Source organism: Medicago truncatula, chromosome 2 (genome assembly GCF_003473485.1).
Source record: "Medicago truncatula cultivar Jemalong A17 chromosome 2, MtrunA17r5.0-ANR, whole genome shotgun sequence".
Classification (NCBI taxonomy): Eukaryota; Viridiplantae; Streptophyta; class Magnoliopsida; order Fabales; family Fabaceae; genus Medicago; species Medicago truncatula.
The window spans coordinates 12034723-12177903 of NC_053043.1; the positions used below are offsets into that span (position 1 = coordinate 12034723).

Sequence of the window (143181 nt, forward strand, 5' to 3'; positions counted from 1 at the left end):
GCTTTTGAGTCTTTATATAATAATGTGTTTTAAATCTTATTAGACAAGTTTTGATGGGAATTTCTTAAGTGACAAATATTATATGTTTGATATTAAGAAAATCCCTATCTAATCTCGTTTTTTTTAATATATGTTGAAATTTTAAAATACTTTTCCAATTTGTTTTTTAATTGATAATACACGAATCAAAATACAAGTTATCAAATTGTCACCGGATTCATATCAATGCTTTACATTTTATTTTGTTTTATGGTTTAATATTTTGCTACTAATTTTGTTGAATATTATACAATCTTATTTGTTTTTATGTTGGAGGGATCATTGCGGGAGGAGAGAAAGAGAGAGACATGGGGCATTTTAGATGGAGAATTGGCATGGACTCTATTAGCAACCATCTACATCACCTCAAGTAATGCAGTTTTCCATATAGTCTGAGCCTAAGTTAAAATAACTTATTTACTAACCTAGGTTCATATAATTTTTTATGATTTATTTAAAATAGCTTCTATATCTTTAATTCTAGAATAGTTACACATTTCGTTATTTATTAGAAGTTTAATATTAAAATCAAATGGTAATAATAAGAGGGGTCGCTTGGTTTTTGGGAGAGACTAGTTTTGCTTATATGGCTAATCCAAGGAAAGGTATCCACTCTTCTCTTTGAAACTTGATTTTTGGAGACTTTGAGGTAAATCTAAGACCTTCTACACTTGATAATTTATTTTAAACTGTAGTTGCGACTGATGTTTTATTCGATATGAAATTCTTAGATTATGAACGTTGAATTGATATTGAGATTTCAATAGGTAATAGCCGTTTGCTACAACGAAGAGATAATGTAGCCTATGAGATACGACTCATAGTAACAAATGCAAGAAATTATGTTTGCCACAACGAAGAGATAATATGGTATATCTCCGTTCGCCACAACGAAAAAAAATGTGATATATCTCCGCTCGCCATAACGAAGAGATAATGTGGTATATCTCTGTTCACCACGAAGAGAAAATTTGGTTTATGTACAAATAGAGAAAAGAGATAAATGATATTAATCATGTTGAAATGTTAAGGGTATATATGACTAATCATTGGTTCATGCTAAGGGTTTTTGTGAATAGTATGAGTTTTTTCGAATAGTATTGACTTAGATATTACAAGGATTTTTTTTGGGCATGAATGAGTTTCCAAAGGATGAAATTTTTAGTTTAAAAATTGTTTGGATAAAGACCGGTGAAATTTTCATTTATCTATTAAATGTCCACTTTGTTTGTCATGCTCCCATTGAATTATTGTGACTCACCATTTCTTTGGTTTCATTTTTTCAATTCAAAGGTTGCAAATGATTAATCTCATGGAGTTTTCATGTTCACTAAAAACATCTATGCTTTGCGGTAGATCTCTACCTTGACCAATTTTATGATTTACTTATGATGTAACTATTGAGATAATAAATGTTCCTCTTTTAAAGTCCATATATAAATAATGAGATAGTTTTATATACTTTGTGATAATAAACTAGTATTGTTTGCGAGTCATTACCAAAATTTCAATATTTTGAAAATGTATAAGTGTTATAGTTTATTAGGCTTGCCAGGCTATATATATTATGAGTTAGTATTAGCCTATGCGCGGATCATGGCCTGAAATTGGGTCGTGACATTTGTGATTCTCATTTATGCGGAGTTCAAAGACAAAGTCTGATGTGTTGTGGAAATGTAGTAACCGATTCAGAAAAATGGCAACAAGGCCTGCATGGTTTAAGCAGTGTTGGACGATTGCCCACCCAAAATAGGCATGAATATCATCTTAGACTTTCACATTGCAAACCGGACAAAGGGTTGGGAACTCAACATGTCTGATATAACAACCTTTGACGTGTTGGAATACATCCTTTACACACACACCATAACAAATGTCGCGCCTTAATTAGAAGATGCATGAGCTCTCCAAATATTGTTCCAATCACACTCTACCAAGACTTTATCATTCAAAAAAATAGTCCGCGTGATTTAGTTATATCTGGATTTGATCAAATAATAACCAAGGCCGTTCCTACGAATCTGAAGGCTCGGTTCTGTAAGTGAAAAGAGACCCGTAATAAAATAAAAACATTTTTTTTTTAAAGAACAATGTTCTATTTAAATTTTTTAAAAGATAATACAAAGTGTCGTATATATTACAAAGTGTCGTATATATGTGATACACTCATAGATGAAAATCACTACTGCATACATGAGGAACCTCAAACCACCCTCCCAAAAAAACACTCACCTAACACCTAAAACAAGAGGACTCAATTCTAATAGGCCTAAAACAAGACAATGGAAGAGGAAAAGGAAATCAAATCGGGGAAGAAGAAAAGGAAAGCCCGGTGGAGTGATGGTGATGGAACGCGTGGTACCAGAGAGAAAGAGAATAAAGAATTTTTGTTTTTAGTGGAGTAGTACTTAGTAGTACTACAGGGCTATAAATTTTATTTTTGAGGCTCATACCTTGGGGAGGCCCAGTTCCATTGAGCTCCTTGCACACCCCAAGGTTCGGCCCAGATAATAACCATTTGGTCTCCTTCTCTTGGCTTGTGATTAAATTATTAATCTTAACAACATTCAATGGTTTTCACCAGTCATTTGAAGAACCGTGAAAAGAGGTGTTCACCATCAAATTGAATGTCACAAGATATTCATCTATGTATCTGAATGAGCAGAGGAATTGATTAGATCGTCTCAGCAACTAAATTCTCTATGAAACAGTCACTACTAGAAAATATACTTTTGACAACATGGGGTTTTAAGTTTTCACATCAGCAGAGGAAATACCTGAGGGGAAAGATACATGAAGAAGGTTTTCGCATCAGCTCAAAAAATGAATGAGGGGAAAAATAGATGTAAAGAAATTTAAGAAAATATTGGATGGTCAAAGTAGCTTTCTTCTGACAAAAGCAAAAGAGTGACAATACACATTTTGCTAAGTCTTCTACATTTGGTAACTTTCATTGCGACATAGTTTTGACAAATATATTGATGAAGTAATACTAACAATACACATTTTTTAATACTCTTTTTTGTTTATCATTCTCTCCTGTTCATGAAAATTATGCATACACCCCACTATTTTTTTTAGAGCTCATCCAATATGATGTTGCTCACATACCAACATTAGATTGATCGTTAAAAATAGTGTTGCAGTTAGTGTTGTGAGCATCATATATAATATAAACACAAAATTTGACACTAAATACAAACATCGTATGCATTGTTCATCTTGTTTATACTCTATTTTTTAGGTCGAAAACATTTTTCTTTTCTTATTAGATAATAATGGAGTGATATTTTTGTAACAAAAATACAAGTTTGTGCAATTAACCACTTAAAGTATTTTATGAACCGTAAAAATGTACGTGATTAACCACTTATCTGACATATATACGCAAAAATGTTCGCAAATAAGTACATCACTAAAGTGTTGCAAGATTCGTCTTCGTGAGCTAAGCTCAGTTGGTAGGGACAATACATAATATATGCAATGTCCAAGATTAAACCCCGGCCACCACAAAAAAAAAAAAGTGTTGCAAGATTCATTTATAACATGGTCCGCTGATACCATAACCAACCAAGACCACATCGAATTATTGAATTATTAGCCTTGAGTTACTCTTATAAACTAAACTATTATTTATAATGAAAAAGTTGGATTCAAGCAAATTATTCACATCAAAATAAGATGAGTTATATACTCTAAATCAAAGTATGTAGTAATGAATGAAAGAATGCATTTTTCAATTTTCAAAACTCTTCTTCCCTGTTTCATTGTTCTTGAAAGTGTTCCTATAATAGGCCCTTCTTGTGAACCTATCTTCTTCCCTTATCATTGGGAACAAATTCCTCCTTGTTTACTTACCTCCCAACCTAAAACAGCGAATTCTCGGCACAAAGTGTTCTCCTTTTCTAACCTGTTGAAATACAAACAACCTATTAGAATGTGTCCAGTTCTGCATTTGATTTTTGTTCATAGAGAATTTAATTGTAATGTAAAAATAAGATTTATATTGCATTGACAATAAGGAGCTCGAACATAATAAAAGAGATGTGGTGAATCTGAACAATGAAGAAAGAATCTATTATCCCAAAAATCTACCTATGTGTTGTCTTTTTCATTGTTTTTCTAATATTTTAAAAGTTAAGTACCACATCGGTTAGTTTTGTGAGTATTTCAGACTTTAATACTATTCTGCAATACAAAAAAAATACATAAGACCCAACAACCTTACCTTTTTTTTTTTTTTTTTTTTTTCAAGAAAAAATCTTGTAAACTTAACCAATTTCCAGCAACATTTTTGGTTCTATGCTTTTATATTGGGCAAACAAAAAATTCACGCCTTCTCATTTACTCCTTTGTAAGTCTTCTACATCTTGTAACTTGCATGGCACCATGGTTTTGTCAAATACATACACATAAAGTAAAGCTAACAAAACACATTTTAATACTCTTTTTTTAAACATTCTCTCGTGTTGGTGAAAATTCTGCACGGCCCACTATTTTATGTGAAGTTCATTCCACGATATAGTGGAGTTCACTTAAATTTTATCCAACAATAGATTCAGCGTTAAATTGAGTGTTGGAGTTGGTGTTGTGAAATATATAATATAAACACAAATTTGAAAACAAATACAAACATTGTATGCATTGTTCACCGCATTTATACTCTTCGAAACACTAACATATATGCAAATTATTAATCACTTAAAATACTTTATTTTTGTGGTTAAGGATGTATTCTAAAGTGGTACAACATTCATTTATAACATGATATGCTGATACAGAACACCTATGGTGTTATTTGATCAAATTTCGTGTTCATAGCATAACTATTTAATTAACTTTCGGAGACCAAGTATAAGACATGCTGATACAGTTATACAGTTGAGTCTTCCATGCTTTGTTTGTGTGTGTGAAAGTGATTCTTGCATGCTTATATGAAAAATGTTAAAAATCATCATGTAAACATAAAGTGGTACAGCATTCATTTATAACATGATCTGCTGATACCAGAACCAAGACCACATGAAATTATTGAATTCTTAGCCTTAAGTTACTCTTATAAACTAAACCGTTATTTAAAATGAAAAAAGTTGCATTCAAGAAAATTATTCACATCAAAATAAGATGAGATAGATACATCATTGGCGCAGAAAATGAATCAAAATATGTAATAACGAATGAAAGAATGCATTTATCAGTCTTCAAAACTCTTCTTCACACATTTCACCTACTTTCAAAATCTAAATGAAACCAAATACACACAATGGAACAAAAATTACAACATCATAATTGAATTCTTAAGGTAAGCTTTTGTTGGTCTTGTAACGGTACAGAACCCTCTTCTTTTTGTTTGATGAATTGTTAATTGTGAGGATAACCTTCCCTGGTTCATTGTTCTTGAAAGTGTTCCTAATAGGTCCTTCTTGTGAACCTATCTTCTTCCCTTTTTGAACAATGACTGTGTATGAGCCGTCATCATTGGGAACAAATTCCTCTTTGTAACTTACCTCCCAACCCAAAACAGCCAAGTCCCAGCACAAAGTGTTTCCAACCTGTTAAAAGACAAACAACCTTTTAGAATGTGTCCAATTTTGCATTTGATTTTAGATGAACTGATTTTTAAAGCTTTTGCTCCAAGTTTGAATTCAGACCATGTTGATTAAACAGTTTAATCAAGCGCTTATCATATCGGTTCTTATGTATAAACTTTTCAATAAAAATTATAAAATAAAGTAAAATTGTTTTCATAAACTATCTTGTAGAGCTCATGTACAAAAGCTTTTTACACAAGATCTCCCAAATAGTCTCACAGTTGCTGCTATACAAGTTTATAAGCTCAAATAAGCCAATGTAAACAACCCATGCATGCCTTTGTCCGAAACAAACCAGCCTAGCTCAGAATCTTACTCAAGAAAAAATAATACTTTGACAAATTCAATGTGACATGTTTGAGTTCAAGATCAATATTCTCAAGAAGAACTGAACATGTAAAATTCAATTTGATGCGTCTAAGATCAATATTATCTATGACAAATGTATTACGCAACATGCACTTGTCCAAAACAAACAATATTCCTAAAGCATGCTATAGAGTAGAATGCCTATACATAAAAGCTTGTAGTTTTTACCTCCAATGCAGGAATCTCAATAGTTGCAGTTGATCCAGCCTTAAGAAACAGTTCTGAAACAGAAGCATCTTGGCCAAAGAACTCAGAATCATTCTCTCTCTTGAAACCACCATAGTTAACTGGGATCTCCTCAATCGGAATGTACCTATTTTAGTTACAAATAAGGTCAATTATGTGTTACTGCAGAAAATTGAAATATCTATTTAAGTATAAGAATGAAAAGAAATGATTAATTGGTTTTATGGACATACTTGATCAGTGTTTCAGTGACCTTAGCAGGACGAGCAACCACAAATTTGCTCTTTGTCCTTTGAGTTAAGAATGGAGATAACAGTGCATTGAGAGCATAGTACCAGAAAGGAACATTGATGAAAATCTACAATGAAACAAACACAACATAAGCACTTTAATCAATTACTAAACCTATCTACCAACGTGACATTACGGATTAAAGGCATGTCTGGTGTTTGCTGCACATGTTGGTGCCAGTGACAATGTATCGTCCATTTTCGTATAAGAGCATCAGTGTCTACGTGTCAGTGTCATGTCTGGTGTCGGTATCAGTGTAAACATATACAATTAAAAAAAAAAAAAAGGTAAAGGAATTAAGCAGTGTTATATTGTGAAAAAGAAACTTACATTTTTGGCTACCAACTCAGGGTAATTGTCCTGCAACATTGTAACAGTTTGCTTTGTTGCAATTCTAAGCTCTTTCTTTGACGGTCCTGGGGAATTCTTAAGATCATTAATCTGAAGCAAAGAAGAAACACCACCTGGTTTCAAATTGAGCTTCTGAATCCATTTCTCCATAACAGAACACCTCCATCTCAAAAACTCTTTTCTCTTCTCCTCAGTCCCAAAAGTCTTTTGATAAATCTCTTCACCATCAAACACACTATAGATGTTGTAACACACAGGGTGTCCTTCGCGATCAACACCGTTCATATAAGCAGCAGAAGCCAAATCAGAACCAAAATCTTCTTCCAAAACCGAATCAATCTTCATTTCCTTCCTCCATTTAAGTGTCTTCTTCAACATCTCAAATGCTTCATTCACCTTAAACTCTCTAGCTCTCAAAAACTTCAACAAAACCACATCAACTCCTTCATTTCCTTTGCTTGGCAAAAGTGACACACCCCACAAAGACAAATCTTTTTCCTCCACCTCTTCAACCCTTTTCTCTTCTTCTTCCTTCACAACTTTCTCACTACTCTCTTCACCACCTTCTGGTAAAGTTTCAACCTTTTTGGTCTCTTCTTCCTTTTTCTCAAAAAGGGTGTTCCCTAAAACTGCTTCTTCAACCTTTGATCTAAACTCAATCAAAGCCTTTTTCTCAAACTCTTTGAGATCAGAAAGAAAGTTACTTTCTTCCTTATAAGATGAACATTTCTCAACTGTCTTTGTGGGTTTTGATTCTTCCATTGATTCCTTTGCTTCAACGTTTTCTTCAACAACTTTACCTTCTTCAACAACAACCTCAACTTTCTGTGCTTCTTCTTGAACCATAGTTTCAGCAGTCATGATTTCTTACAAACTAAAAAAAACAAAAACAAAAATGAGATCAAAAAAAAGAGAATTTTGAGACAAACCCAGAAATTTAAAGTGATGAGAAGTGAGAACAAGACATACCTTTGAGGATAAAGTGAGAGAAAATTGAGGAACAGAAGGAGTTTTGTTAATGTAGTTGTTGTGTGTTGTGAAGGGTGGAGTGAGTTGTGAGGGTTTATATGAAGTTTGAAAAGGGGAAGAAAGGAAAAGGTGGGACCCAGAAACGGTAATATAACTGGATCCAACACATTGAAGAGCCGTTGGAGATTCTTTTGTTTTGTGTTTTTACGAGGATTTTGCTGTTCTGTAACACAGCAAGTTTAGGCGTGAAACCTTGGACTTGGTCCACCAACCCATTATAGTACATTGTTTTTTCACTTTTCTTCTTAGTGCCAGCATTTTCATGCAACTATTGTTGTACTTTGCCGTTACAAATATCATTAACCGAAGTCAAACATTTAGGCATGACAATGAGGCGGGATGGAGACGGGTTTTACCTTCCCCATTCCCATACTTTATTTAGTGGAGATGAGAAATTGAATCACATCTCGTCTCTGACGGTTTCGGGTATCTTCGCCCGCCTCATTCACATATCTGCAATGGATAATTTTTTTGTAAAAAAATAAAAGTATTTTTCAATTTCGAATGCAATGTTGTAATGCATTATTCAACAAAGAGGTGGCGATGATCGATGACTACGGTGATTGAGAAGAGAGGTCGAGAGTCTGAGTGTCATCTGAAAGACCGAGACTCTAACTGTGTAAGTTAAATGATCTAGGTTTTGAGTTTCTGCTTATATAAAAGAGGTAATAAATTGATTTTATACATTCATGATGAGTTTGGGTATGAGTTCGGGGCATGTACATATATCCTCGTTACCCGTCCCGTACTATGTTTTGAAATAAATAAATAAAACTCAAATTCATACCCAAACTCAGTTAAAACAGGGAAAACCGTCAAATTGAGTTTGGTTTAGATGAGATATCCGAAACTCAGTTAAAACAGGGAAAACCGTCAAATTGAATTTGGTTTGGATCGGTATAGGTTTTGTGGTCATGCTATGTCCTTGTTTTCTCTTTATTCCCCTCTTCTTTTTTAAGAGGGCCCCTCTTATTGGGAAGAAAACAATAGGGAAAGGAAAAAAAAAAAAGAATTAGAATAATTCCAAAAAAAAAAAAATTTGTCATTTCTCCATTAACAAGAGTGTGCTAATGATGATTTAACGCACCTAAAAGAACGGTAAATTTTGTCCTGGTGTCACATGACTAATGAATTCAACATGCATTTTTCTGGTTTATGGATTTCAAGCAACATCAACGTCCTAAACAAGTATGATGTGCATAGTTACTTTTTAGAGGAACAATCCCCTATTTTTATTTTTATTTTTATTTTTATTTTCCTTTCTGATAAGCAAAACTTTTGTTAGCACAATATGCAAAGCCTCTCCAAATCTAACAATCAATTACATGTACACATTGCTTATCACAACACAAGCATATGGGAAGTACAAAGTAAATACAAGTAACTAGTAACTGCAAATAAATGGTGATGAATTGGATTTGAGATACAGAGTTCATGTCCACCGTCTATAATCTTGGAACGTGGTATCTTATGATTACCAAATATTTGCTCTTTTGTTTGACTTGGTCTCTCTCACCCACCACCTAACGACAAAACATTGCATGTGGCATATTTGTCCAATGTTGTGTAATGATATGGAATCAATTTGTTTAAGAGAACACCTTTTCAATACTATCAAACAGCAATTTTTAGTAATATATTTCACTCTGAATAATTGCACTTCCATTAACTATATATATCAAATTAGTGTGGTCCTACTACTTGGTATCATTCATTCATGTGCTAGACTAAGGTATGGGTCATAGTCAAACATTAATGCTGTAAAGGACCTGTGTTTATTATCACTTTGTAAGCTGCTATTTGCTTCCAAAAATAAAATAAAAAACTAACGATATTACATTATATAATAAGACATCTACAGAATCTTTGAAATAATATGGTAAATATTCGTTAATTAGTGTTTGGTATTGGACAGTTGGAACGACTACATATTATTCACAAAATGGATATTTGTAAGGACTACCTTCTGATACTATACATACAAATAAGAGTCATTATTTCTTCCCATTATTATTCATGATTGTATTACTCAACATTTTGTAACACATGAAAGATTTGTTAAATATCACAACTTTACAAACATGTAGTGTCATTTGTAGAATAAACCATCAATAATACATTAACTGAATATTGCAAATCAGAACTTACAGCAAATACTGAAAAGAAGATTGCAATCCATAATAATAATACTAGAGCTCAATCATTTGAGATTGAAGGAGTCGTTACAAAGAAGAAAAATCCTATATCTATATACTATACAAGGATGCAAATGCATAACTGCAAAATTAAATTATAATGTAACACTAACACCTATGTAAGGACAGATAAAGGATATAAATAATCAAGCCAAAATTATGATATTATAGTCAAATTTCACAACCCATGTTAAGATGTTATTATTTACCACTCTTGATATCGATCCGGTGCCTCAAAGTAACTTTAATAGCCATGTTTTTAGAGGTGGTAACTTTAATTCAACACCTCCATGCTGACCAGTATACAAGCATACCAAAAATCATTTGTATGACTGTTGCTATCTCTTTCTATCATCTTCGGAGTACTCACCAGTTACCCTGTGAAAGTAAATTAGTTACCACAGATTACATTAAAGAAACACAACTAACAGCTTGATTGTTTCAAACAAGTGGGAAAATTTTACTTGTGAAAACAGACCCTCAATAAGCACTGATACACTTAATTCAAAAGTTTCAGCATGATCCTTGTGTTTTATACGAAACTTACTCTACAAAACCATAAATAAATAAAAGCAGCACATAATCAAGGGCAAGAGTCTTCATACCTGTTATAGAACAATGCAGCCTCACCTATCGTCCCTGCGACCTTATTTCTTACCTTTCGGACACAGACCTGATGCAATGATAAGTCAGTAAAAGCGTACAATTATTTAATGTGATAAATGATCACCAGAAAAATAGACAATGGTATTGCAAACACTCACCTGCACTTGATCAACAGGGCCCGCCTCAGGATCCCGATTACGATGAATAACAATTCCATTGTCACACTTATTTATAAAGTGTGCACTTCCACTTATATCATAAAGATTAGGAGGACCCCCAACCCAATTGTGCAGCTATCAGAAGTGAAGTAAGAGCATAAGATAATAAATTTTAAAAAGGTAAAATAGCAATAGATAAACTAAAGCCATATATACCAACCTGCCTGGGATGTGCTACAAACCAAACATGGCATCCATGATGTTGGGCAAAGCGTTTAATTAAGGTAAGCATCTGGCTCACATATTCAGTTTCCGTCCTGCAAATCGTTGCAACAAAATTTTCTATTAAGATAAGCAATATATTGAACTATGGCTCTTGAAAATTGTGAAATTCTATGGTTAAAACAATTACTTCAAAAGTCAAAGTTTTAAGAGACAAAATCTTTGAAAACTTGTTTTGTGGTAACCAAGATGCACTGCACATTTTCATCTATCTAGTTTTTCACAAGCAAACCAATCACATAAGGTTTATAGCGATTTAATGAGAATATTTTTTCCTGCGGACATCACTACTTCAGTTGTAACTCCGATGATTGTTTGGAGTAATTTAAACTTCGTAAGGTCATATCATTAATCAATGCGGAATCTCAACACCTTGCAGGCCAAAGATCTCATATCTAGTGTTAAATTTGGCATTGGACATTTGTAGGACTAAAACGCCCAAGATTGGACCTAAAATATAATCATCTTAGCATCTGAACTATCTCTAACATAACAACAAAAGCTAGCATAAAAAGCAAGGATTGCTCAGGCTTTATAATGATTAGTTTGGACACATCTTTATATCATATCACTATGCTTCAACTTGAGGGAGAGAGTCGGTGTAATAAATGATAACCTTTATCACTTATCCCTACAGTTTTGAAGTTATCCTTTATTGAGTATTTCAATTTTAATCAGAGTTGAATTGTAATCCTTTTATACAAATTCATAGGAGATGAGAAGAATATGCAATTTCAAGCATTCTGAAGAGTATGACATAACAAAAGCAAAATAAAATCCAAGTTAAGAACAAGTTCTTTAAAGAGAATTACATATTTGGAGGTCGCTGATGATCAAGCTCATTATAAGGATCAATTACAAGTCCACGCACCCCGTGTCTTAATACAGCTGCTTTTGCAAGGTCAAGAACCCACTTTATATTTGGAAGAGCATCATTTTCACACCTAGTATTAACAGCCAAGTAGTGCAGCACTAAAATCATAAGTATAAGTTAAATTATGAATTAAAAATTTTGCAGTTTAACCAAATGAACGGCTGATAAAGATACTCAATAAGCATTGCTTATTGCAAGATATTTTGACATAGCCAACTTCTGAGCCACAATATCAATCAATTTCATTGAAAGATGGAGCTACAAAAGGGCATATGATAATATCCACGTGCATTACAAAGTGGAGCTGTATTTTATTTAAATACATACGTACCCATACAAACACAGATACATACATACATACATACATACATACATACATACACATACATATGTATAATACAAAGATTAACGTACCATTTTAGTAGACTATCTTAATAATTATTCAATAAATATTATATTTTATAATAGCAGTTATTGTGTAACTTATTATGCAATAAGTATTTATTAAGTTAGTTATGTATTGTGTATGAATAAAAGGGAAAGTACAGGCTGTCCTTGATTATCCTGAAAATTAGAAAGAGGTTATTTGGGAGGGAGAGACCAGGCTCTTGAATTCTTCAAAGAGAGAGAACCAAGACTCTTGAATTTCGTGGGAACCCATTATGTAATCCTATTCTACCATCAATAAAAGTCAATAATTACTATTAAATTTCTTGGTTTGGTACCAGTTTCTATCACATTTTAACGATATTTACAAGACATTGTATAATTATAACTGCCCTATTTATATTATTTCAAACTGATTTCAAGTTTCAATTTCATTTGAACAGTTTTTCGCCTAACTAATTTATATAATGAAATGACAGAGTACAGAGCTACAGAGAACCAATAAATTAAATCAACTTTACAAACGTGAAAATGATAATACCAATCAAGCTTAACATGGATGGGTGAGAAGCATCACAATCATGAATAGATGGTTAAACTATCTCTCAGTGCAGTCCAAGAAAATGTTAAAATATGATAAACCACAACCATTAGTTGAGCTCCTTGTAATGGACTTACCTTATGAGATAAAAAGTATCATTTAACCAGAGCTTGCCTTCTTCATATTCCTCCAAACTCATCCGCTCAGCGTCTTCAGCATAGCTATATTAGTTAAACAACTGAACTCAGACAATCAAATGATTGTACATAATAACAACCACAGCAGTTGCAATTTAAAAACATTGTCAAATACTCCCTGATCTAAGGGTCTCGAGACAGCAAAAGTAAAGTTGCCAGATTGTGAATTAAAAATGAAGGATAGCGACAATAACTAAATCATATAGCAGTAAACCAAAACTTAAGTAACTAAAGATCATCATAATCATTAATGAGAAAACTGAAATAACAATGATTACGCTAGGATAGAAGGGGAAGCAATTTTCCTTGGCTGGGGGGAACAGTGCACTTAAATTTCCATACTTCCTTAATTTTATGAGTAATAAATCTCCTTTTGATAGATAGATAGTGTTGGAAAATACATTAATTGTTTATTTTCCTATGATGTTGTTCCCTATGTTATTATTTTCTAGTCAAGTCTAGAGAATTCCATTATTATTTTTCCAATGTAACAAGTTTCTAAGCTAGTCTAGAAGAACATTAATTGTATTCTCTCTATAAAAACCAGCCTTTGACTGAGGAATAAATCATAAAAGCATTCACCCATTATACTCCCTCCGGTCCTTTCTATTAGAAACAAAAGTGAGAATTTTTTTGGTCCTTTTTATAAGAAGATTGATCAAGTTTCAAGTATGTTTGAAGCTAAATTTCATTTGTGCCCTTATTGATTATGAGAGAGAATATTAAAAGTAAGTAAGTTGATGGAATAAAGAGTAATTAATTTAAGGGTATTCATAGAATTTTTTAAATGTAGAAGTGTATTAAATGAAGATGACTATTTTCTTGGTGTTGATGTTTTGTCTTTTGTTTCTTGTATAAAGGACCGGAGGGAGTATTTCTTTTCAATAGATAGATAGATAGATAGAAGGAATAGACATTCAGCACTCAAAATCTTAGGGACAACAATGAAGCAAAATATGGAAAGTCTTGGCAAAAATAATGATCAATCGTATAGTAAATCCATACAATTCAAATCTTACCGATCATTAAAGAAAGGCTTTTTCACATGTTTCTCCAAAAGTTTTCGAGCATGTTCTCTAACCTACAGTGCAGTAAAAATAATCAGAACAAAAGCACAAAATCCAACAATATGTGGGAGGCAATGATTCAAAGATAATTGTCACCAAAGTCATTCATTGTTTGCATCACATTATGGAATAACCAAACAAACATCAGAAGACTAAGAGTGAGAAACTGAGTCATAACTTAACACGGTTCAACAGACAGCAAACTGACTGATCGACATAAAATATCTCCAATTAACAGAAACAAACCATGAAATCACAATGAAGTACATGAGTAAGCACAGAAATAAATAATTTAAAAAACAAAACAAACAGAAAAGGAATAATCATGCTATTCCCTCACGTATATCAAATTCCTCTATCAGATCAAAATCACCTCAATATAAACATTATACAATACATGTCTTTCACTGAGCACGGAAAACCTCAAACATATTTTGTTCCAGTTAGAAGTTACTAAGACATTTTCTTTGGTGAATAAGATAAAGTTAAAAGTGGATGTCCAAAAACTATCTACTAACCTTATTCTCCATGGAACAAAGTGCAAATTTCCAGCCAGCACTTTGATTAAGATTGCAAAGAAGAGCATCAATCCACTCACTCTTCCCCGAATTTGGAACTCCAGTTACTATGGTCAGTTCTCCCGGTACAATCTAGTGAAAGTAATTTAATTAGAAAATATTAATATTTCGAGAACATTTTTGTTAAAAGATTTATTCAAATTTCAAATAGATCAAATCACAATACCCCCCACCTAGTGGGATAATGTTTGGTAATTTACATTGACGGTAGATGAAATCACTAACATCAAACAGCCAAAAACAAATTTTAATAACAAAAACAATTTCCAAATAATTAATCATTTTTATAAAAATAATCCATAAATAATTATTCAAGATATTGTGTGAAAAAAGGCAAGGAACTGAAAAGTATTTTACAATTACATGCATATATGATACAACATCCTGCTGAACTCAAATTACAATCAAAATTCAGTGTTTCACTTCCAACTACAATTTACAACATTCAAAGAAACTCTACATCTTTATTCATGGACACAATTCATTAATATCTTATTACATAATTTGACTTTTAAATATAAATATTCAAGTTAACCAAGTCATATAAAGAGGTCATACAGCAATCATGATGATTTTTTATGTTATGAGAAATGATATTTGAACAATCACTTTTTGACAACTTTTGTGACAGCTTTCTCTCTCATACACACATTGTTCTTCTACTTTCTCTCTCTATTGCTTTGATTTTTGTGCCACTATCTAAATTTCTATGTATAATGTGGTTGTCCAACAAGTTGTCACATAAAAAGGTTGTTCAAATAACATTGCTCTTTGGTATATCTCCCTAAAAACAAAAAATCAACAAATATACAACACAGTTTTAGTATGATAATAAGAAGACGTACAAATAAAATAAACAACCCTTACATTGTATAACCCATTCAGATTATTCCAGCCAGTTGAGAGACCAGAGTCATATCCCAAAGTTCGATGATAATATGCATCAATCTCATCAAAGTAATCTCTGAAGTTAAACAATCCACGTATAGGATATAGTTCTGCATTCTCAATCACTTCCTTCAGTGCATCAGGGCCCAAATACATGAGAACCTGTGAATATGTTACAAGGTTGCTACGGTTGTCAAAGAGTAAAATTAAAAACAAACATCTTCAAATGGCATGCATCAGAAATGAAATTGTATAAGCATAATTCTAACTCAAGTCTTCATTCCCATGTTTCAAACAGCCAACTTATATCTACTAATATAAGCATCCACAATAACAAGCCATGTATTAATGAATAATAAATTCACAAGCCATGCATGAACAATTGAAAACATGAAGGCAAAGAAGAGTAACCAACACAATTATGTCTGTTACATGCATCTTCATTGTCAGTTGATATCGTACTCTGTATGTATCAAAAAAGGAGCTATCTAAAGTCTAAACTCCATGGAAAAGCTTCGCATGCTGTTTCATTTTTATATTTCAGGGATTTCAGATTTGTGGGGTGGGAGTTGAGAGGAAGTGTGCAGGCAAAGTGGAATTTGCGCAATCATGTCAATATCTAACCTCATTTGCATCTTTGCAATCATCAGACTTCCCTTTTTTGGGCCACCTTACACGCCAGCATCTGCAAATAAACAAGAGAGAAATGTTAACTAGTCATTAGAACAATATTATCAACAGATAACAAGAAACCTAAATAAAGAGAGGATTGATTCCCCCCATTAATTAAAATAAAGGAATTATAAGATTTATATATTGGGCCCAACCAATCTTTACAAAACCCACATGTAAGGTGAGGGGTGCCACTCTTTATAAATTCATTTCAAGCCTTACTTCTATTCCATGTGAGACTTGGTTTTTCCCGATACACCCCCTCACGCTCGCCATTATTGGGCTTGGTATGTAGATATACATGGTGAGTGGCCCGATCGATAGGGGCTCTAATCCCATAGTAGGTTTTTATATTGGGTCTAACTCATTCTTACAAAACCAGCTTGTAAGGTGACGGGTGCCACTTTTTATAAACTCATTTCAGGCCAAAATTTTATTTTATGTGGGACTTGGTTTTTTTTTTTCAATAGGAATAAACTACAGGTGTAGAATAGTGGAACATCCATTCTGTCATATAACCATAAATCAAAAGAATGCCAAAATTAGACAATCTCAAAATATAAAGGATTTATACGGGCAACCTTAATCTTAAACAGCAATTATTAGAACTAAATACACAAGCAACTTGAAAGTAGTTTATCTCTACAAAAATGAAACTGCTACTGAAACAATGGAATCATCTGCTAATTGAAAGCATACAAGGATGGTCTCAAATAGATAAATGAAAATTTATATAATTTAAATCAAGATAGAAAGATACTAACTTTTCTTTCCCAAAACGGCGTGCAAGCTCCTCAGACAAAGCTTGACCAGGTGGATCGCCATCAGTGGCAAGGATGATCCGGGATGCCTATCAATATAAACAGAGAAAGTAAAATGAGAGATGTTGAATAAAGCTGTTTCCACCGGTACATAGAAAGGAGTGGAATAACAACCATTACAGACCTTCTTTAGTTCATCTTTGCAATTCCACAGATACTGATACTTCGTGTCCTAGCTTTACAGAATTAGAATTAAGACAAGAGCATCAGATTTTACTATTGCATAACAGATCACAGTAAATTCTTACAATGTGTAAGTGAAAAATAATAAAGTTTCAATAATTTGAATATATATATATATATAGCATCAGCATGTTGAGCATAAAAAAGACCTGTTCCAGAGGTGGCAACTCCTTTGAAGAGACTGATGGAGGTGCGCCGTCAGGAACACTGATACAATTTCGGAAGCCAGCTTCTTCCATTGCCAGCTTGTCCATTTCACCTTCAACCTAAAGTACATAGTAGATATACTGATGAGAATAAAGAAAAACATCCACCTTATAATTTGCACAGAGGCAGAAGGCATACAATGATAACATCACTTTCTCCAACTATGTCATCCAATCCATAAAAGATCTTTTCAGTGTCTGCTTCCTGCAAAAATAATAATCATAATAATTATGAGGGGAAAACGGTGTAAAATAATTATAGAAACTGAAGATATTAAGAGTTAAGACAATATGCCATTGTCAACATAATGAAATCCTCGTGCAAAAATAATAATAATAATAATAATGAGGGGAAAACGGTGTAAAATAATTATAAAAACTGAAGATATAAGAGTTAGGACAATATGCCATTGTCAACATATTGAAGTCCTCGTAAGAGAGTTGAAAGAGGAAATAAATGTGAAACTAGAATTATGAAGAGAATCTTTTGAATCATATGATCTTCTATCAAGTACAAATAAAATAGATATATAACTGCTAATTCATCTTCTTTTACAGTAATTAAATATCAAGTATTACTTTTAATGCTCAATTCAGTTACGTACAGCAACAGCAATTGTTTATACCTGCCAAAACTTTTTGTTGACGTCTCTGTACTTGCAACTAATAAGCGCTCCATTACGACGATATGTGAATACAATAACAATCTGCAAAATAAATGTTGCGAAAAAATACCATTATAACACATGTGAGTCACTCATAAAGTACTAGAGTGTGCATAAGATATAAGACACTAGCTGCATTAAGAAAATAAATATTGACATATAGCCCTTGGGTATATTTAAATTTTCCATGTATTATGTATCATCTTTGTTAAATAGAAATCAGGGAAAATCAATGCCTGATTGATCGATAAAACAACATATTTTTTAAGTGACTACTAAATGGTCGAGTCCTTATTGTTTAATATTGGAAATTCCGCCTTAATTGCAGTCCGCCCCTAGTCGCCTAAATTGTGACCTTGGGTTAGCCTTCGTTGCAGCCTCCAGCACCTTCATTGTGTTGGCTGAGGGGGTGGATTTAGTCCCACGTCGGATAGATAGTACTCTTGAGAAGAGTTTATAAAGAGGAGGCACTCCTCACCTTACAAGCCGGTTTTGTAAGGATGAGTTAGGCCCAAAATTTCACATTTAATATTGTCTTTTTATCAGCTTGAGCGGTACAACTGATATCAGTCATTTACCAAACTAAAAATTCAAAATGACACTCTACATGTATCTCAAATAAAGCTTAAATTTTAGTAGTTAAGTGCACCTGATCATCATATTTTCTCTGCATCACACCATTTCTCTGCAGAGTCTCCTTCGAAATCAAGCGCTCTGAAAAATATCCGACCAGCTGAAATAGGGCAAAGGAAGTTGTATTCACAACATTGCTTGAAAATGAACAAATAAATTATCAAATTTACTACAAATAAAATTGAGACTATATATAAAGCAAGATATACTTAAGATATCAATTGTATTCACTAAATGCTTGTCTAAATTACTGTTTACAGAGATCAAATGACCCAAAGATTTGAGTTTGTTATTTCAGTAATGCATGTTCAGTTCTACGTGTGTCGAAAACAAACAGGTCATGACTAAACACACAAGATTCTGATCAGCAAAAGTAACATAATAAAATATGATGGCTCTGCTTCCAAGACATAGATGAAAAACTTAAAGAGTTAGATTGTGAGACTATATTCATGCTTATTAGGCATCAACAGTCAATTCTAATTGCTTACAAAAACAGTTGACAGATGTCTATGTAAGGAAAAGATGACAAATTTAAAGTAAAAGTACATATCATATAGCATAACAGAGGGAACCATAGAAGTTAAGAAATATCCATTGCTTATTCATAGATAAAACGGTGTATTATTAATTTAACTGTCTACAAGTACGGTGTATTATTAATTTAATTGTCTACAAGTAACACTTGAAACATCTCTTAATCAAAAGTCCGTGCATATGTTATGTAACGTAGGTTTTCAAACTTAAAACCCAACTGTGAAATTCAAGATTTGTGGTCTCTTTCAAAACATCTCTTAATCAAATTTTCATGCATACATTATGTAATGTAGGTTTTCAAACTTAAAATTCAATTGTGATTTTCAATATTCTTGGTCTCATTTAAAGTTACTCAATAGTTAAACATTAGTAAACTATTCTTAAGCATGCCAAAACGCAATTTGTCAAGGGAAGAAAGAATACTTTTACCAGGAAAAAATTTATAAAAATGCCAAAGGAAAATAACAAATTCAACTGCTTACATTTCAATAAAAAGTTTAACTTGTTCAAAAAATCAAATACTTATACACCATCAGTGAGGAGGAGGAGTGTTAATCCCCTTGAAAAGGAACCTTTATTTCATGTAAAAGAGTCATGTATTTGGATATAATCGACAACATATAAGAAATACGATAAGATATTGAGAAATCGACAACATATTTTTTCATGAACAATATCTTCCCCACAGAGCAATAGCAGAGCACATCCATAGTTCAAAGTTAAAAGCAGGGACAAAATTTGGTACCGTAAAATCCATTACCTCATCACAAAGTGGTTCTAGTTGCAGGTCCTCCTCCTTAAGTTCTCTTTTTTTCTTAGTAGGTTTTAATTTTTTCATTGACTTAGAATATGAATTGCTATCAGCAAAGACCTACAACAGAAGGATGAAAATTCAACTGAATAACACTGAGACATCACATTGTATTTAGCAGGCATTGTGCAAAATTGTTTTAAAAAATAAAATATCTAACCTGGGTGCTGCCTTGCCAACCACACTTTCCGCGAAAACACACCCATGCAGCAGACCCCCTAAAGTCAAAATTTCAGTTAATAAAACAAAGTGGAACCACGATCTGCTGACAAATAGAATTAGGTAAGTCAACGAGAAAAGGATAAGTACCCGTCTGGTGCAATGTAAATAGATAAGCTCTTTTCTAACGTGTCACCACCTTGGCACTAACAAAAAATAATATTAAAAGTTACGTACCAGAGTGAGTACAAAAAACATGTTTGAATTGCTTTGCAATGTATGAAATAGGACAGGATTGAATGCAACGAGACATATTCTAAAAGGTTGTTTGCAATAAATAAAAATAAAAATAATAATAATAAATAATAAACACTCTTCAAACCAATTTTGGGGACTATATTTTGATAGCATAGTCTACTCCCTCAACTCAAATTAAAGTTTCCCCTTGAAACATACCAGTAGTCCAAATTTTCAAATAAAATCTATTCCAGACCAAACACAAGGGAGGAAAAGACATTTTTCTTTATCTTTGTATCAATAAATAAACTAAAGCATACTATAATTTTTGTCTTCGTCTCAAAATTTTCAGACCAAAGCTTCTTTTTTTAAAATCATTCTTCTAAAGAAAAACACAAAAAAAAAAAAAAAGAAAAAAACTTCAAAATTGAGGACGGTTATTGTAGGAATGAGTATATACTTCATACTTCAAAACCACCAAAATATTTTGATTGAAGTTTGCACTTTGCAAACTTTTGAACCAACTTCATCTTGTAAACTTACAAAACACAACCCTCCCCTTGCTTCCATTTCAGAATGAGTTTGAAAGCAAAGATTGGCAGGTCTCCCTCAGCAATCCAAACACAAACTATGTTGCACAGGCACGGGTACGGTATGGTACGGGTACAACAAAAAAAAATACATGAATTTTGTTATATAACATGAAAGAGTTAAATTTTTCAATTCATAAAAAAAGTTTATAAAAGAGGAAAATTGAAGTGCCACGAGTACCGTACGCATTCCAGTACCGGGTATGTACCTGGTACGGGTACTTCACTGTTTTACAAGTTGCCATGCTTAAGAGAACATAAAACAAGTGTTTTTTAATTTGTTATGGCACTAAGTTGATAGAACTGCAAAACTTTACAATGCATATGAACATGAATTTAATTTTCATACACTCACCAAAATGATTATGATAAAAGTCAAATATTTCTAATAATCTGACGGTCATGCTTAATTATAATTAATAATGCAAAAACTATTTACACTGACAATGTATATGATTTAATAATTCAAAAAGCATTCAACTTTGCAAAAAATAACAAAAAATAGAAACAGGGCAAAATTGAGAAACAAAAACCTTAGGACAAAGCAAATGATTGTTTTGACCAGGAACACAGATTCCAGTATCCATTCCAACAACTTCCAATTTCTTCTTTAAAATATCAAACTGGCTCTCCATACTATTCTCTTCCAAATGAACTATCCCAAAACAAAACAAAAAAAAAACATAGTCAAAAACAGAAATTCAGTAACATAATAGTAAACAATTAACGTTATTCTGTTCTAAAAATCTTACCTGGTCTAGGAACCTTAGCAGTTGAAACACCATGATACCCATTAGTTTTAAGCGGTAAAGGAGGAAACTTTGAAGCACGTTTAGAACAAAAAACAGTAAAAAAAGGTCTTTTAGGTTGAAAAAAACGCGTTTGAAGAAAAAGTGATTTTTGAAGGTTTGAAAAAGGGGTTGAATTGGAGAGGGTTTGAGTGTTCATAGTGGAGAATAATGGAACTACAGCGTGTGGATAACGAAAACGCATGTTCTGTGAAGAATGAAGAGTTTTTGTTTTTGGTGTTACAGTGAAGAGGGTTCCGTGAAAGGGTGCGTGTGAGGGTTGAATTGAAAGGGGGAAAGGGTTTTAGTTAAGGACAAAAACCTTGAGGGAAAAGATTGTAAGTTCTTCTTATTCTATGGTTTTGTATCAACCTAAATTGAGTAACGACCGTTGGATTAAGGAGATGTTGCCCCACTTTTTTTTAGAAATTTCAATATGTACCACTTTTTTTATTTTTTACTTTTTTTTTTGTTACACTTTTTTATTTTTTACTTTGATCTTAATAAAAATTTAGTTTTATTTTAGTCTCTTAATTTACAATATTAGATATGTCAAAAAAAAAAAAAAAAATACAAATGTTAGATATTTTGGTTTATTCTGCTTTTTATGTCATTGGGTCAGCTTAAATTGTTTAAGATCCATATTTTAGTGTGTGGCTGAAGCACGTTCCGCTAAAGGTTTTGGTGTTTGTTTGGCGACTTCTTCGAAACAGATTGTCAACAAAAGACAATTTGATTCGCAGGAGGATACTTCATCAGGAGGACAACGGTTGTGTTGGAAGCTGTGGCAACCCGGTGAGAGCGGTTCACTTCATTTTGGGTTGGGACATCTTTGGTGGCTTGTGACATCTCATTTATAAGTGGGTTGGTATCTCTTTCATCTCACCAGACTTGGTTACTTATCACTTTTCCACTTTGGCCATTTTGCGGGTCTACCGGCGTATACTCACATTTATCTTCAAGTAATTTGGCACTCTATTGTTTGGGTCATTTGGAAGGAGCGTAATAACAAAAATTTTAAGAACAAAGCTCAGCATTTGATTAAGTTATTAGATTATGTCAAGTTTATGTCTTTTTCTTGGTTAAAAGCAAAGCTGCTTTCTTCTACCTTCAGTTACAATGACTGGTGGCGGAACCCTTTATTATGTATGGGTATTAGGGAGTAGTTTTATCTTGGTTTCTTTTTGTTTGCTGCTGAGATTTATGGCAGCAGGTCGTTAACTTTGTATCCACTTTGAATGGTTTTTCTTGACACACCTTGTGTTAGATGAACCATTTTTTATTAATAATATTTCATTCTAACTTAAAAAAAATCCATATTTTAGTCTGAAGAGTACAAACATGAGACACTTTAGCTTTTTAAGTTACAAATGATACCTTGGTAACTTAAGGGTGCAAAGTATCTAAGAGAACAAGACTACTAATTTAAAGGACGTCTGTAACTTTGAGACCAAATTAAAGAACTTACAAAATCTAAATCAAAATTAAATTTTAGGAGGTTTGATTTGCCTTTTTTAGGCCAAATACCTCCCCGGATCATTTAAGTTTCATGTTTGTTTCAGATAAATCCTTTAAGTTTCTAAGGTTTCAGATAAGTCTTTTAAATTTGAAGTTTGTTTCGGATAGATCCTTTAAGTTTCGAGTTTGTTTCAGATAGGTCCTTTCTATCAACCTCCGTTAAGCCAAAGTTGATTTCATAGAAAGGACCTATCTGAAACAAACTCGAAACTTAAAGGATCTATCTGAAACCTTAGAAACTTAAAGGACCTATCCGAAACAAACTCGAAATTTAAAGGATTTATCTGAAACCTTATAAACTTAAAAGACATATCTGAAACAAACGTGAAACTTAAAGGACCCAGAGAGGTATTTGGCATTTGGCCCCTTTTTTATAGTTAAGGTTTAAGTTAAGGACAAAACCTTGAGAGAATTTTCTTATGTTAGTTCTATACTTTTTTTTATCAACCAAAAGTGAGAATGACACTTGGATCACAATATATTGGTCCAAGTTTTATTAAATTCTAGGGGGATTTGATTTGCATTTTTTATAGTTAGATTTGATTTGCCATTTACGCAAAATAATCTTTAATTTAGACAATGCATGTTGATTCAGTTGATAAGAAGTTGATTCATCCACAAGATCGTGATTTTAACTCACATTGTCAACATGAGTATCTCTTTGGTATGTTAACATTCACTGAATCGTAAGGTCTACCCTGACTCTGATGAGCTTTCGGAGTTCAACTCACCTAAACTTTTTTATGAGGATTTAAGGATGTTATATTGAAGGTAACTTTTGTATTAAAAGAAAGTAACTTTATATTGAACTTTCAATTAGGTCCCTAAATTTAAGGATTTTTTTGTTTAAAAATCTAATTTAAAATTGTTTGGTTCAAAATTCCATTGCTCAGAGTATTCAAAGATAAAAATAAGTAGTCGGACTGCAGTGATTGCTTCTGTCTCGGACTGCATTTCCAGTCAAATCTTGTTATAAGTGCTCAATTCAAGTTCCCATCAACAAGAGTAATGGACAGTAATATGAAACTATACATGACACTTCTGTAATCTACATGACCAAAAATATACATGACACTAATGTTAGTTCCAAGTGGTGGGAATTTAATCCAGCCAAAGAGACTCTCATCAAACATGATTGATTTCTGAAAACACTTGTTAAAGTGGTGAGGAGACCTTATTTTGGCCAAAGAGACTAATCTACCACAAGGCAGCTAATCACTATTCGATTGAATCCTCCCAGGAAAAGACATCCAAGTTTAGTTTCCGATGACTCTTTGAACATGATTGCGATGATTGCTTTCTAGAAGAGAAGACCTGATTATTTAAAAGAAAACAAATCAACTTTAACTAAAATGATAATAAGATTAACATATCCAATGTTTTCCTTAAACGAATAATGAATCAAACTACTCTCTAGCTAAAAGGCTGATCTGATACATGATTCAGCTCGAAAGTGGTATTTCAATGCTAATTATACAACAACAATGAACTAACCTATTCCAAACAGAAAGCTCACTAATCACACATAATTTACACTGAAAGCGCACCATGCAATAAACAAATACAAAACTGAGTGTGTTTGGAAATATGGTAAAGAGAGCTTAACGTGCGGTGAGTGTAAAGCTACTAGTTGTAGCTGCTTTTGGTTAGACGTTAGGCCGCACCGTGAAAACCGATGGTTCCAAACACACCATAATATCTACTAACAAGTTAAAAATAAACAGAAATATGTCATCTTTCATCCGGTCCTTAAAGATGACTTTAGTTTTGGAACCTTGAAGTTCGAAGAGAACAGTTTGGGAGTCTCAGTGGTGGGAATAATTGGGCTTCCTTTCCTCTTCAAGCTTCTTTTCTCCTGGGCAACAATAACATTCATGGAAGGGAAAACAAATAAAATCATAAGAAACACGTTGATTTTAAAGTTATAAAAAGAATAAAAAATATCTTGGTGAATATTCATAGGAGGAAGGAACGGGAAATGGTAATGAAGAGTATCATTATCAACTACTAGAATATAAGATAGCGTTGAAGCTATTTCAAGATGGTCAGTATAATGCAACTCACTAATTCGGGAATAGGCATAGCTGACTATAACTATATCAGCTTGGTATGTGAATGTGAAATGCATTGAAAATAAAGCAGAATTTACCCCACAGGTAACAAGCACATGTTTATAAGCGTACCAAGTTTCAAATGAAAAGTATAAATCACAACAAAACATACAGAATATAGATTTTAATCTTACTAAAATATAGCACAAATCTTAATCTTAAATAATAAACAAAAATAAATTGACGTGTTCAAAGTGAGTAATATTCATTGTAAACAAACAAACAACATTTAATACAGAGAGCCCTGTGTTCGTTAGACTAAATACACAGGGTTTATGTCAAGACTATAACAGCTTGCTCTTGTGAAATTTCATCTCGAATAGTATGTGTTTTATTTTAGAAGCATGCAATTCTACAAACAACAGAATCCTGAGAAGAGTATCATTTAATATATTTAGTATGGAAGATAAGCAGATAGCAAAGAATGGGAGATGAGATACCTTTTCTGAGAAATTTGTGGATGTGGAAGCATGTTCATCAGGAGTAAACGAGTCTCTATCTTTTTTCAAGGTGTTGTTTCTTCTACTCCTGCTACTCTCAACTTTTCCAGAGTCACTAGTACTTGCTGTGCAACGATTTAAAAAGGGTTTAACGTGGCTGCTCTTCAACTTTCTTAAAGATTCCAATTCCGTTGAGAGTCCTGATATTTCCTTGTTTAATCTTTTTGTTTCCGCATCCATATCAGTCACTTTACTTTCTAACTCTGATATTCTACTATCCTTTTTAATATTTTCAGACTGCATTTCTTCCATGCTAGAAACAAGTATGTTTATCTTCTCATTTGTCTTTTCTACTTCTTCTTGTTTACTTCTCAATTTCTTAGTGTAGTCAGTCTCCATTTTATTAAATTGATTCCACACAAAATTCTTTTCTTGCAAAAGCGCTAATAACTCAGAATCTTTTTCTGCAACAAGCTTCTCACATTCAGCTTTTACCCTGCTCAGTTCATCTTTGGTTTCATCAGGACACTTTTCTTTCTCTGCAATTTTGGAAGAAGACTTCTTCTTCCCACTACTTGAGGTTCCTTTCTTTCTCTTGTCAGTATCCTTCAATGCCGTCCCTTGGTCCTGTTATAATGTGACTTCTCAGCATAATGACAAATAGTAATGACTATAATGACTAATGAAATGCATAATAAATATCAGAAAACATACTTCTCCATTCGAGGATTTTTGAGAAAGGTAATCAAACCCGGCTTTAAAATCCTCCAAATCATCCTTTGTACTCTCTGCAGTCAAAAGATAAGTGAATATGAAGCCAACAAAGCTATTTATAACAATATAACCTCAGCAAATAGTTTAAAAGCTGAAACGGAAAACACTAAGACTTTGTTTGGCTCCACGTTGAATTTACTAATTTCGCATCCAAATGCCAATTTGGAAGTGATATTGAGAATCTAACTTTTCAAGCTTCAGCCCAAACGTACGTTCTAGGCTATCCAACGGTGAAAACAAACACTGGCTAAAAACTAAAAACCGATCAAACAATAAGGTATTTCACCACCAAAGCCAACTCTTACAGTTATGTAGTTACTAACAATAGTGAAATGCAAATACCTACAAGTGTGCTACAACAGTCAGTGGTATGTCTTGAATAGAAGACCTATCAGTGGCCATTCCAAGATTGATAGGATAATTTCACTTTCTAAGCCAAGGTGAATCACTGACACAGACAACGGACACTGACACGTCGACACTGATAATAATTTGACATAATTTCACTAATAGTGAGACTCCGGCACACCTTCTATCATAAGTGTAGGTGCTACAGAGAAGGTAAATCTTACTGTAACTGGTCACATAAACCTATCTCAAACCATTTAAAATAACAAACAATAATCACTACTATACTATTTTATAAAACAATCCAACAAGAATAAACAGGACTAAGAACAATACATTACGACCTGTTTTCTGCTGCTTCATAATGTTTTCCTAACTTTCTATACAAATATTCAAACCAATAAGGAACATAACATCAAATTAAGAATCAAACACCAAGAACAAAAACAACAAGACAATTTCATCTTAAAAACATAAAAACACAAACTTTCTTTTCTATTAAGAAAAATCAAAGAGACCCATCAAAAAACAACCTATTTAAAAACCAACCAATTAATAAAAAATATGAAAGAAAAAGGAACATACCCAAAACCCATTTCAAAATAGAAGCTTCTCTATGCTTAGAACCCATCATCAAATCAGCCTTGGCTTCTTCAAGCAACCGTTTCTTCTCTTCAAAAAGCAAAAACGTATTCATCTACAACACAATTTCAAAAACCTATTAAAAAAACCAATTTTTTTTTCAAAAAATAAAATAAAATTTGAAAAACCCTAAAAGTGAAATTAATCAATTTACCTGAGAAATTTGATCCTTATAACGTTGAATATCAGAAGCCCAACGTTGATTCTGCAATTTTAAGCGATCTTGTAGAAAGTTCTGTTGATCAGCGAATGATTGAAGCTGCTTTTCCTGATTCTTCATCATCTGAACCAAAGTGCTGAATATTTTTTCCCAATTTCCACGCTCTACAGATTCTACGGCATTTGAAGGATTTGGTTTCTTCGATTTACGCATCGCGTGATGCAGAATAGGAGAAGAAAATGAATAAGCGATTTTGTAATTCAGAAGAACTGAAGAAGAAGAAGCAGTGAAAATTTCAACGGTCGACTTTTGGCGTTTTCAGTGAGAAACTTTCGAAATTAAAAATGCTTTTTTTCTTGCTCTAAAAAAAACAAGTTACACCTAAATTTATTTAAAATTTTACAATAATACCAAAATTGTCATCTTTCTGTAAATTTTTAAAAACCCATTTTTTATGATCATTCTGAACTCTTATCCCCTTTCATCCACAAATCACCATAGATGTGCAATCAATATTTGAATCAACATCTTTATTATTGATTTTCGATGAGTTTCTATTTGTTTATTGTTTGTTTTGGTATGAGATATGCCTGATTTTAAGTGAGAGGTTAGTGTAAATTAAGTTTACGTGTATGTATATAAAAGGGGTTAGTGTAGTTTACGTATCTAGGTTAATGTAAATTCAAGTTTACGTATGTTCAATTTAGGTTAGTGTAAATTCGGTTTACCTACGTTCAATCTAGGTTAATGTAAATTAAGTTTACTTATGTTCAATTTAGGTTAATGTAAATTTAGTTTACGTATGTATATAAGAGGTTAGTGTAAATTCAGTTTACTTACTTTCAATCTAGGTTACTGTAAATTCAGTTTACTTACGTTCAATCTAGGTTAATGTAAATTAAGTTTACTTACGTTCAATCTAGGTAATGTAAATTAAGTTTACTTATGTTCAATTTAGGTTAATGTAAATTCAGTTTACTTACGTTCAATCTAGGTTAATGTAAATGAAGTTTGTAAATTCAATTTACTTACGCTCAATCTAGGTTAATGTAAATAAAGTTTACTTATGTTCAATTTAGGTTAATGTAAATTAAGTTTACTTATGTTCAATTTACGTTAATTTAAAATTTTTATTTTAGTTAAAGGGTATATTAGTCATTCTGAGGTGTAACTTGTTTTTTTTAGGTGTGACTAGCACCGGTCATAATAAAGTTATGAAAGAGTCTTGTTAATGAGTATTTATTGAGCCACTCTTTAAAGATTCTCAATTTTTTTATTTAGAGGTTTTTTTTTTTTCACAAATCAAAATGATATATATTTAATAACAACGATGATACACCCTGCACAAGACATGTAAAAAGTGAATCACCGATCAAGAATTACAAAGTCCAGGTCCCAAATAAAGAGAGGCACCATCCAAACAGTCGAAAAATTACCCGTGAACACCCATATAAAGGATGAGGTGTTTCCACCAATCATAAGAACAATACATAAAAGAGGGATGATTTGCTTTCGAGAAATGATATTTGTACAACCATTTTCGAGAAATGATGTTTTGTAAATTTAGTTTACGTATGTATATAAGAGGTTAGTGTAAATTCAGTTTACTTACTTTCAATCTAGGTTACTGTAAATTCAGTTTACTTACGTTCAATCTAGGTTAATGTAAATTCAGTTTACTTACGTTCAATCTAGGTTAATGTAAATTAAGTTTACTTACGTTCAATTTAGGTTAATGTAAATTCAGTTTACTTACGTTCAATCTAGGTTAATGTAAATGAAGTTTGTAAATTCAATTTACTTACGCTCAATCTAGGTTAATGTAAATTAAGTTTACTTATGTTCAATTTAGGTTAATGTAAATTAAGTTTACTTATGTTCAATTTACGTTAATTTAAAATTTTTATTTTAGTTAAAGGGTATATTAGTCATTCTGAGGTGTAATTTGTTTTTTTTGGATGTGACTAGCACCGGTCATAATAAAGTTATGAAAGAGTCTTGTTAATGAGTATTTATTGAGCCACTCTTTAAAGATTCTCAATTTTTTTATTTAGAGGTTTTTTTTTTTTTTTTCACAAATCAAAATGATATATATTTAATAACAACGATGATACACCCTGCACAAGACATGTAAAAAGTGAATCACCGATCAAGAATTACAAAGTCCAGGTCCCAAATAAAGAGAGGCACCATCCAAACAGTCGAAAAATTACCCGTGAACACCCATACAAAGGATGAGGTGTTTCCACCAATCATAAGAACAATACATAAAAGAGGGATGTTTTGCTTTCGAGAAATGATATTTGTACAACCATTTTCTAACAACTTTTTGACAACTTTTTATCTCATACTCACATTATCTTCTTATTCTCTCTCTTCCTTTTTCTCTCTATTATTTTTGATCAATCAAAGAAGAGAAAATCAAAGTTGTCCAAAGAGTTGTACCAAAAAGTTGTTCAAATATCACCACTCTTTGCTTTCACCCACAAGAAAGAGTTCAACTTTACTTTCTCAAGGAGGATATAAGGATGTAAGGCCGCATTTTTAAATATACGGTTATTTCGATCCTTCCATAGAACCCAAACACAAGCATACCAAATAGCTTTAAAAAAAGAATGAGTGCACCTTGGTAGTCCTGCCATATAAGCAAACTGAAGATGATGATCACGAAGCTCACAAGGAGACACCGAAGATAAGCCTAAGAGTGTATGAGGGTACTTGTTAACATTTTTCATAATAAAAAGGGTAACTTTGTCTTCTTTTATTCAACCATAAGATATTTCATTTTAGCTAATTTTCAAATCTATTAAGAATTTAGAATTTTAGTCCATTCAAACAAATTGACCTCATTTCTATATATTTTTGTTTCCATAAAGTAATAAAAAAAATTATTGTTATTATTTTTGGACCACTTTTATAAATTATAAATTTTTGGGCCAAATTTGAAGTGTCAAATTGTAATTTTTGAAAATTTTGAGAGGTCAATCTGTAATTTTCACAAAAAGTTGTCAATTTTAAAATTTTGAAAAACATGGGACCAAATTGCAAAATTGGAAGAAAAAAATATATAAGAACGAAGAAATTTGAAACTTCTATTTGTAGGTGTCATATAAATTCTTTAAATTTAACTAGTACAAAACATTTCATAAATTTCCGTCATTTTGATAATTCTCCAAATTAATCATCCAAATAATAGAATTTACGTAGAAGAATTTAAATTCCTCAAAACATTACATTACCCTAAAATATTCTTTCATCCAAACACACTCTAAATTTAACTTGGACAAAACACTCCATAAATTTTTATCATTTTAAAAATTCTCTAAATTCTCATCCAAACAATGGAATTTCCTAAATTGATTTGAATTCCTTCCAAAAAATACATTACCCCAAAACATTCTCATATTCAAACACACTCTTGTTATATGAGAACAATCATTCTTAGGATATGGTTTCAAGTAAGTTGGGGGGGTATTTTGTTCTGATGAAAGAATAAGAAAGAAATATCCAAGCGGGTGAAAATGGTGATGGTGATGAAAAGAAAAGGAAAAGAAAGGTTCAAAGATTTTCTTGACAGATCAAAATGGAATTCAATGAAAAGGAAGGAAAATGTTAAGAGAATCAAACAAAGGAATCAACAAAAGGGATAGTGTGTGGAAGAAAGAAAAGAGAGTGTTTGTGCATACATTGCATATATTAGAATAAATGCTCTCTTGTTCTTGGATTATAAAACTTTGCCGGGATTTTTAATGTTAAGAATGTTGGCGGGATTAAAAAACACTTGTTCCACTAGGTCACTAGGAACTTTTAGTACAAAAATATCTTTACGACTATCATTTGACAACGTCCTAAATTGCCTCCTTCAATAAGGCACCGAATGTAATCAACGTAGTTGATTTTGGCGATAACTAAGATGAGTTGCGCATAATTTTTTTTCTTCTATACAACTCTTATGCCCTGAAGGAAAAGAAAGCAGTGGTCTTTTCACTGGATTTGTGATCTGTCTCAATTCGTTGGGAGTAATTTTATAAATGATAGTATAGATACATGTAATTAAGGAAAAGTTGCAACACACTTTATTGGAGGAACTTGTATCCAAGGTTTATCATTTGAGTTTCAACCACTAGGTCGTGTGGAGGACATCTTCTTGCGACATCAAGATCAAGGTTAGTATGAACTCTAGCTAAAATTGTTGAGTTAGCGTGAAACTTCCACAACTTTACAAATTTTGTACGAAACCATATGTAATACCAATAACGCCGTCATCATCATTTTTCGGTCTCTTCAAAAACACATATTCCAAATATGATGTGCTATATGGAATCCCACAACACTCTTTTAATCGAACCGACAGTAACCTTGTCGATCGAAGTAACACTTACTCTTAGTATTTTTCTTCATGTACCGAATGTTTTACTTAGTGTTGTTTTTTGCCTTCTGCAATTTGCAGCATTGCAAATGTAGAACTCACAAGTGTGAGCAACAACAAGCGAGACATGATATGAAATTGTTTGGAATTTATAAGATCAGACTTAGTGAAGATAAGATCATTGCCACCCTTTTCCTCTTCTTTAGTGCAGAAGAGTTGTATAGAAGGAATTTTTTGGCCCTAGAAAACTCATCACGGTCATCGCAAAAATTGGCAACGTCGACGACATTTGACACCTCATTGAATGAAGCAATCTGGACATTATCGAATGATAGATATAACGACGTCTCATAGTGCAATTTATAGTGACAAAGTGAATATACCATGTTTTTAAATCCCGCCAACGTTCTTAATGTTAAAAATGTCGATAGGATTAAAAACCATGTGTTCCACCAAGTCACTAGCAACTGTCACATGAGACATTATCATGACTATCACAACGTCCCATATTGCAGCATTCAACGAGGAAGTGAATGTTATCAACGCTTGTTTATTTTTGCGATAAATGGGACAAGTTTCCCGAACCATTTTTTTTTTCCTGCACAACTCTTATGTGCCGAAGCAAAAGAAAGTTGTGGTCTTTTCATTGAGTTAGTCACCTGCCTTAATATGTTGCAAACAATTGGGTAAATGATAATTTAGATGCAAGTATTCAAGGAATAATTGCAACACACTTTGTATCAAAGTTTTATCATTTGGGTTTCAACCACTAAGTTGTGTGGATGACATCTTATGGCACGGAATTAAAATTAGTATGAACTCTAACTACATAGATAGACTCTTTGGCAACACATATTCCAACTATGATATGCTCTATGGAATCTGCAACTTTGCTAATGTAGTAGCTGGTGTGAGCAACAACGAGACGTGATATAAATTTGTTTGGAATTTACAAATTTGAATTTGGATTTTGGAGTCAAGTTTGCATTTGTTATAATGCGCGAATTGAGAATCAAAGTATTGGTCAAAGATTATTGATACAATACAAACCAAAAGAAAAAAGGTTTCTTTTTTTAAAAAAATAAATTACGAAGACATTAAAAATGATTGTAATCATTGTAAAAATTAATGAATTATTACCTTTTTTTATTAGAAAATACCTTGCACACAGAAAATTGGAGGAACAAAAAACTAAGAATGATTGCTCACCTCAAGAGAAAAAGAAAAGATTAACATTTTACAATCATATCATCTAATAGATGTTATTATACATGTAATAGATGTTATTTAAAAATAAAATATTAATTTTTTTTCTAAATAAAAAAGATTTACTAACCAATATTTTCATGATTTATGGTGGGTGTAAATTAGTTTTGATGAAGCCTATTTTTTTCTTTCATAAATATACCTACTATTTCAAACTTTTTATGTGTAACTTCCAATCAATAATAACAGTATTTCAAGTAAATAATAACACTGTTTAAGATAATAGCATTTCTCATGTTCCATATATAATCCAAGTTTGAAATAGTGTAACTTCTAATCATAACCTTTTGAATGTCTCCATGTCCACCTTTCAAGATAATAGCATTTCTCGTGTTCCATATATAATCCAAGTAGTGGCAAGCATAATTAATTCTTTTTTTTCTTACCATTCTTGCCTTTAAACATTTAGTTAAAAATACCAAGAATTGCTATGTTATCGAGGCGTTCACGAAGGTAAGCGTACCAGTGTTTCTAGCATCTCGGAAGAGATATGAGTTCTATTTCGTGGATGATTAAGTGTGTTTTGAAATAAGAATGTGAAAGAGAGATAAGGGAACACACCATAGTTTGAGACTAAAAAGGTTATAATGTTACTCTTCTTCGTAAAATAGGTCCTATTTTGATGGTATAGCTCCCGTGAAATCAAAATCTATCAATTTTAGGAAAACTAAAACCCTAATTAGGGTTTGGTAAAATAGGGAATTGAAAGATCGACGGAAAAGGGGGAATGGAGAAGAAGATGCATGAACGGGTCTTGTCGACTTAGAGAACAAGTTAAGTAGGAGAATTTAGAAGTTGAGAAATTTAGTTAAAGTAGAATATTTTTACCAATTCACACTTATCATATCATTAATCAAATTAATCAAAGGTGATCGTGATAAGCCCACAAGTACATTGTTTTACGGCTGTGATAAAAATCTGAGAAACATAAATCTGAGAAAAATTTCCTCTCAGAATGTTGGTCAAATACCTCACATTTGTAAGCTTCAATCAATGGAAAAACGTGCTTTGAAAATATGCTATTTTTAAAAAAAAAAAAAAAACGATATTCATTCATTCAAATCGATAGAGTACATCAGATACAAACATCGCTAAAAACGTAAATGATGAATTTGCGAACAAATTCACAACATCCAAGTTAATAGGATACAACAGCAAAATGCCTACAAATAATATGATAAAACCTAAGTCACTGAAATACTCATTCTTCTGGATCTGCAACGTTGACACCTAAATCATTGGTTGAGTTTGTAATTGACTGTCGCTCTTTCAATAGGAACTAAATGAACACCGCGACAAGACGCAAAATCAAACGCCGCACAAGACAACAAACAACACAAAGCCGCACTTAGACGACGAAATCACAAAACACACAAAAGAAAAAACTTGATATATGTGAAAACCACTTATTTAAATTGAAAGAAAAGGGGAAAAAGTTGTAGAGGGGTGATTCTAGGTTAAAAAATGACTTAAAACCACCACTCCTCGAAGAATGAAAGAGAAAGAAAGTTTAGAGAGAAGTTGGAGTTTCTCTCATTAGAAAACTAGGGACGGCTGCTAGTATGAAGAAAAAAGTGTGAAATATTGACAATTTAGTTTTTTAGTCTCTACAAAATAAAATCACACATTTTAGTCCTTATAACATATTCTCTTAGCTTTTTATGGACCAAAAGTGCTGACAAAAGATAAAGAATGAGTAAATTGTCGTTTTGATCCCTGACTCCACACCTCGCTGTTATAAAGGTCTCTGACTCAGGATTAAATACAAAGTAGTCTCTGAAGGTGCATTTTCGTTATCAGTTTAGTCCCTAACGTTAAAAGCTTCTGTTAACTGTTGAGGTGGCTTGCATAAGGTGTCACATAGATAAAGTGAAAGTAGAAAAAAGTCACTTTGATCCCTGAACCGAAAATTAATATTTCCAAATTGAATCTCAAAAATCCCTAAATCCTAAATTTAATCCTCAAATGTCTAAATCTTATATAATTCCATATTGGTTTGAAATCAAATTCCTTTTGTTGTTAATAAGTGGAGATTTGTGGGAAGAAAGGAACATAGTAAACTCCAAATCTTTTGTGTTGTCAATAAAGAAGTTTAGTTTAATATGGTGATGACTATTACCATGATAAAAGTTTTCAATGTCAAAGACTAAACTGATAATGAAAGTGCACATCCATGATATATTACTTTATGGGAGCTTCTACGGTACACCTCACAAATTGAGGTGTACGGATACTCTGCTTCATAAATTTATAAATTAATTATCATTTTATGAAATAAGTTGTTATTTGTCATTATTATTTATATTTTAGAAAACACCATCTTATGAGGAAAAAAAAACATCATTTCATTGTTTATATGAATTATATTAAATTTTTAACATTTTCTCATAAAAAATAATCAATATTCTTCATTATGAGCAATAAAAATTCAAAAAAAGTAAATTTTATTTCATCGACGCTTTTGGTAAATAAGATTTAATTATTATAATTGTCAATGATAAAAAATAATTATTTTTCTTCAAAATACAATCAATTTAATTATTAATTTAATGTTTAATGTACCATAGAATTTGCCTTACATTATTTACATTTGTGATATCGAGGTACAAAGTGAGGCACCAAAGCAACCCTTCACGACAGAATACATACTATAAAGTAAGTTCTTTGCAATGAAAGGAAAGAAGGAAGAAAGAAGAAAAACCCTAAACCCTGCAATGGCGGGTGATGTTCTCCCAATGGAAATTATCTCCGAAATCTTCTCCCGCTTACATCCACAATCACTTCTCCGATTCCGCTCAACTTCAGAATCGCTTAAATCCATAATTGATTCTCACAACTTCACCAATCTTCACCTCAGAAACTCTGACAACTTCAACCTCATCCTCCGTCACAACACCAATCTCTATCAACTCCATTTCCCTAACCTAACCACCGCCGCCATCCCACTCAACCACCCTCTGTTTTACACCAACCGCATCGCACTTTTCGGTTCATGTAACGGCCTCCTCTGCATTTCCTCCAACAACGAAATCGCTTTCTGGAACCCTAACACCCGTAAACATCGGATTATCCCTCATCTCCTTATCCCTTTTCCTCAATCTGATATCAACATCCACTTCGCCTTAACCATTCACGGATTCGGCTTTGATCCTTTTTCATCCGATTACAAACTCATCAGAATCTCTTGGTTTGTTGATCTACACAACCGTACTTTTGATTCATATGTCAGACTCTTCACCTCGAAGACGAACTCGTGGAAAGTACTTCCTAATATAGAGTATGCTCTTTGCCATGTAAATACCATGGGAGTTTTTGTTGAGAATTCTAGTTCTCTTCATTGGAAAATGACAAGGAGATATGATAAGTTTCAACCTTTGTTAATTGTCGCATTTAACCTAACACTCGAGGTTTTCAATGAGGTTCCTTTTCCTCATGAAATAGGAGGAGGTGAAGAGGTTACTAATAGTGCAAGTTTTGAAATTGATGTTGCTGTTTTGGGAGGGTGTCTTTGTTTGACTGTGAATCATCATACTAAGATTGATATTTGGGTGATGAAAGAATATGGATGTAGAGATAGTTGGTGTAAACTTTTCACATTGATGGAATCGTGTTTCGTTTTACCTTTGAAATCTTTGAGCCCTTTGGGTTATTCGAGTGATGGTAAAAAGGTTTTGTTGGATCTTAATCACAAGAAGCTGGTTTGGTATGATTTGAAGAGTGAACAATTTAGTTATGTTGACGGAATTCCTAAATTCGATGAAGCTATGATTTGTGTTGGAAGTCTTGTACCACCCTCCTTCCCTGTTGATAATTCTAGGAAGAAGGGGAATCATTCAAGCAAGACCAAGAGAAGGTACTTCTTATTGATTATGTATAAGTTAATATCAATTCAATGGACCCATCATGTGATATATGTAGTTAAACTTTATGTTAAAGGTCAAATTGAATTCCTATTATAGGACAAGGATTTTCTAATTACTTTGAAGTCTCTACCTTTGTTTATGTATATATATTTGACAATGTCTGTATGCTTGATTTCAAAAGAAACAAAAAAAAGCTCAACAACTTATACTATGTATTCGGATTTGCAGGATCTTCACTCCGAAATAATTATTGTGTCAAACTTATTTCGAAATGTTGTGACTATTCTACCCTGTTGTGGTATCTGTGTATAAGGATAAGAACGTTGTTGTGTTAGAAATTTTCTTGCAATGAAATAACTCCAAATCAATGTACAAATCCTAAGTATTTTTTATTTTACTTTTTTTATCATTATTCTTTTGTGATATTGTTGAATTTACTTCTGTGAGATGCATGTATTTTTTTTACAGGGATGACTTCTTGTCAAAAGGATTTAAATTGACATTGTAAGGGAGTGAAGGAAGAACCTTTGTTGTGTAGCTGAAGCAAGTTCTTTATAGTGATGATGGAATTTGTCATGTTGGTTTGCAGGAAGCATTAAATTGATTAGGAATGGTGCATCACCTAGTTTTAACTCTCTTCTTTAATGTTGTGAGATCACACTTCTCTCTGTCATTTAGAATCTCACATGAGGGGATTCATCTCGGTAGAACCGTGAAAGGATGGAAGTGAAACAAAGATCTCTAGCCAAAATATAAGACTGAAGATCAGATACCATATGTACATGACTTCTTTCTTTTCCTTTTTTTTTTTTGGTTTATCACTTGGTATGCAATTGCTAGGTTCCTGTTATAAGCAATACAAAGAAAAATGCCATATTTGCTGTTTAGGTGTAAGAAAGTGTTGAAAATGACTTATATGTTGTTATGATGATAAAAAGTGTTGATTTTTTTTTTCAATCTATGTGATTTTGTATATATGCATGTTAATATGGCTTTACCATCAACTGTAATGCCACTTACATTTGGCAACCTTACACGAATTGCATTTTTGCTTTGTTTTCTTGTGGAAATCTATTGGCAAGTAACCTACTTGACTTGTGTAATCCATCTTCATTCTCTTCAACCCTGAAAATCTATTTGCTTTTGTTTCATCATTGACTTTGTAACTGTCATGGATAACTTAACTTTGCCATCTTGAGCTTTCTCGATACTCTTCAATCTATTAATGACCATTGGAGCTCACAAATTAAGGATGTGACACACTGCCATTACTAATGTTATCTAGATCACTTGGACATGCAATAAATCTTTTTTGTTTTCAGAACAAATTGATTTTGTTTGATCAAGCTATTTCAGTGATTCACTCGACCATCTCCTTGACCGGGGTTTATTCCAAAGGCTTAATATATTCTATCAAAAAAATATTCTCAATTATTTTAGGGAGGTAGGTCACCCTCGTTGTTTTCCTTGTATCAATCAAGTCAACTATTATCCTCCTTTTTACCTTTGGGTGGAATGTAATTTTGATGGTTTAGCCAATGGCTCCTTGGGTGCAGTAGGTTGTTGTGGTATTTTTCGAGATAGCCATGTTACTTTTTTTTATGGGTTGTTTTGCTTCCTTCCTTCAGAATAGTTGATCTCTACTTGCTTATTTTCATGGTGTCATGGTAGCAATAGATACTGTCTTCTCTAAAGGCTAGTTCAACTTTTGGCTTGAAAGTGATTCATTCACTTATAGAGCTTTAGGTTTTTTATTCAAGGTACTTTAGCCCTTTGAAGCTCAAAAATAGCCAGAAAAATTGTTTTATTCTCAAACCTATCGACTCACATGTAGAAACTCTCTTGCTAAAACATGAAATCCTTCTCTTGCTGCAACAACCCTCACGCAAAACCCAACTCGCAAAGAAACTCTCACGCATGAATCACTCTGTTGCTGCATATTGAATTCCTTTGTGTTTGTAATTTTTAAAACATTGTTTCGGTGTATTGAATTCCTCTGCGTCCACATTGTACCCCTTTTAGTCAGACTGAGACGTTCTTCTACCATTGAACTGTTCTGCAGCTGAACTTCCCTTTTCTCACTATTGTAAGTTTATGTTTATTCGTCTACTTTGATTAATTTAACCGTTGTTGGTTTGTTTATTGCCCGTTTATAGGTTTATCTGGTGTATACCATTTTCCCGTTTATAGGTTTCAACTGCATCTGCAGGGAATTTACAATGATGATTTCAGTTGCATGACTAATGTCGTCCCATAAAGTACCTTTTCTTTGTCTTTTCCATGGACATCGAATGTAGCATTTGAATGAATACCAGGTTATTCTGTATCATTTGATGTCATGAAAATGTGTATGCTTAGAGTAAACCCTCTAGTTACTCCTCCAAAGATTTTCTTCAACCAATTTGTCCATCAAAGATATGAAACAATTGCCAAATGTCCCTCAAAGAATGAATATGATGACATTTTACATTAAATAGGGGCTATCAGGTGACCAAATCTTTATATAGCTATTGGACCAACAAAATGAGACACAAGTATTTTGAGGGACTAACTTGGTTTGGTGGAAACAATCTTTATAGGGTTTACTTTAATATTTGGAGGGCCAAATAAAGGTTCCCCCTAAACTGTATTTTGCGTACAAGTTGATAAGTATTTGAATGCTCCATCGTTTATATGTTTATCTATAAACAACTAGCTCTGATAGATCTACTGATAAAGCTTCAAACCTGCATCCTTCCCCTCTTCGTCTTTTAACATATAGTCACCTTTTCTTCATAAAACCTGTGTTACACACATAACATGATTGTCATTATTTCAAAATTTAACATATACCTTTTGTTCATCAAACGTGTTGCACGCATAACATGATTGTCGTCATTTCAAAATTTAAACAGTCACCTTTTCTTCATCAAAATTTAACGTGTTACGCTAATATTGTTGTTTCAATGGCAATCACATTATAAGAAATAACTTAAAAATCAATTTAACAGTCACCTTTTCTTCATCAAAATTTAACGTGTTACGCTAATATTGCTGTTTCAATGGCAATCACATTATAAGAAATAACTTAAAAATCTTTTCACCATTGTTCTGTACTTGCAAACAGCAATCAACCCATTTTGTTTTATAGGTAAAACAATAACATTCTGCATAAATTTAGCAATACAGATTGAAGTCAAGAACTAACTAGTTAGGTTTCCATGAAATAAACCATGCATAAAAAATATTTAGAAAAATACAAAGTAAAAAACACAACTGTGATGATGATGATGAATAGCATTGTTGTACAAGATAAGATTAGGAATGATATAATTATGACAAAAACGAATGCGAGGATATCGAAGTCTCCCCCTTAGTAGCTGAAACCATGGGACTGCGGTGGTGCTTGTTGTGGGCAGAACATCGTCAACTCAAGAATCTAATCATAGAGATGGATGCTGAAATCAGTAGTAAGGTGTGTACATGGTGCTGCAAAACCTGATGCAACTGATGAATTAATCATAGACTGCATAGAAGTTCTTGCAAGGCTAGAGAATACTAGTGTTATCTTTGTTCAAAGAGATTGCAATACTGTAGCACATAGTCTTGTCAGCTTAGCACTTTCTGCTGGGTGTAAGCTTTGGGAAGCCAATGTTCCTGACCAAATTATGGCTTCTGTTTGTAAGGATTTACCATTTATCTAATGAAATTCCTTTCCTGTCAGAAAAAAATAATGGAGAGCTCTCTATATGAGAGATTTTGAGTTAACAAGTCTATCTTCAGAAATGATTCATGGCACATTATGACATAATTTGATTCGCGTCACCGACCCCATTTAGTGAAAAAAGACTTTAGTTTTTGTTGTCGTTCATGTGATACATACAATATATCAAACACTCATAAACAATTGACCACTACTAGTAATAACATCAAATTTCTAAAATTGAGATATTAATTTACAAGAAAATAGAAGTGTAATCAATTTGACCCTAAAACAAAAGAAGAGGTAGATAATGCTGAACCTTTCTTCAAAATTTCAAGTGAATCCTTTATTATTTTTACGATTTTCACAGCACACGACAGTCACACCCTATGTGTACTTTAATTAAAATTGCAAGTTATAATAATACATCGAAACATTACCACTCAATACTCATAAATCATAAGATTTTTTACATTGTACTTCGTGCTTGGAGAATTAATCAGTAGCAATCATAGATTAATAATCAATATAAGAGACCTACACAAGACTTTATGGCATAATGATAATTACAACAACAACCAAGCCTTATTCCACTAAGTGGGGTCAGCTACATGGATCAAATAACGCCATAATGTTCTATCAAAAATCATATTTGGATCTAACTCATTGACCTCTAAATCCTTTCTAATGATTTCCCTAATGGTTTTCTTAGGTCTTCCTTTACCTCTTTTAACCCGACTCTCCTCCATTTGATCCACTCTTCTAACAACGGCATCTACGGGTCTTCTCTCTATATGTCCAAACCATCTAAGCTTATTTTCTACCAACTTTTCTACTATAGGTGCTACCCTCACTCTCTCTAATGGTGTCATTCCTAATCTTATCATGTCTAGTATTACCACTCATCCAGCGCAACATCCTCATCTCCGCTACACTTACTTTACTCTCGTGTTGACTCTTAACCGCCCATCACTCCGTACCATACAACATTGCCGGTCAGACTGCTGTCCGATAGAACTTTCCTTTCAGCTTAAGTGGTACTTTCTTATCGCACAAAACACCTGAGGCTCTTCTCCATTTCAACCACCCAGCTTGAATACGATGATTTACATCTGCTTCTATTTCTCCATCATTTTGTACTATAGACCCAAGATATTTAAACCGTGTAACTTGGGGTATGATATGATCTCCAACTTTCACCTCTAAGGTAGACCCACTTCTCTTTTTACTGAAGTTACATTCCATATACTTCGTCTTGCTTCTACTCAGGCGGAAACCATACGTCTCTAGCTTCCCATTTAACTCCTTCATCGACTCACCAAGCAAGACTACATCATCTGCAAAAAGCATACATCTCGATGCAAAAAGCATACACCAAGGCCGGTCCCAAGCCCGGGTAAAAGAAGAGGGTTGTGTTAGGCCTCGACAGCCAACATAAAACTTTGTCGAATCTCTATGACATGGCATAATGATAATTAAATAAAAAAAAGAGGGAGCTACCTCATTCTAAGAAATTGGCAGTTAACCTACCTTAGGACCAAGTGGTTCCAGTGTCCAACACGGTATACACATTTGAGGATGAGGTTCCAAATAGGGTAATTGGTCATTTTGTTTCTTAAATGTGTGAGGCCGTGTTATTATAGTCATTGAATGTATCAAACTTTAAAAACACCCATGATTTAGTTCTGTTTCAGCTTCTTAATTCTCTCGAGGGCACCAAATCGATCTTCATTATCCTTTTCTTTGGCATCACCATCTACTTCTCCATTATTTTCATAATCGTCTCTCTTTCTAATCAGACTTTCCAAAAACAGTAGAAGTGACTGATGATTAAAATTTAAAATCATAAGGTCAAACAACAAAAGTGCCAACATTTGCCTTCAAAAACTAACAAACCTGAATGCCTAATAAAACACAATCGGACATTGTTACAGGATATACACATTCATCCTATCCTATGCATAATAAAATTGAATTTCAGTGCAAAGAAACAATATTATAGAAGTGCAATTTCCATGGAATATAACTCATATCAGGTCAAACAAATGAAAAAGAAGGATTGTATGAGGTTGATATTGTCTTTGATGACTGATTATTGAGCACTGTTTTAGTGAAAACAATTGTAGAAATGTTTTAGTTATACACATATCAACAGTGGTGGTAAAATTGTAGAAATATTTTAGCTACAAACAAATCCCAAGACTAAAATTATTCATGGATGACTTTCTCACTTAGTAGTGACCCACCAAATGTAAATCACTTGAACTAATGTTTTTGGAAGATAGTTTTTTTAAACTTCTCTTACAAAAAAGAGCATTCAAGAAGCTATTCCAATTGCGAAGCGAGGTACAAGATGGAAGGTTGGTAGTGGAGAGAATATCCGGGTGTTTTATGACAATTGGTTTAGCAAACAAGAGCATGGAACAACCATTGATGCACATTGTACTGAATCAGCAACTTAAAGTCCGAGATTTGCTGCAGAATGGGCCAAAAAATGGAACAGGATGAATCACTAACCTTTGAATCCAATGTCAGTTTCATTTACTCCCGACTAAGAATATTGTATTTGTCTTCTGTCAATTTGACAGAATATTGAATCTACAAATGAACACATGTCATGGCACTTTGCCAAGTAACTTCTCAAAGGAGAGTGCACTTGAGACTCTGAATCTCTATGGCAACCAATTAGAAGGCCATATTCCTAGATCCTTACCTCTCTGTAAAGGGTTGAAGTTTCTAAACCTCGGCAGCAACAAAATAGAAGACGAGTTTCCTGATTGGCTTCAAACACTGCAAGATTTGAAAGTTTTGCTGCTGCGAGACAATAAGTTGCATGTTCTCATTGTTAATCTAAATACAAAGCATCCATTTCCAAGTTTAACTATTTTTGATATCTGAGGCAATAACTTTAGTGGTCCGCTACCAAATGCCTATTTTGAAAAGTTTGAAGCCATGAAGAATGTTGCTGAATTGGTATACATGAGGAATAATATAGGGCTGCTAGGTCTTTTCAATAGGGCCAACCCAGTCTCCATCCGATCAATTGCACCCTACTATGATTCTGTGATTGTGGCGTCAAAAGGGAACAAAATGACATGGGTTAAAATTCCAAACATCTTAGTGATTATTGATTTGTCAAGAAACAAATTTGAAGGAGAGATTCCAAATGTTATTGATGAGCTTCAAGCACTTATAGGGCTTAACCTTTCCCATAACAGACTCATTGGTCCTATTCCCAAATCCATGGGAAACTTGACAAACTTGGAATGGCTGGATCTCTCATCAAATATGCTCACTGATGTGATTCCAGCAAAATTAACCAATTTGGGCTTTCTTGCAGTTTTAGACTTTTCCAATAACCATCTAGTGGGAGAAATACCTCGAGGAAAACAGTTCCGAGACATTTTCAAATGATTCATATGTAGGAAACTTGGAGTTATGTGAATTTCCCTTGTCAAAGAAGTGCGGACCTGAACAACGTTCTCCACCTTCACCCAACAACAGCTTTTCGAGTGAAGAGAAATTTGGATTTGGATGGAAACCAGTGGCAATTGGATATGGATGTGGATTTGTGATTGGAATAGGCCTCGGATATTGTATGTTTTTAATTGGAAAGCCTAGATGGCTTGTGATGATATTTGGTGGTCAGCCTAAAAGAAGAGTGAAAAGGAGAACAAGAGTGAGTAGGAACCATGGTGCAACCATGAATCAGAATCAAATGTCTTAGTCTTATTGTTGTTTGTGGTTATTTTCTCTATTGTGTGTTAGTTTTTACCTTGTATTTTAAATAAGTTTGATCTGAGTGTGATAATCTTGTAACTCTTATTTAATTTTGGATTGTATGTTTGTACTGAATTGATTGTGACAACATGTGTTATTTAAGTAAAACTTTCCACATATGTAAGTACCCTGGATTCGATTTACTTTTTTTGACATAGATAGGAATTAAATGAAAATAGGACAGGCAGTGTCGGCACAACGTATATTTTAGGCTTAAAAATATATTTAAATAAAGACTTTTTTTTTTTTTTTTGGTACAAAAGAGGGCAAATCCCAAAGAAAAAGAAAACTAAGAAATTAAACGGACGTTCCTAGACATGCAAGCCCTTGAAATATCATTAAAAAAAAGACTCTGGAGCTCACTAGGGGGAGTCTCCAGAATATGAAAATATAGAAAATCCATCGAAATGCTGAAATTAGCAAGTCAATCTGCACTTCTGTTGCCTTCACGCCAAGTATAGGTAATTTTGACAGTCCAACTCAAACTCAAAAGTTGTCGAATACGCCTGACCAAAGTAGAAGTCATTCCACTAAAATTGCAATTTTCAGTAATCATGTCGACCAAGATCTTTGAGTCACTATCCACTATAAGATGAGTGGTATTCTCCCTCCACGCCATGTCCAAACCTAGGTACATGCCCCACATTTCAGCATGAAAAGCATCACACATTCCAATCTTCTTGAAGTAGCCTTTGATCCATCTGCCATCAGAGTCTCGAAGAAGCCCTCCACACCCTGCAAGAGTACCAAATCCCTTCCAAGCACCATCACAATTAAGCTTAACCCAACCAATCAGAGGTCGCATCCAACCGATGTATATAGTTTCCTTTTGATGCAAACTTTTATGCACCAACTTCGTATTGTCTTCTATCTCTCTAGTAAACTTTTGAATTACCAGTGTTGGATTGCTTGGTCTTTGGAATCCTATTTCAAAAATAGATTTGTTTCGCCAATTCCACAAATACCAACATGTTGTCATGAAAGTAGTCTGCCAAGTAGCAGGATTATCTCCAATCCCTTTTTTATTAAGGTTGTTAAAAATCCACTCCCTGCAATCAAAAGAGAAGAAATTAGTTATGTAATTATACGGGACAAGTCTGAGCCATACCTGAGTGGCGTGCACACATTCACGAAGGACATGAATGACTGTTTCATCCTCTCTCGCACAACAAGGACAAGAAGGGGAGATACCAACCCCCGACCACTTGCTACGACGATAATTGGTAAGGATCCTTCCATGAGCAGCCAACCAAATAAAGGTTTGGATACGATGGGGACCCTTCCAGTTCCATAAGGTCTTCCAATCACCTCCCACATCAAAAGAGGTCTCTTGCTGCAAATTGTAAGCACTTTGGATAGTAAACTGGAGAGTGTTAGTTCCTCCCCATCCTAAAGTATCTGGCCCATCAACTTTCAAAAAAGTTGCGATTTTGACCCCCTATGTACAAAAACTACAATTTTAGTTCTCTAAGATTTAACCCCTTTACATCTTTGGTCCTTTTGGTCAATTTTGACCAAGTCAACGCTGATTTGGCAAGCCACGTGTGTAATTAACCATTTTTAAAAATAAAATGTAACATGTTAAATTATTGAATTAAAAAAATTAAAAAAGAAAGGAAGGAGAGGCACGTTCATCTTCCAAAAAATTAAAACTTCATAACCAATATGCAATTACTTATTTTGCTTACAATGCATTCCAAAAAATTAAAATTAGATTTTTCGGGAGAAGACTATCGACTATAGAGCATATTAAACTCATGTTTACTTAAAATGTATGAAAACTTACTTAAGTACTAGAAAATGCATACTAAACAGCAAGAAAATACTTCAAATCTTAATATAAAAATTACATAAAAAACTAAACAGTCTTAGGGGTGTATTGGATTATGATTTTAAAGGATAATTTTTGTTTAAAAAGTTTTAAGGATTTTAAAAGACTTTGCATGATTTTAATGACTTTCATGATTTTAATGGATTTCAACGGATTTACATCATAAGATTTTAAAGGATTTGAAAAGATTTTATGGATTTTATAAGATTTCAAAAGATTTTAAGGATTCATTGGAAAGAAATGATTATAACGCACTCTCTTACAATATTCTCAATACAAACTCTTTTATTTTTTTACGAAACCGTTAGACAATACAAACTCTTTTACATCATAAGATTTTCAGATTTGAAATTATTGTATCAATTTTTAAGAAAAATTCAAAATGACCCATGGATTAAAAAATATTATAAATCTATAATATCAAATTGACTAATAATAATAAAAAAAAATGTCTTATCCCATAAGTGTAGCTCTGTTGGTAACTACCAGGGATAACTTCTACGGAGGTTGGGATTCAAACTCCAAATTCCCCACTTCTCCACATATATAATGTGTGTGAATCTAGCTACTATTACTTGACAAAAAAAATTAATAATAAAAATGCCTTAAAAAAATAATGGCCACTTAACAGTAATAGACATATAATTGTACCAAAAAAAAAAAAAAAAAGTAATAGGCATATAACAACAACAAAACAATCTGCTAAAAAAATTAATAATAATGAGAATAAATTAGTAGAAAAAATGACTTGAACAAAACTTCAGTAAAATCACCGAATTATTTTAATACTTGAAATAGTCTCTATGAAACTATAGCAAAATCACTTGAAATGAATTCTGTTTGTTACGTATTTCCTGTAACACTTGAAATTCTGTTTGTTACGTATTTCCTATAATACTTGAAATGTAATAATATGGAACGTGCACAAGAACAATTTTTTTTTTTACTGGAGCATGAACAACAACTTTGTGACCGGAGAAACAACTTCCGTAAAAAAGAAAATAACGAGAAGCAAAAAAGTTTCAAGGCTATGTGTGGGAGACAAAAAAATCTCAAGGCTGGTGTGAGATTGTTGGTAGATACATTTTACACTAAAAAGTCTCACAAAATCCATTACTCACAACAATCCATTAAAATCCTTAGAATTTTGAATACCAATAGACAATTTTTAAGTTGTGTAAAATCTCAATTGAATACCTCTGGATTTTATTGGACTCATTAAAAAATTCTGAAAATCCTAATTGAATACGACAAGAATGTTTTAGATTCCTTAAAAGTCTTGATTGAATACCTAAAAACATTTTTAAAACAAAAAAGTCTTTTAAAATCCTTTGAAATCTCAATTGAATATACCCCCTAGCTATAATTTGTTCCATCCTACTCTCAAGCCCTTTCAGATGATCCTCGAGAACATCTATTTCAACTTGCCACTTATTCTCATCAACCAGATTTGTGGCAGTTGCGATTGCATACTCAATTTTCTAAATTTCTTCTGAGGAGAGCTTTATAATAATATCCTTTGACTTTAAAGCATTTCTCATTTTGTAAATGTAGTCATCCAATGCATTCACAGCTTCGGCCTTCCTTAGGAATTTCTTGTCTTCAATATGGGAAATTCTCAGCTTCTTTAATCTACTTTTTAATTTCTTCATCTGACATCCTATCTTTGTAATTGGTTATTGTAATCTCATTCATTTTGTTATGGCTTTCCTTCTCTCACCCTCATAAACCTCAATCAAGGAATGTGATTGGTTATCTGCAAATGTAACATATTCTCGTGTCTTCTTCACATGAATGCAAGTGTTCCTAGGAATCACCACACTCATGATACCACCTCTTACTTCCTACCAAGAGACAAAGGAGTAACATCCTGCAACACCAAATTTGGAACATTCTTAACATCTTCACTCAACAAAGCAGCTTGAACAGCTGCCCCATAAGCTACAGCCTCATCAGGGTTAATGCTCTTGCACAACTCCTTCCCGTTGAAAAAGTCATGTAATAGCTGTTGGACTTTGGGATCCTAGAAGATCCACCAACAAGTACAACATCATCTATAGTACTCTTGTCCATCTTTGCATCCATAATACAACTCTCAACAGTCTTTATACAATCATTAAGAAGATCTAAATTCAATTCCTCAAACTTTGCCCGATTGATGGATGAAGAAAAATCAATGCCTTGAAATAAAGAATCTACCTCAATAGTTGCAACAACAAGAAATGATAGTATTCTTTTTGCCCTCTCACAAGCAGTTCTCAACCTCCTCAAGGCTTTTGAACTTCCACTAATATCCACTTCGTTCTTTATCTTGAACTCTTGTACAAAGTATTATCAAAATCCTCTCCTCCGAAGTGAGTGTTTCCAGCTGTGGCCTTAACTTGGAAGACATTGTCCTTAATTGTTAGTATAGACAAATCAAAAGTGCCACCGCCAAGATCAAAGACTAAAATGTTTCTTTCTCCAACACAATCAGCTCTCTTGTCAAGGCCATATGCAACAGTTGCAGCAGTGGGTTCATTCATTACCCTTATAACATTGATGCCAGCAATTGCACCGGCATCTATAGTGGCTTTTCGTTGAGAATCACTAAAATAAGCTGGTACAGTAACAACAACATTCTTTACCGGTGATTCTAAATATGCCTCAGCAATTTCTCGCATCTTCGTTAGTACCATAGATGATACTTCTTCAGCACATAGCTGCTTCTCCTGGCCTTTGTACTTAACAGTAATTATTGGTTTGTCATTGACATCAGCAGTGACCTTGAATGGCCATAACAATCCATCATCTTGAACAACAAGATCACTAAACTTCCAACCAATTAACCTCTTAGCATCTGAAAAAACGATATTAATAGGGTCTAGTTATTTGTTTGGTCCATAATTTATTAGGGAAATTCTAAATAGATTCATGAACTATAATTTATTAGTATCTGTAATTGTACTTTTGAACTTGTAAATAATTTGCAATTTCGTTTATGAATTTTTAAATGATTTTTGTAATAAAGTATCTAAACTTGTCAATAAACATGAACCATTATAGAATATCTAAACTAAATACAAACTTTTTAGTTTAAGAAACCGTTTAAAAAATTCTCTTTACTCAATAGTCCAGGCAACATAGCTAATAAAAACAAATATTCGGTGAAATATTACCAAAAACAGTGTTTTGAGAGTTGGCAGCGGCTTGGTTTTTAGCAGCATCACCAACAAACCTTTGATTTTCAGTGAAAGCAACACAAGAAGGTGTTATTTTGTTGCCTTGATCGTTGTGAATGATTTCAACTCGAGAGTGTTGTTCCAGCCACACTGCAACCGGGGGCGGAGCCAACCCCCAGCTAGCCTGGGCACAACTCCAACTTTCTTTGTAACAAGTCCAGCCATTAGTAGAAGTTTTAGCTTTTCCTGCGGATGTTTTGTGTAAATTCCGCAGGAAACACATTTCCTGCAGATTTTGCCAAGGATATAGGTCCCTAGGTGAGGTAATACCTTAGGATTTTAGGATCCGCAGGAAAGATATATCCGCAGGAAATGTGAAATTATCCGCCGGAAAATGTAAAATTATTCGCAGGAAGGACGTAACATTTTGCGATAATTTTTTTGCCTAGGCTCTATATAATTCCTGGCTCCGCCACTGACTGCAACACAAGAGTATGTTGTGCCGAGGTCTACTCCCACAGCAAGTCCTTCATATTTCCTCGCCATGAATACGTTGTTGGTAGGTTTTCTTCTTGCTTGACCCTTTTTACTGTCGTCGAAACCCTAACCGAAACGGAATATATGCAGTTTTTCAAATACAATTACTTTTCTAATATAATATTATTTTTTTTTGTAAGGATTGTTCCATGTTGTTTGATTTGCTTACAAATACAATACAATATTATCCATAAAAAAATACAATACAATATTATGTCATTATATTTTTTTTTAATCGGGATCCGTTGACACCAGGTGTAAGTCAAAAGACTTACACCAAATCTCAACCATTAAATCAAATTCATCAAATTCATCCAATGGTTCACAAGTAACACACTGAAAGCTAAAAACACTCACCTAACTAAATCTGTTTTTCTATCTCATATTTTTTTCACTCTCGCCGCCACTATCAACGTGATCAAACGTTTTCTTTCCTTTCCTGCACTCGCCAGAACTTATTATACCATTGACATAGTTGCAAATTAGATCCAAATTCAAATTTTTAATTGACGGAACATTGCTTTTTTGCATTGCTTATAGTTTTAATACTCCATAACCATAATCAATCACTCATGTGCAGTTTTGTATTTTGACGGTACGTAGTTATGTTTATTTCCAGATGTTTCAAAACGGACGTAGATTCATCCCAATGAAAAGCAAAGAAAGATATCATGTGCTTTTTTTTTGACAAAAGATATCATGTGCTTGTCTTACGGAATTTTATTTTGGACGGTTTGTTGGCCAGATCCTGCCTTTTTTTTATTTTTATTTATTTATGTAAATTAGATATTCTTTGCGCACAACAACAGACATTATTCTTTCCCTACAAAAAACAGACATTATTCCTTGCCACCTAAACTCAGTTGGTAATGACAATGCATAATATATAGGTTTGGGATTCAAAATAACTTAAAGGACTTACGTGTGATCAAAATAACCTAAAGGATTAAATCGAAAACGTTTACAAATTTAAAAGACTTGTGTGTGACCAATAACTTAAAGAATTAATTTGTTACAAACCTGAAACTTAAATGACCCATGATGTAATTTAGCCAAACAATTAATAATTTGAGATAGTGTGATGTGAATTAAAAAAAAAAAAAAACAGAGTGGGTGTCTCACATAAAATAAAATACACACATTAGTAGTGTTTGAATTGCGATATTTAATTTTTAATATTTGTAATTGATAATGATAAAAATAATAGTAATTATTATTTTTATTCGTGGATATCACTTCCCATAAATTTAACTTATGTTGATTGTGATAAGAATAAGAATTCAACCGAATTTTCTATCTTTCCTTCATTTACATCCAATGAGTTTGTTTCTTATTTTTTTTTTGGTGAATTGGTTTGTTTCTTATTGATCTTGGAAATATTTGTAAAATTAGGCCTATGATAATTTTAAATACAATTTTCAAATATATTTCAAAACTGCATATATTTTGTTTTACGAGTGGATGGCCATATTTGTAAAATTAGGCCTATGACAATTTTCAAATGACAAATTTTATGGTACACCCAAAAATTTGAATGTACCGATATATCAAATTGTTAAATTAATAATTAAATGAGTTGTTTTTTTGAAGAAAAATTATTGTTTTTTTATCATTGACAATTATAATAATTAAATCTTATTTACCAAAAACGTCAACGAAATAAAATTTACTTTTTTTTTTAATTTTTATTACTTATAACAAAGAATATTGATTATTTTTTATGAGAGAATGATAAAAATTAAATACTTTTAAACAACGAAATGATGTTTTCTCTTATAAAATGATGTTTTCTAAAATATAAATATTGATAATAACTCTTTATTTCATAAAATGATCGTTAAATTATAAATTTTTAAAATAGAAGTACCGATACACCTCAATTTGTGAGGTGTACCGTAGAAGTTCCATTTTCAAATACAATTACTTTTCAAATATTTGTTTCTTATATGTCATTAAATTTAGGAATTCTTAAGTTTTACGAGTGAAATATGATGCAAAAACAAAGTATATGCCCCGTGGTCTTACAACATATGGCCATCCAAATTACAAAATGAAGGGATTACGGCTATATAACGTGGCGTTACGTGCAACCTTGATCCCTGCTGTGAAATGTACTGGTTTTTATCCTTTTATTCATTCTCACACTTTTGCACCATTCTTGATCACCATCTCAACATGATATATCTTGTAAGTTGTAATGCTTGAATTCCTCACTTTTAGCTAAATATCTTCACTTTCCTCCACAATCATTGCTATAGATGAAAAACAAACAAAATTAGTAACTTTATTCTAAAATAACGAATAAAACAAACCTTAAAAAGAGGTAGAAATCCAAACTCTCTAACTTTCCCCTACTTGAATCTTTGCTTATCCTCGAACAATTGATTTGGATGAGAAATATTTGACAAACATTCCTCATGATTACAAAACATAATTGGGAAGCTCAAGCACTTGTGTAGAAATTGGGACAAGGAGAATGAGCTAAATATTAGCAATTCAAGTCAAAGTTAGAGGCTTAGGCTCCTTAAAAACACAAAACTCACATCAATCGGGCACTCATCTCACAAATTCTCTCAATAATGTTTATGGAGAGGTTTGCATTCACAACAATGTTTTTCATAAAAGACTAAACCCTACTATAAACTTGACTATAAACCTACATTCGCACTATTCCTCTTCTGAAAGCAAGCATGAAAAAATGATACCTAAGCAAAACAAAAGAGGAAATAGTGACTTTAGTCACTAACTTTGAACCTCGTTGTCACAAAGGACACTGACTTAAGATTAAATATAAAGTAGTCCTTGAATGAACACTTTCATTATTAGTTTAGTCTTTGGTGTTAAAAACTTATGTTAGCTGATGATTTGGCAAATGTTTTATGCTTACAAAGTGCATGAGATGTCACAGGGACTAAAGTGAAAATAGAAAATAGTAATTTTGGTCTCTCAACCGAAAACCAATATCCCCAAATTGAATATCAAATCTCTAAATTCCTAAATCCCGAATTTAATCCCCAAATCACTAAATCCCTAAATCTCATCTAATTTCCTATTTTGTTCAAAATTAAATATTCCATTAAACACCAAAATTGAATTACATGATGATGGGCGTTGGTGCAAACTTGTCCCAACAAAGTGTTGCTCATTCATCAAGAACTGGGTTACCTTCCCCAATCAAGTTGTCATGAGCATATAGAATAAACAAACATAAAACATTAAAATGGTCATTAAGATCCATGACTATGCATACTCACTGTCAGTTCGGTCGCTAATAGTAAATACTTAATGTCACTAAGGTCCATGATAGTAAACACTTACAGGCACAAAGTGACAGCATCACAGCCACATATAAAAATATTCACTACTATAAATAATATGTGCATTTTGCATCATTGATTTGCATTCTTCATCCTTGCATATAACTCTGCACCTTTGTTTGTCATTTTTCAACCACCTTATATCTCTTCCATGGTATACAGTGTAGTTCCTCACAACTTCTTTGAATAAATTCCATTCCTAGTTCCAAGTGTACCTGACAAACTTTGCATTTGAATTAAGCTGAAGGAAAACTTGTCTTCCATTTCTATTACCTTCATCATCGATACTAATATGGCTCCTTAGTTCTTCAGAATGGTAACTGTCATTGTCAGGAAAATCATTCTCAGCAACATTCTCTTCAACATCAGTACTCATGGTTTGTTAGGGACCTTAGTGACAGTAAGTGTTTACTGTCAGGAACCTAACTGATAGTAAGTATGCACAATCATAGACCTAAATGACAATTTTAGTGTTTTCTTATTTATTCTATATGCTCAGAACGACTTCATTGAGGAAGATGACACTGTTGTTGACGAATGAGCAACACTTTGTTGGGAGGAGTTTGTACTAACATCCATCATCATGTAATTCGATTTTGATGTTTAATGTAAATTTGATTTTGAACAAAAGAGATAATTAGATGAGATTTATGAATTTGATATTTAGGGATTAAGGAATTGAATTTGGGATTTAGGGATTGAAGATTCAATTTGGGGATATTGGTTTTCGGTTAAGGGACCAAAACGACAATTTTCTTCTTTAACTTTAGTCGATGTGACCCCTCATGCCTCTTGTCAGCACAAAACATTTGTCACATCATCCGCTAACAGAAGTTTTCAATGCTAGAGACTATACTGATAATGGAAGTGCATATTCAAGGACTATTTTATATTTAATCATGAGTTAAAAACTTTTGTGAGAACGAGTGCAGAGTCGAAGATTAAAGTGATCATTTAATCCAAAACAAAATGAGGCCTTAAATAAAGAAATCATTTTTAATAAATATGGATACCAATTAAAGTAAAGACTTTTTTTTGGACAAATTAAAGTAAAGACTTAACCACCTATTAGATTTAATTGAGCATTTACATTTGATCTTAACCGTATGGAGACTAAACCACCTATAAAACAAGTTTTGTGCAAAAAAATGAAAGAAAGAAGAAACGGAAAAACCCTAAACCCTACAATGGCGAGTGATGTTCTTCCTTCAGAAATACTCACCGAAATCTTCTCCCGCTTACCTCCACAATCACTTCTCCGATTCCGCTCAACTTCAGAATCGCTTAAATCCATAATCGATTCTCACAACTTCACCAACCTTCATCTAAAAAATTCTCTCAATCTCAACCTTATCCTCGGCCACAAAACCAATCTCTTCCACCTCCATTTCCCTAATCTAACCACCGCCATCCCACTCAACCACCCTCTGTCCAACGCCAACGGCATCAAACTCTTCGGTTCATGTAACGGCCTCCTCTGCATTTCCTCCAAAGCCGAAATCACTTTCTGGAACCCTAACATCCGTAAACATCGGATTATCCCTAATCTCCCTATTCCTATTCCTCAATCTGAGACCAAAGCCCACTACGCCTTATTCACTTACGGATTCGGCTTTGATCCTTTATCCTCCGACTACAAGCTTATCAGAATCTCTTGGTTCATCGATTTAACAAACTTTACTTTTGATTCATATGTGAGTCTCTTCACTTCGAAAACAAACTCATGGAAAGTACTTCCTAGCATTGAGTATGTTATTTGCTATGCTCTAACCATGGGGGTTTTTGTTGAGAATTCTCTTCACTGGATGATGGTCAAGAAACCTGATGGGTTACATCAGCGTTTAATTTTCGCGTTTAACCTAACACTTGAGGTTTTCAACGAGGTTCCTTTTCCTGATGAAATAAGAGGTGAAGAGGTTATTTGTAATCGGAGTTTTGAAATTAATGTTGCTGATTTGGGAGGGTGTCTTTGTTTGATTGTGAATTATCAAACTACTAAGATTGATGTATGGGTGATGAAAGAATATGGTTGTAAAGATAGTTGGTGTAAACTTTTTACTTTGATGGGATCGTGTTTCGTTTTACCTGTGATATCTTTGATCCCTTTAGGTTATTCAAGTGATGGAAAAAAACTTTTGTTTGAGGTAAATCATAAGAAGCTGGTTTGGTATGATTTGAAGAGTGAAGAAGTTAATTACATTGAGGGAATTCCAAATTTCGATGAAGCGATGATTTGTGTTGGAAGTCTTGTACTGCCTTCCTTCCCTGTTGAGAATTGTACGAAGAAGGAGAATCGTACAAGCAAGAGCAAGAGAAGGTACTTCTTATTGATTATGTATAAGTTAATATCAATTCAATGGACCCATCATATGTTAATGTATTTGAATTCTTATTTTAGGACAAGGATTCTCTAATTACTTTGAAGTCTCTACCTTTGTTTATGTATATAAGTATTTGACTCTGTGTGTATGCTGGATTTCAATGTATTTGACAATGCGTGTATGCTGGATTTCAATGTATTTGACAATGCGTGTATGCTGAATTTCAATGCATTTGACAATGTGTGTATCCTGAATTTCAATGTATTTGAAAATATGTGTATGCTGGCTTTCGAAAGAAACAAAAGACAACAATGTATACTATGTATCAGGATTTGCAGGATTCCCTTACTTAAGAAGTAAGTTAAGTTAAAGAAATAATATTGATTGATATCAGTTGGTCTTTTCTTTTCCTTCATTAGTTGAGATCCACAGTCCGAAATTATTATTATTTTGTCAAACTTATTTCAAAATGTTGAGATTATTCCACCCTGTTGTGGTATCTGTGTATTTAAGGATAAGAATATTGTTCTGTAGAAATTTACCTTTAATGAAATTACTCCAACTCTATGTATAATTCCTTTCAAAATATTTATATTATTTATCACTATTCATCTGTGATATTGTTGAGCTTACTTTTATGAGATGCATGTATTTTTTTTACAGGGACGACTTCCTGTCCCGAGGATTTAAATTGACCTTGTAAGGGAGTGAAGGAAGAACCTGTTATGTGTAGCTGAAGCAAATTTTTCTAGAGATGGAATTAGTCTTGTTGTTTTGCAGTAGGCATTAAATTGATTTGGAATGGAGCATTAACTAGTTTTAACTTTCTTCTTTAATGGTGTGAGATCACTCTTCTATATCTCATGTAAAATCTCACATGAGGAGATTCATTCTCGGCAGAACCGTGAAAGGATTGCCTACAGTGAAAGAAAGGCCCATGGAAGTGAAACAAAGATCTCAAGCCAAAATATAATATTGAAGTTTAGATACCATATGTACATGACTTCTATCTTTTCCTTTTCTTTGGTTTATCACTTGGTCTGTAATTGAAAACATCCTGCTCTAAGCAATACAAAGAAAAATGACACATATGTCTGTTTAGGTGTAAAAAAGTGTTGAAAATGGCTTATATGTCGTTATGGTGATAAAAAGTATTGGTTTTGTATGTATGCATGTTAATATGGTTTTACCATCAACGGTAACCCAACTTTTACTATCAACGATGATTCACGCATGGATTAAGCTTCAAAACTGCATCCTTTCCTTTTTTGTCTTTAACATATAGTCACCTTTTCTTCATCAAACACACATAACATGCTTGTCGTCATTTCGGAATACATCTGTTAATTTAATGAGGACTCACTGTTAAAATTACTAATTTTTTCCTTCATGGCACTTCGGCACTTAAGTGCCGTTGAAGTGATTGGAATTCGGCAGTTAACTAGCGTCGCCGGCCGATGGAGTGATGGGGGTAATTTCGTAAAGTACTGGTGTGTTTCATCCAACCTTAATGTGTGAACAGCAGTTTTCAAAACTAAGAATGATTGATCACCTCAAGAGAAAAAGTAAAGATAACATTTTACAATCATATCATCTAATAGATGCTATTTAAAAATAAAATATTAATTTTTTTTTCCAAATAAAAAAGATGTAGTTACTAACCTACATTTTCATGATTTATGGTGGGTGTAAATTAGTTTTTGATGAAGCCTATTTTTTTTCTTTCATAAATATCCCTACTATTTCAAACTTTTTATGTGTAACTTCTAATCAATAAAAACACTATTTCAAGTAAATAATAACACTATTTAGGATAATAGCATTTCTCATGTTCCATATATAATCCCAAGTTTAGTGTAACTTCTAATCACAATCTTTTGAGTGTCTCCATAAGGATAATAGCATTTCTCCTGGTCCATATATAATCCAAGTAGTGGCAAGCCTAATCAATTCTTTTATTTCCTTACCATTCTTGCCTTTAAACATTTAGTGTTAAACTAGACCATTGACCCGTGCTAACACACGGGTCATATCGAAGGTAATATTTGACAGTAATAGATAACAAAATAGTTTCACGGTAATATTCTTAAAGGTGATCGTGATAAGCCCACAAGTGCATTGTTTTACTGCCGTGATAAAAATATCGATATGTACGCAATATGCAGAATAGCAATTTAATTTTCAAAGATTGATTAGCAAATATAGAGAATTATGGTGGAATAAGTTTAATTTTGGTTGAAATTATGCAATAGTAAAATGTTAGGTCAAAGTTTAGGATCTGTCGCATTTCATATTGTAAAATCAAGTTTTCAAAGATGAGATGTGCTTTAATAATCTATGATTTCTTTCGGAGATACATAAAAATGCCTTGAATCAACAAGTTCTTATATTATGGAAGGATCATTGTTAATTCCCATTAAGCAGATTCATCCTAAAGAATCTCAAAAGAATCTAAACTATTCTCATGTGTCGATTCTTTTGTTCAATCTTATAAATCGGATATTAATCTTTACTTTCGCTAATCAATCAAAATCTAAGATTATGTATATCTATAGTTCATATCTTTACGATAAGTAAGACCACCAAAATTGAATTGAATACCTGAGATTGTAATAATTTTAGAAGTTTGGGTTTAGAGAGATTCAATTGCTGGATTTCCCCTAAATCCCAAGATCACTAAGCTCTATTCACTCATGGCCATAGAAAACATGAATATGTAATAATCTAGTAAAGAAGAAAAATGGAAAAACCTGGATTGAATTTGAAGTTCCCGAATTGCAATCAAAAGAAAATCATGAAATTTAGGAATTCTAAGAAGTTTTACGAGTGAAATATGATGCAAAAACAAGTATATGCTCCGTGGTCTTACAACATATGGCCATCCAAATTACAAAATGAAGGGATTACGGCTATATAACGTGGCGTTACGTGCAACCTTGATCCCTGCTGTGAAATGTACTGGTTTTTATCCTTTTATTCATTCTCACACTTTTGCACCATTCTTGATCACCATCTCAACATGATATATCTTGTAAGTTGTAATGCTTGAATTCGTCACTTTTAGCTAAATTTCTTCACTTTCCTCCACAATCATTGCTATAGATGAAAAGCAAACAAAATTAGTAACTTTATTCTAAAATAATGAATAAAACAAACCCTAAAAAGAGGTAGAAATCTAAGCTCTCTAACTCTCCCCTACTTGAATCTTTGCTTATCCTCGAACAATTACTTTGGATGAGAAATATTTGACAAACATTCCTCATGATTACAAAACATAATTGGGAAGCTCAAGCACTTGTGTAGAAATTGGGACAAGGAGAATGAGCTAAATATTACCAATTCAAGTCAAAGTTAGAGGCCTAGGCTCCTTAAAAACCCAAAACTCACATCAATCGGGCACTCATCTCACAAATTCTCTCAATAATGTTTAAGGAGAGGTTTGCATTCACTACAATGTTTTTCATCAAAGACTAAACCTACTACAAACTTGACTATGAACCGACATTCGCAAGCAAGCATGAATACATGATACCTAATTCAAAGCAAAACAAAAGAATAAATGGTCATTTTAGTCCTTGACTTTGAACCTCGTTGTCACAAAAGTTACTGACTTAAGACTAAATACAAAGTAGTCATTGAATGAACACTTCCGTTATTAGTTTAGTCTTTGACATTAAAAACTTCTGTTATCTGATGATGTGGCAAATGTTTTGTGTTGACAAGGTGCATGGGATGTCACACGGGACTAAAGTGAAAGTAGAAAATGGTCATTTTGGTATATGAACCAAAAATCAATATCCCCAAATTGAATATCAAATCTCTAGATTCCTAAATCCCAAATTTAATCCCCAAATCACTAAATCCCTAATCTCATCTAATTTCCTATTTTGTTCAAAATCAAATCTTCCATTAAACACCAAAATCGAATTACTTGATGATGGGCGTTGGTGCAAACTTGTCCCAACAAAGTGTTGCTCATTCATCAAGAACTATGTCACCTTCCTCAATCAAGTTGTCATGAGCATATAAAATAAACAAACAGAAAACATTAAAATGGTCATTAAGGTCCATGACTGTCATACTTACTATCAGTTAGGTCCCTGATAGTAAATACTTAATGTCACTAAGGTCCATGATAGTAAACACTTACAGACACAAAGTGACAGCATCACAGCCACATAAAAAAAATATTTACTACTATAAATAGTACGTACCTTTTGCATCATTGATTTGCATTCTTCATCCTTGCATATAGCTCTGCACCTTTGTTTGTCATTTTTCAACCACCTTATATCTCTTCCATGGTATAAAGTGTATTTCCTCACAGTTTCTTTGAATATATCCATAGTTTCAAATTCCATTCCTAGTTCCAAGTGAACCTGACAAACTTTGCATTTGAATTAAACCGAAGGAAACATGTCTTCCATTTCCATCACCTTCATCATCGATGCTAATATGGCTCCTTAGTTCTTTAGAATGGTAACTGTCATTGTCGTTAGGAAAATCATTCTCAGCAACATTCTCTTCAACATCAATACTCATGGTTTGTTAGGGACCTTAGTGACAGTAAGTGTTTACTGTCAGGGACCTAAGTAAGTGTTTACTGTCAGGGACCTAACTGATAGTATGTATGCACAATCAGAGATCTTAATGAACATTTTAGTGTTTTATGTTTGTTTATTCTATATGCGCATAACAACTTCATTGAGGAAGATGGCACCGTTCTTGACGAATGAGCAACACTTTGTTCGGACGAGTTTGCACCAACATCCATCATAATGTGATTCGATTTTGGTGTTTAATGTAAGATTTGATTTTGAATAAATGAGAGAATTAGATAAGATTTAGGGATTAAATTATGGGTTTAGGGATTGGAGATTTAATCTAGGGATATTGATTTTTGATTCAGTGACCAAAATGACCATTTTCTATTTTCACTCTCGTCCAAGTGACACCCATGTATCTTGTTAGTACAAAACATTTGTCATTTAACAGACATTTTCAACGCCGGAGACTAAACCGGAGACAAAATAGATAATGGAAGTGCATATTCATGGACTATTTTGGATTTAATCTTGAGTCATAAACTAAGTGAAAATTTATCACAAAACAAAATAAAGCCTTAAAGAAAGAAATCATTTTCAATAAATATGTATACCAATTAAAGTAAAGACTTAATGACCTATTCGTAGATTTAATTGAGCGTTTACATTTTGATCTTAACCACCTATAAAAACAAGTTTCTGTGCAAAGAAAGGAAGGAAAGAAGAAACGGAAAAACCCTAAACCCTAAAATGGCGAGTGATGTTCTTCCTTCAGAAATACTCACCGAAATCTTCTCCCGCTTACATCCACAATCACTTCTCCGATTCCGCTCAACTTCAAAATCACTTAAATCCATAATCGATTCTCACAACTTCACCAATCTTCACCTCAAAAACTCTCACAACTTCAACCTCATCCTCCGCCACAACACCAATCTCTATCAACTCCATTTCCCCAACTTAACCACCCCTCTTCCACTCCATCATCCTCTGTCTTACACCAAGCGCATCACACTCTTTGGTTCATGTAACGGCCTCATCTGCATTTCCTCAAACACCGAAACCGCGTTCTGGAACCCTAACATCCGTAAACATCAGATTATCCCTAATCTCCCTGTTTCTATTCCTCAATCTGAAACCAAAATCCACTACGCCTTTTTCACTTACGGATTTGGCTTTGATCCTTTATCCTCCGACTACAAGCTTATCAGAATCTCTTGGTTCGTTGATTTACAAAACTCTACTTTTGATTCATATGTCAGACTCTTCACCTCGAAAACAAACTCGTGGAAAGTACTTCCTAGTATAGACTATGTTCTTTGCTATGCTCTAACCATGGGAGTTTTTGTTGAGAATTCTCTTCATTGGATAACGGTGAAGAATCCTGATGGGTTACATCCCCGTTTAATTGTCGCGTTTAACCTAACACTTGAGCTTTTCAATGAGGTTCCATTTCCTGATGAAATATGAGGTGAAGAGGTTATTTGTAATAGTAGTTTTGAAATTTCTGTTGCTGATTTGGGAGGGTGTCTTTGTATGATTGTGAATCATCAAACTACTAAGATTGATGTATTGGTGATGAAAGAATATGGTTGTAAAGATAGTTGGTGTAAACTTTTTACTTTGGTGGAATCGTGTTTCGTTTTACCTTTGATATTTTTGAGACCTTTGGGTTATTCGAATGATGGTAAAATGGTTTTGTTTTTGTTGGAGGTAAATCATAAGAAGCTGGTTTGGTATGATTTGAAGAGTCAAGTTAGTTATGTTGAAGGAATTCCTAATTTCGATGAAGCTATGATTTGTGTTGGAAGTCTTGTACCACCCTCCTTCCCTGTTGATAATTCTAGGAAGAAGGGGAATCATTCAAGCAAGAGCAAGAGAAGGTACTTCTTATTGATTATGTATAAGTTAATATCAATTCAATGGACCCATCATATGATATATGTAGTTAGACTCCATGTTAAAGGTCAAATTGAATTCTTATTATAGGACAAGGATTCTCTAATTACTTTGAAGTCTCTACCTTTGTTTATGTATATAAGGATTTACCATTTATCTAATGAGATTCCTTTCCTGTCAAAAAAAAAAAAAAGAGATTTTAAGTTAACTAGTCTATCTTTAGAAATGATTCATGGCAACACATTATGGTGTAATTTGATTCATGTCACCGACCCCATTTAGTGGGAAAAGAAAAGACTTTAGTTTTTGTTGACATTGTTCATGTAATGCAAACAATATATCAAACACCAATTAGACAATTGGAGTCTATTTTTCTAGCAGTTTAAGGAAATGTTAAGAAAGAGTATACCTAAAATTAATATTGTATCTTATAACATTTTAGAGTGTCTTTCTTTCTAAAGAAAAACGATTTTAGAGTATCTAAGTAAAACCTAGGATTGGCTTCCCTATTGCCATAAATTTCATCAAGATTCTAGTATGAGTAGCAACAGGGTTAGCATTTTGTCTGTTACAATGCATCATCTGAAATCATGTAAATATCAACTTTAGTGTATTCAGTCTTTATTCTATTCTTCTACCCCTTCTATAACTTGTAACTTCAACATGAACAAATTTTACAATCATAAAAACAAGAAATTGGAGGCTTTACAACACCCTTATCGTCCGAGAGTTGTCTTACAGAATTTCTGCTTAAGGTTTTCTCTGATATCAGAGCAACAAGCTAAAATAGGGAAAAGGGAAATCATAATTATATAATAAACTAAGTGGAAATATATTGTCACAACATGGACAGACAAAAAATGAAGTGGCTCTGATAAGGCCATACATTTATGAAAACCTCCCTTGCTACCCTCCATTGAATTTCTAAAATTGACCAAATCACTAGTAATAACATAAATCTTTCCAAACCTCCATTGAATTTCTAAAATTGACCAAATTACTAGTAATAACATAAATCTTTCCAAACCTTCATTGAATTTCTAAAATTGAGATATTAATTTACAAGAAAAAAGAAGTGTAATCAATGTGACACGACAGTCACACCCTGTGTTTACTCATAAGAGTATACTTCATAAGAGTTTTAACATTGTACTTTGTACTTGGAGAACTAATCAGTAGTAATCATAGATTCATCATAATCATCAAAATCAATTTCATGCTATCAAAATATAAAACTTGAATCCTCTCACCTAACATTTAGTTCCGTTTCAGGTTCTTAATTCTTGAGGGCACCAAACCGATTTTCATTATCCTTGTCTTTTGCATCACCATCCACTTCTCCATTATTTTCATTCTCGTCTCTCTTTCTAATCAAACTGCCAAAAACAGTAGAAGGGACGACTTTGTGTGCAATCTCAATCTTATCATCAAAGTCGTTTTCTTCTGGTAACTCGAATTCCTCATGATTTGCTTTAGTTTTTATCGCTCAGGCACTTGCAAACCCAACTTTTCTCTCTATTGTCACCGCTTTGTCAGTTTGATCCTTCTGCATCGGCAATATAAAATGTGTCTGTAAAAAAAATAAAACAAATGTCAGAATAAATGCAAGGAAATCAAGGATAATGATCAGGAAAGTGAAACTTGAAACATTAAAGTAACCTGGATGTAGCTTGCAGAGACACTCCTTTTAATTCGAAGCATTTCTCTAAAGGTGTCTTCATTTCCACGTTGAACCTCAAATTCACGCCACTTATTCCAAAAGTCTTGATCGGACCGTGGATGAGCAAACTTGGAGGCAAATACATATACTCCACGGGAACGTTCAATTTCTCCTACGCTTCTTTCCAGCTCAGCATACTTCAAACACATAGTTTTGCATCCTTATTTGGAAGACCAGATTCAATCGCATGCTCATAGATCTCTCGTGTGTGTTTTTGGTACACCAAATATATCAGCTGCACGAGCAATGTATATTTCATACATGCTGAACTTCTCATTGTTGGGAACAGCTTTAGTTGTTTGGTCATAAACCTCCATAGCACGCTTTGCCAGTCCATAGTTCTCTTCCAGCTTTCATATTGTAGATAGAGAGGTTTCACTTGATCAGCTGGGGCCTGTTTTCGAAAGCTTAGAGATATATGTTAGATACTAGTTTGTAGTAATATATATACTTGTAATAACCCCATTAGTGGGATAACTTCATCATTTGTAATATTCACTTTTATCATCAATACAAATATTATTTGAGTTTTCTCTCATTCTTTCCTTGGATATCATGTTTACGAACAAAAGCATTCAAACAGCTGAACATCCTCATAGACCACAATGAACTAAGGAAAATACTTGTTATGATCTTTGACAAACTAGATGCTTTTTAATAGCATTAAAAGTTCACTACAGCACAACCGCTTGATTAAGTCACTCAATATCATTTAAATTCTGCAAATATAGTCATTCTACAATGTAACCTGAAGTATTTTTCTGACATTGATACCTCTAACTTGTGCTGCTAAGAATATGGTGATAGATTTTATATTACACTTTGGGATTACTAAAAGCGAAAGACGCTATTGGTTTCCCACTGCTATAACCACCGACAGAGACACAAGTTGTTCCACTAATTAAATATACAAATAATTGGACATATTTGCTTTGTAGATAATCCTAGAGTTAGTTGTCAAAAATGATAAAATATAGAATAAAAGAAGGGTAAAAGAAAAAAAACAATAAATCTCAACGGAAACAGCTTAAAGAAAAACCTAAAATTTGGTAAATCATGACCATAAATATTTTATGAGGCTAATTTCGTTCGTCAAATTTTTTAATCAAATTTGGTTCATTAAATTAAATACAAAGCAAACAACCGGAAGGAAAGTGGTTGAATTCATGGAGAAAAAAATAATGGAACTTTTTTTTTTTGGGTATACAACAAAAGGGAAGGAGAATTGATGGAGGACATTAAAGAAAAATAATGAGTTGTAACAACCAAAATACAAAATTAAAGTAAAATTGATTCTAATTAACTCAAAAATTTGGAATTATAGCTTCAACTAAAATTGCTTATAGAGATTAAAATTAATTTTGAAAAGTTGAACCAAACATGTTGAAAAAGACTACTAGAATATGGTGTAGAAGCCGAACCAAACAGTCCTTTCCATGAGAGCATCTCCAATGGGGTTCCTTACTTAACAAGAATCATTCCTTGTTAAGCACCCTCCATTGGAGGAAGAAAAAAAGAGTACCTATCAAGTAACATATAACTATATAAGGACCTTCTCTCTCCCGAGCAACTAACGGGTCTCACGTTTAAAAGAAATAATAAATATGTACAATATTTTATGAGGTAATTTATAATTTAATAAATAAATTACTTTAGTATAATGATGTAAAGTTAGTGAGACCTAGGGGTGGGAATAGGTCGGGCCAAGCCGGACTTTGCTTAAATAGGTCAGGTTTGGTTAAAAAAATTAAAGCTTAAACCTGGCCTATTAGCCTGTCAAAAGCTTTTATTGTAAGTCTTTTTCAAAGCCCGACCTAACCTATTAGTCTGTTTAAAAGCCTAATTTATACTAACAATTTTAAATATAATTTGACATATTAATAAAAGTGCAAATAAACGTATATTTTTTAAGAGGTTAATAGGTTTATAAAATTTTGTACAACATGTACATCCAATAAAATTTTGTAAAACATGTTAATAAAATTTTCTATAAGCCTTAACATGACCTAATTAAATTAAGGGTTTGTCTAACATGTGCAATATTGCACATGTTAAGGTAACTAAAAGTAGTAACTTTTTATTGAAAACCAACAATTATTGATTAAAAGCTACATATTTAATATAAAAAACACAAGTTCCAAGTTAAAATTACTACTTTAAACTTCTTAATATGTGCAAATTTGCACATGATAGAAAAACCCTTAAATTAATAATCTTTTTAAAAAGCTTAAGTCTAGTCTATTTAATAAATGAGCTAAGCCGAGCCGGACTTTAAATAGGTCGGGCTACAGGCCTCTAACGTAGAGCAGTCAAAACGGGCGGCCCATTTAGGGCCGGCCTTAACGGGCTTCGGACTTTATCGGGCCGAGCCAAAAAACCCGGTTGAAAAACAGGCTTGAAATATGCTTATACTACCCGAGTCCGGTCCTACACGGGCCGCGGGCTTAACGGGCCGGCCCGTAGTAAAAATTATATATATTTTTTTTAAAAAAAGTACTATAAACTACTCCTATAATTTTTTTTAATAAATAATATTTTTAATATGTTTAAATAATGCCTAGAACAAAAATAAATTGTAAACATTTTCGTACAAACGTCGTAAACTAAAACGGTAAGGAAAGCAATTTTAAATAAATTAGATATGTTATGGTTATAGATATTTATATATTCGATCTTTAAAATTATAAATAACGGAATGAGTAAATATAATTTTATATTACATGTATATTTGTGTTAATTCATTGAATTTTCACTTTTATTTATTACTTTGATAATCAATTAAGTAAAGAATTATTTGAAAAATATATATAATTTATAGGATTTTTTTTGTTATGCGGGCTAGCCCTAACGGGTAGCGGGCTTTTTAGGGTCGGGCTAAAAAGCCCTTTTAAAATTTGGGCTCAATATTTAAGGCTCAAGCCTTATATTTAATCGGGCTAAATGGGTCGGTCCATTCGCCCGACCCGTTTTGACAGCTATACTCTGACGGACAACCTGGTCTATTCCCACCTCAAGAGACCTATTTAAGCACTTTTCACTTTTGAGTCACTAGAATTGCTTTTGATGGTGTAGAAGCCGAACTAAACAATCCTCTATATAAGTTACCTTATACTACCTCCGTCTTTAAATATAAGCAAAATTGACTTTTTAGATTCATTCATTTAATGATGTACTGTATGTGGACCACATACATCATCAAATGAATGAATCTAAAAAGTCAATTTTGCTTACATTTAAAAACGTAGGGAGTACTTCATAAACCTTCATCCAAATTTGTCGTTGTCGAGGCTCTCTCTTCATTCCCTTTCAAAAACCCTAAAAACACAAGAAATTAAGAAGAAAACAGTTTTAGAAGTGGTTCGTTCCACTCACATTCTTAACAAATGCAAAAATCAATTATCAATTCTTCTTCTTCCTGAAACACCCTAAACCCTACAATCATCTTCTTACCAATGTCGGATTATCTTCTTCCGTCAGACATACTCGCCGAAATCTTCTCCCGCTTACCAGTAAAATCACTTCTTCGATTCCGCTCAACTTCAAAATCACTTAAATCCATAATCGATTCTCACAACTTCACCAATCTTCAACTCAAAAACTCATCCCTCAATTTCAACCTCATCCTCCGTCACGACACCCATCTCTACCAACTCCATTTCCCTACCCTAACCACCGTCATCCCACTCAACCATCCTTTCACGCATCGTAACAGCAAAAGCATCCCCCTATTCCTTCTCGGTTCATGTAACGGCCTCCTCTGCATTTCCTCCAACAACGAAATCGCTTTCTGGAACCCTTACATCCGTAAACATCGGATTATCCCTCATCTCCCTATTCCTCAATCTGACAGCAATTTGCAATTTGCCTTTTGCGTTTACGGCTTCGGTTTTGATCCTTTGTCCTCTGATTATAAACTTGTCAGAATCTCTTGGTTTGTTGATCTACACAACCGTACTTTTGATTCATATGTCAGACTCTATACCTCAAAAACGAACTCGTGGAAAGTACTTCCTAGTATAGACTATGCTCTTTCCTATGACAATACAATGGGAGTTTTTGTTGAGAATTCTAATTCTCTTCATTGGATAATGACAAGGAAATTTGATAACTTTCAACCTTTGTTAATTGTCGCATTTAACCTCACACTCGATATTTTCAATGAGGTTCCTCTTCCTACTAAAATAGGAGGTAAAAAGGTTAATAGGAGTATAAGTTTTCAAATTGCTGTTGCTGATTTGGGAGGGTGTCTTTGTTTGATTATGAATTATCGAAATCAAATTACTAAGATAGGTGTTTGGGTGATGAAAGAATATGGATGTAGAGATAGTTGGTGTAAACTTTTTACTTTGATGGAATCGTGTTTCGTTTTACCTTTTAGATTTTTGAGCCCTTTAGGTTATTCGAGTGATGGAAAAAAGGTTTTGTTGGATGTAAATCATAATATGCTGGTTTGGTATGATTTGAAGAGTCAGCAAGTTAGTTATGTTGAAGGAATTCCTAATTTCGATGAAGCCATGATTTGTGTTGGAAGTCTTGTACCACCTTCCTTACCTGCTGATGATAATCATACGAAGGAGAATCGTACAAGAAAGAGCAAGAGAAGGTACTTCTTATTGATTATGTATAAGTTAACATCCAATTCAATGGACCCATCATATGATATATGTAGTTAAACTCTATGTTAATGTATTGGAATTCTTATTATAGGACAAGGATTCTCTAATTACTTTGAAGTCTCTACCTTTGTTTATGTATATGTATTTGACAATGTGTGTATGCTTGATTTCAATGTATTTCACAATGTGTGTATGCTTGATTTCAATGTATTTCACAATGTGTGTATGCTTGATTTCAATGTATCTGACAATGTGTGTATGCTTGATTTCAATGTATCTGACAATGTGTGTATGCTTGGTTTCTATGTATCTGACAATGTGTGTATGCTTGATTTCAATGTATCTAACAATGTGTGTATACTGGATTTCAATGTTGAGACTATTCCACCCTGTTGTGGTATCTGTGTATTTAAGGATAAGAATATTGTTGTGTAGAAATTTACCTGCAATGAATTACTCCAAATCTATGTATAATTCCTTTCAAAATATTTATATTATTTATCACTATTCATTTGTGATATTGTTGAGCTTACTTCTATGAGATGCATGTACTTTTTTTTACAGGGATGACTTCTTGTCCAAAGGATTTAAATTGACATTGTAAGGGAGTGAAGGAAGAATCGTTGATGTGTAGCTGAAGCAAGTTGTTTCTAGTGATGGAATTAGTCATGTTGGTTTGCGGTATGCGTTAAATTGATTAGGAATGGTGTGAGATCACACTTCTCCCTCTCGGATACCAGATGTACATGACTTCTATCTTTTCCTTTTCATTGGTGTATCACCTGGTCTATAATTGTTAGGTTCCTGCTATAAGCAATACAAAAAGATGGCATATATGTTTGTTTAGGTGTAAGAAAGTGTTGAAAATGGCTTATATGTCGTTATGGTGATAAAAATTGTTGAAATTTTTGGTTGTCTATGTGACATTTAGTTTCTTTCATTGGATAACCTTTCTTATTTTGAATCCTCTTTTTATGGTTAAGGAACTTTATGATGACATTCTTTTCAAATACAGATCCTTTCATATGCTTGTTGCATCATTCCTATCTCAGACCACGATTGCTATTCTTTCTTATATAAATTTAAGTGCAAAATTTAGTTCAATAATTTTTTTGTTGTTGTTGTTGACAAGTCAAATTTACCTGCAATCTGTCACAAACCACCCCTCTGTATCATACTACAATAATATTTTGAGGGACTAACTTGGTTTGGTGGAAAAAATCTTTTGAAGGGATTACTCGAATATTTGGAGGACCAAATAAATGTTCACTCTAAAATGTATTTGGCATACAAGGAGACAAGTATTTGGAGGCTCCACCGTTTATATCTATAAACAACTAGCCCTGATAGATCGATCTACCCATAAAAATGTGACTTATTGGCAGATGATTTTTTAATAAGGTTAGATTGGTGATTGATAGAAACACTGATGGATTAAGCTTCAAACCTGCATCCTTTCCTTTTTAGTCTTTAACATATAGTCACCTTTTCTTCATCAAATGCACATAACATGCTTGTCATCATTTCTAAATACATCTGTTAATTTGGTGAATACTCATTTTTTTTATTTTTGTGAATAATGATTACTTATTGTTAACATTATCATCTTTGCAAATTAATAATTTTTTGTGATCTTAAATCAATTAGGTAAATTTGTACATTAATGCTGCACAATAAAGGAATCAACTGCCTTACGGGGTGCGAAATTATACGCTAATGTTGTTTCAATGATAATCATAGTAAGATAACTTCAAAATCTTTTCTCCATTGTTCTGTACTTGCAACCAACAATCAACCCAATTTGTTTATATGCAAAAGCAACAACATTCTGCATAAATTTACCAGTACAGATTGAAGTCAAGAACTAACTAGTTAGGTTTCCAAGAAATAAACCATGCATAGAAAATATTTTGAAAAATACAAAGTGAAAAACACAACTGTGATGATAAATAGCATTGCTGTACAAAATAAGATTAGGAATGATATCAATACAAAAAAAATAAATAAGGATAGCTCTTCGTAGCTGAAACTTCAGGAGAATGGTCACCGCCTACAAAGAGTTTTTTTTTATAAAGATGAATGGTGATGCAGGCTGTTTCTCTAATGGTAATACAGGATGGGAATTCTGGGTCTGTTATATTCACTGAAAAATAATGTGAGGATATTGCAGTCTCCTCCTTAGTAGCTGAAACCATGGGACTGCGGTGGTGCTTGTTGCGGGCAGAACATCAACTCAAAAATCTAATCATAGAGATGGATGCTGAAACAATAGTAAGGTGTGTACGTGGTGCTGCAAAACTTGCTGCAATTGATGAATTAATCATAGATTGCATAGAAGTTCTTGCAAGAGATTGTAATATCCTCACATTATAGTGGAATTACCTAGTGTGCACTAGTATATGGCTCTGCATTTTCGACTATTCTCTTCAAAGCATCAGCTCCCATGTATTTGAGAACCTAGGCACATAAACCACAAATACGTATATATACATGATTTTTTTTTTTTGAAGGAACGTATACATGAACTTAACACTCCAAAACGAAAAATACACCCTCAAAAAAAAAAAACGAAAAATACAAACATTGAATATCATTAACTGCGCCATGAACAGTTCATTTTCTAAGAAGGTCCAAAGTAGGGGTGGTAAGACGGGTTGAACTCGATGGGTCAACCTAATTAACATGTTACTTTAGGCGGAGGCTGCCCCGCTAAACCTGCTGAAAAACAGGGCAGTGACTGGACAGGTTGACCCATTAGCTGACTTTCTTGCTATAGCCCAATAAACTTTGATTTTTATTGCTTGAGTAATAATTGTTGCACTACATTAAATTTTAGCACACTAAATTTGAAATTTAGTTTTATTGTTTTGACGGGCTAGCTCACCTAAAAACTAATGTTTCATTTGTTTTTAACTCTTTTGTTATTGAAGGGTCAACTCCTCGCCAAACCATCAAGGGGCAGGCAGGAAGTTTCAACACACCTACCTAAGCTGTCCCGTCCCGCCAATCTTTATACAAGTTGATAGCAGGCCGAGCCAAAATGGGCGGATTGACCTGTTTTTCTACCCTTACTCCAAAAGCCATTAGCTACAAAAAAGAATAAAATATGACAAGACATAAAATCTTGAGGCATACCTCATTTGCATCTTTGAAGAAGCTGAATTCATCTTTCTTTGGCCAGCGTACTTGCCAACACCTGACATTAACAAAAAAAGAAAGAATGTAAGTAAAAAAAATACAAAGTACATTATGCAATTTATAAGTACACCGAAAGTGAGCATTTAATCCACAAGCCTCAAGTCCAATGAACCAAAACTGAAAGCATAACCAATCCTTAGTTGGATATCGACATCTTTGCTCTACATAGCCAGATAGTTCAAGAGAATGCAATGCAGCCATGCAATTTAAACCAGGTGCATTAAATAGGTATTAAACAGAAGCTATGCATGCAACATACTACGCGCACATCAAAGTCTCAAGTACTATACTTATATTCAGTACTTCCTTCCTATAAACAAGAAAAATTAATGAGAATTATAACCTTTCTCGCCCAAGGCGCCGTGCCAGCTCTTCAGCTAAAGCTTGACCTGGTGGATCACTATCAGTTGCTAGGATAATGCGACCTACCTAAAAGAATAGGAGATAGGACACCGGATTACTTAGCTGTCCCTTTGGCTCTAGAAATATCTAATTGAAAGGGAAGGCACCGAATACATGTACCTTATCCAAGTACGCTTTACAGTTCCACAGGTATTGAAATGCTGTGTCCTGACTTCACAAAGACAAGCATGCACAAATTAATAGATTAAAGAGATAAATCAATTGGTTGAAACAGTAGTATCGCTGATGTTTACTAAGGCAGACATCACACTAAATATTTACTCAGCGTCAAAAGCAAAGTGAATCAAACTCTAATAATAACAACAAATTAAACCTTTTCTATCGGTGGCAAATCTTTTGATGAAACCTTTCCAGGTGCACCAACTGGAACGCTGACACAATTTTGATATCCAGCCTCTTCAAGAGAAAGCTTATCAATTTCCCCCTCAACCTATTGTCATTATAAGACTGTAAAAATATCTTCAATTCTCTTTTTGAAGTTTTCATTTGGATATTTCCAACAAAAGAAGACGGAAGGAAAAATAGGTTAAGGGAATTTACAATGATGATTTCAGTTGCATGAATAATGTCGTCAAGTCCATAAAATACCTTCTTTGTGCCTTTTCCCTGGAAACCAAGTTTAGTATTTGAATGAACATCAGTTTATTAAGTATCAACTTTATTTAATATGAAAATGTGTATGCTAAACCCTTTAACTGGTCCTGCAAATATTAGGGTGTAACCATATTGGTCCTCCAAAGATTTTATATTCTGTTTCTAACATATTGTCAACATTTCGTAATACATCTTTTAATGAATACCCATTGTAATCTTATATTTTAAAATTAATCATCTTTTGTGATCTTGAATCAATTTTTTGTGTGTTAACCCTCCAGTTCCTAGGGGAAGGGGGCTCTAGTAATCTGGAGTTCGGTCATGAGGTAAGTACAGCCTGACCAAGAATTGTTCCACCCAGGAATCGAACTCGGGTCCTCCCGAACAATTCGTCCTTTGGAGGAGCTCATTAATAACTTGAGCCCAATCAATTATATATGTTGATTAGGTAAATTTGTATATTAATAAAAAGGGCAACCCGGTGGCCGGTGCATTAAAGCTTCCAAATACGCAGGGTCCGGGAGGGGGTCCCACCATTTGGTGTATTGTACGCAGCCTTACCCTGTTTTTACACAAGAGGCTGTTTCCAGGACTTGAACCCGTGACCTTTCAGTCACATGACAACAACTTTACCAGTTGCGCCAAGGTTACCCCTCTAAATTTGTATTTTAATGCTACACAATAAAGGAACCAGCTGCCTAATTGAGTAAGAAATTATACACTGATATTGTTTCAATTACAATCATATACTAAGAGATAACTCAACTTTAATATGCCAACATGGTTCAAACTAGAAACATTACCAGCCAAAATCTTTTCTCCATTGTTCTGTACTTGCAACCAACGATCAACCCATTTTGTGTATAAGTAAAAGCAATAACATTCTGCATAAATTTAGCAATACAATTCAAGAGCTAACTAGTTATGTGTCCAAGAATTAAACCATGCACACAAAATTCACAAAATTACCAAGTGAGAAACACAACCATAGTGATGAATAGCATTGGCGTACAAGATATGATTAGGAATGACATCATTAGAGGAAGAAAAAAAGCAAGCATAGCTCTCATTAAGAGAGATTTTCAGTTAACTAGTCTATCTTTAGAAATGATTCATGACAACACATTATGGCATCACTTGATTCATGTCACTGGCCCCATTTAGTGGGAAAAGACTTTAGTTTTTGTTGATGTTGTTCGAGAACTATAGACAAGATATCAGACACCAATTAAACATTCAGAGTCTAATTTTCAAGCAATTTAAAGAAATGACAAGTGAGAAAAAATATCCCTAAATATATCTTAGAATTTTAGTGTATCTAACGTTAACACTTAGATTGATTTCCCTATTGCCATAAATTTCAACAAGATTCTAGTATGAGTAAAGAAACAGAGATTAAAATCAATAAAACAAGAACAAGTTTACAATCATAAAACAAGAAAGGAGAGGTTGATTTTACAAGACCATTGAAAATACCTTATCGCCTGACAGTTGCCTTACAGCATTTCTGCTTAAGGTTTTCTCTGATATCAATCTCTCCTTAAAGTAAGCAACAAGCTAAAATAGGGAAAAGAAAGTCATAAGCAAATAATGTGACTAGCACTTGCAAATGGCAATATATTGACACATGGACACACAAAAAGAAAAGTGGCTCTGATAAGTCCATACATTTATGTTCATTTAACATGGTAGTTTTACCTTCCCTGCTACCCACTTAAGCATACCATACTTATTAACCATTGACCACACTGTTAGTCATAACATAAATCTTCCCAAACCTCCATTGTACTTCTACAATTATGATATTATTTAAAAGAAGAAAAAAATGGTATAATCAATATGACCCTTGAACATAAGGAGAAGTAGACAGTCCTGATCCTTATTTAAAAATTTAAGCTGAATCCTCTACTATTTAGGCAATTTTCATTAAGAACTAGAAGAATAATGTCAAAAGCACAGCATACAATAGTCAAACCCTGTGTTTACTTTAATTAAAATTGCAAATAATAATATATTGTAACATCAACACTCATAAGAGTGTTTACTTTGTGCTTGGAGAATTAATCAGTAGTATTCATATTCATAATCAATATAAGAGACCTACATCAGACTTTCTGGCATAATAACAATTAAATGCAAAAACCGGGAGCTACCTCATTCTAGGAAATTGGCAATTATTCTACCTTCTGAAACTGAATAAAGTAATTTGAATACCTTAGGACCAAGTGGTTCCAATCTTAAGCTCTCCTCATCAGGTTTATTGTCCAATTCCTTGTCATCTGCAAAAACCTATAACCATATAATCATGTATGAGTAATTTGCCACCCTAATAAAAGTTCTATGATTGAGAAGAGGCGCAAATTCATCGAGCATGTTATGTTTACCTGACCGGCCCAACCACATGTAGGTCTAAAACACCTCCACATTGCAAAGTCACTACAACACCCAAATGCAAGAACATATAAACTCCAATAAAATATTCAAATATGAATAGAGTAAATGGTCGTTTTGGTTCTTAAATGTGCGAGGAAGTGTCATTATAGTCCTTAAGTGTATCAAACTTTAAAAATAACAACAACCAAACTTTATCCCACTAAGTGGGGTCAGCTACATGGATCAAACGACGTTATAATATTTTATCATATTTCTATCAAACTCATTAATCTCTAGATCTTTCTTAATAGTTTCTCCTATAGTTTCTCTAGGTCTTAATCCGCCTCCAGTGATGTGACTACCCACCATCTGATCTACTCTCCTTAGTACAAAATCTACAGGTCTTCTCTCTACATGGTCAAACCACCTAAGCCTAGTTTCCACCATCCTTTTTAGGTGCTACCCCAATTCTTTCTCTTCAACTTTCTGGATAAGTGATTTCATAGACCAAACCGACAATTGGCGAGTACACTCAAAGACCAAACTAACTAATTGAAGACACATTTGAGGATCAAACTGACAAGCAAAAGATGCATTTGGGGATAATTTTGTGACTTTGGTACATTCGATGACTATAATGACACTGTCCGACATATTCAAGAATCAAAATGGCTTTTTACTCCATATAAATATCAGCAAAACCTCAAAACAAGTAGAAGATGCTTACCCATTAGTGATAATGTGAAAAGACAAACTCCTCTCCATTAACTGTCCACCTTTACACTACCATATAAAAAACAAACAAAACTGAGAAACAAAACAAAACCCACATGAAAACCAAATACAATTGAGAAGAGAGAAGTAGATACCTTTGGACAATAGAGGTTATGATACATGCCAGACAAACAAGAGTTGTTGTCTAAAGTAATACCAAGAGGTTCCAATTTGTGCTTCAAAATTTGAACTTTAGGTTCATCATATTCACAAAACAATCATGTTAGAGAAACCCAAATAAGAAAAGTACATGACCCATTTGGGTGCCCAGAAAGTTGAAATCAGTTACGGTTGAAAAAATACCTTTGGTGGTGGAAAGTGGTAATGATGATGCTGCTGCATAGGATGTTGTGGTGGAATGAATGGAGAAAACTGATTTGGTGAGAGGACGACGAGATAGCCACTGGCTCATCTGACCACAATGTGACATGTTTTTGAATTTTCATCAATGCTTTGCAATTGCATATCCTCTTGCTTTATCTAATACCCTTTTGTTTGTTTAATTGAATTCTATGAAAATAATTTGTTTATTTTTCTAATGCTGTGTTCTTTATGATTTATTTGAATTTTTTATTTTTGAAGAATGATTTATTTGAATGTTATTTGGATGGTTATGTAAGTGTTCTCATAATACTTGCTTTTTTTTATTTTTTTTCTTAAAAAAAATATGTATTTGTTTCACAAGGATAATTTTATAATTTAAAATATAATATATTGTTTATTATATCAAGAAATGTGTCAAACACGTGATAGGATAAAATAATGATATCCTCTTTTTTATCATGTGTGCCCAAAACACATGACATGATAAATGTTATTATATCACTATCATATCATATCCTTATCCAGCTTCTTATCATATCTTATCTCTATTATATCATGTGCATCAAACGGGCCCTAATATTTGTACAAAAAAAAAATTGTGAAGAAAATAAAAAGAGTTTAATTAGTATATTATGTCAGTCATATGTATTTAATAATGTATTGTCACGTCAATTGATCAATAAAAGAATTTGCGTGTTTTTATATTTATTAATTAAAGTGAAAACACATTATTATATGCATGTGTAAAATAATTATACATTGACAGAATATATTAATACAATTCAAATAAATATATATATAATGTCAATGTACACCAATTTTACACCAAGTTAATTAATGAATATGAAAACACATGAGTTGTTATTTTATTAATTATTGTCGCAAATTATTAGATGTATGTGTAAAATAATTGTACACTGAAAATGCATATACTCTTATATTATAAATTTATAATAGAACGGCCGATCAGTTTTTTTTTCTTGGTTTAAATAGTTATCGTTCCAATAAGTTCAATTGTTTTTTGTTTTCGTCCCTACATCTTTTTTTGCTCTAAAACAAACCCTATAAGATGCAAATTTTTTTATTTTAGTCTCTACCGTCATCATCTATTACAAAAACGTATAAGTGACAAACGGGGGATGACACGGTAGTGGTGGACATGGCAGACCACACTGATTTGACAAAGTAGATGATGAGTCACATAGTAAGAGGTATCAAAACCAAAAAACGAAATTCGTAGAGGGACCAAAACGAGAAGACTGACAATTCAAATTTAAAAACATGGGTTAATAGGTCTTTACACCCTGTAATATAGGTCATTTTTGATTTTTCCCCTGTAAAATTTTTATTTTGATTCACCCTTATAAACAAAAATATTTTACAGGGTGAATCAAAAATAAAAAATTTAGAGGGAGGAAAACAAAAAATGACCTATATTACATGGACAATGACCTATTAACCCTAAAAACATTGTTTCTTCCATCTTCTTCATGTCTTTCTACTCCATTTTCATCTTAGCCGCACACCTTTATTATTTCTTATAAACATATCCTCCATTTCTGCTAAAAATTTACAAATAGATCATGTAAAATTCATATGATTTCCACAAAAACATGGTTCTTTTGCACAATAATTTTGTTCTTCGGTGATTACACTTGAAGATTATATCCCCTTCAAACTTTAGTCTTTGATAGCAAACACATTTTTATTATCTTAAACAGAACTTAAATGGTTTAATTTACGGTGTTAGATTATGATTAACTGCTAAGTCATCTACATTTGGTGAGCTTATTGTTCAACATCTAATTGCATGGTGATGACACTGGAACTTCCCTTTCCTGCAGTCTCTAGTACACATGGTAGCCTGCTGAGGATAATCACATGGTAGCCTGTTGAGGATAACCATGGTCCTTTTTTAAAAGGTGTTATTTAACAAGAAGCTTCCAATTTGTAAGAGCAAAACAAGCGTATCTCAATTCATGACTTTGTTAGTAGATTTTATTGAGGCCTGTTATTGATTCTTTTTATTTCATTGATAGAAAAAGCCATTCAAAGATTCTTTTTATTCAACAGTTGCTTCATGCAGTTCTTCTGAGTTTTGAATAGTCCTTTAAGATTCTTTGTTTTCAATTGTCAAAATACCAGAAAATGAATTCACAGTCATAAACTTTTTGCACAATTTCTTACAAAGTCATAACATGATCATTCTCAAGAATATAAACATTCTACTTTAAAAATTAAGCGTACAAACAATCCATTAACTGAATACCCAACATGTTAAATTTTAAGTTTTAACCACTTGTTGGACCAACATTTTATTGAATATTGACATTGATCACTTCCACATGAGCTTCATTTCTTTCTTTAATACAAAGATTCTATTGTTTGTAAGCAAAAATCTTGAATTTGTGAAGATTTTTGCTAATTTCATGAATTGAAGCAACTACAGCTGCCAATGAAACAAGGAAACATACACAATTCAAACATTGAAGGGCACACCACCTAAGTGACATTGGTCTTATACCCTTCTGAGCAATATGCATTTGTATAGGAAAGAAGACAACTAAAGGACCAAACCCAATTGCTCCAAGTAGAGCAAGAATTTGATTGAAAAATGGCATTGCCATGGCAAGAGTTGTTCCTAGTATCACAAATATTGTCCTCCAAATTAACCTAAACAAGTTCAAGTTGATTGTTACACCGCACAAGCTAATCGGATGTTCCTTGTTTATGAAATTTGATATGGGCCACATGATATTAGCACCCATTTCGATGAAACGAAAGAATGGTTGACCCATCACTTGATATGCTCCAATCATGTGGATTACAATGCATATATCTCCAATGACAACCAACCAGTAGGGTTCATGAAACCCGGCAAAAATGTTTCCTGGTGTATGGTCACCAAAAGCAGCATAGCCAAGACAACTACATAGTAGAAATATCATTGTCATTGTTGACACCCCTATCACGTTAGCCTTTTTCATTTGTTTATTTTCTGATGGATGTGACTTTAATGTGTCCTAAACAAAAGCATGGAATAGTCAAATTGAATGGTAATAACCAAAGAATTTGGATTCCTCGCTATCAAAGATTTTCCGCATTCATACATTCGGGAGAATCCGAGTGCAAGGAATCTGAACTCATGACTGAAAGTTTTGATTCAATGCTACACTTGTTTGTTTACTTTTAATAATTTGTTAAAATAGAAATCATAAGAAGTAATTGTGATTTTTTACCATTATGTCGTAAATAACAGTAGCATAAGTGCAAGCAAGTGCTATGTTTCCCATTGAACTCATAATCCTCCACACTTTAGTTTCAAGAGATAGCTCTGGCCCTATTTTGATTCCAGTAATGCTTGTTGATGCCCCGTTACCTGTTCTTAGCCAAAATGCCTACTTGGTTAGATACGAAACTTTAAACTTTAAACTAATGGTGAAAACTACGTACCTGAGATAATAACGTTAAAACAAAGAGCAATTGCAATGAATACATAACCAAACGAGGTAATTGCAGCAACGGTTGAAATCCATGTCAATTCATGAAAGTTTGGAATTTGAGACAAGAAAATCTGCAATGTCCCAAAACTAATCATGTAGGGATTATAAGAACTACTGCAATCAGCTTCATGTCCTTTTCTATGGACACAGACAATACTCTCTATTGCTGCCAGGCTTATGGATGAAGTTATTGTGTATCCCACTGTGATCCCAGCAAGTTTTCCATACACAATCGATCCACAAATCACTTGCATCGTTCCACCTATTATGAATTAGAAATATAAAATTAAGTAAATTTGAAATTTTAATTTTTTCTAAAACATCAATTTTTTTGATAATAATTATAATTTTACACTACTCCTTTGTTATATAGTCCATGACAACGATTGCAACCTTAAAGTTTTTTCTAAAAATATGTGACCACGGTTGCAGTTGTTATCCACAACTTTTTGTAATACCAAAGATCACAATTAACTACTATGGTTATAGCAAAGGAGCCATCATTTTAGCTTGGCAAAGATGCTTGAGTTAGCCAAGAGATGTTGGTCCAATCAATAAGTATTTCGTTCATATTTTAGAAAGGTGTAAGTTCAACTCCGGTTTAAAAACCTTATTGTAAATAAATTGATGCGTTCTCGGACACAACTCCTCTAAAATTTTATTTAAAATAAAAATAAAAATTCATGTGTGAAATATCAAATGTTGTTTGATTTATTGATTAATTAACCCGTAAAGTATATCATTGATTATGGATGCAATATTCTACTCGGCCGCTCGCTACTAAACAAAAACTTTCATTTTATCGAAATTGTGAATCTCGACATAACAAAATGTTCATAGACACATATCCGCACGGACAAGATTTAGACGTACGTATTTTTAGATTATACTTCTAAACTCATGTCGAGGACGGAGAAAGAGTCGAAGAGTGTACCTAAGTAGACCTTGACAGCTTGCATATAAGAATAATTTCTCTTGCCATTAACTGGATCTGGATACCTATAGCAATCAGCCACAAGACTGTAAGTGAAAACAGAAATACATGAAAAGATCAATATACTTGCAATACCAGCTATCCATCCTAATTGTGCAATGGCATATGCTAGGGCCAACACTCCTGCACCAATTACCACCGTTATTATGTGTGTTGTAGCTGTCCACACATTTCCTGTTCTTTTGATTCTGCCATCATCATCGTATTCAAGTTCCATATAAGAATTTAATTTGGTTAATTGGTGAGCAAGATTTCACTATCTACCTCCTCTAATATAAGCTCTAATTTACAAGATTTCAAGAAATTAGGTGGTACACTGTGTTTGTAATATATGTAATGATTTTCCAATAAGGGATTTGACTTTTGATACAAAAAATAATACACGTTCTTCTTTAAAGAAGATATAAATATATTTAATAACATTAACTCACATTAATGGTTTGATTTAATTTTCATTATTATCCCAAATTATATTTATTTTTAAATGTTTCGAATTATAAGTCGTTTTACAAAAATTCTAGTTTTATCTCTAAAGCCATATTTCAACGTCCCGAAAATGCCTGCAAAAAGTGATGAAAAAAATTCAACCTCTGTCAGTTTCGTGGACTTGGGAAAAATAGGAGGTCAAAAATTAGAAAGAATTTGTGTTCGAATCTTTATTTTTTATTTCAAAGGCTCGTTTTTCAGATTACGTGTATATTACATGATCAATTTAAAAAATTAACTCAAAAATAATACATGCGTAGGTTTCGTAAAAGGAAATTGCTACGAATCAAATCCATAAAATATGAATAGCATTGATTTATTCTATTTTTTACTGTCATATATTCTATAGATTTTTTGTTTTGTTTGGAAGATATATAATATAGGAAAAATTTTATGGTGAAGTCACGAATATAACTCAGAAAGAAATAGATTAATGGTGAAGATGCATGCTGGGGTGGCAATCTTATCCAATTCATCGAATTTATTTTAAAATTCTATATGATCATATTGCCATCCATGCATCTTTATCATTAATCTTTTTTTAAGGAATCTTTATCATTAATCTATTTCTTTCCAAGTCATATTCATTATTTACCACATTTTAACGTTAGTTTCTAAAATATTTTAAAAAATATCTATTTAATATGATTTATTGAATGCACGTATAATTTTTTTTTAAGTTTCAAACAATTTGCACGCCATTTAAAAAAAAACAATTTGTCCATATAAATTATTACCTCCGGTCTTATATATAAGAAAAGATTTTTATTTTTAGATACATTAAATAATTAATGTATCTTGTTTACGATGAAGACCAGATACATCAATTATTAAATGTATCTAAAAAAAAAATCTTATATATAAGATCGGAGGGAGTAATTTGTTACACGACCTTTATAAAACTAAGGTTTCACTCTAGGGCAATACCAACCAAAACCAACACCAACCAAAGGCCATTGAGAATCATAAAACGGTGTGTTTGAAAATGAAGAATTTGTTGCATATGATATGTAGTAGTAGACATTCCATACGTCGAAGAGACGAAGACTATATAAACACATATTCATATCCTAAAAAAAACAAAAAACACATCATATGTCCCTCAAAATAAAAAAGACACGTATCATATGATAATGTTGAAGGACTTGTAAATGTATTCAAAAGGTGGTAAGTTGCGTATTTTTGGAATTATATTGATCTTGACGTCCTTGATTGTTACATCTGGTTTGAGGTCTTTTTCTTTTAATAAGTTAAAATATATTAATTAAACCAAATTTTACCAAAGAAGTCGCAAGGCAAAAAAAAGACGATCAATATCTTCCTGAAAACCAAAGCCTGTGTTTGGGTGAAGCACCTTTCTCTTGATTAAATTAATTATATGTCGTTAGTATGTGATTACATAATGCTAAATGGTGTTTGTGTGATCGGTGTTGATAGGTTGAACCATCAATATCTAGTTTGAGGTCTTATTTAATGTGTACAAATAAATTGCTTTGGTTTCAACCTTTAATTGTTCCTTACAGGTAGGGTTGGGAATAGGCCAGGTCCGCCTACAAGGGCCTATGGCCTGGCCTGTTTAAGCCTGGTCTGGCCTGGCCTGTTTATTAAAAAGGCTAGGCTTAGGCTTTTTAAAAAGCCTATTTAAGTAAATAGGCCAGGCTTAGACTATCAAAAAAGCCTATGAAGCCTAATAGGCCGGCCTGTTTATGCATGTTAGGCTTCATAGTGGACTTTTTTAATAGGCTTTAAAGCTTTATAGTGAAATAGGCTTTTAAGGCCTTATAGTAGTGATAGACAAGTCCTACACTGAAATAGGCTTGGAGGCCTATTAAGCCTATTTAAAAGTAGCTAAAATGGAATGTTTAGTGACTTTAATAGTAAGTAGGCCTGTAAATAGGCTTTCAGGCCAGACCAGACTTTTAAATAGGCCAGACCAGGCCAAAAAAATAGGCCTATGAAAGGCCATAGGCCAGGCTCAGGCCTGCAAAATTTTTGTAGGCCAGGCTCAGGCCTATCAAAGTCTGGCCTGGCCTAGCCTATTCCCAACCCTACTTACAGGTTTGTGACTTCTCGCTTATCACAAATTCACAATTGAATGGTTTATTTAAATATAATTATCTCGTGATCTCTAAACTGATTAATTCTTGGTCATATGCATGACGTTGCTGGTGGTTAATTTTGATACTCGGGTTGACACTATTTTGTAAAGCAAATTGTCATGGAGAATGATTAAAAAAATATATTGCTTAAAGATTAGTGAAAATATACCCGAGTGTCACTGGATAGCTCAAAGGTCAGGTTATTTTTCTTTTATAATTAAAAATAATATTAACTATTTGGGTTTCAATATTTATATGCATCAACAAAATTTCTTTTGGGATTGTCGAAAAAAACTCTTTTGAATTTTCAAACATAATTTTTTAAAAAATAGAAAACAAATGAAAATAAAAATTATTGTAATTATTGATAAAAACATGAATCGTTTCAAATACTTGAAAATTATTGTAATTATTCACATTTTTATTATGTTCCATGTTATAGTTTTTTCTTTAACAATTGTTATGTTCGTTTTGTTAAGATTTGTTAGGGGATTCCAATTGGGGGTCGAGTGCAACAACAAGCCTAGGATCAACAAGAGACTCAGACACTACATTTTCATAAAAAAATCATAAGATATCGAGTATATGGATGACATACATACTGTTATTTACATTTAAAAATAATTAAGTTGTTAACCGAGAACGACGAGCAATCAAATTTAGAGTTAGTTGAATTTCCTTTACACAAATAAATAATAGTTGAATCAATATCAGAAGCAGTCAAGGACATACATATGTGAGATTTGATTGGAAATATCTATAGATAGGTTAATCTTGTTTATTTTTTTATTTTTTAAGGAAGATAGCTTAATCTTGTTGAAACTTCCTTTAGTAGTCATTTGCCTAGAGGCTGGCTTCTAACAAAAATGCTCTTTCCACATCACTTTGTTGAATAGCATATAAAACAATATTAATCTGAGCTTGGATCACCTGAACAACAAGCAAGACTATATTTTTGCAAACAGACACACACAAAACAACGAATTGGTGAGTGGTCAAAACTCATGAAAGACAATGAATGCATAAGTAAAAAGAACAACAAATTATGCACATATGTTGTATGACAATGGATGAACATGTGACATGCATGAACTAATGAAGCATTTATGGCATGGATACATTAGAGGCATATTTATTCATGTTCTACTTTTTTGAACAAGATTTATTTATGTTCTCCTAATTCTAAGAGCACATGTTTAAAAGTGTTAACACATGTTGATACTTAGACATTAAGCATGTGGAGACATTTTTGACATACGAAGATATAAAGGCCTATAAGTATTACACATGTGATAATCATTTCTAAAATGGTAGACATATAAGACATGCATGTTAGTCAAGTGATCATGAAAGGATAGAATAAATAATGTATGATCATTACTTATAAACAAAAATTGACATTTTAGTTTCATTCAATAAATAATGTATGTGGTCTTTAATATAGACCGCATATATAATTTATTGAAATGAACATAAAATGTTAAATTTTGTTTATATTAATGATCGAAGGGTGTACTATGAAATGACATGTTAGCATAATCATTCACACACTCAATTTTGAATGATGATGATTCAAGTATGGCTCTTGCACTTATCATGATGCATGAAATTTTGTTCAATGACACTTTCACGTATTTACTTTCCCATGGTAACTTCTTCCGCACATTTACACATAATTTCTCACAATACAACACACAGTGTAATAAACGTATGGGATTGAGCTTACTAGTACCGCTAATCTAAACACTACGAAAAGAACGTGGTTTGTGCTCTTGCAAATTTGGGTACTTTAAACCCTCTTCGGCTTACTCGACTTACACCAAAATTTCTTTAGGCGACACAAAAAGTTGCGCGGTATCTCCGGATAATCGAATTGCACTCTCAATATCACTTAGAAAATTTCTCCTCACCGTACTTCCATGATATTGATAATCCTAAACCGCACCGATGAATAATAGAAAGTTAAGTAAATGTTGTGAGGAGTGTTTTTGACCATTTGAGGGTTATTCATGACCAAGAGATTGATTAACTTAAAACTTTAATGGCGATTTTAGAAGAGAATGAGATCATGAAAGTTAGGGTTTTTGGAGTGAAATTTGTGTAGGTAATTTTTTAGACAAAGGGTTGATTGATCTTCACAAGGTATTACATGGTTGTAAGTTTTATATGAAAAATGAAGAGGGTTTCAAGGCTGATCTTCATAAATAATTGTCTATCAAGCAACTTAACTTAAGATTCATGCTTTTCATTTGTGTATGACTTTTTGCGAGTTGGATTTTAAAGAAAAGGTTTGTGATGATCAAACCTATTTTTTTCATGTATATTTGATATTTTAAAAAATAAATTAAAAGAGCAATAGAATATTAAAATATAGACTTAATCCTAAAAATAAAATTCTCCAAAACCCTCTAGAATTCAACTCCTAAACAGACTCTCACATTTTTTTTACTAACAACAACAATTATTATGGCTAAATTAAAAAAAATTAATACAAATAATTGACGACGAAACCACGTTAATGGATGAAGAAAAATTATATAATATCTATTTTTCAAAATAAAATTATATTAATGTTCATGTTACTACATATTTTTTTCGTATAACCAAAATAAATGTTATATTTTTTGTGAAATTTATTTTCATTCATAAAAAAATAAAGACAAGCTAGACAAAAAAAAAAATATACAAGACAAGGTAATGGTGATATTAGTTTAGTTGATATGAACATCATATAATATGTTATATGTACTGGTTCGAACGTCGACATTACAATTATTCACTTTAAGAGGTGAATTTATAGTCAAAACTACTAAAAAAAAATTATGCAAAACAATTTCTTATCCCATCCTATTCGTTTTTTTGCACGCCCTACAATATTTCAAATTATATAATTTGAAAGATGCAAAACCCTAAAAAAAAACTCTAACACCTTACACATATCTTTGGTTCCATTTTTAGAAGGATCAAAATTGATTATGAAGGTGTAGAACTGATTCTAAGAAGGTGTAGAACTGATTCTAACATGTTTGGTTGTTGTCGTGTAGAATTGGTTATGTGTCTAGAATTGATTCTAGTTGAAACTAAAATTTGTAGCTTTTGATTCTACAATTGATTTTCATAAACAAATTTATGGTTCAACTCTTTTTAGATGAATTTATCGAAACACAAACCACTGTGGTCAAAATCACTTTTAACCAAAATAAGTTCAACATAATCAATTTTATAAAAATTAATTAACTTCGCTGCACAACCAAACACAAATTACATTTTTTTGGATTTCATAATCTATATAAAAGATGATGTTCACACTTCACTCAATGCTAGGAAACACCAGTAATTTATCAATATAACCTCATTGTCAATGGATTTTAACCGACGGTAGTTAACTGCCAATGAACATTTACGTCTTTTTCTGGTGTGTGTTCTGGCTTTTTAGATGTGTATACAGCAATTTTCAATCTAAACTGGTGCGGAGGATGGCATCAAGCCCAATCCATACATTTTGAAGAGGGAGGCCCATCATTTCTAAACACAGGATTCAGCCGCAACCTCACTGCCCTTGCTCTGTATCAGAAACAAGCACTGATCTCACCTCGCCGGAAAACGCCGCCGGTGTTCGTCGTCGTAGGAAGAAGAAACGGTGAGAAACTCCAAACTACTTTTTCCAATTTTTATTCTTCGTATTTTCCTTTGCCTCTCCTGGTAGCGCGCGATGCGATTCCAAAAGGCAATGAATGTGTCGTTTCAGCATAAGCACTTATTCATAAGCGCTTATGTACACTCCATTTCTACAACTAAATATAAATTGAACTTAAATCGTTTTTTGTATATGATATAAGCTGTTTACATAAACTATCTTGTAGAGCTTGTAAAAATAAGCTGAAACAATCTATTTTCGTAAATTCTCCCATGTAGTCTTACAAGTGCTTATGTCATTAGATAAGCTCAAATAGATAAATAGATAAATAGCTTATTTGCAGAAGTGCTTATAATGATAAGCACTTATGTATAATCTTCCATAAGCTATTAAGTCCAATTCCTGCTGGTTTATATTTATAGGCAAATGTTAGTAGTTAGTTTGTTAGGAGAAGGAACCTCCTTCTTAATACTCCTTCAGCGACCCCTTACCACTTGAATACACATTCCAGGACATTTGATGTTTGGATTTAGATTTGAATTGTGACCCAATTACGCTAGTGGGTTTGGGATGTTTATTGAAATTGGATGTTTAATGTGTTGCATTCTCTTCCGTCTTAATAATCTTGTAACATTTTCTTTCTTGAGTTTAAACGATGTACATACATTGTAATTTAGAGTAACATCTAATGAGAGTCCACTATTTTGCCACGTTATCTCACTCTTATTAGTGTATTTTAAATTTGATTATATGAAATGACAAAGTAGCGATTAGCGAATTTTTATTGATTGGTGGTGTAAAACATATTTATGCATGTCCCTCTGACTCTTATTTTGTAAGGCTCGCTGCTTAGCCTTTGACTCTGTGTTTGGTTCATTCTAGTGTTCACTCTTATGTGTTGATTTATTTGTTGTGTCTTGGTTGTGATTCAGTACCGGTACAGTTTTGTTATTTGAATTGTGACATATGCAGATCTTAGTATTTGGTGCAGCGCATTTGATGTTTCGATTTAGATTTGAAATTTTGCCATAACTTGTTGTGAGATATTCCATGGGAATTTGAATATCTGTATTCTAGTTCTAGTTTATAAGCTATGACATTTCCATATTCAATTGCTGATTTGGACCACTTAGGGCGGTTACACTAGTGCAATTAGGAATGTTTATTGAAGTTGATGTTTCTTGTGTTTAGCATTATCTTCTGTCTTTTCATGATAATATGAAGTAACTTGATGCTATTATGCTATATTTGTAATATTTTGTTTTAGAGTTAAAGGGGATGCACTCTCGGTGTAAATTAGGTTTACACTTAACATCCAATAAGAGTTCACTATTTTGCCACTTCATACAATCAACTTAAAATAAACTTATAAAAATGGAATGACATTGGCGAAACAGTGGGTTTGCATTGTATTGGTTGTTAAGGTAAAACTGGTTTACACCGTCTGTGCGTGTCCTTTAAACACTGTTCTATTTAATATGTCTGGCTTCTCAGCCTTTGATTGTGGGAAATTGTTTCAGGGGGTTGATCACTACAGTGGTGATACTACTAGCTTGTTGAAATAGCATCTTTTCTACGCCATTAGTCGCTATTTTGATTCGACAAAGACATGAGGATTGCCACCCTTTCAAGATACATTCGCCGTCTCCCTCGGCCTGGGACATTTGTGCCTTTGCAATCTCGAGCTTTCCAGACCGATATTTCTAAAGATTCTAAGGCCAAGCCAATTAAGTACAAAATTCCTCAATCTTATGACCCTTACGGCCCTAGACCTCCACCGTCAGACAAAATCGTTCAGCTCGCAGAACGAATTGCAGCACTATCAGAAGAGGAACGCGGTCATATCATACCTGCTTTGTCAGAAAGATTAAAGCTTCCAAAGTTGCAGCCAATTTCAACAGAAGGCATGGACTTGGGTTCAGACAGCGGTGCTGCTGGACCAAAGGTTGAGGAGAAAAAGGCAGAGAAAACAGCTTTTGACGTGAAGTTAGAGAAGTTTGATACTGCTTCAAAGATCAAGGTGATTAAGGAGGTAAGAGCATTTACTAACCTGGGATTGAAAGAGGCTAAAGATCTTGTTGAAAAGGTACCAACTGTGCTTAAACAAGGAGTCACAAAAGACGAGGCAAATAGTATTATTGAAAAAATAAAAGCTGTTGGAGGAGTTGCAGTTATGGAATAGATTTTTCAGTTTTTTGATTGTTGGCCAAGATCACAAATTTTTCATGATGGCCAATGTGTTTTATGGTGAATGAATGGTTAGGAGAAATTTCTCAGGGCATGTTTGAAGCATATTTAAGGGTTGAGAACTGATTGTTGGATAATCTATTTGAATAAAAAAAAAATCTTTGTCTGAGTTTTCTGGTTAATTACTCTATCACATACATATAACTGTTGTGTTAGTTTGACATTTGTAACACTCACATCTTTTCTTACAAATGAAAATTTTCTGGAATTACAGGGAAAATTATGTATGGATTTTTCATGTAGTTATTTGAGATTATTGTGGTTGATATACCAAACTTGTTGGTCTTCTATGCAGATTGATGAACTACTTGTCTAGAATTGTTCCTCTTATTTTAGGTTATATAGTCTTTTAATCTAGTCTTCTTCATTTTTCTGGTTATCAATATTTTTTTCTGCCATAGTTCTTTCAGATTACTTCAGTATGATTTTTAACTACGGGCATACATATTTTGTTTATTCTGTGAGTTGGTATAGAATTTGGTAGAGATTGTTATTGATGGTCATGGTTTGTTGATTGTTTATTGCTGAATGCTGAAGAATGACTTGTGTGAGTCAAATGGGGAATGATCCTCATATGAGTTCATAGAAACCTTCACCTTCCATTGAAAATGAGAGACAAAATGGGTTTACAATGAAATAAGTTTAAGGGTGGAGATTGAAAAACATGAGAGGAACAAATTTAAGAGGATCTATTTCCATGTCAAATGGGTATTTTCGATTAATTTTTGTTCTAGAAATTGTAAATTGTCCTTGTTTTGCCATTTCTAACTTGATTTGGGTTAGAACTGGGGTATCAGTTTTATTTTCGTTATCACCCCCGACTTTTATTTGGATGAAATTTTAACAACTCATACTCTACTTTCTTACATTAGTGTTAGCAGTGCAAACGTTTTTGACATCAAAAGAAAAGTAAATGTAATACATTTTTTCTTTTTTTTAAAACGGTCTATGCTAGTATTGTTGGTGGCATTATGTTTAGAGTGGAGATCAAACCCGCACTCTACTTTTTAACTTACACCAGTCACTAAACCCATACATCTTATATCCTTAATGCAATATTAATTATATACAGTTGAATTATACTTATTGAAAATACAATACTTTTATTGCATATGAATTGTGAACGTGTAGAAAATCATTCTAATAGATGCTCATTAGGGTGTTCAAAACAGAACCAATCCAATAGATAAACCGCAAATTGAACCAACCCAAACCGAAACCGTAAAAAACCGCATTTGGTTTGGATGTATTCGGATCACTTTTTTACTCAACCGCATAGTTTGGTTTGGTTTGCGGTTTTCATTTTACCAACCAAACCAAACCGCAACATAAGAAAAACTTTAATTAAATCTATGTCATCTAGACCATTACTCATAGAAACTCAATGAAAACTTTTATAAAACGACAAATTTTTTTCTATTATAAAGTTTCTTCTTTACTTTTTATTTCAAAAATGTATTCATGTGCTCCTTGAACCTTTAGAGAATGATAAAATATTAGTATTTTACATTTCTTTCATAATAGAATTACTTTATATCAACATTTTTAATTTGGTTTATGTTGTTCGGAGAAAATGAAAGTTTAACGTGAAATGAAATGAAAAACATTGTCGAAACATTGCTGGAAATATGTTGTATTTTACCTTTTTAACTCGATTTTAATGTTGTAAATAAAAAATTGTACTGTTTCGAAAAAACCGCACCAACCGATCCAACCCAACCGCATTGGTTTGGTTCGGATTTTATTTTAAAAGTCAACCGAACCAAATCAAACCGCATGTTTTTTTATCTTACGGTTCAGATGACTTTTAGCCTCAAAACCGAACCAAACCACACCGCAAACACCCCTAATGCTCATAAAAGAAAACTGTTGCAAGCAAATCAATTCATGTTTTTTCTACTAACTAGAAAACCATATGAAAAATTTGGTGTTCGATCTCTTGACCATACCGTAATATTCCACCAACCGACTAAACTCATGGGCACAAATTAAAATAAACTTAATATAAAAATTTAAAATAAAATATGATACAAATTATTCATAACTTTTGGAATCACAATAATATAGTAAGTAATTATTACAACAATGCTTAAATTCAAAAATAAAACATAAGGGTGTTTCATTTTGAGTCTCTTTTTAAAAGTTTTGATAAAATGTATTTTTAAAAATTCGAAAGATCTAACTCAACTAATAATATTGATATTGTTATTATAGATTAAAATAAACATTTTCACCTAAGTTTAAACTCTTTGACTAGTATAACATGCATATTACCAACATGAATATCCTATTGAAAGTGCGTTGCAATAAAAATAATTAAAATAAGAAAAAGGCGTAACTGAAAAATAACAGCAACATGTGTAACCTATTGAAAGTGCCACTAACACACTAAAAAAGAAACAACACACAGATCATAAAAAAGAACAACTCCTACTTTTGTCCTTAAAAAGCCCGAAACCTCTTTTGTCTAATCTAACAAACCTTAACATTTACGAAATTGAACTGAAAATGGTGTCTTCCAAAGGAGTTGCTAATAGCAAAATTGATGATGATGATGGTGGTGGTGACAAATTGATGAGAAAAGTGTTGGGTTTGGGTTTTTCGGTACAAGGATTCAGGTGTTTTCCATGGTTGGTTGTGAGTTTCTTTCTCAAAGATGGTCTTAATGTTAATCCTTCAACTCTTCAAATTCTTCTAAGTTCTGCAAATCTTCCTATGGTTGGAAAACCTCTTTATGGTCTTGTTTCAGATTCTGTCTATATTTCTGGTCAACATCGTGTTCCCTACATTGCTTTTGGAGGTAACATCCACTATTCCATTCTATTATGATTTTGATTATGTGAAGTAAAGTTGTGTACTTTTTAATTTTTAATGAATTGGGTTACAATTAAGGTTTTGAATTATTGTCTGTGCTGACATCTCTGAAGGACAGATACTTTTGATCGAAGGCGTGTCTTACTTTTTTTTTTTCTTCAAATTATTACTTGTGTCGATGTTTGTGTTGTGTTCGGTATATGTGCCCGTGTTTCATAGGTGAATTACTGTTTAGTTGCTTCCGTGATAATGTGAATTGATAGCTTGCTATTATTTTTGTTTGAAGTATGAAGGAATGAATGAATGATCCTTTTATGTGACCATGTCCAACTTAGGATACATGTGATGCGAATCTTATCGAGATACAAAATTGAATTCAATGAAAGGAATCTCTAGTGTGTATCTATATTGGACATGAATCTCATATTGAATCCCTGTTCATTACGTTGAACCCTGAGTCACTATGATAGATCTTAATTTGTTCCGGTGAACCATTATCTAAACTTAGTGTAGTCAACCACTTTTTTTTGTGAATTTTGTGTGGTCAGCCACTTTCTTTTGTCGTTTGATTTATGACTTGAGTCTTAAATTATTACGAGGTTCATTCATATACGATATATGGGATTAATTTTCATGCACTGACAATGTTTTTTTAATTACACATGCATCCAATCAAATCATAAGTAAATATTTGTAGAGATGTTTAAAAAACTAACTTAAAAAAGTGGTACATGATGTGATTTGACTGGACTCAGGTGTAAAAAAGTTTTACATTGTCGGTGTATACAAATTAAATATACGATATATTAGCTTATAAACTTCAACTCGAAAATATCATATTTTTATCAGTAATATATCTTATGATTCATTATAAGATTCAACCCACGATTTGGAAAATAGTTCTTCTGGTTCACGTTATGAATCTTAAATTGATAACGATGTTTATGACCATTATGAAGAAAAGAATTTGTTTTTCTAAGAGTTGGGTTTGGTGTCTGTATAACTTTGATAATCAAGGAGTTTGGCTGAAACTTCTTGAATGTGGTCCTTCATTGGAATGCTTTGGAAAAGCATAAAGAAAAAGGAATGGAGAAAAAAGTAGAATTGAGATTCCAAATTTGAAAAAGAATGGGGTTGAATTTTCTGTTTTTATTTTATTTTGTTTGAACATATTTGAGATAATCTCACAAGTCTATTGTTTTCTGTTTATCGATTATTTTTATTTCTCATGTAATGCAATGTAGTATTTCCCGATACCAAGTTTTGTAGCTGAGTAGTAGTACGTAGTAACACATTATCCATTTTCCCTGCATCAATCCAAAGGCAGAAAAAATGGGATCTTTTGAACTCTAGCCAGTAATGAATAAACAAAAGAAAGAAAAACCCAAATCCTGATTCAGAAGGAAACTTAAGATACTTGAATATGAATATTGCTGGGAATTATTTAAATGAATAGATGTCACTGTTGCTTGAACCTAAAAACAGAATAAGTATATACTTTGTTAGCTTCCATATGAAGGAAGTGCAATAAATCACAGTTATTTCTAGCAAGTGGAAAATAGGACAATTAATAGAAGGGATAGAAAGATAGGTAAGAATCTGAACTATTCTTCCAACTAACCAGTTTTGTCGCAGACTTTTTAAAATCTATGAATTAGAATTATCCCGGTCTCACTGCCAAAGAACTATTACTAAAATATATCATTTGTTGATAACTTGATCAATAACAAATACAAGAGACTCTATTTATTTATACATACGAGTTCATATGAAAATGAAGAAGATAACAGGGATAACTAACAATTAACAAACTTTATCTCTAAAAAGAACATTTCTGCTCCTTGTATGTGGTTGTGGTTGAGTGTGCGGTGATCTGCATGCTACTTGTAATTGATAAAGTACCGCATTTTTTTAGTTATCTTCACTTTGAATTTTATTTCATGGGATTTTTTTCTTTAGCAACTGCTTATTAGAGAATCTGTTAGTTCGATTCTGATATATTTGGTCTACCAAATATGCTTGGGATTAGGATTGTTAACATATAATGGTTATTAACACTGAAGTCTTCTGCATGGTTTTACTTTGTTCAATGCTAGACTGAATCTGGATAGATTATTTTGTGACTATATAACCTTACGCTGCACTCCAATCATTACCCATGCACTGTTCATTCCATTTGGCATAAAAGGTTGATATAATTAAACCTTCTCATGTATTTATTGGTCTTTGGGATCATATTTTTCTTAGGTGTGAGTGTGACATGGTGGAACTTCATGTAATTGTTTCTTCTGTTCCCTTTGGGCTAAGAATCCCATTTTTTTCTTAATAATTAATAACGAGAATACCTGAAAAACTTATCCTCGTCAAAATTATGAGGGAACTCATTTGGTGAATGGTAATCATCGATAACTTCTTCTAGAGGCAAATTATTAACCAGTTGCATGATGTGTCAAAACTTGGCATGAATATGTTTCTTGGTTGCTAAGATTGGAATTGATATTGGTGTCTTTTCATATATGTGTTCTCATCCATAAGAGCAGTTTTGTAGACATTTTTCCAATTTCATGCAAGCTATCTCTTTCTTCGATCTTGATAGTATTCAATTATTAAGTAAAAGTTGTCAAAAACTTTAAAATTTCTTATTCGTTTTTCCTTTTTTTATAACTAAATTCTTAAATATTTCCTTAAATTTGTTTATGCAGCTTTCTTGCAGGCACTGTCATGGCTAGCAATAGCAATCTCTCCGTCAAGCATATCTGTTTTCACTATCTCTATATATCTTCTCCTTAGTAATCTAGGCGCTTCAATAACTGAGGTAGGAAATGATGCCATTGTTGCCGAGATGGGTAAACAGCCTCCGTCTTCAACCAAGCACTCTCAACAACCATCTTCCTCAGGCAATCTTCAATCCTTTGTTTGGATAGCTTCCTCTGTAGGAGGAGTCGCCGGCAACCTTCTTGGCGGCATTTTCATCAGCCGCCTCTCTCCACAATCCATGTTTATGTTTTTTGGTCTTCTTGTTGCTCTCCAATTCTTCATAACCATTTCGATTCGCGAAAGCTCTCTTGGACTTCCAAAGAATCCATCTATTGGGATAAAGAAACAGCTTTCAGAACTATCGGCTGCACTAAGAAAACCCAAAATCGCATATTCAATCTCATGGTTTGCATTATCTTATGCAGTTGTTCCCTTACTTAACGGAACCATGTTCTTTTACCAGACACAATACTTGAAAATCGACTCGTCAGTATTAGGTATCTCCAAGGTTTTTGGTCAGGCAACAATGCTTCTATGGGGCGTTATATATAATCGATACCTGAAATCTATATCACCTAGGAAACTGATATCAGCGATTCAAGCAACAATTGCATTCTTAATGATTTCAGATGTCTTATTTGTGCGCGGTTTCTATAGACAAATGGGCGTGCCGGATACACTCTATGTTGTGATTTTCTCAGGATTCTTGGAGGTTCTATTTTTCTTTAAGTTTCTTCCTTTCACTGTGTTATTAGCACAGCTATGTCCACAAGGTTGTGAAGGGTCAATAATGGCATTTCTTATGTCTGCTGTTGCATTGGCATTCATTGTGAGTGGATACCTTGGTGTTGCACTTGCATCTTATATTAAGATAACAGGAAGTGATTTTTCAGGATTATCACTTGGACTTGTGATACAAGCTTCATGTACTTTGTTGCCAATATTTTGGTCATCATGCATACCTGAATATGTAAAAACAAAAGACAAGCGTAAAGACTAATTAATGTAATAGCTTTTAGAAATGTGATAGTGATTTAAGGTGTTGAGCAAATTTTGCGTTCCATTTATCAGTAACGTAGTTTATGTTGGTGCGAGATTTTTTCCAGTAGGATTGTAATTTTCTAATTTCATGTTTAGTAAAGAAAAAAATGTTTAGTAAATGTTTACAGAAAAGCAAAGCCAAACAAGTGGTTGAAGAAGGCACAATTAAAAGCAAAAGGTATGAAATCATATTGAAAAAGTGAACAATCTCACACAGTTAAAAATTGAGTCAACTTTTATATACTACTATTCTTTATGGTCTTTGCCACTTTTTTCCTCAACCCTGTTTCAGTTAAATTATGAGATTTCTAAATATCAATTTAAGAATGCTCATGTAACTTATAATATGAGGTTGATTATAAAGAATACGTTGGAAAAGTGATCTTATATAGGCAGTTGTCTGAAAATAATCTCAATTATTGGATCATAAGATGGTGGAGATATGTTACGACAAAACTGCCAAGAGAGGTGTGAAAGTAGATAGTATAAAAATGGCTTTTAGTCCCACATTGCTAGCAAAGAAAAATAACACATGTGAAGTTGTTATATATAAGATTGCAAGTGAATTACTAACAATTGCAGTTTCGCAGAGGTGCCTAGCCTATTGGCTATCGCTGTCCCAATGCCACCGTTCCCCTGTCATCTTTACTAGCGAAACTGCGGACTTCTCCGACTTTTCATTTGATCGGTAGCAGTAGTTTTGGTGGTAACTTTGGCATTGGACCAGTGGCGTTGGACGGTTTAAAAGTCAAAAATTTCTTTAGACATCATAACCTTGATTATTTTCTGTTTTGTTTTCAAATTAGCTTGTTAGCTCTCTATCTCAAGATATTTATTTTGAAGTAGATTAAATTAGCCAAAAAAACCAATCATTCGTGTGTTCTTGGTGGGTATTTCTGGATTCACTAGCTTCTTTAGATTTTCTTCTATGATCAAGACATGGTTGGTGATGCCTATTCTTTCCATGTCCTGCAAACTATTTACGACACTGTGTCTATGAGAAGTATCAAGAACCTAGTGTGTTTATCATTTGCAAACAATAATGGTACAGACATACTCAAAGACTTAAGACAACCTCACAAAACCGATTTGTACGATGGTAATTGTCCTCACTTATAAACACACCATCTCTGATCCGATGTAGGACTTTTTAACACTCTTCAAATTGGAATTAATATGGCAAACCAATTAAATATCAATGACATCATTTTTGAGATCAATTCTTTAGTAGTAGTCGTTAATATGGTTACATTTCTCTGTCAAAAAAAAAAAAAAAATAGGGTTACATTTGGTTCATTACTACACTAATATATGTGATTATGTAAATTTTTTAAATTATTACCGGTGTCCCGACGTGTTTGTGTTGTGTTTGTGTCCGTTCATAGGTTGCCAACTTTGATGTTGTGAAAATTTGGGTGAATTACTGACTATTTACTGTTTAATTGCTTCCTTGAGATTGGGAATTGATAGTTTGTTGTTATTTTTGTTTGAAAAATGAAGGAATGAATGAATGATCCTGTTTGTGTATCGCACTGTGACAATGGTTACTAATAACTTTGGATACAAAATTGAATTCAATGATAGGAGTCTCTAGTGTGTATCTCATATTGGATCCATATCCCTATTATGTTAAACCTAAGATAGATCTTAATCTATTCCAATGAATCATTACCTTTCTTGTGAATTTGGTGTGGTCAGCCACTTTTCTTTTTTCATTTGATTTATATGACTTGAGTCTTAATCATTTTTAGGTTCATATATGAGATTAATTTTCATACGTTGACAATGTATTATTTTTACATATGTATCTGGTCAAATTTGGAGAGAATTTTTAGGAATGATGTGATTTGATTGAATGCATGTGTAAAAAAGTTATACATTGCCGGTGCGTACAAATTAGATATATGATATATTAGCTTATAAATTTGTACTCGAAAATATCATATTTTTAATAGTAATATATCTTACGATTCATTATAAGATTCGATCCACAATTTGGAAAATAGTTCTTCCGGTTGATGTTATGATCTCAAATCGATAACAATGTCTATGACAACTATGAGGGAACTTTTAGTTTTATAAGAATTGGGTTTGGTGTGTGTAGAACTTTTATAATCAAGGAGTATGGCTGAAACTTCTTGAATGTGGTCCTTCATTGGGATACTTTGAAAAATCATAAAGAAAAAGGAATGAAAAAAAAAAGTAGGATTAAGATTCCAAAATTGAAAAAGAATGAGGTTGAATTTTTACATATTTTTATTTTATTTTGTTTGAACATAATAATGAATACAGTCCATATGAAAACGAAGAAGATAACCAACGTAACTAACAAATAACAAACTTTTTCTTTATTAAGAACATTTCTTCTCCTTATATGTGGTTCCTGTTGAGTGTATGGTGATCTGATCATTTTGAATCAGCCATTTCCCTTAAAGCAGTAGTTCTATCATATGGAAACTAGAACTTGAGTTATATATGACATTTTTATTTTACTTTGGAGTTTGAGTTTTATGGTCTTCTACTGTTGAAAAAGCAAATCTGATTGCAACTTTAACTTGAGGCAATGATCAGCACTGTTTCTAAGAACACAAGCAAATGCTACTTCAAATTGAAAAAATGCTGCATTTTTTAGTTATCTTCATTTTGAATTTTATTTCATGGGCTTTTTTACATCAGCAAGTGCTTATCGGATCATCCCTGTAAGTTCGATTCTGATACACCTTTTCTACCAATAATGCATGGGACTAGGATTGTGAACATACAATGCCGCACTGCAATCATTACCCCTGCATTGTTCATTCCATTTAGCATAAAAGGTTGATATAATTAAACCTTCTCATGCATTTATTGGTATTTGGGGTCATATTTTTCTTAGGTGTGAGTGTGACATGATGGAGTTGATACTGGCCTTTTCAGTTATGTTCATAAGAGCAGCTTTGTTGACATTTTTCCAATTTCATGCAAGCTGTCTTATTAAGGAAAAGTTGTTAAATTTCGACAAAGCTTTAAGGATAATCATATCTATTTCATTGTTTATCATGTTATTGCATTTCTAATTTGTACTTCCATTGTTAAATATTTCCTTAAATTTGTTTATGCAGCTTTCTTGCAGGCACTGTCATGGCTAGCAATAGCAATCTCTCCGTCAAGCATATCTGTTTTCACTATCTCTATATATCTTCTTAGTATTCTAGGAGCTTCAATAACTGAGGTAGGAAATGATGCCATCGTTGCCGAGTTGGGTAAACAGCCTCCGTCTTCAACCAAGCACTCTCAACAACCATCTTCCTCAGGCAATCTTCAATCCTTTGCTTGGATAGCTTCCTCTGTAGGAGGAGTTCCCGACAACCTTCTTGGCGGCATTTTCATCAGCCGCCTCTCCACAATCCATGTTTATGTTTTTCAGCCTTGTCGTTGCTCTCCAATTCTTCACAACCATTTCGGTTCGCGAAAGCTCTCTTGGACTTCCAAGGAATCCATCTATTGGGATAAAGAAACAGCTTTCAGAACTATTGGTCGCATTAAGAAAACCTGAAATCGCTTATTCAATCTCATGGTTTGCATTATCTTATGCGGTTGTTCCCTTACTTAACGGAACCATGTTCTTTTACCAGACACAATACTTGAAAATCGACTCGTCAGTATTAGGTATCTCCAAGGTTTTTGGTCAGGCAACAATGCTTCTATGGGGCGTTATATATAATCGATACCTGAAATCTATATCACCTAGGAAACTGATATCAGCGATTCAAGTAACAATTGCATTCTTAATGATTTCAGATGTCTTATTTGTGCGCGGTTTCTATAGACAAATGGGCGTGCCGGATACACTCTATGTTGTGATTTTCTCAGGATTCTTGGAGGTTCTATTTTTCTTTAAGTTTCTTCCTTTCACTGTGTTATTAGCACAGCTATGTCCACAAGGTTGTGAAGGGTCAATAATGGCATTTCTTATGTCTGCTGTTGCATTGGCATTCATTGTGAGTGGATACCTTGGTGTTGCACTTGCATCTTATATTAAGATAACAGGAAGTGATTTTTCAGGATTATCACTTGGACTTGTGATACAAGCTTCATGTACTTTGTTGCCAATATTTTGGTCATCATGCATACCTGAATATGTAAAAACAAAAGACAAGCGTAAAGACTAATTAATGTAATAGCTTTTAGAAATGTGATAAACATAGTGATTTAAGGTGTTGAGCAAATTTTGTGTTCCATTTTTCAGTAGCGTGGTTTATGTTCGTGCAAGATTTTATCCGGTAGGATTGTAATTTTCCAATTTCATGTTCCGTAAAGGAAAAAATGTTTAGTGAATGTTTTACAGAAAAGCAAAGCCAAACAAGTGGTTGGAGAAGGCACACATACCTTTTTTCCCAGTGGAATTTCTGAAATATGTAATGCTGCTTCAAGGCAGAAGGTATGAAATCATATTGAAAAAGTGAACAATCTCACACAGTTAAAAAATGAGCCAACTTTTATATACTACTATTCTTTATGGTCTCTGCCACGTTTTTCCTCAACTTTGTTGCAGTTCAATTATGATATTTCTAAATATCATTTTAAGAATGCTTATGTAACTTATAATGTGAGGTTGATTATAAAGATTTTCTACGTTGGAAAATTGATCTTATACAAGTAATTGTCTGAAAATAATATCAATTATTGGATCATAAGATGGTGGACATATATCAATTCTTTGAAATACTAGAGACCACAATACAATTCGATCAATGAACATTGCAATTTGGAAGTAAATAGTACTGATATGTTACTACATGTGCAAATGAGGTGTGAAAGTTGAGAGCTCTTAGTCCCACATTGCTTGCAAAGAAACAAAACACATGTGAAGTTGTTATATATAAGATGGCAAGTGTATTACAAACAATTGCAGTTTCATAGAGGTGCCTATTGGCTATTGTGGTAACATTGGCACGGATCAGTGGTGTTGGTTTAAAAAGTAAAAAATTTCTTTAAACCTTGATCATTTTCTTTTTGTTTTCAAATTAGCTTGTTAGCACTCTCTCTCAATATAATTATTATGTAATAGATTATGTATAATAATGTAATATAACTTGCCAAAAAATCAATTATTCGTGTAGTCCATCATTACTACTTATGTCTTCATCTTGTTCTTGGTTGGTTATTCTGGATTCACCAGCTTCATTAGATTTTCTTCTTAGAGACGGAATCTATGATCAAGACATGGTTGGTGATGCTTATTCTTTTCATGTCCGCAAACTATTTACAACACAGTGTCTATGAGAAATATCAAGTACCTAGTCTGTTTATCTTTGGGGACTCTTTATATGATAGTGAAAACAACAATAACCTTCCTACCTTTGCTTAATTTGATTACAAACCTTATGGAATCGATTCCTTCCTCGCTCGGCGCAACCAGAAGATTTACCAACGGTCGAACTGCAATTAACATAATAAGTAACGTTCTTTCGGTTTATCTATATTATTGTGAACTATTGTTGTTATCTCTTTGTGTTTCAACTCAAACTAAAGTCATTTCTTTGACTATAGCTTGCCTTCTTGGATTTTAGATATTCATTCCATCATTTGCAAACACTAATGGTTTAGATATTCTCAAAGGTGTGAATTATGCATATGAGGGAGCAGGAATTCGTATCGAGACAAGCATGACTAAAGTTTAAATAAATTGTAGTTTTTTATGGTTGGTACTTATCTTCAATGGGTTTGTCATAGTCACCAAACATTAGTACACTATCACATCGACACTGATAATAATTTGAAAATTGACATAATTAAACCAATGTAACCACACAATTCTTAAAATAAAAAATGTAACCATAGTGCCACACAAGTCACGGTCATGTCTGTATCAAATACTAACACGTGTCGAATACCATACACATGGATCATAAATACCGGTGCTACAAAATGTATGTTACATTGCTCATACATGTCACCAAATTAGCATATGTCCATACAAACTTGGTATTACAGTTGACAAATCACCGACTTATAGTTTCTGAAATTGCTACTAGACTTGGAAGTCTTGAAAAAACTCAGCAATACCTTAACAAATGTTTGTGTTATGTAATAGGATGTAATGTTACATAAACAATTAATGAAATATTATTCTGTTGGGAATATATATCCTCTAATGTTAAAAACAGAAATGTATTCGTTAAATGTGGATAACTTTATCTTTTTCTTTATATTATATTATCATTTAATTTTACAAGGGCATCCATAATGGTAACTGTTTCATCTGAGTGCTGCTATATTGCATGAGGGCCACAACAAATCAAATCGTACGACTTGTTAAACTATGGGAAAAGAAACAACTTTCAGAACTATTGGTCGCACTAAGAAAACATAAATTCGCTGGTCAATCTCATGGTTTGCATTATCTTATGCTGTTATTCCCTTACTTAACAGAACCATGTTCTTTTACCAGACATAATACTTGAAAATTGACTCCTCGGGTATTAGGCATCTCCAAGGTTTTTTGTCGGGCAACAATGCTTCTATGGGGTGTTATATTTAACTGATGCTGAAAATTTGTCTCACTGAGCAAACTGATATCAGCTACTCAAGCGTAAAGACTAATCAATGCCAATATTTTGGTCATCATGCATACCTGAATTTGTAAAAACAAAAGACAAGTGTAAAGACAAATTATTAATGTAATAGCTTTTAGAAATGTGATGGTGGTTTAAGGGGTTGAACAAATTTTGTGTTCCATACTTCCATTTTTCAGTGGCATGGTTTATGTTGGTGCGAGATTTTTCATATATAGGATTGTAATTTTCTAATGTCATGTTTAGCCAATGTTTTTGTGAAAAAAAGATGTTTAGTGAATGTTTTACAGAAAATCAAAACTGCTTTTATGATCAAGTGGTTAGAGAAGGCACACATACCTTATTTTTCAGTAGAATCTCTGAAATATGTAATGCTGCTTGAAGGCAGAAGGTATGAAATCATATTGAAAAAGTAAACAATCTCACACAGTTAAAAATTGAGTCAACTTTTATATGGTACTATTCTTTATATCTCCGCCACTTTTTTCCTCAACCTTGTTTCAGTTTAATTATGAGATTTCTAAATATCAATTTAAGAATGCTTATGTAACATATAATGTGAGGTTGATTATAAAGAATTTGCTAAGTTGAAAAAGTGATCTTATGCAAGTAGTTGTCTGAAAATAATCTCAATTATACGTCAATTCTTTGAAATACCAGAGGCTTAAGAACATTGCAATTTGGAAGTAAGTAGGACTGATATCTTACTAGAAGTGCCAAGTGAGGTGTGAAAGTAGAGAGTATAAATATGGCTTTTAGTCCCATATTGCTTGCAAAGAAACATAATACGTGAAGTTTTTCTATATAAAGATGACAAGTGAATGACTAACAAATGCAATTTGGCTGAGATGTCTATTGGTTATTCCTGTCCCAATGACACTGTTCTAGTGCCACACCCCCGAAACTGCCAACTTTTCCAACTTGTCGTTTGATCGGTAGTGTAGTTCTGGGGGTGCTATCTGGAATAGTAGCATTGACAGGTTAAAAAGTTCAATTTTTTTTTTAGAAATCACAACTTTGATCCCTTTTTTTCTCTTCATTTTCTTCGTTGATTCAGCTCAAACTAATGTCGTTTCATTGAGCTGCTACTCTACTTCTTGGATTTGAGAATTTAATTTCATCATTTGCAAACCCTAATGGTTTAGACATACTTAAAGGTCCGAACTATGCCAACTATAATCGTAGTTTTTGATTGTTCATCTTTAACTTCAATTGGTTTTTGATAGGTGTCTAGAGGATTATGTAGTACTCACGCAATTATCAAACACGACACTGACACGTCAACAGCAGTAATAATTTGAAGAAAAAAAAAACTTACATTTAAATGTAATCACACGACTCTATATTGTGTCGGCATCAATATTGACATGTGTCAGATACCTGAGACATAGATCTAAAGTGTCGATGCTACAAAATGTATGCTACATTGCTCATACATGTCACCAAATTAACATTATTTATGTCCATACATGATTTTGTATAGAAAGTTGAATCGAAAGTTTTCGATAAGTAATCAGCTTCTTCGTGTGGTCACAAATCAAGCTAAGTTCACCGTTTTTCTTCCAAAACTACTCACAGTTTCACCCTATGTGACACATCATTGAGGTTTCTTGGAAACCTCCACCATTCAACTACTATAAATGTTGATGGTCTCATGAAAGACACCAGAGATTCTATTTGTGGATGAATAACTAGAGATCCTCGTGGTAGATTCATTCACGATTTCTAAAATAGACTCAAAACTTGATCTGCTGTGTCGGCAGAACTCTGTGCTCTTCGCATTGGAGTTGATGATATAGCAAACCAGTTAATTATATCAATAATGTCACAATTGCAGCCACTAAAAGCATGCATGAAATCATAGACTAATACAGTTAATTGACAGCGGAATCCACGGTGGTGGAAGTAGAAAAAATATCTCGGGTGGGCCAGCAAAATATACTCGGATATATAAACATAAATTTGTCTGTTGTAATAAACGCCAAACACAAAGTTTCATCAAAATAGTAAACTACATACCTTAGAAAATTAAAATAATTCGTTATGCGATCCAACTAACTTGAAATCATCAATGACCAACTCATAACTAATACTTGCACTAATTTCCCTTTCAATATAAACCGTCATGCTATCATTTAGAAACCCACTTCCCATTTTGTTTCTCAACCTAGTCTTGATAATCTTCATTGCTGAAAAAGATCTCTCAGTTGTGGCCGTAGAAGCTGGAAGAGTCATGATAAGGCGGAGTATAAATTAAATATGTGATATCTTACGATTCATTATAAGATTCGATCCATGATTTGGAAAATAGTTCTTCCGGTTCACGTTATGAATCTCGAATCGATAAGGATGTTTATTTCCCTTGTAGTGTAATGCAATATGTCCTGATACCAGGTTTCTGTGGGTGAGTAGTAGTAACACATTACCCCTTTTTCCCTGCATCAGTCCAAAGGCAGAACAGAAAAAATGGGATCTTATGGATTCTGGCCAGTAATGTGATCAATCCAAAAGAAAGAATAAACAAAAGAAAGAAAAACCGAAACCCTGATTCAAAAGGAAACTTAGATACTTGAATATGAATATAGTTAGGAACTATTTAAATGAATGAATGTCGTTGTTGCTTGAATCTAAAAACAGAATAAGTATATACTCGTTAGCTTCCTTATGAAGGAAGTGTAATAAATCACAATTATTTCTAGGAACTGGAAAATAGGTCAATGGTTATTGAATTGGTTTCTTTTATATATAATAGAAGAAGGGATAGAAAGAATCATCCTGAGGCAAACTGGTCAATAATGAATACAAGAGACTATTTATACATACAAGTTCATATGAAAACGAAGAAGATAACAACGATAACTAGCCTAAGTACATTTCTCTAATAAGAACATTTTGAATCAGCCATTTCCCTCAAAGCAGTAGTTCTACTCATGAAAATGCAAAACTGATTGCAACTTTTACTTGAGGCAATGATCAGAACCGTTTCTAAGAACACAAGCAAATGCTACTTGAAATTGAGAAAGTGCTGCATTTTTTAGTTATCTTCATTTTGAATTTTATTTTCAGCAATTGCTTATCAGATCATCCCTGTCAGTTCGATTCTGATCCACCTTTAATTTTCTGACATACAATGGTTATTAAAACTGGAGACTTGGTTTTTACTTCATTCAATGCTAGACTAAATCTGGATATGTTGTTGTGACTATATAACCTTATGCCGCACTGCAATCTTTACCCCTGCATTGTTCATTCCATTTGGTATAAAAGGTTGATATAATTAAACCTTGTCATGTATTTATTGGTCTATGGGGTCATATTTTTCTTAGGTGTGAGTGTGACATGGTGGAACTTCATGTAAACTGTTTCTTCTGTTCTGTCCCCTTTGGGCTATGAATCCCAGTTTTCACTTATTAGCAAGAATACCTTAAAAATTTATCCTCATCAAAATGTTAGCTCGGAGGGAACTGGTTTGGTGACTGGTAAGGATCGGTTACGTCTAGTATATGCAAATTATTAACCAGTTGCACGATGCGTCAAAACATGGCATGAATAAGTTCTCTCAGGCTGCAACTTTTCGTTTGACCTGATTTTCTGGAGCCTCCCCCTCCTTTTTTTGGTAGAAATATTGTCCCTAGTTTCTTGGTTGCTAAAGTTGGAGTTGATACTGATGCCTTTTCAGTTATGTTCTCGTCCATAAGAGCAGCTTTGTTGGCATTTTTCCAATTTCATGCAAGCTGCCTTATTAAGGGAAAGTTATCAAATTTCGCCAATGCTTTAAGGATAATCATATCTATCATGAACTTTAAAACTGTTCTATTGTTTATCATTTTATTGCATGTCTAATTTGTACTTCTATTGTTTATAACTATATTGCTAAATATTTCCTTAAATTTGTTTATGCAGCTTTCTTGCAGGCACTGTCATGGCTAGCAATAGCAATCTCTCCGTCAAGCATATCTGTTTTCACTATCTCTATATATCTTCTTCTTAGTATTCTAGGAGCTTCAATAACTGAGGTAAAAAATGATGCCATCGTTGCCGAGTTGGGTAAACAGCCTCCGTCTTCAACCAAGCACTCTCAACAACCATCTTCCTCAGGCAATCTTCAATCCTTTGTTTGGATAGCTTCCTCTGTAGGAGGAGTCGCCGGCAACCTTCTTGGTGGCATTTTCATCAGCCGCTTCTCTCCACAATCCATGTTTATGTTTTTTGGCCTTCTTGTTGCTCTCCAATTCTTCATAACCGTTTCGGTTCACGAAAGCTCTCTCGGACTTTCAAAGAATCCATCAATTGGGATAAAGAAACAGCTTTCAGAACTATCTGCCGCACTAAGAAAACCTGAAATCACGTATTCAATCTCATGGTTTGCATTATCTTATGCAGTTGTTCCCTTACTTAACGGAACCATGTTCATTTACCAGACACAATACTTGAAAATCGACTCGTCAGTGTTAGGTATCTCCAAGGTTTTTGGTCAGGAAACAATGCTTCTATGGGGTATTATATATAATCGATACCTGAAATCTATATCACCTAGGAAACTGATATCAGCGATTCAAGCAACAATTGCATTCTTAATGATTTCAGATGTCTTATTTGTGCACGGCTTCTATAGACAAATGGGCGTGCTGGACACACTCTATGTTGTGATTTTCTCAGGATTCTTGGAGGTTCTATTTTTCTTTAAGTTTCTGCCATTCACTGTGTTATTAGCACAGCTATGTCCACAAGGTTGCGAAGGGTCAATAATGGCATTTCTTATGTCTGCTGTTGCATTGGCATTCATTGTGAGTGGATACCTTGGTGTTGCACTTGCATCTTATATTAAGATAACAGGAAGTGATTTTTCAGGATTGTCACTTGGACTTGTGATACAAGCTTCATGTACTTTGTTGCCAATATTTTGGTCATCATGCATACCTGAATATGTAAAAACAAAAGACAAGCATAAAGACTAATTAATGTAATAGCTTTTAAAAATGTATTAGTGATTTAAGGTGTTGAGCAAATTTTATGTTCCATTTATCACTATTGTGGTTTATGTTGGTGCTAGAATTTTCCAGTAGGATTGTATTTTCTTATTTCATGTTGAGTAAAGAAAAAAATGTTTAGTCAATGTTTCATAGAAAAGCAAAGCCAAACAAGTGGTTGAAGAAGGTATGTAATGCTGCTTGAAGGCAGAAGGTATGAAATCATATTGAAAAAGTGAACAATCCCATACAGTCAAAATTGAGCCAACTTTTATATACCAATATTCTTTATGGTCTCTACCACTTTTTGTGTTTCAGTTCAATTATGATATTTCTAAATATCAATTTATGAATGCTTATGTAACTTATAATGTGAGGTTGATTATAAAGAATTTGCTACGCTGGAAAAGTGATCTTATATAAGTAGTTGTCTGAAAAAAATATCAATTATTGGATCATAATATGGTTGACATACATCAATTCTTTGAAATACTAGAGGCCACAGTACAATCGATCATAGAGCATTGCAAGTAAGTAGCACTGATATGTTACTACAAAACTACCAAGTGAGGTGTGAAAGTAGACAGTGTAAATATGGCTTTTAGTCCCATATTGCTAGCAAAGAAACATAACACATGTGAAGTTGTTATATATAAGATGGCAAGTGAATTACCAATAATTGCAGTTTCACAGAGGTGCTATTGGCTATCGCTGTGCCAATGCCGCTGTTCCCGTCCAGTAATACCAGCGAAACTATAGACTTCTCCGACTTTTAATTTGATCGTGAGTAGTGGTTTTGGTGGTAATATTGGCACTGGATCAGTGGCGTTGGACGGTTTAAAAAGTAAAAAAAATCTTTAAACATTATAACCTTCATCATTTTTGTTTCATATTCAAATTAGCTTGTTAGCACTCTATCTCAAGATAATTATTATGAAAAAAAATTATATTATAGATAATAATGTAATGTAACTTACCAAAAAACCAATTATTCGTGTGGTCCATCATTAATACTCATGAGTTATGTCTTCATCTTGTTCTTGGTTGGTTATTCTGGATTCACTAGTTTCATTATATTTTCTTCTTAGAGACGGAATCTATGATCAAGACATGGTTGGTGATGCTTATTCTTTTCATGTCCACAAACTATTTACAACACTGTGTCTGAGAAATATCAAGTACCTAGTGTGTTTCATTGGAGACTCTTATGATAGGGAAAACAACAATAACCTTCCTACCTTTACTGAATTTGATTAGAAACCTTATGGAATCGACTCCCCGATCAGTGCAGCCAGAAGATTTACCAATGGTCGAACTGCAATTGACATAATAAGTAACATTCTTTCAATTTAACTATATTATTATGAACTATTAGTTATCTTTGTGTGGTTCAGCTCAAATTAAAGACATTTCATTGATTGCAGCTCACCTTGTTGGATTTTAGAAATTCATTCCATCATTTGCAAACACTAATGGTTCAGACATACTCAGAGATGTGAACTATGCATCAGAGGGAGCAGGAATTTGTATCGAGACAAGTATGACTAAATTATAAATAAATCATAGTTTTTTATTGTTCATCTTTATCTTCAATAGGTTTTTAGTAGATGATATAGGACTATGTAGCATTGACTTAGTCATCTGACACACATATCGACATCGGTAATATTTTATGAAAATGACACAACTGAACACACCAATCAAAAGTGTCGGTGCTACAAAACGTATGTTGCATTGCTCATACAAAATGTATGTTACATTCAGGGGCGGATCTTAGTAGAGACCCATGGGTACCATGGCATCCCCTGGGTTTCCAATATATATCATATTAGGCATATTATTTTAGTAATGTTTCAGCGGTAAGTTAGTCTTATAGTCCCCCCACGGTCGCGAGTTCGACACTCACGCCATATTTTTTGACATTTTTCTCTCGTATTTACATTTTTTATTCAAAAAAACCACTAGCAGGGGTTCGAACTTGCATCCATTTGGTGCTTTCAAACAATTTCAACCACTACAACAAGTGATTATTTTTATCTATTTCTTGAAATTGATTTATATATATTTGATGGTGGTTTGGCACCCCCAATAAATTCACTCAAGATCCGCCACTGGTTACATTGCTCATACATGTCACCAAATTAACATTATGTCCATACATGGTTTTGTATAGAAAGTTTAATAGGAACTTGTTGATAAGTAATCAGCTTCTTGGCCTTGTCACTAATCAAGCTGAGTTCACCGTATCTTCCTCACAATCTTAGTGTTCATCAAAAACAGTTTACAGCAGCAGAGTTCTTATCAGAGTCTAAAATAGAGTAATGCAGCGAAAATTAACTAAACACGAAGAGAGAGAAGAGAAAGAGACGACACAAGTAAATTTCCTTCCACAAACCGAGAGTAGTTCAGTCCCCTTACATTTTCAAAAGATTTTCACTATAATCTCACATATTACAAATTGCTCAAACACACAAGTAAGAGGCTTCTTTTGCTCAATCACACAAGAAAAAGACTTCTACAATATAAGTTTAATCAAATAAAAAGAGATTGGTGTTTACACTTGATATACAATCAGATGACTTCTGATACTTAGAAATTCTAAGATAAGAGTTTGTAAGAATTTCTCTAAATGTTTGTGCACTATATAATTTGACAAAGTAAGGACACGTGTAAAATGACAGAAGTCTTATTATTTTTCTTAAACTACTCAGGTCCTTATATAGGGGAAATTCAAAGAGCCATTGTTGAAGTGTGTCAGCACATCAAAGAGTCCACGAGAAGCTTGACCAGAAACGTTAAAATATTTCCTCAAATGGTTAATGCCGTTGAATAATCTTTGAAGATCCTTTGCTACAGAAAGAATGATCCGTTGAATTCTTTTTGTCTTTAAATTTTCTTGTTTGTATCTGCACATGTTCAGAAGACGACAAATTGTACTATTCAGAGTTTGATAGCGACCTTGCTTCAGAAGACGACAAAACTGGTCAAAGTCTTCAGTTGGTGAAATGGTCTTTAGATGCTTCAATCCTGTAGAGTCTTCATTCCTTCAGATTCTGAGAGATAAGCTTCTTATGATTAGATAGTTGACTTTCTGGTTGACCTTTCTTTAGATCCTGTTCCAAGTCATTCTAGCTTTTCTTTTCTTTCAGATTATGCGTATACTTCAGAACTAAAAACTTGACTTTCAGAGTCAGAAATTAAGTTTATGATTCTGCACACTTAAACTCACATTAACATATCTAATTGTTCTTTTCATACTTTATTATCATCAAAACTTCAGAGACATGTTCAAAACTCATCTTGATTCAACAATGATCTCTCTTCTCCACAGCCCTGAATGGAGAATCTCATTTTGTCATATGTATCGTGAGAATAATCGGTGGACTAACTTGTTAGCAAATCTGAGACACTCTTCTTTAAAGGAAGAGATGAATAAAATGTGATTTGTTCCAATTGCAATGTTAACCTTGGCCATTCAAAATATTAAATGCATTTTTATTGGTGTGTTGTGAGTTGTTAGATCTTGCACAAACAGGCCAAATTTGGTCAAATGCATGAATACTTGAAAACTAAAATGCACGCAATCTAGGTCCAATAAAATGTCAATCATGTGTCAATGCACATTAGTTGAAAATGCGAATAACATATCTTAAGTTGGTTTAGTGGTGTTGGCTTAAAATCTTAGAGTGTGTTAGGTCTCGATTTTGATTTTTGATTTACCAATTTCGATGGATTTGATTGGCTTGTTAAAAAAAAAACTAATAAAGGTATCAATGTTGGCAATCCTACATCAATATTAACACAATTGATAAGAGGAAAGTTGAAAAAACTGATGGGGAGATGTTGATTCCTTCAACATCCCTCAGTTGGTGAGAGTGAAACAATCTCAGCCACCAAAAGCATGTAAGAGCCATGACCTAGCTCTGAATTGAATTGTATCTTTTAGACCGACACTAGAATTCTAAATGTATCTTTGTTGACGTTGATGGAGATTTTATTGAAGTACTCATAATTATATTGAATGTGAGCACTTGACATTGCATGAGAGCAAAATCTATTCCAAATCGTTCTCTCTTGTATTCTTTTACTATAACAATAACTATTATAATAAAATAAAGGTAGATTAATACAGTTAATTGACAGCGGAATCCATAAACCGATGAAGTAGGATTTCTATAATATTGATTTTATAAGAAAATGGATTTATAAAAAAGCTAATGAACAAGACGAGGGTACCCCGTAATGGAAAAAAGACGAAGATACAAAACAAACTTGGGAAGACATTACAAAATGGAGGAGGATTCAAGACCATCAATTTGACAGAACTGAAATTATCTCTCTTAACAAGAATCTCATCACAACCATTCGCTTCACGCTGCACAGAAATTTGAGCGTTATTTCAGATTAGAGAGAGAGTATGCTTCATCTTAGATACCACTTCTAATACAACTTGAGGGTCGACGTTAATGAAGAGAGAGGATATGGAAAGATCATGACAATGACGGAGATAATTAAAGCATTCTTAGCTAATATTTGTTCATGACACAAATAAAAACCCGTCCAGCCAATCGGGATTGAATAAATTATTAATGTAATAGCTTTTAGAAATGTGATGGTGGCACACATACTTTATTTTCCTGTCCCAATGACACTGTTCAAGTGCCACACCGCTGAAACTACCAACTTCTCTACCTTATCATTTGATCCGTTGTGTAGTTTCAAGTGGTGATGGTGTCTGAATAGTAGCATTGACAGTTTAAAATGTTCAATTTTTTTTTTGAAATCACAACTTTGATCCCTTTTTTTGGTGGAAATATCGTCCCTAGTTTCTTGGTTGCTAAGATTGGAGTTGATATTGGTGGAAATATGTTCTCTCAGCTTTGTTAACATTTTTCCATTTTCATGCAAGCTGTCTCTTTCTTTGATCTTGATAGTATTCAATTATTAAGTAAAAGTTGTCAAATTTTGCCAAATCTTTAAGGATAATCATATTATCTATCATGAACTTTAAATTATTCAATTTTTTATCATTTTATTCCATTTAAAATTTGTACTTCCATTGTTTATAACTAAATTGCTAAATATTTCCTTAAATTTGTTTACGCAGCTTTCTTGCAGGCACTGTCATGGCTAGCAATAGCAATCTCTCCATCAAGCATATCTGTTTGTTGCTGAGATGGGTAAACAGCCTTAGTAATCTCTATATATCTTCTTAGCAATTTAGGCGCTTCAATAACTGAGCTAGCAAATGATGCCATCGTTGCCAAGATGGGTAAACAGCCTCCGTCTTCAACCAAGCACTTTCAACTACCATCTTCCTCAGGCAACCTCCATTCATTTGTTTGGATAGCTTCCTCTTTAGGAGGAGTCCTCGGCAACCTTCTTGGTGGGATTTTCATCGGCCATCTCTCTCCACAATCCATGTTTATGGTTTTCAGCCTTCTCGTTGCTCTCCAATTCTTCATAACCATTTTGGTTCGCGAAAGCTCTCTTGGACTCCCGAAGAATCCATCAATTGGGATAAAGAAACAGCTTTCAGAACTATCTGCCGTACTAAGAAAACCTGAAATCATGTATATGGTTTGCATTACCTTATGCAGTTATTCCCTTACTTAACGGAACCATGTTCTTTTACGAGACACAATACTTAAAAATCTACTACTCGGTATTACGTATCTCCAAGGTTTTTGGTCAGGCAACAATGCTTCTACGGGGTGTTATATATAATCGATACTTGAAATCTATATCACCTAGGAAACTGATATCAGCGATGAAATTATATTGAAAAAGCGAACAATCTCATAGTTAAATATTGAGCCAACTTTTATATACCACTATTCTTTATGATCTCCGCCACTTTTTTTCTCAACTTTGTTTCAATTCAATTATGAGATTTCTAAATATCAATTTAAGAATGCTTATGAGGTTGATTGTAAAGAATTTGCTGCGTTGGAAAAGTAATCTTATATGAGCAGTTGTCTGAAAATAATCTCAATTATTGGATCATTAGATGGTGGACATACATCAATTTTTTGAAATATGACTTTTAGTCCCACATTGCTAGGAAAGAAACATAACACATGTGAAGTTGTTATATACAAGATTGCAAGTGAATTACTAACAATTGCAGTTTCACAGAGGTGCCTAGCCTATTGGCTATCGCTGTCCCAATGCCACCGTTCCCCTGTCATCTTTACTAGCGAAACTGCGGACTTCTCCGACTTTTTCATTTGATCGGTAGCAGTAGTTTTGGTGGTAATGTTGGCGTTGGATCAGTGGCGTTGGACGGTTTAAAAGTCAAAAATTTCTTTAGACATCATAACCTTGATCATTTTCTTTTTTGATTTCATATTAGCTTGTTAGCACTCTATCTCAGGATAATTATTATGAAAAAGATTATATTATAGATAATAATGTAATGTAACTTGCCAAAAAACCAATTATTTGTATGGTCCATCATTAATACTTATGAGTTATGTCTTCGTCTTGTTCTTGGTTGGTTATTCTGGATTCACTAGCTTCATTATATTTTCTTCTTAGAGACGGAATCTATGATCAAGACATGGTTGGTGATGCTTATTCTTTTCATGTCCGCAAACTATTTACAACAGTGTCTATGAGAAATATCAAGTAGTCTGTTTATCTTTGGAGACTCTCTATATGATTACAAACCTTATGGAATTGACTCCCCGATCGGAACAACCGGAAGATTTACCAATGGTCGAACTACAATTGACATAATAAGTAACATTCTTTCAGTTCAGCTCAAACTAAAGTCATTTCATTGATTATAGCTTGCCTTCTTGGATTTTAGAAATTCATTCCATCATTTGCAAACACTAATGGTTCAGACATACTCAAAGATGTGAAATATGCATCCGAGGGAGCGGGAATTTGTATCGAGATAAGCATGATTAAATATAAATAAATCTTAGATTTTTTATTGTTCATTTTTAACTTCAATTGGTTTGTCATAGTCACCAAACATGAGTACACTATCACGTCGACACCAATAATAATTTGAAAATTTACATAATTAAATGTAACCACACAATTCTTAAAAAAAAAAAAAAGAATTTAACCATAGTGCCACACGGGTCACGGTCATCTCTGTAACAAATACTAACACGTGTCGAATACCATACACATGAATCATAAATACCGGTGCTACAAAATGTATGTTACATTGCTCATACATGTCACCAAATTAACATATGTCCATACAAATCACCGAATTATAGTTTCTGAAATTGCTACCAGACTTGGAAGTATTGAAAAAACTGAGCAATACCTTACCAAATGTTTGTGTTATGTAAATATAGGATGTAATATTACATAAACAAATTAATGAAATTTTATTCTGTTGAGAATATATATGCTACAATGTTAAAAACAGAAATGTATTCATTAAATGTGGATAACTTTATCTTTTTCTTTATAATTATCATTTAGTTTTACTAAGGGCATCCATAATGGTAACTGTTTTAACTATGAGTGCTGCTATATTGCAGGAGGGCCACAACAAACGAAATCGTACGACTTGTTAAACAAGAAACAACTTTCAGAACTATCGGTTGCACTAAGAAAACCCAAAATCGCTTATTAAATCTCATGGTTTGCATTATCTTATGCAGTTATTCCCTTACTTAACGGAACCATGTAATGTTCTTTTACAGACACAATACTTGAAAATCGCCTCCTTCGGTATTAGGCATCCAAGGTTTTTTGTCAAGCAACAATGCTTCTATGGGGTGTTATATATATAATTCATACCGGAAATTTGTCTTACCGAGGAAACTGATATCGGCGACTCAAGTGTAAAGACTAATCAATGCCAATATTTTGGTCATCATGCATATGTAAAAATAAAAGACAAGCGGAAAGATTAATTAACGTAGAAAAATGATATTTGTACAACCACTTTGTAACAATTTTTTGATAATTTTCTCTTCACATTATCTTCTTATTCTTTCTCTTCCTTTTCTCTCTCCATTGATTTTAACCAATGAAAAGAGAGAAAAAAGAAGTTGTCACCAAAAGTTGTGGTATCAATTGGTTGTTCAAATATCACTACTCATTAATGTAATAGCTTTTAGAAATGTGTTAGTGATTTAAGGTGTCGAGCAAATTGTGTTCCATTTTTCAGAAGCGTGGTTTATGTTGGTGCGAGGTTTTTTCCAATAGGATTGTAATTTTCTAAAGTCATGTTTAGCGAATGTTTGGTGAAAAAAAATGTGCAGTCAATGTTTTACAGAAAAAAAGCAATGCCAATTAAGTGGTTAGAGAAGGCACGCATACCTTATTTCTCAGTAGAATTTTTGAAATATGTAATGCTGCTTCAAGGCAGAAGGTTTGAAATCGTATTGAAAAGTGAATAATCTAACAGAGTTAAAAATTGAGTCAACTTTTATATACTACGATTCTATATGGTCTTTGCCATTTTTTTCCTCAACTTTGTTTCAATTCAATTATGATATTTCTAAATATCAATTTAAGAATGCTTATGTAACTTATAATATGAGGTTGATTATAAAGAATTTGCTACGTTGGAAAATTGATCTTATACAAGTAGTTGTCTGAAAATAATCTCAATTATTGGAACATAAGAGGGTGGACATTGCAAGTAAGTAGTACTAATATGTTACTACAAGTGTGAAGTGAGGTGTAAAAGTTGAGTATAAAATGGCTTTTAGTCCCACATTGCTACCAAAGAAACATAACACATGTGAAGTTGTTCTATATAAGATAAGATGACTACAAACATTTGCAATTGCACAGAGAAGTCTATTGGCTATCACTGTCTCAATGACACTGTTCAAGCCACCTTGACCATCAGAACTGTCGATTTCTTCGACTTAACATTTAATTGGTAGTATAGTTTTGGTGGTCTTTGTCTTGCTCAGTCACATTGGACGATGGTTTAAAAAGTTCAGAAAATTCTTTAGAAATCACAACTTTGCTATTGTATTTTTTTTTGGATTAAAATATGTTTTTGGTCCCTACAAATATAACGAATTTGAGTTTTGGTCCCTACAAATATAGGGAATTTGAGTTTTGGTCACTGGTAAAATAAAAATTTGAATTTCATTTATGCAAAATTTTTTGTTTTTTAAAATAGTTCTTAGTCCTACTTTATTGATGATTTGGCCCATTTTTGCATATGGCAGGTGCTGACTGTATTATCCTGTACATGTGGCACAAAAGTGGCATTTTACATTATTTTAAATATTTTAAAATCGTTTTAATTCATAGAAAATTAGTTTTTCTTAAAAAATACATTTAATTTTTAATTGAAATAAATAACCAGAACATGGTTCTTTGGATTCCGTTTTTCTTCTTCTTCATCAACACGGCGGCGAATGACGGTGACGACATGGTGATGGAAGAGAGTCTCGTGAGAAGGAGAGTGAGAACAGCCACATGGTTTGGTGGTTATGGGGGTTTGTGTTGTTCGGCCCTTCATCTATTGATGCAGGTTTTTGTAATGTGAGGGTTTGTGTTGTTACAACGCTAATTTCTTCCATTTTGTTGTATTTTTTTCCTACATAGTCCGCTTGTTATAGTATGCAGGGGGCTTCATTTTGTTATATCAGCTTGCTAGTTTGCAATTCTGGTTTTGCCCCTTCCCTTGCTGCTTCTGATTTTTTTATAGGTTTGAATTTGTAAGAAGATGAATTGGATTTAAATTTTAGAGAAATTTAGGTTTAATGAATGAAAGAATGAATTTTCTTCAACTTTTAGTCCATATAAAATTTTCAATCACTACTTTTGGTGCCTATTTTTAATATAATTTTTGTATTTTTTTAATAAAATTATATAAAAATGTGTAAAATATTCTAAAACAAATTCCCAAAAAAAATTAGAAATTTTTAACAAATCATAAATTAAATATGAATTGTTAACCTTAATACATATAAAAAATCATATTAAATTCATGTTTCGTTAAAAAATTCTAAATTTTTTTGGGAGAGATTCTTAAAATATTATGATATTTTCTGCATAATTTTATTCAAAAATATGAATTCTACATATAATTTTACTTTAAAGGAGGGACCATAAGTGAAGATTGATAATTTTAGAGGGACTAAAAGTTGAAGAAATTTTTTAGAGGGACTAAAACGAAAAAGTTGACATATTTATAGGGACCAAAAACATATTTAACCCTTTTAAAAACGATTTTTAAATAAGTGAATTACCACGTATGCATGATTACATGGTCAACAACTGCTATGTAGACTAAAATGTGTTACATCAGCAATAAAGTGGGGTCAAAGACTATTTTAAAAAACAAAAAATTTTGCATGGATGTTTTTCAAATATTTTTTTTACTAGAAACAAAAACTTAAATTCGCTATATTTGCAGGGATCAAAAGCATATTTTAGCCTATATTTTTTTCGCTTTCAGATTAGATAGTTAGGACTATAAAAATTATTATGAAATATATATAGATATCTATACTATATAGGGGTGGGAATGAGTCGGGCTTTGCTTAAATAGGCTAGGCCTAGTTGAAAAAACTAAAGCCTAAGCCTTACCTTTTGCCTGTCAAAGGCTTTATTTTAAGTCTGGCTTGGCCTTTTTAAAAGTATGGTCTGACCTATTAGCCTGACTAAAAATCTAGTTTGTGTTACAAATTTCAAACAAAGTCTTTTCATCAAATTTTTTTTCCTTTCAATTTGTACAATATACTTAATATAAAGACAAACATTAATTAGATACAAATTAAACTAATAAAACAGAATTGTAAAATTTATTGATGTGAGTACCGTGTGTTATCTTTTAATTTTTGGTGGTTGGTAATTGGTGTGAGTAACGCTTGCCTCGTTAGATGAAGTTTATTTTATGTACGAGGGAAATACGAAGAGTTGTGTTGTATCCCAAATACAAAATAAATAAAAAAACTGAAAAATAATTGTGGTATGAGAATTTGAAGGATATTCTTTTTGATATATATATATAAATATAAATATAAATAATAAATATGGAAAAATGTAATATACTCGTATACAAGCCGGTCTGATAGCTTGATAGGCTTTTTAATAAGCTTAAGCCCGGCCTAATTAAATTAATAGGCTTTTTAAAAAGCTCAAACTTAACCCATTTATTAACCAGGCTTTTGTAGGTCGGGCCATAGGCCCCTGACGAACGGCATGGCCTATTCCCACCCTTAATACTATATATAAAGAAAATAACTCATTTCAGCTCTTTTGACCTGACTTTTTTCTTTTTTCAAATATACCATCATTTTTTAATACAAATAACACTTGTAACAAATAGATAAGAATACATTTAAATATTTAAAAAGAATGTAGCGAACCTGATATGATAGTATATATATGTCCATTTTTTTGTGTGCTTAATCATTTAAAAAGTGTAACAAAGTAGATTAGTATATCTATGCTTACTTTTTCATTATCCTAATTATACTCTTAAACAACTTTTTCTATAATAAAGATTGTTGTTGGTGTCATTAAAAAAAGAATTTAGATTATATTTTTTGTTATATTGTTGGTGTCATTTAAATATATAATCATTTTTTTTTGAAGGAATTTAAATATATAATCATGTTTAGTTTGCTTTTTTTTTTTTTTTTTTTGACAAGTGTTTGCTTTGTTATACCTTAAAATTAACAAACATTTATATTTTTAGTTTTAATCAAAATTAAAATTTCATTAAAAAAAAAAAAAAAACATCGTTCATACTTTTCAAACGTTAACGTAATCTTTTCACAAGTATAGATAATACTGTTATGTAACTTGCCCAAAAATCCAATTTTTCTTAATAATGTGGTCTATCATTCATACTTATGTCTTCTTCTTGTTCTTGGTTGGTTTTCCGGCCTTTTCTTAGAGTCGAAATCTATGTTCAAGATATGGTTTGTGATGTTATTCTTTTTTCATGTCTGCAAACTATTTACAACATTGTGCCTATGGGAAATACCGAAGAATCTAGTGTGTTTTAAAACAACAATAAACCTTTATACCTTTGCAGAATCCAATTACAAACCTTATGGAATTGACACTCTGATCGGCGCAAAAATTTACCAATGATCGAACTGCAATTCACATAATAAGTAACATCCTTACAACTTAACTAAATTATTGTTATCTCTATATGATATGATTCAACTCAAACTAAAGTCATTTCATTGACTACAACTCGCCTTCTTGGATTGGTTTGCAAAAACACTAATGGTTTAGACATACTTAAAGGTGTGAACACTAATACATCGACCTTGATAATAATTTAAAAATTGACATAATTAAATGTAATCTAACAATTCTTAAAAAAAAATTAACAACTGATAATGAATTGAACGAGTTCGAAAATAGTTTGAGACTCAATTCGGTAATTAATTCGTTGAATTTGATTCGTCAACTAAATGAATCGAACTTGAGTTGAAAATTAAATTCGTTAAACAAATAAGTTAAACTTAAACTATGTATAGTTCGACTCGTTTGCTTCATAAACTATTAGTTTTTAGATATTCAACATTTAGAAATCTCACAGTTGTAAACACTTATTATTATTATTGCTTGTGTACCAGGTCTGATATTGTAAATTAATTAATTAAAAAAGAAGAAGATTGGGATTGTAGTTCATTTCTAATGGAAGAACAGAATTCCGTAAAAAGAAATGATATATGTACAATCATTTTCTAACAATTTTTGTGACAACTTTCTCTCATATCCACATTATATTTTTACTTTCTCTTTCTATTGCTTTGATTTTCGTGTCAATACATGATTTTCTTTGTAAAAAGATGGTTGTCCATGTGGTTGTCAATCACATTGATGTTCAAATAACATTGCTCTTCTGTAAAAACAATAAAATAAGGAAAAAGCAAAGGCAAGAAAATTTGACTTCTGTCTTAGTCGCACATCGTCTGAAATTAAGTACTACCGATTGCCCAATTGTTATAAAAGGTTTTTTATTCGATAAATTCTATGGTATACCCAACAATTTGAGTGTATTGGTACATGAAATTATTAAATTAATAATTAAACGAGTTGTTCTTTTGAAGAAAAAGAACTGTTTTCTATCATTGACAATTACAATAATTAAATCGTATTTATCAAAAGCGACGACGAAATAAAATTTATTTTTTTTGAATTTTTGTTACATATAACAAAGAATATTGATTAGTTTTTATGAGAAAATGTAAAAAATTTAATATAATTCTTATAAACAATGAAATGATGTTTTTTCTTATAAAATGATGTTTTCTAAAATATAAATATTGATAAATAACTCTTTACTTCATAAAATAATCGTTAATTATAAATTTTTGAAGTAGGAGTACCGGTACACCTCAATTTATGAGGTGTAACGTAGAAGTATCCTATTCATTCACCAAATGAATAATAATCAACTAAGAAAGTAAGGTCATATTTTTTCCGTTACAACGGGTCTTTAGTTTTACAAAACACCTTGCTAATATAATGTTTTTTTTTTGTTCATTTGATTCTTTAATTGAACATATCGAGCTGAGAATGAACTCGAGTTAAATCTTGAGCCGAACTAAATTTTACCGAGTTCAAATAAGTTTGAAGTTTGACTAAGCTCGACTCAATTTTGCAAATTAAAAAAACTTTGACTTAGCTCGACTCATTTTCACATTTCCAACCTTAATGAGTCAGGGTCTAGGTCATGTCGGTATCAAATACAAAATTTTGTTACATTGCTCATACAACCAAATTAACATTATGCTCGTACAAGCTTAGTACGGAATCTGAAATTGCTATCAGACTTGGAGGTCTTGAAAAAACTCAGCAATAACTTAACAAATGCTTGTGTTATTTAATATAAAATGTAAGTATTACAGTATAAACTAGAGCTAACAAGAGTTAGTAGCTTGGTTATAGTTAGTTGCTCCAACAAATCTCTATATGTAGGAACACTCATTGTACCATTCCATATTCTTTTATCAATCTTTCATTATACTATGAATTTCTATAAGCATCTCCTAGGACCCGTCCTTGGGGGTGAGCAAACAGCTCAACCGGTTGAGCTGGGCCACCAAAGGTGACGGGCCTAAAAACAAATTACCAATACCCACCCCCAATCAAAGGAGAAAAAAAAACATGTTCTTGTTTCTTATTTCTTCCAACAACAACGCTACTTTTTTCTCCTTCTCAAACTCTCGCGTGTTCCCTCCCGACCTCCATCTCTCAGCCATGCACTACCACACACACTGATAACCACCACCAATCCAACATACATCTATCCTTTAGACTGTAGTTCTCCTTTTTGGACAAGAATTCAATGTTATCAAACCATTCAATTTATATAATCACTTAATCAATCAATTTAAAAAGTTATTTCAAAGAATCACAACAATTCCTTCTTTTTCACAGAATTGTGTTTTTATTTTATTAGAGGCCTATTTCTATTATGAGAGTCGAGCCTTCAATTTTATATGAACGACCTTAGTATCTCTCATATAAATACTCTTATGTTTACTTTCTTACTGATCACTAAAATCTTTATCCCTGAGATTCCATGATTCCGTTAAGAATATATATGCTATAATGTTAAAAGGAAACTTTCTGTTTAAAAAAAAGGACAACAAAACATGAGATAGCCAAAGTGATATATCATCACTGCATTTGACATTGAATAGGTACAACAAAAAAGGCATAACTACTGCGTAAACACTTCTTCAATTTGAAGAATTGGCTTGCCTCTACCGTTCGTCATAGATGTGACCATTCTTATGATTGCAATAGGAGGGTTATGCTTATGCTTAGGATTGCAAATGTCTTTCATATGCTTATTCTTGACTGTGATAAGAAAAAGACCAGGTCTTGCATACAAAATCATGTTTAGTCGTTCATATTTCACAAAATCATGTTTGTTCCCTACCATATTAACATTGTGTCTGATGATGTTCTAATCATGTATACATTTAATTTGAATAAATTATGTTGTGTTAGGATGATCATGTCATTCATGTATAAACCAAATTTAGTTATTCAATTACAACTGGCATCCATATATCATTTCATAAATTTGGAGTATCCTTCCAAGCATGATTCTCGCTTGGAGGCTATGGCAGCATGTACTGTTTTATTAACTTATAGTATCAAACTTATTGAATTGCAGCAAAATAAACCTGTCTATTTTATACTTAAAGTAGCATGATGGTTTCAAAGTGAATAACATAAAACAGAAAGTTATCTTTACTCTAACAGTAGCATGTATTTTGATACCCCAAAATGGCTTACACTGTTCAAAATATCAAATTGTATGACGAAAGTACACATTCCCATCAAATCTATTCGCGTAGCCCGATCAAATGTGACACCCTAACCAGCTTGATCTATTAATTTGAGAAACAAACATGTAATGCAAAACTGGTCAATTAGAGAAGAAATATGCTTTAAGTTAAAAAAAAAAAAAAAAAACTGGAAATTAAAACAATGATTATTATGCAGAAAAAAGACATCATAAACCAACCATTCAAGCTTAGCAAAGCCAACACGGCCTTCAAGGTTGTTCCATTTATCAGTAGCGTGGTTTATGTTGGTGCGAGATTTTTCCAGTAGGATTGTACTTTTCTAATTTCATGTTTAGTAAAGAAAAAAATGTTTAGTAAATGTTTACAGAAAGCCAAACAAGTGGTTGAAGAAGGCACAATTAAAAGCAGAAGGTATGAAATCATATTGAAAAAGTGAACAATCTCACACAGTTAAAAATTGAGCCAACTTTTATATACCACTATTCTTTATGGTCTTTGCAACTTTTTTCTTCAACTTTGTTTCAGTTCAATTATGGTATTTCTAAATATCAATTTAAGAATGCTTATGTAACTTATAATGTGATGTTGATTATAAAGAATTTGCTACGTTGGAAAAGTGATCTTATATAAGTAGTTGTCTGAAAATAATCTTAATTATTGGATCATAAGATGGTGGACATACATCAATTCTTTGAATTACTAGAGGCCACAGTACAATTCGATCATAGAACATTGCAATTTGGAAGTAAGTAGTACTGATATGTTACTACAAGTGCCAAGTGGGTGTGAAAGTAGAGAGTAAAAATATGGCTTTTAGTCCCATATTGCTAGGAAAGAAACATAACACGTGAAGTTGTTCTATATAAGATGGTAAGTGAATTACTAACAATTGCAATTTGACAGAGATGTCTTTTGGTTATTCCTGTCCTAATGACACTGTTCAAGGGCCACACCACTGAAACTACTAACTTCTCCGACTTATCATTTGATTGGTAGTGGAGTTCCAGTGGTGAGTTTCTTGAGTAGTAGCATTCACAGTTTAAAAAGTTCAATTTTATTTTAGAAATCACAACTTTGATCCCTTTTTTCTCTCTCTTCATTTTCTTTGTTGATTCAGCTCAAACTAATGTCGTTTCATTGAGTTGCAATTCTACATGGATTTTAGAAATTCATTTCATCATTTGCAAACCATAATGGTTTAGACTTTAGACATACTTAAAGGTCTGAACTATGCAAACTCTAATCGTGGTTTCTGATTGTTCTTCTTTACCTTCAATTGGTTTTTGGTAGGTGTCTAGAGGACTTAGTAGTACTCACGCAGTTATCGAACACGACACTGACACGTGGTTATTGATAGGTGTCTAGAGGATTATGTAGTACTCATGCAGTTATCGAATACGACACTGATACGTCAACATCAATAATAATTTGAAAAAAACTTACATTTAAATGTAATCACATGACTCGATGTCGTGTCGGCATCAAACATTGACATGTGTCAGAAACAAGAGACACAAATCTAATGTGTACGTCGGTGCTACAAAATGTATGTTACATTGCTCATACATCCCACCAAATTAACATTATGTCCATACATGGTTTGGTAAAGAAAGTTGAATTGAAAGTTTTGGATAAGTAATAAGCTTTTTCGTGTGGTCACAAATTAAGCTAAGTTCACCGTTTCTTCCTCCAAAACTAATGTCGACTCACAATTTCACCCTATGAGACGCGTCATTGAGGTTTCTTGGGATCTTTTGGTTCTGGGCAGTAATGAATCCTTAAAGAAAGAAAAACTCAAACCCTTATTTAGAAGGAAACTTAGATACTTGAATATGAATATGGTTAGGAACAATTTTAAATGAATGGATGTCATTGTTGCTTGAACCTAAAAACAGAATAAGTATATACTTCGTTAGCTTCCTTACGAAGGAAGTGAAATACTAGAGGCCACGGTACAATCGATCATAGACCATTGCAAGTAAGTAGTACTGATATGTGTGCAAGTGAGGTGAAAGTAAATAGAAAAAAGCGAAATGTTAACGAGTTCCCCAAAACACTCTTTTAAGACCTTTAAAAGTTAACTTTTTTTGAAAACTTATGTAACTAATACATTGGAAATTGAAATATTTGACTTTTGTATGAAATAGTTTCTTCTTTTGGTATGCTTAAAGAGTGCCCCCGGCACTCGTTAACAAGACCCTAGTAAAAATAGGGTTTTTAGTCCCATATTGCTAGCAAAGAAACATAATACGTGAAGTTGTTCTATATAAAGATAACAAATGAATGACTAACAATTGCAATTTGACAGAGATGTCTATTGGTTATTCCTGTCCCAATGACACTGTTCAAGTGCCACACCGCTGAAATTACCAACTTCTCTGACTTATCATTTGATTGGTAATGTAGTTCCGGAGGTGTTGGTGCTTGAGCAGTAGCATTGACAGTTTAAAAAGTTCAATTTTTTTTAGACGTCACAACTTTGATCCCTTTTTTTCTCTTCATTTTCTTCGTTGATTCAACTCAAACGAATGTCGTTTCATTGAGCTGCAATCTACTTTTTGGATTTGAGAAATTAATTTCATCATTTGCAAACCCTAATGGTTTAGACATATTTAAAGGTCTGAACTATGCAAACTCTTATCGTAGTTTTTGATTGCTCATCTTTAACTTCAATTGGTTTTTGGTAGGTGTCTAGAGAACTATGTAGTACTCACGCAGATATCGAACACAACACTGACAAGTAAACATCAATAACAATTTGACAAAAAAACTTATATTTGAATTAATCACATGACTCAGTGTCGTGTCGGCATCACACATTGACATGTGTCAGATACCAGAGACACAGACCTAATGTGTCAATGCTAAAAAATGTAAGTTATATTGCTCATACATGTCACCAAATTAACATCATGTCCATAAATGGTTTTGTATAGAAAGTTGAACCGAAAGTTTTCGATAAGTAATCAGCTTCTTCGTGTGGCCACAAATTAAGCTAAGTTCACCGTTCTTTCCTCCAAAACTAATGTCGACTCAAAGTTTCACCCTATGAGACGCATCATCGAGGTTTCTTGGGAACTTCCACCACTCAACTACTATGAAGTTGATGGGCCAGAGATTCTATTTGTGGATGATTGATTAGAGATTCTCGTGGTAGATTCATTCGCGATTTCTACAATAGACTCAACACTTGCTCTGTTGTATCGACGGAACTCTGTGTTCTTCGCATTGGAGTTGATCAGGTAATTATTATCAATAACGTCACAATCGCATCCCCCAAAAGCATGTGTGAAAATGTCACAATCTTCTAATTCCTTGTTTCTCTTTTACAGTGGTTAGTCTTTAGAACGACATAGAGTCTTTTCATAATTGAATTTAGTTATACCACTTTGAAGCGGTAAATAAAGCCAACAATCTAAACAAAAAGTTGGATACTTGACATTGCATGAGAGAAAAACCTATTACAAATTGTTCCCTCTTATTTTTTTTTTACTAACAAAAACTATTATAATCAAATAAAGGTAGATTAATATATACATTTAATTGACAGCGGAATCCATAAACTGATGATGTAGGATTTCTATAACATTGAATTTGATAAGAAAATGGATTTATAAAAAAGCTAATGAACAAGACAAGGGTACCCCGTAATGGAAAAAAGACAAAGATACTAGCCCCAGTTGCGATAAAACGAACATCGGAAGACATTACAAAATGGATTCAAGATCATCTATTTGACGGAACCGATCTTATCTCTCTTAGCAAGAATATCATCACAGCCATTAGCTTCACAAACGCACGAGAAATACGAGGGTTAGGGTTTAAGATTTAGAACACAACAAAAGAAGCATTTCAGAGAGAGTATGCTTCATAGTAGATATGAAGGTAAAACCACTTTGAACACAACTTTAGGGTCAACTTTAATGAGAATGGAGTGGATGGAAAGATCAAGACAATGATAGAGAGAAACATCCAAAACTAATATATTTGTTCATGAATAAGATGATAAACAAATGAAAACTCGTCGAACCAATTGCAATTGAACAAATGGTTCAATCTAATTTAACCAAATTGTAATATAATCAAGATCAAACAAACTAACTAATTGCCTTGGTTCCTTGTATCTTTTGAAGAATTGGTGTATGTATACCGAATATAACAACTGCTCTAAAGGTTGAACTCAATACTTTTTTTAAGGATCTTGAGTTTAACATTGTCATATATATATAAGAATCAATGTACATTATACGTTAGTCCGAACTAAACTAATCGAATATGTAAGACACAATTAAACTCAAGATCCTTAAATTTATACGCTATCACCATCGGGAGTCATGTTAGTCACCTTTTATTGAGATGGGATGTCCCCTACAATTGTCAATCATATATTCCTATAGAGTTCGTGAAGAGGATGTCTGAAATGCTAGTCGAAGAGGAGGGATGAACCATGATATCATGTTAGAAGAAACTCTCGGCTTAGGTAAAAAGGTTGCGCAACTATTTCCTCCCCGAAGGGTGTGAGTGATGCAAACATGCTTAATCTTAATAAAGAAAATGTTTGATATCTTGGATCTGAGTAACATACTTATGAAACCTTAACGTTTGATCATGGAGGATATCAACACAATGGAAAGAATTAATGAACCAAATAATGTCATGATAATCCATTTGTTTAGCCAACAAAAGTCTGGGATGAATAACATGGAGTTTAACATAAATAATATCTCACTTTATATTTGTTCTTCAATAAAAAGATAAATAAATTAAAACAAAATCAGTTGAACAAGCCGCGATTGAACCATAATAGCGAATTTACCATATAACGAGGATCAAACTAATCGACAAATTACCCATATAATATACGACACATTAAACACAAGATTCTTCGGTATTGAACACCATCGTCGAAAAATAATACACATTTAAATATAAGATTCATCGATATTGACCACCATCCTCGAAAACCATATCAATTATGTTTATTGGAGATGAGATGTCACCCACGGATGATATATTTTTCATATGAAATAAATAAAATTCCTCCAAAAAAAAATGAAATAAATAACAATAAAAAATCATAGGTATAAATAATCCCATTTAATGTGAATTTAGGACACAGAATAAAAAAAAAAACTAAATCAAAAACACAAAACTGAGCAGCGCCGATTACAACGCAACGGCGAGGAAGTTAGGGTGAGTAACTCTGATTTCCCTTTTCCGATTTCATTTTTATTTTCCGATCTCCCCTTTCACGGTGGCGCCGGCGAGGAAGCTATTCCGGCCGCCCTGCAAAGGGCATCGCATCACAGAATTCTTTCGCAGCTGATCGGAATTTTTATAGATTTTGTTTTGGAATTTTTTAGGGTTCTGTTTGGGGGAGTTAGTAGGAAATGTGATAAAAAGGAAATAGGAACAGAATTTTCATAGATTTTTTTTTTGAAATTCTTATAATTGATGTTTTTTTTTTTAACTATATTATGATATAGAGTATAATTATTTCGGCAATCTGATTGAAACTTTGATCCAATGTATTTTTTGGTTACCCATATAGTAAAGTTTTATTTTACGCCCGGTCGAGGTGGGATTATTGTTGCTTTCACGTTTATTTTGCTCGTAACATTCGAACAAAGCCTAGGAGTTTTGAATGTTTAATGACTATGTAGAACTTGTGGTTATATGTTTAGAGTTGAATTGGATGTTTGTATAGTTTATTTATATTTATGATGTTGGTTGCAGCAGAGTTTGATTTTTTGTGTTGCTCGAAATGGGTGTTCCTAAGCAAAAATGGTCAGAAGAAGAGGAATCCGCACTTAAAGCTGGAGTTATCAAGCATGGGGTGGGTAAATGGCGTACGATCCTCAAGGATCCTGAATTTAACCATGTTTTATACCTTCGGTCAAATGTTGATCTAAAGGTTTGCTTATGTTGTGCTTATTTATTCATTTGTTGTGGTAATGAATTGCATTAATGTTGGACCGTAAAATCTGGATCTAAAGGTTTCTTTATGTGGGTTGTTGGATAGGATAAATGGCGAAATTTGAGCGTGATGGCAAGTGGATGGGCTTCGAGGGAGAAGCCAAAGGGAGCAATGAAAAGGGTGCATTATCAGGCACCAAGACATGAGGACAACTCTATGGCTGTCACTCCTTTTTTTCTAAGCGATGATGAAATTGTTGATGTTCAGCCTCTTCAAGTTTCAAGAGATATGCTGCAAATTTCTGGCCCAAAAAGCTCTAGTATAAGGTTGGGCCCAATTTTTTTATTTTATTTTTGTTTTTTTAATATGGTAACTTATTTAATTGTTGTCTAATTGCGTTGACAAATAGCAGCCATAGCATGGTGAAATTTAAATAAACTACTATTGTTCTGTGATACACAATTCGGTACAAAATATCATAGTAATAGCGCAGTTAGATTCTCTGGTTGAAATACGGGAGAACCCTATTCAATTCTTGATGGGATCAGAAATGGAGTCTTGCAAATTATCCCCTCAAGTGGAAGATAATTTCTAGATCTTCGAACGTAATCAAGGGTTCAATATGAATAGTGTCACTTTGGCAACCACACAAGGTGACACTTTACCACCGTTGATCGGCTTTTTGAAAAAGGACGAGGCAGAGATTGAGTAAGAATTTGAACAAACTAATTAGGGTGCAGAATAGAACAAATAATTTTATAGTGCAGTCGGCGATTGTCTTTCAATTAGGGATTCTTGTTAATTGCCAAGTGTGTTAAGATCATTCATTCCATTGCTTTCCTTGTATTCTTGCCTGATTTCATTATCTTGTTTTGTGTGCATCCTATAAGGAATCATTTATTTGAGAATTTGTTTATACATGTTCCCTCTTTTCATTGTAAATTGTAATTATTTTAGATTTATTTCAACAGTGTATACTTAACCGTGCTTACTTTATACAGGTTGGATAACCTTATAATGGAAGCTATATCTAGCTTGAATGAACTTGGTGGTTCTAATAAAACAACCATTGCTTCATTCATTGAGGTATAATTCTGATTGCTAAACCACACTTTTGTTCTACTTTTAATTCATTAGTTGACATGTTGTTATTCTAACATCAGGATGGTAGATGTTATGATACGTAATAAATATCACATAAAATCATTATTTTATTTTGAAAGTATTTTAGAATATCTTAGAAAATTTATTGGGAGGTGTTTCCATATTCTATGATTAGTACAAATATGGGTTAGTACTTTGTCTGAGAATGAATCTTGACGCAAGAGTGAGGTGGCTACCTTGTGAATTGTGATATGGTCATATGGAGGTCATGGAACAGCCTCTGATATGCTTGCTGGTGTAAGGCTGCATACGTCTATCCCCACTAAGATGATCTCACCTATTGGGAGGCTTGTGCCCTAGAGTAATAAATTACAATCACTTGCTGTGCCTGTCATTTACAAGACAATATCCTTGTTTATAGTCCTAGAATTGTATAGAAGAAAATGTAAGAAATATGTAAAGATAATTAACAAATGCAAAAGAAGAAAAAAATAATCAACTACATATAATAACACTGATAACACAATTGTTTAATTACTTTGATTTTGCTAAGTTGGGGACATCATGAAGCAGAGCTAGTTTGAAAAAGAAGTCTAAAATTAAGCCATTATGTTGAAGACAAGTGAGCCAATTTGCTCAAATTAGCTTCAGTGGTTTGAGACCTGTGCGTGTGAGTGTCGTGCAACAACTCCATGCCTTCTGAAACCTGGTTACTGTGTCTTGTGGTTTCTGCGAGTGAAAGCTTAATGCATCCTGATCTATGATGCTATTTCAACTTTCAGTTGACTAAATCTTATGTGCTTAAGATATGACACATTGTTATTACTAACTGAAGTGTTATAGCATTGCATTTGGTTGGATACTGTTCTGTTTTATATTTCTTATACAATATTGTTTGTGTGAAACATATGTTGAATTTCATCATTTTGTATTCTGTAGGACCATTACTGGGCACCGGCTGACTTCAAAAAGCTGCTGTCAGCAAAACTGAAATATCTTACATCTCGTGGAAAACTGATCAAGGTATATTACAACACGTTTCATCATGTCATAACTCATCCATCTAATGCAAACTTACAATAAAAATCGTCATAAATGCACTTGCTTAACTCTAAGATGCTTGGATTAGTATTAGGAAAAATCGAAATCTCACATTAGCTAGAAACAAGGCCAAGCAGAGCTTATAAAGCCTTTGCAATCCTCACCTTAGAAATTGGTTTGCTGGAGTTGAATCAGGCCAAAAAACACTAGATGGTATTAGTGTCTATCCAGACATTATTGGACCACCGTACATTCCATGAACCAAGTTCGTTAGTGTTGGGGGTGATGAGCAGGTGTGTTAGAAAAAACTCAAGACTCACATTGGCGTGAGATAAGGCCTACATAAAACTTCTAATGTCGAGGCAAATCTTAGGCCCCAAACCCTACACATTAGACAAACTCTGGTATTACCAATTATATGACTGTAGGTCTGAGTTCGTGGAGTGGAAAATGGGCTAGATATGGAGTAATAGCTGAATAAAATAATCTCAGGACACGGGGATTTGGAGAGATGCTGAAAAGGATAAGGAAAGATGTCAAATTAAAATGAAAGTAGTGACTTGTCGAGTTGAAATGTTAAGAAACAATTCTTGTAATTTTCTTCTTCTTCAGAATACACGTATCTATTTGAAATAGGGGTGCTGTGGATGGTGTTACGTGTTTTATTCTATTCTCTGTAGTCTGTTTCTTATATAAAGCCGTTGGTTGTGGGTTTGGGCTGAGATTCTAGTATACAATACAACTCTCCATTTTCTAATGTAGACTTAAAGACAGTTTTCTTCTTTATATTTGAATAATCAATATTTTTTCCTGATTTAGTCTTATACATTTATTGTGAGCTATATTTGGATGCTATTCTCATTTTTGGATGTCATGTTTACTTATTTCAATTTGAGATTTTATTTATTTCATGAGTTGAATTTTATATTTCAGGTGAAGCGCAGGTATAGGATTGCACCTACTCCAGCATATTCAGACAGAGGAAGACACCCATCAACATTGTTATTGGAAGGGAGGCAAAAAGGCTCTATGAAATTTTACAGGGATGAGAGCAATATCCCTACTAAGTCTGAGATCGATTTAGAATTAGAAAAAATAAGGTCCATGTCTGCACAAGAGGCAGCCGCATATGCTGCTCGAGCAGTTGCTGAAGCGGAAGCCCTCATGGCGGAGGCTGAAGAGGCAACAAAGGAGGCAGAGGCTGCAGAAGCGGAGGCAGATGCAATGGAAGCTTTTGTAGAAGCTGAAAGGAAAAGGCTGAAGGAGAAAAACACCCAAAGACGGTAAATCTCGGCTTTTTCTTCCTTTGTCATACTATAACTTAATACCTTAATAGGACATGTAGAAGATTCTTTTCGATTCAACTTAGAAGCAAAATAACATGGAATGAGTTTTTTATATTTACATATGATATTATTTGCCAATTTTATTTGCTCTTCCATAAAACCTGCTTGCAAGAGCATGCATAATACACATCTCTTCTCAAAATTAATCATCTAAAATGATTAGAAATGTGATTTGTTGCACATCTCTTCTCAAAACCGATCATCTAAAATGATTAGAAATGTGATTTGTTTGCGGAAGGATTTATCGTTTCGGAAACATTCTATTAGGCATCTTAGTGATTATTTGGTATATCTATCAAATGGGTGTGGTATTTTATTTTTTTTGCATATTTAAATTTGTAGATGATCCCTGCTTGATTGAAGTGTGAAGAATGAGACTTGAGGAGCGTGATCCGTGGCGTTGGGTAGGACAGAGAGTCAGTTCTTCATAACCATTTGCTGGCATTCTCTATATCTTATGAAGAACTAGACCTTGAAATATACTTGTTGTAGATTAGGAACATTATTTGAATCTTTTGTTGTAATTTCTTGAGAGTGGTTCTTTCCATTAGCCCTCTTCAAGTATACCATTTGTAGAAAGCAGATGTTTAGATGAATTGGAATCTATTCAAATATTTGCAAAAGCATATAGTTTTATTAGTGAAACCTTTCATAAAAAAACCTTTTAAGTTAAAGAAAGGATTTATTAGGGATCTTTTCATGTTGTTGGAACAGAGTACCTTTCCATTTATAGGTTTGTGTAGGGGTGGAAATGAGACGAGTTGAGTCTAACTTGGCTTAATTTGACTCAATAAGAATCGATTAAGCTCGGAACTCTGCTTGAGTTCGACACAAATCTTTTTCTATCCCTAGTACAACTAGTTTAAAGTTCAAGAACAACTTGTTTCTCTGAATCACATAATGTAAAAAAAAAAAAAATCAAAATTTTTAGATCTTTGACCTTTTAATATTTTTTTTGAAAAGTCAAAGATTGAATTAAAATATAAGCTATCACAAGCATAATGTGTTTAAAGGATAGACACAAATACAAAGTTCATACCTGCATAAATATGCAGATAAATATAGAAAACTAAACATAGCTAGCTGCGAACACCCCAAAACAAAAATAAAGAACCACACCAAAACTAGTACAGGCAATGAAGACAAAAATGAAAAACTAGATTTGGGCATATTGTCAAAATACTATATATACAATCGAGCCAACTTATAAACCAAACAAATCAAACTATATTTATCTCATGTTCAGCTCATTTAGTTAACAAACTTGATTTTCAGCAACTCATTTGGTCATGAACCAAGATCAATGAGTTAATTGTCCAGTTGAGTTTCTAACTATGTTCACGTTGACTCAGTTCATTGCTAGCCCCAGGATTGAGTAAAATGCAAACATTCTTTTAGTACATTATTGCTTCGTTGCTTAGTAATTGTGTGAAAAAACAACACTCCTGATCAAAGAGGTTGTAGTGTGCAAGGTTCTTCTTTGGAGGAGTGCACTCTGTTCTGGACTTGGATTCGCGCTAGTCACTGCTTGGTGCAGTCCCTCATTTATGAACCATTAGGTGTGTGCTTATTTAATTTGTTTATTTATTGTGACTTTTGATTTATTTTAATAAAAAAAAGTGCGAGTTGGAGAGTGAGGTGAATGAAGGGAATACATCCCTGTTCCACACACTTCATTCCACAATTATTTATCTAGATTTCAAATGTAGTCCTCTTTTTTTATTTTTTTATTTTAAGTCTAATGGAGTCCTCTTAGGAGTTGTGTAGTAGAAACTGATTTTTGATATGATCGCAGTGCATGCTTCTATTTGTGTTTGTTAATAGGTAAAACCAAATATAAAGCATATGATAGATATAACATACAATGGATTTTGACTAGTGCAGTCCCTCACATGTGATAGATATAACATATATGCTTCCACTTTTATGTTCTTTTCAGAAAGTTTTATTTGAATGTATTTTAACGTAAGTAATTTTACATTCAATTTATTTTTGCCATAGTAGACAGGGTGGTCTGGCTATCTTCGTATGAAAAGTTATTGGTTTTTAGGATCGTGAATTTATGGGTCTTAGTGTCTTACTATTGATGATACCCCACTTCAACACCCTATTTATCTATTTTTTCATTAGCTTTTACTGAGAAGTCTTATCCCTCAACATACTCCCACAACACGACAATTACTTTCCACTTAAATTTCATTTTTTATGCAAGTAGCAGTTGTTATATTCCACTGTGACTTACTGACTTGTGTATAGTATGGTCCAACGGAAAAAATCAATACAAGCAGTGTCTTGAAGTTATATAAGGCATTTTAGTACATTTTTATTGACATTGTTTGTGAATAATAATTAGGAAAATAGTACATTTTTATTGGCATTGTTAGTGACTAATAATCAGGAAAAATTACATTGGTCTCCCTTAAGCTTTGTTAAAATATCACCTCCACTGTGATATTTTTTAATCAAACACTCACATCCCTTGTTTATTTTCTATCCGATAGATTCCTCCCTTTCAGGTTAACGCTGTTTAACCTCCATTAAAACAACTATCCTTTTGCTTAGGATCAAGTTCAACAACTACTCCCCTATTTTTGAAGTTCTCCCCATTTCATCACTGGTTTCTATCCATTTTCTTTCCCTATAATAGATGTGACTTGTTAAAACAGCTTTCCCAAGGATGTGATTCTGCTGCGCCATAGGCATCATCACATCATAGAATTGTGCCACAGTAAAGCTTCGTTAAGCGGCCCGATTTGCAACATAGATTTATTTTGAATTGAGAATTTCTATAGGTTTTGTTTGGGAGTTAGGAGAGAAATGGAGAGAAGGGTTGTTTAGGGGAGGGGAATTTCTCAACTTGTTTAGGTATGATTCTTACACAATATATATATATATATATATATATATATATATATATATATATATATATATTCTGAATTATTTTGAAAAAGAGTAAAATTATTTGGACAATTTGGTGTAGCCTTTTGAAACCTTGATCCAATGCATTTTTTGATTACCCATATAGAAAATTATAGCTTTACGGATAAAATAATTTGCCCTGGCTAGGTGGGACTATTATTGTTTTTTTTTTTTTTTTTTTTTTGCTTCTAACGTTCGAGCAAAGCCCAAGAGTTTTTAACGTGTTATGACTCTTTAAAACTCGTGATTATATATATTTGGAAGTGAATTCGATATTTTTATAATTTACTTATGATGTTTTTTTAAAGAAGCTAAATTAGCCCACCTAAATTAGCACCGGAGGGAATCGAACCCGAGACCTTGAGGAGGAGCACACTTCCAGGTCCCAAGCCAATACCACCAGGCCAACTTAAGTGGGAATTTACTTATAATGTTAGTTGCTGCAGAGTGAATTTTTGTGTTGCTCTAGATGGGTGCTCTTAAGCAGAAATGTCCATTTGAAGAGGAAGCGGGTCTTAAAGCTGGAGTTGTCAAGCATGGGGTGGGCAAATGGCATACAATACTCAAGGATCCTTAGTTTAACTCATATTCACTCAAATGTCGATCTCAAGGTTTGGTTATGTTGTTGGTTGTTGTGCTTGTTTGTTTATTTATTCCTTTTCCCTATAATAATGTATTGAATTAATGTTGGACCGTCTAATGTGGATCTAAAGGTTTGGCTATGTATGTGGGTTAAATAGGATTAATGGAGAAATCCGAGTCCGATGGTGAATGAATGGCCATCGAGGAAGAAGTCTAAGGTAGCAATCAAGAGGGTGTGTCATCAGGCACCAAAACAAGATGACATTTCGATGGCTGTAGCTCCGGTTACTCCAAGTGATGATGAAATTGTTGATGTTCAGACTCTTCAAGTTTCAAGAGATATGCTGCAGATTCCTGGTCCGAAAAGGTCTATTGTAAGGTTGGGCCCAATTTTTTTTTTGGTTTAATATGGTAGTTTAATTTCATTCAACGTTGTCAAATAGTGTAGTCGAATTTTAACAAACTACTCTATGTTGTCAGTAGTGCGCTATAGCAGGTTAGCATGGCGGCACAGCCTGCCACTACCATACCATAGGCCCGCAAAGCGCTGTTGAGAGAAGCGGCGGTAATGGCCGCAATTAGCTGTTGAAAAGCGGTGCCGCCAAGGCACATTCCTGGTACCGTAGCGGTTTGGTGGCCGCTATTGCAATTTTGTGGGAAAATTCTCGATAACCCAATATTTTATTTTTTATTTTTATTTGTTTAGGATATATTGGTACTTTCACACTTTTGAGTGACTTAATATTGTAACCACGTGTTCAATTGTTCAATTGTGGCTGTTTTTTTTTTTTTGCTTTATTTACGTCATGCTGCCATTGTGCCTTCGAGTTTGAGTTCTGCCACTGTTGCCTTGCTCTTGATCGAGTTCTTCTCTATTTCGTATTCTGCCATCATTGTTCTCCTTGCTCTGTGATATACGATTTAATAATACAACTATCGCTTCTTTCAGAGGTATGATTCCGATTTCTATACCCAGCAATTATTTGTTCTGCTTTAAATTCATTTCATTCTGTAGTTGCCATGTTATTCTAACTTCATGATTGTAGATGTTAAATTTCACATAAAAACATTATTCTACCTTAACAGTAATTTAGAATATCTTAGAAAATCTCTCGTCCATATTCCATGATGTTATTTGTTTAATTATGATTAGGGGTTGATATTAGTACAAATACTGGTTGATTCTTCGTCCAAGAGCGAGCCTTGGCACAGTGGTGAGGTAGCTACCTTTTGATATTTAGGTTTTGTGTTGAACTCCTGGTCACATCCTCTCTTCGTGTGGGTGTAAGGAGGCATACGAGAAACTATCCTTGTTTATAGTCTTTAGATTTTTTTTTTGAGAGAATATAGTCCTAGAATTGTATAGAAGAAATTGTAAGAAATATGCAAAGATAATTAACAAATGCAAAATAAAAAAATAAAATAATCAACTACATATAATAACACTGATAACGCAAATGTTTAATTGCTTTCATTTTGCTAATTTACATCATGAAGCATATCTAGTTTGAAAAAGAAGGCTAAAATATAGCCATTATGCTGAAAGACAAATGAGACAATTTGCATTAAAAAGCTTGAGTGATTTGAGTGTTGTGCAACAACTCCATTGCCTTCTGAATCCTGGTTTCTATGACCTGTGATTTGTGAGTGGAGGATTAGTACATCTGGAGCCATAGGTGCTTTGAATATCTCTTGTGGTAGAATGTTTGCATGCTATTTCTACTTTCAATTGACTAAACATTACATGGTTAAGAAAAAACATTATATTGATTATTACAATACTAGCTAAAGTGTTGTAGCATTCCATTTTGTTGGATACTTCTCTATTTTATATTTCTTATAAAAGTTGAATTTCATCCCATTGTATTCTGTAGGAGCAATACTGGGCACCGGGAGACTTCAAAAAGATGTTTGTCAGCAAAACTGAAGTATCTTGCATCTAGTGGAAAACTGATCAATGTATACTACAACATGTTTTATGTTCTAACTCATCCCTCTGATGCAAACATACAATAAATATTGTCATTAATGCATTTGGAGAAGTGGTACATGTTTGACGGATTAGGATTATGTGAAAAATTATCATGTGAAAAATGGTTGTAATGTTTAAGGTTTTATTTTGAGAGATGGTATATGTTCGACGGATTAGGATTCAACTACTTAGTGCGATCATTTATTTATGAACCATTGGATATGCTTTTGTACCTCTTGATTTATTGTAATAAAATAGTACAAGTTCGGGAGAAAAGTGAGGTCAATGTAGTTAATACTAATCCCTGTTCCACACAATTTTCTTTTTAGATTTCAAATTTAGGTATCTTACAAGGAATTGTGCAGTAGAAATTGATTTTTGATGCAATTGTCGTGCATGTTTGCACTTATTTTTGTTAAGTGGTTTAAGTGATTTTTTTCTCTCTATAAGATGGTGGAAGTGAATTTTAAAACATATATATGATATATGTTTTAAAATACATGCAAGACAGTTGAAAATAAAAATAAAAATTTAGTCTCAATATTATTATAATACTAAATAATAGATGATTTTTAAGCTTTTCTTACCTCTCGGTCAAACTCTGAATTACTATAGTCCATTTTCTATAGGAATCGGAAAGTTAACACAAGAGAAAAACAGATGATTTTTTTTTTTTAAAGAAATAATTTTCTATACCATTATTTTTTGGACAACTAGTTTCTGCCCTGTCATCAAAATTGACAGTTCCTGGAACCCTTCGAACCTTGTTACCCTCCAAATTTTTTGTTGTTTTCAAGTTGTGTCTTACATTTGAAATTTGAACCTTCCAAATTGATAATTTCAGTTTCTTTGTTTTGTACATTCATGTTATCTTTGGTTTGCACAAAAGCTTTCCTCTGCACTTGTCTAGGCTTTCTCTTGTTGATCAGTTCTTGTTCCTCCTGAGTTGGTGCAACTGTCTCTTTTGCAATAAACTTACATGATGACTAATATAGTTAAAATGGTTGTTAAAGTAAGTCATGTTTTCATAGTCAATCTCAACCATAAAAGCAAATCTAATATAGTTTGGAAGATTGTTTACGCTATTCATAAGATAAAATCCGAAATCAATAGGGCTCGCGAGAAGAGGGTATGGTGAAAAACGAAATAGCCAATAATGACATAATTATCATTGAGCAAAATACTTGAACTTTTAAACACTACTATATAATAATAATAATAATAATAATAATAATAATAATAATAATAATAATAATAATATTAATAATAATAATAATAATAATAATAATAATAATAATAATAATAATAATAATAATATTATTATTATTATTATTATTATTATTATTATTAGGGTTAAATATGTTTTTGGTCCCTACGTTTTGCACAATTTTGAGAATTAGTTCTTACATTTCAATAAATGTTTTTAAAATCCCTACATTTTTCCTGAGTTAGTGTAAATAGTCCCTGTTGTCAAATTTCTAACGTGATGCCAATGTTGGCGGTTCAATCTCCCCGGAAAACGGCGGAGAACTTCACCACGATTTTTCTCCGCAGCTTCGTAGATGCGGATCGCCGGTGTTCGTCACACTTCCGGTGAAATATGTTGGTTTAGAGGGGAAGATTTGGAGGCCGAAAGCGATGATGTTATCGTTGAAAGCGCTTGTTGTTGCGGGTGTGGAAGGTGTTGTGGTGGAGATTTGGTGGGGTGGGGTTAAACTTGTTATGATGGCCTGTGTTTCATCAACATGGCACTGATGGCAGGGACCAATTGCACTAACGGAGAAAAAATGTAGGGATTTTAAAAACATTCATTGAAATGTAGGGACTATTCTCAAAATCGCGCAAAATGCAGGGACCAAAAACATATTTAACCCTTATTGCTATTATTATTATTATTAGGACGGTGCTAACCGCATCAGAAGAGACGGAGAGATAAAGGTACAATGTTTCACCTTGATCTGGTCTAGACAAGATTGGAGGTTGGGAGAGTGCTCTTTTGAGACGTGTCAAAGCTGTTTCACACTCGTCAGTCCATTCAAACGCCGTTTCCTTTCTTAAGAGTTTGAAGAAAGGGAGAGCGTGTTGGGCAGACTTGGCGACGAAGCGAGAGAGCGACGTTAACATTCCGTTAAGTGTTTGAATGCACTTTTTAGATTTGGGTGTGGGGAACTTCGTAAATGCTCGACATTTGTCTAGATTTGCTTCGATTCCTCGTTATGTTAGATAGAAACCGAGAAATTTGCCCGTTTGAACCCTAAATGTCCATTTTTCAGGATTTAACCTCATGTTGTATTTTCTGGTTTGTTCGAGCACTTGTTTGAGATGGGAGGTATGATCAATTTCATGCTCAGACTTTATAGTAATAATTTCCTGATTCGGTCATGAATGCAGTTTTAATTTCATCGGTCTTAGCCATGGGTATCTGATTGTACCTAGAATAGGCGTCCATGAACGAACAAAGTTTATAACCGAACGAATTATCAACCAACTTATCTATGTTAGGAAGTGGATATGCATCTTTAGGGCATACCCTGTTAAGATCGGTATAGTCAACACACATACGCCTTTTCCATTAGATTTTTAACGAGTATAACGTTGGAGAGCCAAGTTGTACACTTAGCCTCAGAAATGAAATTTGCCTCTAAGAGGTTTTTCACATCTTTTTCAGTAGCCTCCGCTTTTTCAGGAGACTGCTTCCTACGTCGCTGAGGTACAACGCTAGCACTAGGACTAACTATAAGCTGGTGACAGGCGACGCTAGGGTTGATTCCGGGCATGTCACCTGCACTCCAGGAAAAGAGGTCAGCTCCCTTAGGCAAGCAATCAACTGGGCTTGCACAAGTTCAGGAAGCTCTTTGCCGATTTTGAAGCTCTTTGAAGGGTCATCTCCAAAGGGAATCAACTCGAAGTCTCCACCAGGGATTTTCCTAAAAATTTCCACATTGAGTGTGTCCTTCTTTTGCTCGATCAAGTTGGAGTCTAGAATGCTCCAAGCAGCTTTCCCTTTATCCATAGAGGATTGTTCAGTTGGGGAAAATGAGTGCTGACTCTTATTCGCTGGAGGAAACATCTTTGTGCAGCTTCGAAGTCTCCACCAGGGATTTTCCTAAAAATTTCCACATTGAGTGTGTCCTTCTTTTGCTCGATCAAGTTGGAGTCTAGAATGCTCCAAGCAGCTTTCCCTTTATCCGTAGAGGATTGTTCAGTTGGGGAAACTGAGTTCTGACTCTTATTCGCTGGAGGAAACATCTTTGTGCAGCTTCGATGTCCCCGTGCAGAGTAGCGATGGCGTTATTCCCTGCATGGTACTTCAGCTTTAAGTCGGAAGTCGAGCATGAGGCCCCGAAATGCGCCACCCTTGTCCTCCATATTATGCAATTGTATAGAGAGGAACAGTCGATCACCAGAAATGGGATCTTTATTGTTTTCCTTGCTTCTCCTTCCCCAAAGGTTAAGAGCAACTCGATGTAACCCCAGGGTTTCGTGGAAGAACCGTTGAATTCGTAGAGTTCTCACCCAACGTAAGGAAAGAGGTTTTTCTCCGTCAACTGGAGAGTCTTGAATGCTATGCAGTACATAATATCACAAGAGACCCCTATGTCAATCATGACTCTTCTGACATTGAAGTTAGCCGTATATGCTTAAACAAACAATGGTATGTCCGAATTTGGAGCTCCACCGGGCAACTCATGGTCGTATAAGGCAAACGGTGGTCGCCCCCAAAGTTTTTGGTTGAGGAGAACCAGCTAGTTGACACTCAACGGCTCTTCGAACTTCCTCTTCATGCTCCCCATGGAGAGGCTTGATATCCCACCAGTGATGACGTTGGCAGTAGGAAATTGTTCCCAAGTGAACGCATATGGAGTTATTTCCACGTGCTATGGGAATTCATCTAGCTGCTCCACGGACATAGCAACCACTACATCCTTATGCTTCCTATCGGTGATCAAGTCGACAGTCTATTTCTCTAGCTCAGAGTTCTTGGTGAACTGCTTGAGCCGACCTTGTTGTATGACGATTTCAATTGCATTCTTCAAATGGATGCAGTCATCAGTCAAGTGTCCGTGACACTTGTGGAACCGACAATATTTTGTTTTGTGGTCCTATTTTTCTCCTACGAGGGAGCTTTAGGTGGTTTGATCCCAACCTCTTTCAGATCAGCAATATCAATCTCATCTAGGATCTTTTCCGTTGACATTGCCAGGGGTGTGTATTCGGTGAAGCGACGGATGGGTCCTTTGCTTTCACATGCATGTTTTCCTTCCTTCTTTTTCTCTTAGAAGGATTTTTTGGAAGATTCAGCGGTAGGTTCTTCCTTCCTGGTTTTGTTCAGCATGTTCATGTACAACTCCTCTTCATACCGGATGTACGTTTTGGCGATTGCTAGGAACTTGTTTAGAGCCCGTGATCGAGTTGGACAACCTTTTTCACGTTCGTTCCTCCACAATGAACTTTTGCAACGAGGTACCTTTTCATTGATTCATCGGCACCTCGCACTTGCATAACTTCTTTGTTGAACCTCTCGATGTAGTCTCGAAGAGGCTCGCTATTTCCTTGCAAAATCATCTCGAGGGACGCCACAATTTTGGGTTGGGTCCTCGAGGAGGTGAAGTGAGCAGTGAACTCATGGCACATATCATCCCATGAGTCAATGCAATTCCTCAGATTTTTGAACCAAGTCATGGCACCTCGTCGGATGGTAGTAATGAAGAACTTGCATGTCACGGCTCCCCGCACCGATCGGTAGGTGAGAACGACCTCAATGTTTTTTATGTGCTCGTCTGGATCTGTCTTTCCATCATAGAAGTCCATTTGGGGTGGTTTCTCCAATCCGCGGGGGATTTGGGCGTTGTGTGAATAGGTAGTAAGCTACACGATCGCTTCGATCATCGTGATCATCCTCAGAATTAAAGGAGGACTAAGAGCGTATGTTGCGTCTTGGTGTTGACTTCCTTGGAGGAGATCGTCGTAGGGATCTCTTTCTGGGTGAACGCCGGTCGTGGCTTGGAGATCTTACACTGACGAAATGTCGGGAAGATCTGGATCTGGACGGGTGAGGGCTCATTCCCCTTCTGTTACGGGTTGGGGAAGGAGCGTGACGGAGGGGGGTCAGCTGCCTTTATGGCCGTTCTAAGTCACAACGTGTCGATTTTGCTCCTCGATTATTGATGTTTGTCGTTGAACCGTGAAGAGTAAGTAGTTGACCAAAGTATATGTTGAAGTGGAATTGTCTGCCACCTCATCAGGCCGTGGAGGACCGTAGAGGGGTGGTTCCTGCAAGTGTGCAGTTGGCAGGGAACTCGGTGGTAAGCTTCCTTGTCCGAGGCTGGCTGTAGGAGATGGGGAGGCGGTTTGTCCATCACAATTGCCGCGACGGATTTCGCTCTGGATGCGCGGGTTGGCACCGTTGGTAGTCATGGTATTTTAGTTGGAAAGC

At 33.4% G+C, this 143181-nt stretch overlaps 15 protein-coding genes and 3 pseudogenes across 20 annotated transcripts; 11 read left to right on the plus strand and 7 right to left on the minus strand.

Moving 5' to 3' along the window:
- Positions 1-5134: 5134 nt before the first annotated feature.
- On the minus strand, positions 5135-7960 carry LOC25486320 (patellin-4). Its single transcript, XM_013607590.3, has 5 exons — positions 7797-7960; positions 6807-7701; positions 6419-6543; positions 6168-6312; positions 5135-5591 (listed from the first exon to the last, which is right to left on the minus strand). Exons 2-5 carry the CDS (start codon positions 7686-7688, stop codon positions 5337-5339), a joined length of 1407 nt encoding a protein of 468 aa, XP_013463044.1. The 5' UTR covers positions 7689-7701; positions 7797-7960; the 3' UTR covers positions 5135-5336.
- A 1992-nt stretch (positions 7961-9952) lies between these two features.
- On the minus strand, positions 9953-22252 carry LOC25486321 (twinkle homolog protein, chloroplastic/mitochondrial). The gene is made up of 21 exons (XM_013607591.3): positions 21896-22252; positions 21677-21798; positions 20467-20522; positions 20318-20375; positions 20107-20217; positions 18826-18909; positions 18138-18218; positions 17651-17716; positions 17455-17571; positions 17247-17294; positions 17066-17151; positions 16254-16314; positions 15609-15791; positions 14682-14813; positions 14116-14177; positions 13037-13120; positions 11910-12041; positions 11036-11132; positions 10816-10950; positions 10657-10724; positions 9953-10429 (listed from the first exon to the last, which is right to left on the minus strand). Exons 1-21 carry the CDS (start codon positions 22134-22136, stop codon positions 10390-10392), a joined length of 2064 nt encoding a protein of 687 aa, XP_013463045.1. The 5' UTR covers positions 22137-22252; the 3' UTR covers positions 9953-10389.
- Positions 22253-24378: 2126 nt separating this feature from the next.
- Positions 24379-28272, minus strand: LOC25486322 (coiled-coil domain-containing protein 158). The gene is made up of 6 exons (XM_013607592.3): positions 27919-28272; positions 27708-27819; positions 26715-26788; positions 26001-26627; positions 25224-25304; positions 24379-24763 (listed from the first exon to the last, which is right to left on the minus strand). The coding sequence occupies exons 1-6, from the start codon at positions 28135-28137 to the stop codon at positions 24668-24670; spliced, it is 1209 nt and encodes a 402-aa protein (XP_013463046.1). The 5' UTR covers positions 28138-28272; the 3' UTR covers positions 24379-24667.
- Positions 28273-36224: 7952 nt separating this feature from the next.
- LOC25486323 (F-box protein CPR1) lies at positions 36225-38338 on the plus strand. The gene is made up of 2 exons (XM_024776927.2): positions 36225-37412; positions 37891-38338. The coding sequence occupies exons 1-2, from the start codon at positions 36229-36231 to the stop codon at positions 37928-37930; spliced, it is 1224 nt and encodes a 407-aa protein (XP_024632695.2). The 5' UTR covers positions 36225-36228; the 3' UTR covers positions 37931-38338.
- A 5718-nt stretch (positions 38339-44056) lies between these two features.
- Positions 44057-44831, plus strand: LOC25486324 (receptor-like protein 9DC3). Its single transcript, XM_024776929.2, has 2 exons — positions 44057-44404; positions 44472-44831. The coding sequence occupies exons 1-2, from the start codon at positions 44057-44059 to the stop codon at positions 44829-44831; spliced, it is 708 nt and encodes a 235-aa protein (XP_024632697.1).
- Positions 44832-48406: 3575 nt separating this feature from the next.
- On the minus strand, positions 48407-50422 carry LOC25486325 (heat shock 70 kDa protein 18-like; annotated as a pseudogene).
- A 4480-nt stretch (positions 50423-54902) lies between these two features.
- Positions 54903-57392, plus strand: LOC25486326 (F-box protein CPR1). Its single transcript, XM_039830096.1, has 2 exons — positions 54903-56047; positions 56715-57392. Exons 1-2 carry the CDS (start codon positions 54918-54920, stop codon positions 56752-56754), a joined length of 1170 nt encoding a protein of 389 aa, XP_039686030.1. The 5' UTR covers positions 54903-54917; the 3' UTR covers positions 56755-57392.
- A 3876-nt stretch (positions 57393-61268) lies between these two features.
- LOC25486327 (F-box protein CPR1) lies at positions 61269-62065 on the plus strand. Its single transcript, XM_024775778.2, has one exon. It carries the CDS (start codon positions 61346-61348, stop codon positions 62063-62065), a length of 720 nt encoding a protein of 239 aa, XP_024631546.1. The 5' UTR covers positions 61269-61345.
- Positions 62066-63743: 1678 nt separating this feature from the next.
- Positions 63744-64601, minus strand: LOC120578017 (pre-mRNA-splicing factor syf1). Its single transcript, XM_039830097.1, has 2 exons — positions 64154-64601; positions 63744-64064 (listed from the first exon to the last, which is right to left on the minus strand). The coding sequence occupies exons 1-2, from the start codon at positions 64361-64363 to the stop codon at positions 63981-63983; spliced, it is 294 nt and encodes a 97-aa protein (XP_039686031.1). The 5' UTR covers positions 64364-64601; the 3' UTR covers positions 63744-63980.
- A 2893-nt stretch (positions 64602-67494) lies between these two features.
- LOC25486329 (F-box protein CPR1) lies at positions 67495-69844 on the plus strand. Its single transcript, XM_013607600.3, has 2 exons — positions 67495-68817; positions 69395-69844. Exons 1-2 carry the CDS (start codon positions 67667-67669, stop codon positions 69432-69434), a joined length of 1191 nt encoding a protein of 396 aa, XP_013463054.1. The 5' UTR covers positions 67495-67666; the 3' UTR covers positions 69435-69844.
- A 911-nt stretch (positions 69845-70755) lies between these two features.
- On the minus strand, positions 70756-76685 carry LOC25486330 (primase homolog protein). 2 transcript variants are annotated; one of them, XM_024775572.2, is made up of 14 exons: positions 76496-76685; positions 76288-76382; positions 76146-76201; positions 75430-75481; positions 75260-75334; positions 74522-74602; positions 73849-73929; positions 72992-73057; positions 72765-72881; positions 72551-72598; positions 72372-72457; positions 71966-72026; positions 71213-71287; positions 70756-71132 (listed from the first exon to the last, which is right to left on the minus strand). In XM_024775572.2, the coding sequence occupies exons 1-13, from the start codon at positions 76620-76622 to the stop codon at positions 71213-71215; spliced, it is 1020 nt and encodes a 339-aa protein (XP_024631340.1). In that variant the 5' UTR covers positions 76623-76685; the 3' UTR covers positions 70756-71132. The 2 variants fall into 2 exon arrangements, with proteins under 2 accessions (XP_024631340.1, XP_013463055.1); XM_013607601.3 differs by having other exon boundaries at positions 70756-71287.
- Positions 76686-78786: 2101 nt separating this feature from the next.
- LOC25486331 (amino acid permease 8) lies at positions 78787-81382 on the minus strand. Of its 2 annotated transcripts, XM_013607602.3 has the most exons (5): positions 81089-81228; positions 80954-81018; positions 79970-80281; positions 79756-79895; positions 78787-79539 (listed from the first exon to the last, which is right to left on the minus strand). In XM_013607602.3, exons 1-5 carry the CDS (start codon positions 81097-81099, stop codon positions 78895-78897), a joined length of 1173 nt encoding a protein of 390 aa, XP_013463056.1. In that variant the 5' UTR covers positions 81100-81228; the 3' UTR covers positions 78787-78894. The 2 variants fall into 2 exon arrangements, with proteins under 2 accessions (XP_013463056.1, XP_013463057.1); XM_013607603.3 differs by having other exon boundaries at positions 80954-81382.
- A 5702-nt stretch (positions 81383-87084) lies between these two features.
- On the plus strand, positions 87085-89800 carry LOC25486332 (50S ribosomal protein L7/L12). Its single transcript, XM_013607604.2, has 2 exons — positions 87085-87238; positions 88756-89800. Exon 2 carries the CDS (start codon positions 88845-88847, stop codon positions 89415-89417), a length of 573 nt encoding a protein of 190 aa, XP_013463058.1. The 5' UTR covers positions 87085-87238; positions 88756-88844; the 3' UTR covers positions 89418-89800.
- Positions 89801-91873: 2073 nt separating this feature from the next.
- LOC25486333 (probable folate-biopterin transporter 7) lies at positions 91874-96104 on the plus strand. The gene is made up of 2 exons (XM_039830409.1): positions 91874-92282; positions 94999-96104. Exons 1-2 carry the CDS (start codon positions 91991-91993, stop codon positions 96051-96053), a joined length of 1347 nt encoding a protein of 448 aa, XP_039686343.1. The 5' UTR covers positions 91874-91990; the 3' UTR covers positions 96054-96104.
- Positions 96105-97033: 929 nt separating this feature from the next.
- LOC25486335 (probable folate-biopterin transporter 7) lies at positions 97034-100466 on the plus strand (annotated as a pseudogene).
- A 6054-nt stretch (positions 100467-106520) lies between these two features.
- On the plus strand, positions 106521-107609 carry LOC25486336 (probable folate-biopterin transporter 7; the record flags this gene model as incomplete). The annotated part of the gene is made up of 1 exon (XM_024776931.2): positions 106521-107609. A coding segment is annotated over one exon (1089 nt), but the record flags the coding sequence as incomplete, so codon positions are not given.
- A 20299-nt stretch (positions 107610-127908) lies between these two features.
- LOC25486339 (telomere repeat-binding factor 1) lies at positions 127909-132963 on the plus strand. 4 transcript variants are annotated; one of them, XM_039830410.1, is made up of 7 exons: positions 127909-128056; positions 128603-128699; positions 128886-129106; positions 129782-129866; positions 130824-130907; positions 131859-132208; positions 132614-132963. In XM_039830410.1, exons 2-7 carry the CDS (start codon positions 128628-128630, stop codon positions 132615-132617), a joined length of 816 nt encoding a protein of 271 aa, XP_039686344.1. In that variant the 5' UTR covers positions 127909-128056; positions 128603-128627; the 3' UTR covers positions 132618-132963. The 4 variants fall into 4 exon arrangements, with proteins under 4 accessions (XP_039686344.1, XP_013463066.1, XP_039686345.1 ...); XM_013607612.3 differs by having other exon boundaries at positions 127910-128056; positions 128603-128777; XM_039830411.1 differs by having other exon boundaries at positions 127911-128056; positions 128600-128699.
- Positions 132964-135206: 2243 nt separating this feature from the next.
- On the plus strand, positions 135207-138061 carry LOC25486340 (telomere repeat-binding factor 1-like; annotated as a pseudogene).
- Positions 138062-143181: the final 5120 nt, after the last annotated feature.

What these genes read in the sequence shown, in the direction of transcription:
- LOC25486320 (XM_013607590.3), bottom strand. Translation starts at nt 7,688, where the DNA reads ATGACTGCTGAAACTATGGTTCAAGAAGAAGCACAGAAAGTTGAGGTT. An exon ending in GTCACTGAAACACTGATCAA is followed by an intron (nt 6,313 to 6,418) that starts GTATGTCCATAA and finishes TAACTAAAATAG; the next exon opens with GTACATTCCGATTGAGGAGA. An exon ending in TTGAGATTCCTGCATTGGAG is followed by an intron (nt 5,592 to 6,167) that starts GTAAAAACTACA and finishes GTCTTTTAACAG; the next exon opens with GTTGGAAACACTTTGTGCTG.
- LOC25486321 (XM_013607591.3), bottom strand. Translation starts at nt 22,136, where the DNA reads ATGCGTTTTCGTTATCCACACGCTGTAGTTCCATTATTCTCCACTATG. An exon ending in TTTGTTCCATGGAGAATAAG is followed by an intron (nt 14,178 to 14,681) that starts GTTAGTAGATAG and finishes ACTGCACTGTAG; the next exon opens with GTTAGAGAACATGCTCGAAA. An exon ending in GCCCTGTTGATCAAGTGCAG is followed by an intron (nt 10,725 to 10,815) that starts GTGAGTGTTTGC and finishes TCATTGCATCAG; the next exon opens with GTCTGTGTCCGAAAGGTAAG.
- LOC25486322 (XM_013607592.3), bottom strand. Translation starts at nt 28,137, where the DNA reads ATGCGTAAATCGAAGAAACCAAATCCTTCAAATGCCGTAGAATCTGTA. An exon ending in TATTTTGAAATGGGTTTTGG is followed by an intron (nt 26,789 to 27,707) that starts GTATGTTCCTTT and finishes TTTTGACTGCAG; the next exon opens with AGAGTACAAAGGATGATTTG. An exon ending in CCACAAATTTCTCAGAAAAG is followed by an intron (nt 25,305 to 26,000) that starts GTATCTCATCTC and finishes ATTGTTGCCCAG; the next exon opens with GAGAAAAGAAGCTTGAAGAG.
- LOC25486323 (XM_024776927.2), top strand. Translation starts at nt 36,229, where the DNA reads ATGAAAGGAAAGAAGGAAGAAAGAAGAAAAACCCTAAACCCTGCAATG. An exon ending in TCAAGCAAGACCAAGAGAAG is followed by an intron (nt 37,413 to 37,890) that starts GTACTTCTTATT and finishes TTTTTTTTACAG; the next exon opens with GGATGACTTCTTGTCAAAAG.
- LOC25486324 (XM_024776929.2), top strand. Translation starts at nt 44,057, where the DNA reads ATGAAGAATGTTGCTGAATTGGTATACATGAGGAATAATATAGGGCTG. An exon ending in CATCAAATATGCTCACTGAT is followed by an intron (nt 44,405 to 44,471) that starts GTGATTCCAGCA and finishes ATAACCATCTAG; the next exon opens with TGGGAGAAATACCTCGAGGA.
- LOC25486326 (XM_039830096.1), top strand. Translation starts at nt 54,918, where the DNA reads ATGGCGAGTGATGTTCTTCCTTCAGAAATACTCACCGAAATCTTCTCC. An exon ending in ACAAGCAAGAGCAAGAGAAG is followed by an intron (nt 56,048 to 56,714) that starts GTACTTCTTATT and finishes TTTTTTTTACAG; the next exon opens with GGACGACTTCCTGTCCCGAG.
- LOC25486327 (XM_024775778.2), top strand. Translation starts at nt 61,346, where the DNA reads ATGGCGAGTGATGTTCTTCCTTCAGAAATACTCACCGAAATCTTCTCC.
- LOC120578017 (XM_039830097.1), bottom strand. Translation starts at nt 64,363, where the DNA reads ATGTGTTTGAAGTATGCTGAGCTGGAAAGAAGCGTAGGAGAAATTGAA. An exon ending in TCTCTGCAAGCTACATCCAG is followed by an intron (nt 64,065 to 64,153) that starts GTTACTTTAATG and finishes TTTTTTTTACAG; the next exon opens with ACACATTTTATATTGCCGAT.
- LOC25486329 (XM_013607600.3), top strand. Translation starts at nt 67,667, where the DNA reads ATGTCGGATTATCTTCTTCCGTCAGACATACTCGCCGAAATCTTCTCC. An exon ending in ACAAGAAAGAGCAAGAGAAG is followed by an intron (nt 68,818 to 69,394) that starts GTACTTCTTATT and finishes TTTTTTTTACAG; the next exon opens with GGATGACTTCTTGTCCAAAG.
- LOC25486330 (XM_024775572.2), bottom strand. Translation starts at nt 76,622, where the DNA reads ATGTCACATTGTGGTCAGATGAGCCAGTGGCTATCTCGTCGTCCTCTC. An exon ending in ACCACTTTCCACCACCAAAG is followed by an intron (nt 76,383 to 76,495) that starts GTATTTTTTCAA and finishes ATGAACCTAAAG; the next exon opens with TTCAAATTTTGAAGCACAAA. An exon ending in CATGTGGTTGGGCCGGTCAG is followed by an intron (nt 75,335 to 75,429) that starts GTAAACATAACA and finishes ATATGGTTATAG; the next exon opens with GTTTTTGCAGATGACAAGGA.
- LOC25486331 (XM_013607603.3), bottom strand. Translation starts at nt 81,230, where the DNA reads ATGGAACTTGAATACGATGATGATGGCAGAATCAAAAGAACAGGAAAT. An exon ending in AGCTGTCAAGGTCTACTTAG is followed by an intron (nt 80,282 to 80,953) that starts GTACACTCTTCG and finishes AATTCATAATAG; the next exon opens with GTGGAACGATGCAAGTGATT. An exon ending in TTTTAACGTTATTATCTCAG is followed by an intron (nt 79,896 to 79,969) that starts GTACGTAGTTTT and finishes GGCTAAGAACAG; the next exon opens with GTAACGGGGCATCAACAAGC.
- LOC25486332 (XM_013607604.2), top strand. Translation starts at nt 88,845, where the DNA reads ATGAGGATTGCCACCCTTTCAAGATACATTCGCCGTCTCCCTCGGCCT.
- LOC25486333 (XM_039830409.1), top strand. Translation starts at nt 91,991, where the DNA reads ATGGTGTCTTCCAAAGGAGTTGCTAATAGCAAAATTGATGATGATGAT. An exon ending in TCCCTACATTGCTTTTGGAG is followed by an intron (nt 92,283 to 94,998) that starts GTAACATCCACT and finishes TTGTTTATGCAG; the next exon opens with CTTTCTTGCAGGCACTGTCA.
- LOC25486339 (XM_013607612.3), top strand. Translation starts at nt 128,628, where the DNA reads ATGGGTGTTCCTAAGCAAAAATGGTCAGAAGAAGAGGAATCCGCACTT. An exon ending in GGTCAAATGTTGATCTAAAG is followed by an intron (nt 128,778 to 128,885) that starts GTTTGCTTATGT and finishes GTTGTTGGATAG; the next exon opens with GATAAATGGCGAAATTTGAG. An exon ending in CCAAAAAGCTCTAGTATAAG is followed by an intron (nt 129,107 to 129,781) that starts GTTGGGCCCAAT and finishes TACTTTATACAG; the next exon opens with GTTGGATAACCTTATAATGG.